The 121896-nt window shown below is 37.6% G+C and overlaps 2 protein-coding genes and 5 long non-coding RNA genes across 45 annotated transcripts; 2 read left to right on the plus strand and 5 right to left on the minus strand.

Annotated features, from left to right (window-relative positions):
• Window positions 1–5372: 5372 nt before the first annotated feature.
• LOC113318409 lies at window positions 5373–7912 on the minus strand. The gene is made up of 3 exons (XR_003344528.1): window positions 7661–7912; window positions 7000–7092; window positions 5373–5428 (listed from the first exon to the last, which is right to left on the minus strand). It is a non-coding gene; the product is annotated as an uncharacterized LOC113318409 (long non-coding RNA).
• Window positions 7913–51596: 43684 nt separating this feature from the next.
• Window positions 51597–53012, plus strand: LOC113316019. The gene is made up of 2 exons (XM_026564253.1): window positions 51597–52268; window positions 52353–53012. The coding sequence occupies exons 1-2, from the start codon at window positions 51597–51599 to the stop codon at window positions 53010–53012; spliced, it is 1332 nt and encodes a 443-aa protein (XP_026420038.1).
• A 21030-nt stretch (window positions 53013–74042) lies between these two features.
• Window positions 74043–85039, minus strand: LOC113317741. 31 transcript variants are annotated; one of them, XR_003343940.1, is made up of 17 exons: window positions 84871–85039; window positions 84650–84734; window positions 84372–84430; window positions 84180–84250; window positions 83447–83617; window positions 83205–83286; window positions 82603–82708; window positions 82323–82443; window positions 79481–79521; window positions 79081–79203; window positions 77736–78906; window positions 77568–77624; window positions 77313–77436; window positions 77130–77185; window positions 76611–76650; window positions 74688–76415; window positions 74043–74568 (listed from the first exon to the last, which is right to left on the minus strand). It is a non-coding gene; the product is annotated as an uncharacterized LOC113317741 (long non-coding RNA). The 31 variants fall into 31 exon arrangements; XR_003343942.1 differs by lacking the exon at window positions 77130–77185 and having other exon boundaries at window positions 74688–76407; window positions 76531–76650; XR_003343939.1 differs by lacking the exon at window positions 77130–77185 and having other exon boundaries at window positions 76611–76702.
• Window positions 85040–90327: 5288 nt separating this feature from the next.
• Window positions 90328–93788, minus strand: LOC113318621. Its single transcript, XR_003344709.1, has 5 exons — window positions 93046–93788; window positions 92665–92704; window positions 92309–92470; window positions 91510–91605; window positions 90328–91141 (listed from the first exon to the last, which is right to left on the minus strand). It is a non-coding gene; the product is annotated as an uncharacterized LOC113318621 (long non-coding RNA).
• Window positions 93789–94384: 596 nt separating this feature from the next.
• Window positions 94385–99541, minus strand: LOC113318620. Of its 9 annotated transcripts, none has more exons than XR_003344705.1 (14): window positions 99268–99541; window positions 99058–99190; window positions 98736–98910; window positions 98264–98317; window positions 97936–98069; window positions 97534–97656; window positions 97341–97427; window positions 96829–96920; window positions 96643–96720; window positions 96390–96523; window positions 96088–96308; window positions 95372–95633; window positions 94872–95293; window positions 94385–94799 (listed from the first exon to the last, which is right to left on the minus strand). It is a non-coding gene; the product is annotated as an uncharacterized LOC113318620 (long non-coding RNA). The 9 variants fall into 9 exon arrangements; XR_003344702.1 differs by having other exon boundaries at window positions 95372–95870; XR_003344704.1 differs by having other exon boundaries at window positions 94872–95047; window positions 95173–95293; window positions 95372–96308.
• Window positions 99542–99564: 23 nt separating this feature from the next.
• On the minus strand, window positions 99565–101098 carry LOC113318622. Its single transcript, XR_003344710.1, has 4 exons — window positions 101033–101098; window positions 100803–100938; window positions 100263–100380; window positions 99565–100178 (listed from the first exon to the last, which is right to left on the minus strand). It is a non-coding gene; the product is annotated as an uncharacterized LOC113318622 (long non-coding RNA).
• A 10902-nt stretch (window positions 101099–112000) lies between these two features.
• Window positions 112001–112970, plus strand: LOC113317682. Its single transcript, XM_026565814.1, has 2 exons — window positions 112001–112395; window positions 112508–112970. Exons 1-2 carry the CDS (start codon window positions 112047–112049, stop codon window positions 112648–112650), a joined length of 492 nt encoding a protein of 163 aa, XP_026421599.1. The 5' UTR covers window positions 112001–112046; the 3' UTR covers window positions 112651–112970.
• Window positions 112971–121896: the final 8926 nt, after the last annotated feature.

A 121896-nucleotide genomic window follows, 5' to 3' on the forward strand; every position in this document is an offset into this window, starting at 1 on the left:
TCACACCAATTACAAAGATCGGTTACACATATTATGTGATCGATCACACCAATTACAAATATCTATCATACCATATCATATACATAACAAAGTTACGATCGGTTCTACCATCTCACACGTATTGGTAATCCAAAGATTTGCAATGAATAGTCGTACCAATAAGCCTAGCGATTTCCCCTTCGATTCATAAAACAAATTCATGAATGTACTTCCTTTAAACAAATGTAAAAAATTGTTTCCTAGGATGAAATCTTCACCATAACCCATTCACACAATCACAACAATATATACAATATTGTATCGATGTCATATCTACGAAGTTCAAAAGATAAACGTTATACTTTGTAGTCTAATTCCCTAATACTATGATCATATAAATATGACCATGTCTCATCACTTAAGTATTATACAATATGTACAGTATATACAGCTTCGTAGTTATATTTTAAATATAACACGACTTGAAAGATACATTATGAATAAAACAGTTCAAGTCAATATTACTAACCTCAAGAGGAAGGATGATGTTGACGGTGTAGTTCGCTTCTTCTTCAGGTCTTCGGAGTAATACTTGTATATCTCAACATTCCTAGACTTTCTAGTCTAACCTACACGAAGTTGACTCGTAAAGAATATGGACATGAGCTATGTGTCAAAAGTTTCGTATGCATATCTAATATAACATACTAAAAACTCACATCAATCGGAATAACGAGTTCGTATGAGAATTATACAACAGTTTTAGTAAGGGTCTTACATCTGAATTTTCTGATTACGAAATTTCACAAATTAACATAAACTGTCGCAAATCATCTCAACCATTCAAATTGGATAGATGATTTAATCGGCTTAGATCTAATTTGGTTCGACCAATGAGATGTCATAATGGCTACCAATCATCCCTCTCTTATGAGGGTCGATCGCCTCGTCCTCAAATAGCTCCTAGCAGCTGCTCAAAGTAGGTAAGTCACGTACTCATAAGAGTATTAAATAGGTTTAACGATAATTAATAACTGCTTCAAATCATCTCAACCATCCAACTTGGCTAGATGATTTAACAGGATCAGATCCAATTTTGGGCGACCAATGGGACGCCGTGATTGTTGTCTGTTGCTCCTCTTCTCCATGGGTCGGTCACGCCATCTTTAGTCGACTTGCTTGGCTTCCAACCGTTCGAACAAAGAAGGTTGGTCGCGCTCCTAACGTCGACACTTCATATGCATCGATTAATTTTGAGTTGCTTGCTTAACAACGATTCTTTACATGCATCGAATACAAATGATATTTTATAGATATCGATTTCACGAAAAATTTAATTATTTAATCAAAAGCATTGTATGCTATTTTTTGCGACTGGTTTACGGCAAGTCTCATTCATACGACTTGACTTGTCACATAAGACCACCTACCGCCTAGCTTGCGTGTGATTGGTCAAAATAATCAGGTCTCGCAAACAAGACCCACTCAGCAACTACCATGAAGGACTTGTTATGCTCTTCATGTAACTTGCTCCATATTTTCTACAAAAATACTCGAGACATCAAACATGTCACAAACTAGGGGATGCTCATCAGGGTATTGGTCTGGCGGTTTACAACATGCGGCGTGCAACACGCCTATTATGAGGAAGTGTCAGGAAAGGCGGGAAGTTGATGGCAGTAGAGAAGAAGTGGGTGTAAAACCGACCAGTCTTCACTTCATAATAGGGACATGATTCTCGCTATTTTTACACGATCTCCACTTCTCCACCACTCAACTATCTCAATTTCCTACGAGATCAGGGAGTTCGACTATGACTTGTATAAATAGATTTTCAATCTATTTCAACAATAAGAATTTTCGGTTATCAACAGAAGTACTCAGAAACCATCTGGAACCTACAGCTTACACTTTGCAAGTAGTTTCTACATTCTGATACAAGTCATAAACAACCACACCTTACAGAGTTCATCATTCCGATCTTAACACCTTCTCTGCTTCCCTCCCTAAGATCAACCCTTCTCCTTCCTTTGTGGCCGAATTGAATATGGAATGACCATTTCTTGGTTTAGGCTAGAGTCTTGCATATTGATCTCTCGAATCTAAAGTACTCATGTGCAGTACATTTGTTTAGGGTTCGGACTCGTTTCTCATCGACACACTCAATTTACCATTTTCCGCAGAATCAGTTTTTACCCTACTACAATTATACACATTTGATATTTTGATTTCTCGAAATATAAGTTGAAATCTTTTTGCTTTAACAACGTTCATCACTATTCTTGACGAGTTTAGTTGGAAACAATTTATTTGTTGGAAACTAAATTATAAATCAAAAGATGATCATGTGAAATTTGCTTGAAACATCTTATATGATTTGTGTGAGACAGCTATTTGATATCGACTCGGAAAGTTTCGTATTGATCATTCTATCACTTGAAAATTACTTATAAGCTAATAGTTTGTGTGAGATAGCTATTTTCGTCTTCTAAGGATGTTTCAATGATTGAAATGGGAGTATAGAACAATTAACCTTTATCTGGATACATTACCGTATGAAAACTGTCATAGTATGATTCAGATCCGGGAACCAAGTTTGCATACCAGTATGCGAATGGTTTTAACTGTTAAAATCCGGGAACCAAGTATGCATACCATTTCGCATACGGTTTCACCGAGTTAGCTCCGGTACGACAGTATGCATACCCGTTTGCGAACTGTAGGACAAGACCAAAGTCCGGAACTCAAGTTTGCGTACCGTTTGCAAACTGTGTTGGTTCAAGTTTTAAAATCGGTTAAGTATGATTTCTTACTCATGAAAAAATACATTAATAAACTAAGGAATTCAATTCTTTGCAAACCGTGGCTTAATGTTCATGAATTGATTCTTGAATAAGTATTTTGTACAATCATGAATCAAATCCGATTTTGTGTCAATTGTGTCTGGTATACTTCTGTGATAATATAAACAATTGAACAACTCTATGAGTAACACAATTAGATTCATTTAATTATCTTTCATGTTTGATTGATCAACATATTTTATCTACAAGTGTTAGATGAATGTGGTTAATACAAAAATGTTCATATGGCTAACTTCGGACTATCATTGAGCCAACTCAATGTACACGTTTAGGTACAGTTACCCATATCTAAATGAAGGTATATTTCATCTGTGTGTAACAAGCTAACACCATCTAACGGTGGAGAGATATTGCTTCGGTTTTAAGCAAACTTAGCTTGAATCTTAAATCAGGATTTCATCTAACGACGAATATTGATTGCTTTGTTTCTTATCTATCAAACCCTAATTTAAAGACTATATAAGGGAGAACTCTAGCAACTGGAAAACCTAATCCCCACAACTCATGTGTGATACTAGTTGTGGGTAGAGTCGATTCTTCTTTAACCTAGGTTTTTTCAAAACCATTATACGTTAACGACTTGAAGACTTCATTGGGATTCTGAAGCCAGACCCAACTATTTTCGTTGTAATTGCGTGTTCTGATCTTACTTGTTCTATCGTATTGAGTACTATCTTCTCTAAGATTTTCTCGAGATTTACCTCGGATAGGTAAGATATAAAATTTAATCACAAAGCTCTTCGTCTCATTCTTTGTGATTCCACAATAATTTGTTCTACTACCATATAGTTAAGTTGTTGTGACGTGATCGACAATTCCAGGATGTTTTACGGGAATATAAGACCGGATTATCAATTGGTTCCTGTTCACCTTGATTTATCAAAAGACGGAACAAAAACTCGTTGGTATTTCTGTGGGAGACAAATTTATCTATTCCAATAGAATTTTCTGTGTGAGACGGATTTTTTTATCAAGTCTTCGACTTTGGGTCGTAGAAACTCTTAGTTGTGGGTGAGATCAGCTAAGGAAAACAAGTGTACGTAATCCGGTGTGGTTCTAGAGGCGTAAGGAACGCGTCTATACCTTAATCGGTGTGAGACTTGGTTAGGGCTCAACTACATTCCAGTCTGAAGTTAACTTGTAGTAGGCTAGTGTCTGTAGCGGCTTAATACAGTGTGTTGTTTCAAAACTGAGCTAGGTCCCGAGGTTTTTCAGCATTTGCGGTTTCCTCATTAACAAAACTTCTGGTGTCTGTGTTATTTATTTTCCGCATTATATTTGTTTATATAATTGAAATATCACAGGTTGTGCGTAGTTCAATCAATTGGTAAATCCAACCTTTGGTTGTTGATTGAAACTTGAACATTGGTCTTTGGTGTCGTTCAAGTTATTTTTCATATCAATCAGGCTCACAAATTTTTATATGTTCGATTGCAGATTGTATTGAGAAATTGAGATATAAATCTCGGATATATTTTTTTGATTGAGTCTGACTGTCTAGTTGATTCTCTCGGAATTATATTGGACTTAGTCCATACATATTTTCGAACAAAACATTGGGTGTGGTTGTTAGACCCCCGCTTATTCAAATTCTACATGTAGAGAAGTATTTCGAGCAATCACGCGCAAGCTAGGAAGCATGTAGTCATAAGTGACAAGTCAAGCACTGCTTTTCATGACATCAACGAGAAGTGATGGGTGGTCATGAAAAAGTGGAGAAAAAGATATATGAGTATGGAAGTAGTCACGGGTATGTAGCATGGAATATGGTCTCATAATCACATTAATGTACCACTTGAATGAAAGAGAGAATGGAAGTTTATGTTAATATATGAAGAAATTCGTGAAATTTCGTATTCAGAAAATTCAGATGTAAGACCCTTCACTAAAACTGCTGTAGAATCTTCATACGAACTCAAATTTTAATGGTTGACTCCACTATTCTTATCAGAGAAGAATTTTCTACCTTCCATTGTGGGAATATTTTAGGAGGTGAAAACAGCCTGACAATAAAAACTCAGGAGGAATTTTGTCAGTTGTCAACCATGACCCAGCTCGCTCTTTAAGCTGTATCTTTTAGCTAGTTAATCCGGTTGATGTGATTTTTTAGTATGTTATACTATACTTCCATACGAAACGCTTTACATATACCTCATGTACAAATTTTTTACGAGTTGCTCCCAGCTGTTCAAATAAAGTAGCAAATCAACCAGCTCATTTAAGTTAAAGAATTATGGATGGAGCACTTGCTGGCGTTGGTGCTGGTTGCTCCAATAAAGTTGTGACTGCTGCTATGACCGCTGATTTTCAAGACAACTTTACTGCATCCATGGGTAAAAGACTTAGGATAGATCTTTCTAACTGTTGGAGATAGCTTAGATAGATTTCTGACATTAGAGCTCTTTACGTAGAAGCAACAACATTGAAAGCCGGAGAGCCTGTAACACGAACTCATTTTGTACTAAAACACATGTTTTTGGATCACTACGATTTTTCAGTAGCACTTTGATCTTGCAACATATGATGATACAGGTATCCTGTTGGGCTTCTCGCATAGCAAATCTCAGCTTAAATTCATAGAGTCTCTGACATAATCAAATTAAGGGAAACCAAATCAATAATGCAAAACGTGTAAGATCAAAAAATGCGAAGCTATTCTTACATAAATAATTATAACTGCTACCACAATGTTCAAGATCGTACTAATAATAATAGATGCAAGAAAATCATGAATCTTCGTGCTTAGTACTCATTATGCCATATCTATACTGGAGTCCATATGAATAATAATCAAACATAACATGAAAATGTAAGAGAGGAGGGTTATATTTACGACCTCTGTAGAAAGGCTCAAACTGAGTACACAATAATTCGCAAATAAACCTCTCTCCCTGTAAACTCAAACTCTATCCACCCGCACTAAAAGGCATCTACCAAGAAAGGCTCAAACTGAGTAAAAAATTATTCACTGATATACCTCTCTCCCTGTAACTCAAGTTCTATCCACCTACACTAAAAGGCATCTACCAAGATATTCCATAGTATCCACCTACACTAAAAGGCATCTACCAAGATGTTCATAGTTAGGCATCTGCACTAAAACCTAAGGGTCGTGACTCCCTCCACTAATGTAACTTTAGTAGCAAAAAACCTAATCACATAGTGATAAAACTGTGATATGCAAGACTGCATGTGACATCAACATTAACAACATTATTCAAAAGCATATAGCAGCAGGCGTTATCCATTTAGGCACAATCATACTGCGAAAAAATAGATTTACCGATGAATTCAATTTTACTAAAAATATTAAAGCAATCAGCATTAATATCATTCCTATTTTTCTGAATTAAACAAAAGTGAAGTTCAAATTACTTCTATATTCTTCTCCTCAATTATTAACTTCGATTCAACAACCCCCTTTCACTCCTCAACACCATGTTCTCATATTTAACCTCACCTCTGTTAGCAACCACGAACACTTAGCCACTGCTATTTTTTTAAAATCAACAGCAAATAAAAAGAAAAATCCCCCATAACAGAAACAAATCAACAATCAGAATTTCTTAACAAATAGAACCCGCAGTTTGTTACGAAGATTGTCACTTATGTACAATCAATCAATAATGTAATTAGTTTATCAATAAATTTTCAATATATATATATATATATCTTTGAAGATGGGGCTAAGATTGAACCTTCACAATTCGGCGAATAATCAATGTAGACATACGCATCCTAAAGGAAAAGTTTGTAAGAATGCAACCACATATAAATAGTTGAGTATTCAAAACTATGCGATATCTGACATCAGAGGGCCCATTGGCACAATATCTAGACATCAGAAACTAAGTTCTCTTTGCTAGATGATATTTGGAAGAGTAAACTCCAATCTATTTGGTCTTCCATGAATACAACTCTGACTATTATATTATTGTAAAAATTACGTTACTTGGTTCCTAATGCTCAACTGGTGTCCATAGTTTGATAAATAACTATTGTAGTCTAAAAAATAAAATTGAAAAACATAGCTGTCTAAACTCCCAAGCGAATCTAAAGAAACCATGCATAAATTCTCTGAAAGTCTAACCTGATCCCAGCTGCCACACAAATAGATAAGAAAAATACCGAATGAGTGAACCAATTCAGAATATACCTTTTCCTTTCCAGTGGTAAGGCTGGTTTGTACATCTCCCACCTTGTAAAGCCTCTTTAAATTTAGAGAGCGATAAATAAGATGGGAACAAACCTGATAATTATGAGATGAAAACTGTATTAGGTTTTCATCGTAAGAATATGCTACAATGAAAAACTAATTGAACATAACCTATCATGTACATATTAATCTTGCCATTGAACTACTTCAATTGTTTAAATTAAATACTATATTGAAAATCCCCCAGTTCTATAAAAATCACTTAATATTACCCAAATCACTTCTTACCTAGTAAATTCATTCAATTTCAACTGGAATCAACATAAAGTAGATGAAGATGTTGCAAGGACTTTCTCAGGTAGGTGAAAAGATGATATTGTGTTTCAGCGTATCACTGTTACTGGTCGAGAAGGAAAGATGAAGGTGTAAATTCTGGTGGTGGTGGTGGTGGTGGTGGATATGGTAGTGAATGAGAACATGTTCCAAAGGAGAATTGAATATGTGGAGGAAGAAATCAACAATTAGATATACCAAAATATACAATGAATCGAACAATGGATGTTTCGCAAAAAACTCGTCCTATGCCGAATAAGAGCCACATAAATTTGCATATAACTATATTCTCAAATGTTTGAATTAATATATGTCAACGTTCACTTACCTTATTCTCATAGTCTAGCAGCATCGACTTGCTTCATATAGGGAAATTTTGTCTTCAAAAGGATCCTTTTCCTGTTCAAGGTGTATCTCTTCCATCTCTCTAGTTTCTCTCGAAGCCTGTGTAAACAGTAGCATGTTTTAATTGAATTTTCTATAAACTGCATTTAGATTATAGGTTTTGCTTACCGCATTCTAAATTCATGAACTTGTTCAGAATCCAAATCCACAAATATTCTTGATGCTTGTGGAAAGGCTGATTAAACCTGTAACAATAATAAATAAAATAGGTTAATGATTATATATTAACTGGTTTCCTCACAGCATTGTTATGAGAAAATAAAATAGGCCAGTGATTATATATTCACGGGTATCCATACATAATTGTAAAAATATAAGTTTTGTTCGAATATTGAGAAACCTTTGTGAGCAACAATTGAGCAACCCATGAGAGCAACAATCAAAGTCGGCAAGGGTATTCACGGACAAAACATTGATAATCAAGTGGCAATCATTCGATCAGTTCATAACGTTTTAAGAGATACGTACATGAGTGTGGTAAATCAAACATGGACTGTTTAACCTCCCATACATTGTCTTGCAAAACCATAATAAGTACCTAGGAGTGAGAAAATACACTGAGCACCCAGAGAAATACATTTTTCTCAAAATTAACTACAACTAAGATCGATAGTAGTCTACATATGAATCTTCGAAAAAAAAAAAAAAAAGTCTGCATATCATATGAAACTTGCATAATTTCACTTAAACAAATATAGACTTCCAAGCTTCCTTTGATGCAATGCAATATTTTCAACGCTTACATATTTACGAAATTGATTATTTCTGAAAAATTGAAACCATGCTCCCTACCTTATATGTCCACCACATACTAATTATCTCATTATCTCTTAATTATCTTTATAATTAAATTTCGGGATCATTTCTTACTTACTGATCTCTTGCTCGTACAAAGTGAAAAAATGAAAAACCCACTGTTAGCTCTGAGTTATAGTGATATGAGGCAATGGTGGAAAAGAAAAAGGGACCCAAATGATAAATAAAGGTAGTATCATTATTAACCAACTTACTTGATCCATCCCTGCAAATTTTCAATTTATTAAAGTTGTTTCCACGCATATCCCCATTCCCATCCTTGAATTTTAAGTTACCTTAGATTCCTTTCCATAGCCACTTCCTTACTGCTCCATTTCTCACGGCACATTCTATGGTTCTCTCTATGTTAACCAAGTACAGAGATCCAACTTGATATATGCCAATCTCCGCAGATTTCATCCCCTATCCCACGGCTTCCTCTTGTCAGCAAAGGCAGTACCTTTATTGATATAAATAGTAAGAAAACAAATTGAGTGGGCGTCCATATTAAAACAATGAGAATTAAAATTTGCTTCTAAAGTGAAGCTTACATGTCGGATCTATGGCAGCTGAAGTTGTGTACAAATAAAAATAAATGAATTGAAAGTGGCATATTGGAACAACAACTGACTAAGATAACAACCTAAAAGGATTGGAAGTTAATCCAGTAAGATTCTTAAAGGCACATGACCTCCCGATCCCCATCGCCCAGGAACATCCATTCATATTTTTTGCATTTCCTAGCTTGACGATGCTGGTATTTTAGTGATGTGGGGGATTGCTATATTTTTTTGATGTTGTTGGTCAATGATTCTACCATTCCCTTTATGCTTAGCCTCTGCCTTGGCGACACTAAAGCGCAACCTAGTGTATATCTCTCGCCCCATGTGAAATTACACAGATAATTTGTGATCACACTCTAATGCCATGTTCACACTCATGTGATGAAATTATTGTCAAATCAGCGCAACTCCAAACTAGGTTTGCGTATTTTTTTTTTAAACAAACAATGAAAAGAGGAAAGTTGATTACCAGCTAAAAGATACCAAATTAGGTTGCGTATTCTTGAGGAAAGATCACTCAAGAATGAATAAAAGAGGAAGGGATTACCAGCTAAAATAATGAAAAGGAGATTGTGAAAGTTGATTAAAAGTTAGGGTTCGAAATTACCGAAAAGATACCAAGGAGTGCCATCATTCCAATATGAGATGGTAAACATGAACCCAATCATCCAAGTATAATCACCCAGTGCATCAAACAAACACAAAAACATTTTTCAAAAATAGTTTTCCACTGTTTTAAAAACATACCATTTTTTCCTTGTTTTTATTTTCTAAAAATTGTTTGGTAAATTATTTTTGAAAACAAGGAAAATCAACTAAATCGGATCAAATGTAAAGATTCCTCTAAGAGATAGTGATATTAGCCATGACTCACTTGCAGTCATTCCCTCGATCTCTTACTTTGTTCTGAAAAGAAAAAAAGAACTAAGAAAAGAAAAAGAGAAAACACAGGAAACAATAATTTGTTATTTTCATTTTTTTGTTTTCAAAAACAGAAAACAAATAGAAAACATTTTCTGAAAATGTCCCTACCAAACGCGTTTTCTCATGTTTTCTGTTTTCTCTGTTTTTAAAAACAGAAAACTGTTTTTGAAAACTATACCCAACAGGCTCTTAATTACTTCCAATTTTCCCTGGAAAAATATGTGAATGAAGCATGTTGTAATAAGAGATTCTCATGCTTATATCTTCATGATTATGCTTCGCGCTAATAAGCCAATGATTACATCTCGTAATTCAAATTGGCTGGGTTTGATTAGGTTTGCCCGAGGTTTCAGAAGAGAGAGTTCGAAAAGGGGGATGGTCCTAGGGGTGCACATACCCTACCCATACCCGCCAATCCTACCCTACCCGCCAGTTTTTTAACCGTATTCTACTCATTATTGGCGGGTAGGATGACGGTTAGAATTTTTTTACCCGCCGTTAAACGGATAGGATAACGGAGCACGAAATTATCCTATCCTACCCGCCTACTCGTATAATATGGAAAAGACAAGTTAATCCTTCTATAGTTTTTTCCTCCTGCCGTTTTTTTCGTTATTTTAAAACACATCAGGGGTAAAATAGAAACTGATTTTTCCTCTGCCTATCTCTTTTCTCAAATCCAACACAGAAAATCCCAGCCCCTTTCTTCCCAGTTTTTTCCTTCAACCATTTCTCCTCTACCTTACTCTTCTCGATCTCATGTTCATCTATCATGGTCTCGTTTAAAACCCTTTAATCGGTTGGTTCAAGGTAAGATCCAACTGTAAAGTTAATTTTGTTTCATTTTATTTTTTTGCGTTAAATTGATTGAAAAAATCTTAGGGTTTTTACTATTTCATGCATGTTGCAGGATACGATCTCGAGTTCAAGTACAATTCCAAATTCATCAAAGGTTGTTTCTTTCTGATTCGAAGTTAATTGCGAAGTTATTTGAAGTAATTTCTAGGTTTTTCTAAATTGATTTTTGGGGTTTACTAAAAGTTTTAATTTAGTTAGTGATCTTCTAATGTTACCAAAAACGGCTATCATGTAATCCCCAACTATGAGTAAGCTTACGATTCTGGGATTAAGGGGTTACTTTTTAACTAATTAGACTACTACTGGTGATATAGGATGTCTACTGATGATATTGTATCTTACTCTTTCTAGTAATTACTTATGGATCCTTTGGGATAGTGGTTGATGAGTAAAACTGTTAAAGGTCATTAAGGTTTGTGTTAAGTTTGAAAACAAAATCCCCTCATCTGTATCTGGTCATTAAGGTTTGCGTTAAGTGTATATTACACTTTTGTTACATTGGGGCTTCGTGTGTATTACTTATCGAATTGTTGGTTAAATCGCCACTACCCAAATTAAAATCCCTATGAATTTTAATTGTTTGGGTATTTGTTGTTGACTCATGAATTTGTTATTGTTGGTTAGATAACTAATGAATTTCTTGTGGATTTGTTGTTTGGTAGGAAGTAATTTTGAGTTAACAAAGATGTGATTTATCATTTATGTTGTTTGAGGCCGGCAACCATGATTTTCTTTGCTCGGTGGGTTTATTTGAAGCATGTTTAGGTAGTGGATAAGATTTGCGAACTATATCATTTGTATATGAATCCATTGGTTTGCTAGTTGATCTCAATTTTTGTGTGAGAATCAAGTTCTATGACTGTCAATTTCATTCACATGTTGTTACTCAAATCCGCTTATTGTAATTGACCTATTTTGCTCTGCTCTATTATTTCTTCAGTACACTACCCTGAAGCCCTTGGGAGACAGGGTGCTCGTTAAAATCAAGATAGCAGAGCAGAAGACCACATGTGGTATTCAGTTGCCATCTACGACTCAGACTAAGCCAATGAATTCTTAGTGTGAAGGTAATGATTAACTCATCTATGGCTTTTTCACTTGTATTGCCTTCTGTGGTAAGAAATATGATTATCTTGTCATGAATCATGACTCATGATTCTCTTTTGAAATGCTTAGAGTGTCTGATTATCAGGGCTAGTAATGTTTATATGAATGATTATCTCTTAATCTTAAGTACTTTGTTGTCTCTGCATAATGATACAAAACATTCTTGATGTCATCAATCAGCTGTTTTATGTATATCTTGGAGGCTTGGTATAGTTCATGAAACCTTGAAATGCCCAAGTGCATAATCCCACTGGTCAACATCAAAAATACACATACCTTTTGGTTTACGATATATGAAACTGAATCTGTATTTCTGCTTATCATTCTTGTACTGTCATTCCTATAACTTCTCTTATGGATTTCAAATGGCGTTATCATTGTTGAATGTTATTATCCCAAGGTTTTAACATTGAGTATCATTTTCCTGACTATTTATAAGTTGTCACTTGTCACTAATACAAGATCTTCAAACTAGCATCACACTGGGTCTTTGTTTCTCCATAAAAAAAGTGGTTGTATTGATATTATCCCATTAGCAACATATGCACATGTACAAGTGGTTGTATTTTGTCGTAAATAATATCACAAAACTGGGTACCCAACTTCTTAGACCAGTAAACTTAGTACCTGTTATGTAATTCAGAACCAGGGTTATGTATCATTTCTTGCCTCGTCTGTGTTTATGTTTTTTTCATATTTTCTAGAAAACTTTTGATGCTTATTTAGATAACAATTAGTATTGTTTCTACGGGTATTTTATGAATCCACTGTTGAGTTCTCCGATTCTACCTATGTCAACTCGCATACATTTTTGGAGGAAATTAGTGATGTCCGTGGAGATTTAAACTTTTCTAACCTTCAAGTTTGTTATGAAACATGGTACACAAATTATAGTGATAAGCATATGAGATAGTTAACTTGTCAGATGGAGTAGTCGGTTGGTTAATAGTCTTCTTTCTATCTTAGATTTGAGACACTCTTTTTCTAACCACTCTCTTTCGAACAAACTATATATATGTTGTAGTAGCAAGCTGTGTATCCACCCAACAAAATTATATAGCCTTGTTGAGTGGAAGACTGTTGTGAAGGTGTTTTTTGTTATTCTAATGTTATGTAATTCGCCAACTAGTGTGTTTTTAAGTACTACTGCATTGTTGACATGTTACGACTCTTAATTAATCTTTGTTAATCAGCTTTGATATGTAGCGTATAAAGATATTTTGATGTTGATTGGGTTTATCTGTTGTTATGCAGCTTTATTTGGTGATCTTAGTACGTATTTAATCATTGTAGATGATGATTGAAGAAGAAGGTCATATGAAGAGATTTTGATGATGATACTCTTATATGAAGAACAAGGTTACGTGAAGAACATGGAATTATGCTGGGATTTTGTGACTACTCGTTTTCCCGTAGTCTATGTAATGTATACAGCTCAGAGGATCATATACTAAGTAGTATTGATGCCTCTGTTAAACTGATGATGCTAAGTAATAAATGGTATTCACGATCGCAATAATAACGAAGAACACAAATATAATGTAAAAGCTTATAAGTTATCATGAGACACGAGAGATTACGTGGTTCGACTTTCGTCTACGTCCACGGGGTGACGAGTGATTGTTTTGTATTGAGTATGGTGGTTACAAAGATCTTAATGGTGTTTATAGAGATCTTAAATGCTTACCAAAGTAATAGAGAGAACTCAAGTTCAAGGATACTTAAGTTCCAAACATCAAAGAGGTATAAGCTTAAGACTAGATCTTCTCTCCTAGATATTGAATGCCCTTAGTTTGTTGGTGGGGCTTGGTATCTATAGCCCCTTCTGCTACAGGTATATCTTTGCTGCCTATGGGTCCATCATTTGCTGATATACCTTTTGTACCAATGGTACCTTCTTTCACCGCATGCTTTCTCCAGTCGCACTCTGCCACCTCAGCTGACCCACGTTCCTTCGGGAAATTCCCAACCTTAGTACAGGTTGTACCTTCGTTCACCGCCAGCTTCTGCCAATCGAGTTCTGCCACGCCTTCTCTCTTCACGTGCTTTGATTATGCGTGTAAATAAGAGATTTGTGCATTTAATGTTGATTAGATGCGTCATCTAACTCTGTCCCTTCGCCAGCTGCCTCCTTGTAGACTAAGATTTTACTCTTCTTATCTCAACCGTCGAGGCATCCTTCATTCGGACGGGATAAAGTAGATCAGCGAAGGTATCCTTTGTTACTCAGGCTTTTCTGTATAGCGAAGGCTACACAATTAAGTTTGTATGCGGCCACTAAGATCGTGACACGTGCTCCGCATAATATTGGTGTTCACATTTTGCCCCTTTTCTTTCATATTCTACCATTTGGTAGAATTGGAAGAAAACTTCCATTACGCCGCCATTTTTGCACGTACCGATTGAGTGGTCCCTACATGTCCTTTCATGCAATAACTTCCCCTTGAATTTCGGGACATCCAAATTTTTGGATTCTCCAGCCGCCTATAAGATGGGAATAAAGATAAGGAATTTTCATTAACTCCTTTTCCCTTCCTCGAACTGTCGATCTCCATCCCTTTCTCAGAGATTTTTTCTCTTGCTGCTAACTGCTCCATTTTTTCTTTTGCTCCTTCGAAGTTCTGATCAGCGTCTGGTTGCGCAAGTAAGTGGTTTTTACTCGTTGTTGTTGCTTTCATTCTTCTTTATGCTTAGTTCTGCATATCCTCTTTCAATTGCTGGATGTTATTGTGGTGCTTGCATGTAAGAATTATAATTCTTTTTTCCCCTTTCTCGTTGTATGGGGGCTTGGGTTTCATCCTATTTTGCATTTTGATGATGATCTTGCCATGGTTGTTCTTCGTCTGCAACTCCGATCATGTGATGAGTGACCCTTGATTTTGCCCTGTGATGAGTTTAAACTCTTCCTTTTGGTTGGTTTAATAAAACCCATGCCCAAAGTATGTTGATTTTTGCCCCTGATCTGTTTTTGTAATGGACTGTGATTTTTCATCCGCCATTATTGATTGGGATGTTTCTCCTGTTGGTGTTAGGAACCATTGGCCTTCCGAAGAAGTATTTCGATAAGGAGCGATGGCCCTCTTCGTCTACGGACTTACCTCCGAGAACGGATCATCCTGGTGCTACGCCATCTCCATCATCTGAGGATACTGAGGTATCTGTGAGTACTGAGATGACTATGGTGTTTGAGGCTGTTGTGGTCGCAGAGGTAGAAGAAGTTGTTGTTGGGGATCTTCCACCTCCTACGCCTTATTATGAGCTGCAAAGGCTGTCACTTCGTGACAACGATAGCTACTCCCATCTGACCTTAGTTGAGATTACCGAATCTTCTTATCTTAATCGCGGTAAATGTTGGGCGTATACTCCCTTTCTTATGACTGATCCATGGTTTTTAGGCTCTACTACCACGGACCCCAGTGTTCCTCGTACTGCATTTTCTTTGCCTATGAAACGTGACAGGCACCAGCCTTGGTTTTCCAACCCTGCCGCTTCTTACGAGGTAACCTTCGTTTTTCTTTGAAGGTTGGCAACTTCGAATATATATTCTTTAATATCTTTGTTTTGATATTCTGATGGCTTTCTTTTATACTATGCCCCTGCTTCGTCTGCTGGGACTGCTCCGGGATATGTTGCTAGGACTGTCCCTGGCTCTGCTAGTAATTCAGTAAAGAAGAGAAGGGTTTCACCTGGTGTGCTTGAGTCGTCTTCTGTTGGAGATTATGTAGTTAGGGCGTTCCCTCCGGTGGCGATGCAGCATGGTGGTGATTTCTGGCGCATTCTCCGGTATTTATGTGATGCTTCAGTTGTTAGGGAGAAGCCGTCAAAGCTTTTTAATTCCGAGCCTAGCTCAGGAGATGTCGCGGGTTCAGGGTCTTCCTCTCCTTGATTGAAGTATTTCTTTTTGATGCCTTTCTAGAACAAAGTATGCCCCTTCGTGGGTTCTTTTGATGTTTTCAACTGTGGTTGATGTGTGTTTTCCCCCCTTTTTTCCTTGAAAGATGATTCCCGTTGCTTTTAAATGGAAAAAAGCATCTTTACTTTTGCGCTACTTTTTCATTCATAATTGTTTTTGTGTTTGTCTTGAGCAGTCTCCTTCTCTTGAGGTACTCTTGGTAGACTTTTCCTCTTTGCTGGGTTTGGAAATCTTCGTAATTGTCTCTGGTTTGATGACAACGTGTATATTTTTATCAGCAATAGTCTTCATTCTGGTTCTCAGTCATGTATTAATCTAAAGGTCGTTTCCTTCATTATTGCTCTCTGAATCACGTGATCGAGTTTGAACCACCAGTTTTCTTCATGGATACCTTATCTGCTCCGTATTTGCACGGCCGTTTCCTTCATTTGCTTATTTGTTCCGTATTTGTACGGGTTCTATTCTTGAATAACCTTCGTTTCTGAGATTAATAGGTTCCCTTTGGCATAAAGTATACTTTTACCTAAGTTGTATAGGGTTAAGCGTGCTGGCCCCTGGCATTTTTCATGAGCATACTTGTCACTTTGTTCCCTCATTTAGCTCCTCAGTGCTGCTTCTGTTGCTAAGATATCTTTGTTGGAGGACGATCTGAGGAAAATTCAGAGATTCCTAGAAGCTTGCTTGTTGGCTCTTGAGAGAGCGAATAATGCTGCCAAGGTTGCTGAAGATGTGCGCAAAGCTGCTGATTCTGCCTTGGCCGCTGAGACTTCTAAAGTCATAGGTTCGTTCCTTCTTTACCTTAGATTTTTCTTCGTTCTTTCTTGGTTGCATAGTCCTAAGACAACCTTCGTCCGTCAGCCGGTAGCTCTAGTGAACTTGGATGTCTCCGGGATCAAGTAGCCAAGTTAACCTCCGATGTATGGTATTATCAAAAGAAATCTGATAGGCTGATGAACGTAACCGTCCATAATGAGGCCCAACTTTCCCTTGAGTCTGCTCTTAATGCGTACTTAGTGAAGCAGATGGCTTTGCTTCATAAGGAATGTGACGAAGCCCTTAATTGGAAGGAGAGTCTCATTTCAAAGCAAAAGTAGGATATTGCCTTAGTCGAGAAACGCCTCTCAGCCCAAGAAATTATCCGCAAGAAGTATCATGCAGATTTTGAAGATGCCTGCGCTTCCTTAGCTAAGGTTACTGCAGAACGAAATGTCTTAACTTCTAAGGTTTATTCCCTTAAGAACAAACTTGTCGATCCCGGCTCCGTGCCTTCTTCCATGTCTCATGCATCTTTAGTAAGAAGGTTGGAAGAGTGAGAGAGTGTTTACCAAGTTTTATCCTCCGAGAATGCTTCGCTCCGGATTAATGTTGATGATCTCCGGACAGAAAGGGATACCCTCATGGAAGATCTTGACGCAGATGAGGTGGATCTTACTGAGGCTCAACATAGTTTAGAAGAATCCCTTAGCCATGTCGGAGGTAGCTTACGATACTTATTTTTCCGTAGCATCCTTTGTATCTTTTAACTGCTTTTTCTTGTTGCTGATACTCTTCGTATCCGCAGGTCTCCAGGAGCAGTTGGTGGGTGCAAACGCCAAGATTAGCCGTCTTGAGGGTCAAATATCTTCGTTGGAGATATCTCGCCAGTTTGATGTCGCTGCTAAGTTTAAGGTTGAGGTGCTTCAGCAGGCTAATGACCATCTCAGTGCTCAGATGACGGATCTTCGTCAGAAATCGGCTTTGGATTTGGAGGCTCAAGCTTCTCAGATGAAGGTGCAATTCGAGCGTTCTTCCATTGATTACATCAACGAGGCCTTTGCGGAGGCTGAGCTCCAGGCTGAAGGAGTTGTCTTCCCTCGTCTTCCTTACCCATGATCATGTTATGTTCACTTTTTTTCCAACTGAACTTTTTTGTTGTATTAAGCCCCCAGCTGAGGGGTCTTTGATGTCTCCTTTCCTTGAAACAACTCTTTGTCATGTTCTGATCCTTTGTCATCTGCAACTTTTAAGATGCGTTAGTCTTATTTTGGTAACACTATTATGGTACCTTTATTATTGCATGAATATATGTAGACGTGTTGTGTCTAATTATTTGCACATTCGAGTTATCACAAGGTGCTAAGGTATGTTTAAACTTTGGTGGAACATTCATCATCCTACCCAAGTATCCTTTGGCCATAAGGTACCGTGGTGGCGAGGGCTCCTACGTGGGAAATAATTTTCCTGTATCCCTACGCGTTCTGCGCGATGGCTGCTTTACTTCGACAAGGTATCTCTATAGGGGATATCTTACTTTTTCTTACTGCCTCATGAATGGAGTTATCACTCCGAGGATCCGAGTATTGACACATGCGCAGTTGTGCCTTGCCTTGTCTCATCGTCAGTTCTGACGGAGGGTGTATATTCTAACCCAGTTTGTACTTAATCAAAATATACATTTTCTTAGCAAAAAGTTTCTTTCATTTATTAGTTAGGTTTATAATACCTTTGATCAGGGATAAAACATGGTGGGTTATTTCCCCTTCCATTCTTCTCTTGAGTAGTAACCATTCGCTTACGGGTAGTACTTCTTTAGGTACATTGCGTTCCAAGGGTGTTGCAATACTTCACCTTTAAGATTTCTTAGGTAGTATGATCCTTTCCCGGCAATATCGTGTATGATGTAGGGTCCGTACCATGTCGGAGCTATTTTTCCTCATTCCTTCTTCTTTTGATATGGTGGTTGTGAATACCAATATTCTATGGAGCACGTGTCACGATCTTAGTGGCCGCATACGAATTCAACTGTGTAGCCTTCGCTGGACAGAGAAACCTAAGTATCAAAGGATACCTCCGCAGATCTACTTTATCTCACCCCAAGAAAGGAGGCCTCGACGGTTGAGATGAGAAGAGTAAAAGCCTAGTCTACAAAGAGGCATCTGGAGAAGGGACAGAGGTAGATGACGCATCCAATCAGCATTAAATGCACAAATCTCTTATCTACATGCATGAGTCAAGGCACGTGGAGAGAGAAGGCGTGGCAGAACCCGATTGGCAGAAGCTGGCGGTGAACGAAGGTACAACCTGTACTAAGGTTGGGTAGTTCCCGAAGGAACGTGGGTCAGCTGAGGTGGCGGAATGCGACTGGAGAAAGCATGTGGTGGACGAAGGTACCATTAGTACAAAAGGTATATCATCAAACGATGGACTCATAGATAGCAAAGATATGCCTGGAGCAGAAGGGGCTATAAATACCAAGCCTCACCAACAAACTAAGGACATTCAATAGCGAGGAGAGAAGATCTAGTCTTAAGCTTATACCTCTTTAATGCTTAGAACTTAAGTATTACTTCAACTTGAGTTCTCTCTATTACTTTGGGAAGCATTTAAGATCTCTTGTAACCACCACAACTTAATACAAAACAATCACTCATTACCCCGTGGACGTAGACAAATGTCGAACCACGTAATCTCTTGTGTCTCATGATAACTTAGAAGCTTTTACATTATATTTGTGTTCTTCGTTATTATTGTGATCTTGAATATCTTTTATTACTTAGAATTATCAGTTCAACAGAGGTATCAATACTACTTAGCATCAGATCCTCTGAGCTGTATACATTACGTAAACTACGGGAAAACGAGTAGTCACAGTTTGGCGCCCACCGTGTTTTGCTCACGAACCAGAGTTTAGACACAGTTTTACCTTTAACTTATGCATCTTATGAAACGAAGGGATTTGTGTTCCAAAGCGATGAATCTCACTCTATAGTGATCTGTTCATCCATTGTTTGTGTAGGTTTTTTGAGTTCATAGCCTCGAAAAACGTACTCTGTTACAGATCTATACCAAAAAATTTCAAAAGAGTACTCACAAAACGCCAAAATCTTTATTTTATACTAAAACAACACTTTTTTTAACAAAGCATATTTAAAATCTGAGAACCTTTGACTGACGGAGGAATCTCAGTGAGATTTTAAGGAAGAAAAATCTTCTAAAAGCATTTAATAACCTTGTTTTTCACGAGATCTGACACCCTTTTTTATTGGTTTTCAACGTTTAAGGTTGTCTTTTCCAAGGGTGTCATAAAAATTTAATACTTGTCTTTCAAAGATATTATTTCAGTCCTTTTTCTGAAAAAGCTGCTTAGTCCTCTTCTGTGTCAGAGCATTAATTGCTACTTTTAACGAAGGTACCCAAGCCGCAGATTTCTTCGCTTTTTCTGTGACCGCGGGATAACAAAAGCCGAAGGCATGCAGAAACCAAATGACGTACCAACAAGCTCAAGACCAGCAATCACCAGAGGAAGATCCCAAAAGCCGTATCAAGCAAATCAAAGAAATGAAGCTGAGGACGGACAAAGCGAAATAGCAAGAAGAACAATTGCTAACAAATCACCTATTCCTGCTGAAGGGATGGGGCAGACATCGAGAGCTCAACCAATCTACGACATACCGTTACCGGAGCATGCTATCACTACAAAGCCACCTGCAGCCAACACAGGGTTACCCAAAACCTTAGCTCCTATGGAACGAGGGTTGGGAAACTTAACCCCAATTCAGATAGATCCAGACGCACCAATCATAGATGAAGGAGTAGAAAAATCTGAAGATCCAGCTGACAGCACTCCTCAGGGAGGTGGAGCCAACAACGAAGATCAAATGGCGGCACAAATAGCAGCTTTGTTACTCCGTAACAAGGAGAACGAGGATACAATGCACGAAATGGCCCAAGAGAACCAGAACCTCAAAGGTATGCTAGACATACAGATCGAAGGTTCTCAAACTCACCCTCCACCAAAGAGGCGTGATAACGGAGCTATCTCAGGAAGACGAAGGGTGGATCTCAACCCACCAAAGGTCAATCAACCTAAGGGAACCATGAGAGTGCACCACGATCCAGACGAGATGGACTCGACATACAAGCCCTTTCAGTCCTACTACGACGAAGCACTTTCCAAAGATGCTCACAATGTGAATATGGTCATGGAGCAAATGGAGAAAACACGGAAGGAGATACAAGGCCTAAAAACTGGCCACGCAGGCGCAAGACTAGAATAAGTGCTCCAAAAAGCAACCACGTCCCCACTATCTTTTCGCATTTTGAGGGAACCCATCCCTCCAAAATGCCTGGTACCTACGTTCCAAGCATACAATGGTACCTCAGATCCCGCAGCCCACCTATGGTATTACACCCGTGTCCTTGCCCATTGGGAAAGAGATGAGGTAGTACTCTGTAGGTACTTCCCTGCAAGCTTGACGGGATCAGTACTAGCCTGGTATGACAACTTACCAGCGAACTCAATTGACTCCTTCGAGCAATTGTCCACGGTGTTTTTGGAGATATATATGTACAACAAATCAACAAAGGCAGGGTTAGATAGGCTATTTGCTTTAGCTATCGGACCCGGGAGACATTGATACAGTATACATACAGGTGGCAAAAGACATGCCAAGCAATCGGGAAAGTCAATCCAGAAATTAGCATTAACTGCTATAAGTACGGACTTGATAGAACCTCATCCATCTTCGTGGATCTTCACAACAGAGCCCTCGATTCCGAAGGCGATCTCAAGGTTGTCCAAGATCGCTACATCATACTAGAAGAAATCCAGAAGGACAACCCCAGGGCACAAGCAAAGGCGACAACAGCTCTGCAGCGAACTAACTCTCTGGAACCAATTCCGGAGGTACCTAAGCGACAAAATGAAGCCGGGGGAAGAACTAGCTCTCGAGACAAATGATCCAAATACGGAGACGGAAAAAGAGGCAAAGGAAGAGAAGAATTTGTGGATAAAATCTACACGAATCTAAACACAACTTTCTCTCACATCCTAAGCAAGGAGGGAGCAAATCCAGGCTTTCCTTACCCTAATACTAGGGGAAAGCAACCAGAAAAAACGAAGGAGGCCAAGGAGTATTGTGCATACCACCAATACTATGGGCATACAAATGATACGTGTTACCAATTACATAATGTGATCCATAGATTCATCGACGAAGGCAAATTCATGCAGTACGTACAATTACAACCTGCGGAAACTGAGGAGACCCCAAAGAAAAGGGTAGAACTACCTCAAGACGGCAAATACATCAACATGAACACCTTCTCCAACGGAGGCCAAGAATAAATGCTCGAAGATATCCTCGAGTTAGCTCGAAATAGAAAAAAGATAGAATCCCATGAGGTGTTCAAGCTAAGTGGACCACCTACTAGCACTTGGGAGGAGTGGATGGCCACGCCATTAACTTTCTCAACAAAGGACGTCAACCAGGAGGTTGAAATGCACAATGATCCATTAGTAATCACTCTTCCAATACACGGATGGAATGTTACGAAGGTCCTCGTTGATGGGGTCAGTTCGTTAAATGTGTTATTTTACGAACCCTACCTACGCATGGGTTTGACAGCGGAGCAAATGGATTCCTCCACTTGCACAATATACGGTTTCAATGGAGCAGTCTCTAGACCAAAAGGAGAAATTATCTTGTAGGTACATGCAGGACCTTTAGTAACCAATACACGGTTCTGCATAGTGGAAGCACCTTCACCCTACAATGTCATCATGGGCAGGCTATGGGTCCATAGATTGCGAGGAACAACTTCGACATATAACCAATACCTACGCTTGCCCACACATATGGGTGAAATGGAAATCAAAGGTGACCAGAAAGATGCAAGGCTATGCAATCTAGCCAAAATCAGACTCAACGAAGAAAGAACTGCTGCTCAACAACATGAAAGAAAAAGACGCAAGGCAAACACCAAGGAAGTACATGACGGAGCCTCCTTAGTACCCAAAGCCGTCTTAGCACCGGAGACAAGTACCTCCGCTACTCCAGGCGCATATGTCTCCGCCAAATGACAATCACAGAAAAGCACTCCTCAACGACCTCAACAACAAATCTGCTCACCGGTAGAACTAACGAAGAAAATCAACATCGGGACACAGGCAGAACCAAAGATGCTCAACATCGGAAATTTGCTTTAAGAGGAAGAGGAGGTGCAACTACAAAGGTTACTAAAAGAATACGCAGACTTATTTGCGTGGTCAATAGAGGACATGCCAGGAATTGATCCAAATTTGATCTCACACCACCTTCGGCTCAGACCGAAAGTACTACCGTTCAAGCAATGCATACGTAAAGTGGCATACATCTACCATGAAGGGGTAGAAAAAGAGTTGCAAAATATACTTACAGCTGGATTCCTACGAGAAGTCAAATATCCCACGTGGATATCCAGCATGGTCATTGTTCCTAAGAAAAACGGAGGCGTGCGCATTTGCATCGACTTTAGCAATCTCAACAAAGCGTGCCTCAAAGACAGCTACCCACTGCCAAATATTGACCAGCTAGTCAACGCATTCGAAGGCCACCAAATACTATCTTTCATGGATGGATACTCAGGCTACAACCAAATAGCCCTCGCGGAAGAAGATCAGGAGCATACTGCGTTCTTTACCCCATGAGGCCTGTATTGCTATACAAGGATGCCTTTTGGACTAAAGAACGCGGTGGAAACATATCAACGATTAGTAGAAAAAATCCTCAAGCCATGGATAAGCAAAATACTGGAGGTTTACTTAGACGACATGCTCGTCAAGAGCAAAGAAGCAAAAAACCATCTCTCAGACCTAAGGGAGATATTTGCAGCCATGAGGAACTTCCACATGAAGGTGAACCCGGAGAAATGCACGTTCGGAGTTACCTCGGGAAAATTCCTGGGATATCTGGTGACTAAGCGAGGAATCGAAGTAGACCCCGAAAGGGTCAGAGCAATAATGGAGATGCCATCTCCACAGACTCTAAAAGGAGTACAAAAGCTAAATGGAATTTTAGCTTCCATGGAAAGATTCATATAAAGATCGTCAGATAAATGCACATAATTTTTTGATACCCTAAGAAAAGGAAGTAGGTTTACATGGACCGAGGAATGCGAACAAGATTTTCACAAAATCAAAGAATACTTGGCATCAGTACCCATCCTGTAGAAACCAGAGCCAGGTGAGATACTCACTCTATACCTAGCAGCAACAAGCTACGCTGTGAGCGCAGTGTTGGTACGATACCAATGGCAGGGAGAAAAGCCCGTATACTACAACATCAAGACACTCAGTTCAGCGGAGATTAATTACACCAAGGTGGAGCAACTCATATATGCCTTAGTAGTGGCAACACAGAAACTAAGGATATTTTTCGATGCGTACACCATTCGAGTTTTCACAAAAGCTCAAATAAGTCAATTCCTCGACAACACGGAGAAAATTGGAAGAATGGCAAAATTGAATGCCATGATCAAACAGTTTCACATAATCTTCGAAACCGGGAAAGTGGAGAAGTCACAAATCTTAGCAGACTTCTTAGCGGGCCTACCTCTAAATGACGAAGCAGAGATAGACGACTAACCAGGAATGGAGGAAGAAAAGCCGGAACCAGAAGACCTCTTGGAACCGCAAAATTCACGAAGGTGGGAAATCTTCGTAGATGGCTCCTCAAACGGAGAAGGAGAAGGCATAGGGATTGTGATAACAACCCCTACCGGAGACTGACTCATCTATGCATTCAGGTTATAATTCGAACAATACACTAACAACATCACGAAGTATGAGGCAGTCATACATGGCCTACGCTTAGCACAAGAGCTGGGCTTATCGGATGTTCGTTTGAATAGTGATTCACAATTAATCATTAGACAAATAGATCTCAAATACCAAACTCTGGTTCCAATACTATCTTCGTACCTAAAGCTAGCACATGAGCATGCATCAAAGATCAAAAGGGTCATATTCAGGCATTCTGCCGGAAAGACAACGGACACATAGATGCCTTAGCATTTATATCATCAATACTGAGGAACAGAAATACCACCTCTGTCCAAATTGGGAGAATTTATGAACCTTCGATAGAAGGACTAACCTCAGCAGTTGAGGGAACCCTGGACGTCCAGACCAGGGCCATGAGAGAAGCATAGAAAGACAAAGAACACGAAGGAATGGAAGAACCAGATAACGAAGCCGACGAGGCTGACAAAGATCAATCCATGTCATACGGAAGAAACGAAGACGAAGCGGAAGACGATTGGAGAATCCCAATTCACCAGTACCTTGAAAAAGGTACCCTCCCCGCAGATGTCAAAGAAGCTCGAAAACTCGAATCAAAGGCAGCAATGTACAACCTACAAGATGGAATATTGTATAGAAGGTCATTTCTTGGACCTCTGATGCGGTGCCTCTCACAAACCGAAGGTCTAAGAATACTACATGATATATACAGCGGAGAAGCTGGCAATCATAGTGGAAGAAGGTCTTTGGCGATCAAAGCCAAAATGCAAGGATATTATTGGTTAAGCATGGACGAAGATACAAAGAACGTAGCAAGGCATTGCGAAAGATTCCAACGCTTTGCCAGGAAGATTAAAGCACCAGCAACGGAGCTTAACTCGGTCATCATCCCATGGACATTCGTCATATGGGGAGTTGACATTGTTGGACCTTTGATAGAGGGGACATCGAAAATAATATACCTTATCGTGGCTATGGATTACTTCACCAAGTGGGTGGAAGAAAGGGCTTTGGCAAAAATTAGGGACACAAATGTCTTTAAATTCTTGTTTGAGCAAATTATCTGCAGGTTCGGAATACCAGCCGCCATAGTCTCTGACAATGGAAAGCAATTGGAAGGAAAGAACATAGACATGTGGTTTAACACATTCAACATTCAGAAAAACAAGTCTACTCCAATATATCATAAGAGTAATGAACAAGCGGAGGCCACTAACAAGACGATAGCAATGAACTTAAAAAAGAAGCTGGGGGCATACAAGAAAAGATAGTGCGAGCAGTTGCACAATGTCCTATGGGCCTACCGAACTACGAGAAGGACGGCCACGGGAGAAACTCCATTCTTGTTAACCTACGGAGCCGAAGCAGTCATCCCAACGGAGATAATACTGCCAACAATGAAAACAGAGGCATGGGAAAAGAACCTGACAACGGATCTTATGCTAGAAAAGCTTGATGACCTTGAAGAAAGGCGGGAAGTGGCTTTGCAAAGGATGGTGAACTATCAACGAAGGCTGGCTCGTGAATACAACAAACGGGTAATTCCTGGAAACTTTGTGGTTGAAGAGTACGTACTACGTCAAATACCACCATATCAAAGAAAGAAAGAGTGGGGAAAATTAGCTCCGACATGGGACGAACCCTACATCATACACGATATTGCGGGAAGGGTTCATACTATCGAAGGAACCTCAAAGGAGAAGTATTGCAACACCCTTGGAATGCAATGTACCTAAAGAAGTACTACCCATAAGTGAATGCTTATCACTCAGGAGAAGAAGGGAAGGGGCAATGGCCCACCATGTTCTACCCATGATCAAAGGTATTGTAAACCTAACTAATCAATGAAAGAAACTTTTTTCTAAGAAAAATACATGTTGATTTAATACAAATTGGGTTAGAATAGACATCCTCCGTCAGAATTGACGCTGAGGCAAGACACGGCATAACTATGCATATGTCAATATCAGATCCTAAGGGCAAATGAATCTCACTAAAAGGCAAATAATAAGCAATATATCCCACAAAGAGAGGTACCTTTTCGAAGTAAATCAGACATCGCGCTGAACGCATAGGGTTATAGGAAAATTATTGCCCACGTAGGAGCCCTTGCCACCACGGTACCTTCTGGCCAAAGGATACTTGGGTAGGATGATGAATGTTCCACCAAAGGTTAAACATGCCTTAGCACCTTGTGATGAATCGAATGTGCAAATGATTAGACACAACACGTCTACATATATTCATATAATAATGAAGGTACCATAATTGTGTTACCAAAATACGACTAACATGTCTTAAAAGTTGAAGATGACAAAGGTTCAAAACGTAACAAAGAGTTGTTTCAAGGAAAGGAGACAACAAAGGCCCCTCAGGTGGGGTATAATACAACAAAGAAGTTCAGTTGGAAACAAAGCCACCGTAACATGATCATGGGTAAGGAAGGCGGGGAAAGACAACTCCCTCAGTGATAGACACATTTTTGTGTATGAATTGTCCTCAGTGTCTCTATTGCTAGTGCTTGAATTTGTATTTATTATGGTGTTTCTATGTTTGTGTAGGTGTTTTTGGAGAAATACACTTGTGTGAAAAACGTTGCTCAAAAAGTGTTATTTGGACCCCCGGAGGACATTTGCTATACGGACCCCAGATTTGGCTAAGGGGCACCCAGGTTTATGCGTAGCCCAAATTCATCCTCAACACCCAATTACTAAGGGGCACACTACCTGCTATTTGCACCCCCATGGGGCCACCTGCTATTCGCACCCCTATCGTGGATAAGGGACGGGTCATCTTCTTCATTCAAATTCCAAGTTTTGGCGGGAAAGTTTTGCAGCGGAAGAACAGAATTAGGGTTAGTGGTTTGGGCGTGATTTCTTGAGATTCAATGGCTGAAACTGTTAGGAATGTTCCTTTGGTCGAGACAGGATTGATATGGGCTTTGGAATCGGCTAAATTTGGCTAGATAACTCGCGAGAAGAAAACATGAGAGTTTATTCTCGGAAGAGGTTATCACGGGATTTGCGCGAGCAGCAGAGGAGTTTGCACGTGTTTGGAAGACCCTAACAACTATGTGGAGTGTGAAGGAGTTAAATATGGTAATTTGGAAGCTTCGGAACGCGTGTAGAGATCAAAAATCTGAATTATTTCCTAAACTGGCCGTGAAGAATAATGAAGAATTATATGAAGTTATTACGTGAGATTTTGTTGTAGTTGGGTTATAAATAGGTGCTGGGATATCATAGAAGGTGTATGGAGAGTTTGGGAGATTACAGAGCTGTGAAAGTCGAGTTGTAGAAGAATCACCATTTCTGCTGCGGTGAAGAACACATAGAACATAAGGCGCGCAACAGCAGTCGTTTCTCAGCAGTTGAAACGACACACAGGCGTGGGTCGAGAGCTACAGAATCAGCGACAATATTGTTCTATCGTTCTTTTCAGTTTGTAACAAATATAATTGTTACAAAACCCGGGTTAATAGTTTTTCTCCATTTCATTTTTGTAAACACCCTTTGAGCAATAAAATGAATTTTGAGTGTGTTTCCAACATGATGATGAGCTAATTCTCTCACAACCAACGCAATGAGGAAGCTATTCACGCATGAATAATGAGTAACTTTTTCATTTTCTCTAATTTTTAATTATAATTCACTCAATCACTGCTTTTGCAGAGTTTTTAAATGTTTACATAATTTTCTTAATTACTTATGATTCAATTTGATAGATTATACTTTGTTTAATCAATTGATAGTCTATGCTTGGGGAATACAATTAATATTTCAGAATATGTTTGATTATTTGTGAATTAAGAAATAAGGGACTTAAAAGATAATTAGAGTTTTGGATTATTTGCCATAATTTATTCATGTGTGATAGTGGAATCAGTGTCTTGGTTATTCATAATAATCTTAAATTAAATTTTGTTTGTCTTTAAATTTCATTAAATCTAAAATCTTTTGCTTTCACAAGTCTCAACGAACTTTTTACTACAACTCAATTGAAACCAATCATCAATTTTTGGCGCCGCTGCCGAGGAGTGGTTGCAAAATACTCTCTAGTTGATATCATTGTATATAGTTTATTTTTAGTTTTTGTACATAATTTATTTTTCTTTTTATTTTAGATTTTCCTTTGTTTCTTTTTACGCAGTTTTTTTTTTAGGTACCTTAGTCTGAAGTGCTGCGGGCGAAAAGCAAGTATGTACTCGGCAAGCTTTTGCAAGAGCCACTTGGAAGATCCATTAGAGGTTTGATTAGCTCATTTTGGGTTTGGTTTTGATGGAGGTTTGCTTAGATGCATTAGAGACACTTCAGCAGGACGCACAAATGCCTTGTTAGACTCCACACCGTTGCTAGACACTAAAATGGAACCTCAAATTAGAACCTCTAGTTTTGTCCAAGTCTCGACTAGTTCCATCAGTCGAGAAAGCTCCGACCTAGACCCTTAAGCCATTAAGTTCTGAATTTTTTCCTCTTGATGATATTAATAATGAAACCGTTTTAGATTATAATGGGTCTATGAGTCGTGATATTATTGCTCCATTGAGCTCTTGTTCTGCGAAAACTATTTCAGCTGATTTAGAACCTGATTTAGAGCGTGTTCCGCCAATAAAAACTGTCAAACAATATGAATTTGTTGCGTATGAGAATGATTTACTTATCCCGTCTATGCATTATTTGAATATCACTTACAGTTTTCGATTGAGAATGAATTTACATACCATTTTGGAGGTTTATAGTGTTCACAGGGACATATCTTCAGCTGACTGGATTAGTTGGGATGATCCTCAACTTTTTAGACTCTATATATATGATTGGATGTCTACTTTGGGGTACCAACCTCACCTTGTTTGAGACTACATGATATTGGAAAGTAAGGAAACAAATATATTTCGCTTCATGGGAGTCAACCCATCAGATTTATTCCCTCTACTCCATCTCTTATTTTTATTATTTATTTTTGTATTTCCCATCTTAATTTCTGCGTTGGATGACTCAATTACATTGAGGACAATGTAATATTTAAATGTGGAGGAGTGGGTAATTATCCATATTTTTGCAGGTTTCACTTTTCTTAGAATCAAAAAAAAAAAAAATCAATTGCATAATATCTCTGTTTTGCTCGATGACTAGCAAAATATAAGTGTGATGGTGTTGATAAGCATGTATATGCTACATTTTATACCCATATTTATATTAGCTATGATACAATATTTTAGTTACTAATGCTATCCAGCGAATAAACAGCAAAATGTGAGACTTAATGGTGTTTGCGACGAAAATGGAAAAATGTGGTTGGTCTGGTACTTCCATATATCAGCAACCACAATGATGAAATGTGGTCGGCCTGATATTTCCATGTATCAGCAACCACAATGATCCTAGTATTTCTATATATCAGCAACACTTATTATGGTGGCCTGGTATTTCCATGTATCAGCAGCCGGGTTGGCCTTGTATTTCCATGTATCAGCAACCACAATTATGAAATGGGGTTGGCATGGTATTTCCATATATCAGCAACCACAATGATGAAATGAGGTTGGCCTGGTATTTCCATATATCAACAACTACAATGAAAAAAATGACAAAATGTAGCTGGCCTGGTATCTCCATATATATCAGCAGCATAAAATTGTTTCATAGGCGAGGCACAAATGCAACAAATGAATTGAAATCAAAGTGGGGTTGGCAAATGCAAACTGAAAATGGGAGTATTTTATCTTTCTTACTTTATTACAAATATATTTCACCGGAAAAGATAATTTATTTGCCATGTGAAGAATTAATTGAGGAATGTTTACACATGAGATTATTTTGGAAATAAAGTAACTCTTTCTTCATTTGGGAGATTTTGTAAATAAGGAGAGATTATTATTTCATTGGAAGAACGAGGTGGCAATACTATTTGGGGAAAGATACTGATGACGACATCAACTTGCATGCAAGATATTTTCATAGAATAATTTATTTTGATTCTTTGATTAATGAAATAAAAGAAAGGGAAGGTTATAAGAAGGAATGTAGACTATTTGAGAGGAGAGCCCGGCCACAAGGCCGTAAATAGAGAAGAGTTTTGAAGTTTTATTTCGATTCTTCATTTTTCATTAGCTAGAGTTTGATTTTAATATGTTTATGGCTTTTGAGAAAGCCATGTCTAGCTAGAGTCATGTTAGGGTTTAGGTAGAAACCAATTTAATTGTGTAAACTCTATATTTATATGCTCAATAATGATTTGAATGACTAGTAGTTTTTCTTCATATGTCTTGGTATTTTATTGTTCATGTGATTTTCTTGATTATTTATGCTTTTCGATTGATATGGCGTGCTTTGGTTAAGTTCTTTGACGTGATATGCTTTAGGATTGATAGGTAATGCTTTAGAATCACTGCCCATGCAGCGAAGAAAATTACAGCGGAGAAACAACATTTGAAAATGCATGGAATATATTTTTAATGACTAGTAGAATTTGCATAATTAATTGGTGGAAACCGAAAATCCTAATAACCCGCTCTCATTTTGTTTATTGTTAGAATTATTATTATTTCATTTTGTTCCAAATTTCTGAAAATCGTTCAAACATCATCTTGTCGATTAGTTAGTTTTGATATTAATTAGTAGTAGTATTTCACACTTCTCGTGGGAACAACCTGTACTTGCCATTGTTCTGCTAGTTAGACATTGTGCACTTGCAGTATTTTATTGTAGGTTTTCCAACCTATCAAGTTTTTGGCGCCGTTGCCGGGGAAACCTAAGTTCTAACCACTACCAGTTTCTAAGTCTACCCTAGTTCCTTATTTAGAAGAGACTCCTAAGTTGGGCCTTAAACCATTTCCAGATACCTTGAAGTATGTGTTTTTAGGCCCGTCTAAGACTTTACCTGTGATTGTAGCATCCGACTTGGATAGTGATCAGGAAAGTAGGCTAGTAACCGTACTTCAAAACAACAAGGAAGATTTAGGGTGGACCATAGCAGACATTAAGGGTATAAGTCCTACTGATTGTATGAATCATATCTATTTAGAGAGTGACACCAAACCTTTTAGGGAGATGCAACGTCGACTGGACCCTAATATGAAAGAACTGGTTCGAACCGAGGTTCTTAAGCTGTTAGATGCAGGCATTATCTACCCATTTCAGACAGTAAGTGGGTCAGCCCCGTTCAGGTTGTTCCCAAAAAATTCGGTATTACTGTAGTCCATAATGAGAATAATGAGTTAATCCCAACCCGGGTGACCACGGGTTGGCGTGTCTGTATTGACTATAGAAAATTGAACAAGGTCACTAGGAAGGACCACTTTCCCCTTCCCTTCATCGACCAAATGCTAGAGAGATTAGCTGGACGTAGACATTATTGATTTTTAGCTGGATATTGCGGTTATAATCAGGTTGTTATTGCCCCAGAAGACCAAGAGAAAACCACTTTTACCTGTCCCTTTGTTACCTTTGCGTATAGACGCATGCCTTTCGGGATATGTAATGCCCTGCAAACTTTCAGCGTTGTATGTTGAGCATATTTTCTGACATGGTAGAATGGTTCTTAGAGGTCTTTGTGGATGATTTTTCAGTGTTTGGTTCGTCTTTCGATGAGTGCTTGCATCATTTGTCATTAGTTTTGACTAGGTGTAAGGAAAAGAATTTAGTGCTTAATTGGGAGAAATGTCACTTCATGGTTCGTTCAGGAATTGTTCTAGGGCATATCGTATCGTCGAAGGGTATAGAGGTAGATAGATCCAAAGTTGACCTTATTAAAACTTTACAGGTCCCAAAAACCGTAAGATATATTAGGGCATTCTTAGGGCATGCAGGTTTTATCGTCGATTCATTAAGGATTTTTAGCTTGATTTCTAGACCTTTTTGCAATTTGCTTGAAAAAAACGTTAAGTTTGTCTTTGATGATGCTTGTTTAGAGGATTTTGAGAAGCTTAAGAATTTACTCACTACCGCTCATATAGTCCAGGCACCCAACTGAAATTTACCCTTTGAGATCATGTGTGATGTTTCAGATTATGCTATTGGTGTTGCGCTAGGTCAGCGAGAAAAAAAATTACTTCATGTGATTTACTATGCTAACAAAACTCTGAATGACGCCCAGTTGAACTATACCACCACCGAGAAGGAACTGTTAGCCATTGTGTTTGCCTTAGACAAGTTTAGACCCTATCTCTTAGGTTTTAAGATCGTGATATATACTGATCATGCTGCTTTGAAATACCTTCTGTCTAAAAAGGATATGAAACCTAGATTGATTAGGTGGATCCTTTTGTTGCAAGAGTTTTCTCCAGGCATTAGAGACAAAAAGGGTGTCGAAAATGTAGTAGCAGACCACTTGTCTAGGCTAGTTGATGATTCCCTTCCTATAAGGGATAGATTTCCTGATGAACAACTGCTCTTTGTTACCCAATTACCTTGGTATGCAAATATAGTGAACTATCTTGTTATTGGTTGAATGCCCCAACATTGGGGTAAACAAGATCGTTCTAGGTTTTAGCCGAGGTGAAGCACTTCTTTTGGGATGATCCTTATTTGTTTAAGTATTTTCCAGACCAGATTATTAAGAGATGTATACCTGAGAGTGACCAGTCCAGTATTATTTCCTTTTGTCATGATCATGCTTGTGGGGGTCACTTTAGTGCTAAGAAGACTGCTGCTAAGATATTGCAGTGTGGATTCTATTGGCCTTCGTTGTTTAAAGACTCCCACAGTTATTGTGTTACTTGTGAACGTTGCCAGAAATTAGGAACCATTTCCTGTAGGAACATGATGCCCTTGAACCCTATTTTAGTTGTTGAGGTCTTTGATGTGTGGGGTATTGAATTTATGGGTCCGTTTCCTAATTCTTTTGGTAACTTATACATCCTTGTCGCTGTAGACTATGTCTCTAAGTGAATTGAGGCGGTTGCATGTAAGACTAATGACTATAGGGTTGTGATTGGGTTCTTGAAAAATAATATACTTACACGTTTTGGTACACCGCGAGCTATAATTAGTGATGGAGGGTCATACTTTTGTAATGGACCTTTTAGGCTTTTGATGAAGAAATATGGTATTACACATAAGGTAGCTACCCCATATCATCCACAGACTAGTGGTCAGATAGAGGTTTCCAATAGGGAGATAAATCATATATTAGAGAAAACAGTTAATCCTAATCGGAAAGACTGGTCGTCTAGGCTTACTGATGCCTTATGGGCTTACCGTACTGCGTTTAAGACCCCCATTGGAATGTCACCTTATCGACTTGTGTATGGAAAGGCATGTCACTTACCTGTTGAGTTAGAACACAGAGCATATTGGGATGTTAAGCAGCTAAATTTTTCACTAGACAAGGCAGGAGCCCATAGGAAACTTCAGCTCAATGAGTTGGAAGAAATTCGTAGAGATGCATACGATAGTGCTAAGGAGTATAAGAACAAAATGAAACTTGTGCATGATAAGAATATTTTAAGAAAGTTATTTTCTCCAGGTCAAAAAGTTCTTTTTTATGATACCCGCTTGCATCTTTTCCCTGGGAAGTTATGTTCTCGGTGGACGGGTCCTTTTATTGTTTGCACTGTCTTTCCTCATGGAGCTGTTGAGATCAAGACACCGGATGGTATTAGTTCTTCGAAGGTTAACAGTCATATATTGAAACCCTTTTTAGAGCCCTTTCCTACAGGTGATGTTGAGGAGGTCCCTCTGGAGGACCCTGTTTACCCTTGATTGACCATCGAGGCGATTGTATGTTGTATATTAGTTTTTGATTTCTTTCTTCACCCAGGTACTATCTTTCCGACTTCTCTCTTTACTGATTCCTCATGTTACCTTAATTTTTGGTATTGCTCTTTCATTAGAAACATTGAGGACAATGTTAGATTTAAGTTTGGGGGTGGGGAAGAAACTTTTTGTTAGCTTTTAGTTGCAATAAATAAACTCCATAGCCTAGAAATTTATGCTTATTAAGGTTGTCACTAACCAATCTAAGTGGATGGGAACATCTTGGTTGTAGGAGTTGAGGAACCAATCTGATTAGATGGAAACATCTAAAGAGTCTATTCATAAAAGCACAGAGCTCAGGTGTTAGAATTAAAAAAAAACATGGTAGTTTCGCCATATCTCGTTGAATCCTAATCCCTTCTGTTTTTATTTCTTAAGTGATTTGGTGGGGCACACGATTCAAGTTGTTACCATTGCTAGGTGAATAGAGTGATTGAGGTACCAAAATAAATAAATAATAATAATAATTGAGAATTGAGACCAGACCATCAGACCAACCGGAATAAATTCAATAAAGTCGACCACTGGTGCCCTTGCATATGCCAGTTGTGTTGACCTAGAGTTAGGTTTATCGACCATGGTCCCCTTGTATATGCCAGTTGTGTTGATATTAGTCAGACCGGTATCTCAGTCCATTAGGATAGGTTCATCTTGGCAGAGGCCTTCAGACAGATATGGGAAACACCGTTCACTTTAAACCATCATTTTTCTCTACATCCATCTTCTTATTCTTTCCATGTGATTGGTTGACTCCGGTTATGATGTACAAAAACTATCTGAGTAGAGCTCTGTTACTTATATATGAATTTTAGTATGCTTGAGTGCAAACTCGTGTACAACAATTGGAATTTCGCATCAGGGTACTTCCTCCTATAGTAAATGTTTGTATGCCAACCAAGGAGATTCTTTAGTGCCTTCCAAGGTTCTGCGTAGATAAATAGGGTCTGGAGTAAAGGTTTTGTGGGTATACCTCTGGTAAACCCTCCGGAGACAACACTCCGCCGCTAGGGCCACCTAGCGGTTTAACGACTTGCTGCACGTGCTAAGTGTAGTCATTTTATATTAGATTTGCTCGAGGACTAGAAAATAATAAGCTTGGGGGTATTTGATAGACACATTTTTGTGTCTGAATTTTCCTCAGTGTCTCTATTGCTAGTGCTTGATTTTGTACTTATTATGGTGTTTTTATGTTTGTGTAGGTGTTTTTGGAGAAATACACTTATGTGGAAAAAGTTGCTCAAAAAGTGCTATTTGGACCCCCGGAGGACGTTAGCTATACGGACCCCAGATTTGGCTAAGGGGCCCCCAGGGCTATGCGTAGCCCAAATTCATCCTCAGCACCCAATTATTAAGGGGCACACTACCTGCTATTTTCACCCCCATGGGGCCACCTGCTATTCGCACCCCTGTCGTGGATAAGGGACAGGTCATCTTCTTCATTCAAATTCCAAGTTTTGGCGGGAAAGTTTTGCAGCGGAAGAACAGAATAAGGGTTAATGGTTTGGGCGTGATTTCTTGAGATTCAATGGCTGAACCTGTTAGGGAATGTTCCTTTGGTCGAGACAGGATTGGTATGGGCTTTGGAATCGGCTAAATTTGGCTAGATAACTCGCGAGAAGAAAACAGGGGAGTTTATTCTCGGAAGAGGTTATCACGGGATTTGCGCGAGCAGCAAAGGAGTTTGCACGTGTTTGGAAGACCCTAACAACTATTTGGAGCGTGAAGGAGTTAAATATGGCAATTTGGAAGCTTCAGAACGCGTGTAGAGATCAAAAATCTGAATTATTTCCTAAACTGGCCGTGAAGAATACTGGAGAATTATATGAAGTTATTACGTGAGATTTTGTTGTTGCTGGGTTATAAATAGGTGTTGAGATATCATAGAAGGTTTACGGAGAGTTTGGGAGATTACAGAGCTGTGAAAGTCGAGTTGCAGAAGAATCAACATTTCTGCTGTTGTGAAGAACATCAAGAACATATGGCGCGCAACAGCAGTCGTTTCTCAACAGTGGAAATGACACACATACGTGGGTCGAGAGCTGCAGAATCAGCGACAATACTGTTCTATCGTTCTTTTCAGTTTGTAACAAATATAACTGTTACGAAACCCGGTTTAATAATTTTTTTCCATTTCATTTTTATAAACACCCTTTGAGCAATAAAAATGAATTTTGAGTGTGTTTCCAACATGATGATGAGCTAATTCTCTCACAACCAAGGCAATGAGGAAGCTATTCACGCATGAATAATGGGTAACTATTTCATTTTCTCTAATTTTTAATTATAATTCACTCAATCACTGCTTTTGCAGAGTTTTTAAATGTTTACATAATTTTCTTAATTACTTGTGATTCAATTTGATAGATTATACTTTGTTTGATCAATTGATAGTCTATGCTTGGGGAATACAATTAATATTTGAGAATATGTTTGATTATTTGTGAATTAAGAAATAAGGGACTTTAAAGATAATTAGAGTTTTGGATTATTTGCCATAATTTATTCATGTGTGATAGTGGAATCAGTGTCTTGGTTATTCCTAATAATCTTGAATTAAGTTTTGTTTGTCTTTAAATTTCATTAAATCTAAAATCTTTTGCTTTCACAAGTCTCAACGAACTTTTTACTACAACTCAATTGAAACTAATCATCAATTTTTGGCGTCGCTGTCGGGGAGTTGTTGCAAAATACTCTCTAGTTGATATCATTGTATATAGTTTATTTTTATTTTTTGTACATAATTTATTTTTCTTTTTCTTTTTCTTTTAGATTTTCCTTTGTTTCTTTTTACGCAGTTTGTTTGATATTTTTTTTTTAGGTACCTTAGTCCGAACTGCTGCAGGCGAAAAACAACTATGTACTCGGCAAGCTTTTGCAAGAGCCACTTGGAAGATCCATTAGAGGTTTTCTTAGCTCATTTTGGGTTTGGTTTTGATGATGATAGTGTTATTTGTGAATTCAATGCCTTGTTAGACTCCGCACCGTTGCTAGACACTAAAATGGAACCCCAAATTAGAACCTCTAGTTTTGTCCGAGTCTCGACTAGTTCCATCAGTCGAGAAAGATCCGACATTGACCCTTAAGCCATTAAGTTCTGAACTATATTGAGCCTTAGCAAGATCCACCTCAGCCGCATCGAGATCTTCCATAAGGGTATCCCTTTCCGTACGGAGATCATCAACATCTATCCGGAGCGAAGCATTCTCAGAAGATAAAGCTTGGTACACACTCTCTAACTCTTCAAACCTTTTTACTAAGGATGCATGAGACATGGAAGAAGACGCGGAGCTGGCATCGACAAGTTTGTTCTTAAGAGAACAGACCTCAGAAGGTAAGACGTTACGCTCCGCAGTAACCTTAGATAAGGAAGCACAAGCATCTTCAAAATCGGCATGATATTTCTTGCGAATAATTTCTTGAGCTGGGAGACGTTTCTCGACTAAGGCAATATTCTCCTTTTGCTTTAAAATGAGACTCTCTTTCCAGCTAAGGGATTCGTCACACTCCTTACGAAGCAAATCCATCTGCCTCACCAAGTCAGCATTATGGGCAGACTCGAGGGAAAGTTGGGCCTCATTATGGACGATTACGTTCATCAGCCTATCAGATTTCTTTTGATAATACCCAACGTCGGAGGTTAACTTGGCCACTTGATCTTGGAGATATCTAAGTTCATTAGAGCTACCCGCTGTAAGACGAAGGATGTCTCAGGACTATGCAACCAAAAATAAATAAAAAGCTAACAAGAAGAAGAAACAAACCTATGGCTTTGGAGGACTCAGCGGCTAAGACAGTATCAGCGACTTTTCGACCATCCTCAGCAACCTTGGAAGCATTATTAGCCCTATCAAGAGCCAATAAACAAGCTTCCAGAGACCTTTGAGTCTTCCTCAGATCATCCTCTAACGAAGATATCTTAGCAACAGAAGCAGCATCACTTGATGAAGGCCGATGCGCAATAGCAAGCGCATGTTCTTGATGAGCACGTTCCATCAGGGCACTCAAATGAGTACACTTAGCTTTATAAACCTTGAATAAGGTGTAGCCAATATCGATCTGCTTGCAAAGCTGCAAACGAAGGAATGTATGAGCAGACGAAGGACCAAACTAAGAAGAAAAGAAATAAGGTAAGAGCCACTTACCGAGAATGCTGAAAGATGAGGGAGGAAATTGGTGTAGGTATCCATGAAAGCCTCCATATCTTGAACGCTACCCCTGCGGATCTCACCAAAGCTCTAACTGGAGCGAAGACAATCAGGGTCAAAGAACAAGTCTTTAGCTGCACGATACTGGGCAGATAACACATCCAGCTGCAAAGCTATCTCGAAAGAACTACCAAGATGATGATGATCAACTCCAACAGAAAAGGGACCCTTGGAGTCCCGCAGGATGGCTTCGAGAATAGCGTCATCAGAACTACCTAAGGTCAGGATCTCCGATAGCTTACCCTGGCTAGATTCAGCAACAACTCCCTCGTTCATTTGAGCATGAACATGGGGAACGACTGCTGAACCCTCACCACGACAAAGAGACGGCATGGTGGATGAGCTAGGAACAGAAGGAAGAGCTTGAGAACCGCCCAGATCCATGTCACCGGTATAAGGAAGATTACCCAGTACGGTCCAGTCTGGTGATGAAGGTGGGGGTCCAATAGCTTTGCTAACAGGGGTAGTAGAGACAGACTGAGCACTCCCTAGTGAAGCAGGAGCAGCATTGAAGAAGAAGCTAGCTAGTGAAATCACAACCTTCTTCTTCGGCTGCGAATCTGAGCTACCAGCCCTCACCGTGGGGGTAAAAACCTTAGCAAACGAACCACTCGATTGAAGGGAGGTAGCGGGAGACGAGGGGAGACTCTTAGAAGCCATAACAGCAGCTCCAGAAGTGGCAGAAATAACGGGCAAAGCTTTGCTAAGAGCAGAAAACGAAGGCATCTTCAAAGACAGTGTAGGAGCGGGGGCGTGAACGCTAACAGGCTCGACCAACTGAGCACCAGTACCAACAAGAAGGTTCTCACCCTCAACTGAGGTAGCTCGGACGGGTCTAGGGTTATATTTGGCAAAATCCTCCTTAATATCATCCAAATGGGGACTGAGGCAAGTATCCTCGATATCCTCCATGTCTTTGTCACCTGGTACCTCGTCAGCAGCCTTTGGATCCTCATCCAAAGCATCAAGATCAATAACAGTCTTCAATTTACCCTTCCTCTGGGAAGACTATAAAGAAACACATGCGTCAGCTAAGAATCGGGGGCAAGGCACTAAGGAACTTACAAACACAAAGGTATGGTAATGATCCTTACCTCCGCAGGCATTTCAACCAAAGCCTTCCTCTTCCTAGTCCTTGTGGCTACAAAGTTACCAGCAGAGCCTGGAGCAGTCCCAGCAGAAGAAGCAGGGGCAGACTGCAAAAGAAAACCATCAGAAAAACAGCTTGGCGCCTAAGCATCCAAAGACACCTAAGCAGACAAAGATATCAAAGCAGACGAAGATATTAAAAGCAAAGGTACCTCATGAGAAGCAACGGGATTAAAAATCCAAGGTCGATACCCATCATACTTCTCGGGCAAAGAACGAGCTGAACAAGGGACAGAGGGATCTGCGGTGGTGAAATCATAGGCCCAAGGACCAACTACACGAACAGGGGTACGAGCCCAACGATCATCATGATCAAGACGGATGCGGTTAGACTTCGGCAAAGGCAGACTAGCAGAATAAGGGATGGTAGTCAAACCAGTCTTATCAATCTCCTCCAGCAAGCGAAGGATGTTACTCTCCCTAATCTGCCTAGCATTAACATGAATACGACGAGGGCCAACACTCCAAAGAAGAATGTTACTTTTCTGAATGGCATCGGCATATGTAGCATTGAAGTTGGCGGGGGGGGGGGGGGGGGGGGGGGGGGTATAATCCTCCTGCTTAGATCTCCCTTCAGTAAAAGGGTCATAAGACTTCAAACTAGTCCCTTGGTACGATACCAACTCTCACGAAGGGCACGCCAGTAATTACCAGTATACTGCATGACTCCTCGGACCTGAGTCTTATTTTCCGGGTCATCCCTGGTAGACAAGACGTCGTAGTAGAAAGGATCCTTTCTACTAAACAAAGGAAGGATCATACCTGCGTCCAACTGGCCAACACTAATCAGAAGATTATTCTCATCGTAAGGAAAATCTCGAATAAGAGACTCGATGAGAACATCAGGGCAGTTGACAAAGAAAATCTCAAATTTGTGAAGACGAAAATACTTAATAATCTCATCCAAAGTCAGATGGGAATAACTATCCTTGTCACGAAGTGTCAGCCTTAGCAGTTCATAATGAGGAGGAGGAGGTGGAAGATCCCCGATAACAAATCCTTCAACATCAGGGTCCACAACATCCTCAGGCACCATAGCCACCTCAGTCCCAGCAGGCACCTCAGAGTCCTCAGGAAGAGGGGATGGCGAAGCATCAGGATGATCCATTCTTGGAGGAGGATCAGTCGACGAAGACATCTTCAGACCCTTGCGCGTAGGCTTCTTAGGGAGCCTCATTATACCTAACATCAACAGGAAGAATATCTTCATCAACAATGGCAGAAGAAAATCACAGTTCATTCCAAAAGCAGAAAAAGGGCAAAAACCGACATACTTTGGGCATGGGTTTTACTAAACCAACCAAAGGAAACGGTTTGAACACATCATAAGGCGAAAATGAATATCGTACATCACGAAAAGCAAGATTGCAGGCAAAGAATGATCATGGCGAAATCATCATCAAAAATCAAAGTGGAACAAAACCCAAGTTCCCATACAGCGTGAGCAAGTAAAAAAGAACCATAATTATTACATGTAAGTATAACATCAACATCAGTAATACCCTTGTCAAAGAAAGAGACACAGGGCCAAGCATGAAGAAAATCAAAACTAAAAGGCTAGTATCACTTACTTGTAAGATCAACTGTAGAGCCAAAACGCTCGAAAAATCAAAAGGAAGAAGGAGCAGTTAGCAGCAGGAGAGGAATCTCAATGAAAGAGATAGAGAGCGACAGTTCGAAGAAGAAGAAAGGGAATTAATAAAAAAATTCCTTATCTTTGTCCCCCTCTTATAGGCGGCTGGAGAATCCAAAAATTTGGATGTCCTGAAATTCATGGGGAAGTTATTGCATGAAAGGACATGTAGGGACCACCCAATCGGTACGTGCAAAAATGGCGGCGTGACGGAAGTTTTCTTCAACATCTACCAAATGGTAAAATATGAAAGAAAAGGGGCAAACTGTGAATACCAATATTCTATGGATCACGTGTCACGATCTTAGTGGTTGCATACGAATTCAACGGTGTAGCCTTCACTGGACAGAGAAACCTAAGTAGCAAAGGATACCTCCGCAGATCTACTTTATCTCTCCTCAAGAAAAGAGGCCTCGACGGTTGAGATGAAAAGAGTAAAATCCTAGTCTACAAAGAGGCAGCTGGCGAAGGGACAGAGGTAGATGACGCATCCAATCAGCATTAAATGCACAAATCTCTTATCTACACGCATGAGTCATGGCACGTGGAGAGAGAAGGCGTGTCAGAACCCGATTGGCAGAAGCTGGCGGTGAACGAAGGTACAACCTGTACTAAGGTTGGGTAGTTCCCGAAGGAACGTGGGTCAGATGAGGTGGCGGAATGCGACTGGAGAAAGCATGTGGTAGACGAAGGTACCATTAGTACGAAAGGTATATCAGCAAACTATGGACTCATAGACAACAAAGATATGCGTTGAGCAGAAGGGGCTATAAATACCAAGCCTCACCAACAAACTAAGGACATTCAATAGCGAGGAGAGAAGATCTAGTCTTAAGCTTATACCTATTTAATGCTTAGAACTTAAGTATTACTTCAACTTGAGTTCTCTCTATTACTTTGGGAAGGATTTAAGATCTCTTGTAACCACCACAACTTAATACAAAACAATTACTCATTACCCCGTGGACGTAGACAAATGTCGAACCACGTAATCTCTTGTGTATCATGATAACTTAGAAGCTTTTACATTATATTTGTGTTCTTCGTTATTATTGTGATCTTGAATATCCTTTATTACTTAGCAGTAGCAGTTCAACAGAAGTATCGATACTACTTAGCATCAGATCCTCTGAGCTGTATACATTACGTAGACTACGAGAAAATGAGTAGTCACTGTGGTATTTGACGTAGTACGTATTCTTCAACCATAAAGTTTCTAGGGATTACCCGTTTGTTGTATTCGCGAGCTAGCCTTCGTTGGTAGTTTACCATCCTTTGCAAAGCCACTTCTCGCCTTTCTTCAAGATCATCAAGCTTTTCTAGCATAAGATCTGTTGTCAGGTTCTTATACCATGCCTCTGTTTTTGTTGTTGACAGTATTATCTCCGTCGGGATGACTGCTTCGGCTCCGTAGGTTAGCAAAAACGGAGTTTCTCCCTTGACCGCCCTTCTCTTAGTTCGGTAGGCCCATAGGACGTTGTGTAGCTTCTCACACCATCTTTTCTTGTATGCCCCCGGCTTATTTTTTAAGTTCATTGCTATCGTCTTGTTAGTGGCCTCCGCTTGTCCATTGATCTTAGGATATATTGGAGTAGACTTGTTTTTCTGAATGTTGAACGTGTTGAATAACATGTCTATGTTCTTTCCTTCCAACTATTTTCCATTGTCAGAGACTATGGCGGATGGTATTCCTAACCTGCAAATGATTTGCTCAAACAAGAATTTAAAGACATATGTGTCCCTAATTCTTGCCAAAGCCCTTGCTTCCACCCACTTGGTGAAGTAATCCGTAGCCACGATAAGGTACTTTCTTTTCGATGTTCCCTCTATCAAGGGTCCAACAATATCAAACCCCCATTTGACTAATGGCCATGGGCTGATGACTTAATTCAGCTCCGTTGCTGGTGCTTTAATTTTCCTGGCAAAGCTTTGACATCTTTCTCAACGCCTTGCCACGTTCTTTGCATCTTCGTCCATGCTTAGCCAATAGTATCCTTTCATCTTGGCTTTGATCGCCAAGGACCTTCTTCCGCTATGATTTCCAGCTTCTCCGTTGTGTATATCATGCATTATTCTTCTACCTTCGGCTTGTGAGAGACACCACATCAGAGGTCCAGAAAATGACCTTCTATACAATACTCCATCTCGTAGGTTGTACATTACTGCCTTTGATTCGAGTTTTCGAGCTTCTTTGACATCTGCGGGTAAGGTACCTTTGTCAAGGTACTGGTGAATTGGGATTCTCCAATCATCTTACGCTTTGTCTTCGTTGCTTCCGTCTGACATGGACTGATCTTTGTCGGACTCGTCGACTTCGTTATCTGGTTCTTCTATACCTTCGTCTTCTTTTTCTTTTTCTGCTTCTCTCATGGCCCTAGTTTGGACGACCAAGGTTTCCTTAACTCCCGAGGTTATCCCTTCTATCGAAGGTTCATATATCCTTCCGATTTGGATGGAGGTGGTGTTTCTGTCCCTCAGCATTGACGATATGAATGCTAAGGCATCTGCGTGTATGTTGTCTTTCCGACACACATGTCTGAACGTAACCTTGCTGATATTTGACGCATGCTCCTGTGTTAACTTTAGGTACGAAGACAGTATTGGATCCGTAGTTTGATATTTGAGCTCGATTTGTCTAATGACCAATTGTGAGTCACTAGTTAAACGAACATCTGATAAACCTAGCTCTTGTGCCAAGCATAGGCCATGTATGACCGCCTCATACTCCGTGATGTTGTTAGTGTATTGTTCGAATTCTAAACTGAATGCATAGATGAGTCGGTATCCGGGTTGTTATTACAATCCCTATACCTGCACCTTCTCCGTTGGAGGAGCCATCTACGAATATCTCCCATCTTCGTGAATTTTGCGGTTCCAAGATGTCTTCTGGTTCTGGCTTGTCTTTCTTCATTCCTGGGATGTCATCTATCTCTGCTTCGTCGTTGAGAGATAGGTCCGCTAGGAAGTCTGCTAAGATTTGTGATTTATCAGCTTTCCTTGTTTCGAAGATTATGTGAAATTGTTTGATCATGGCGTTCCATTTTTCCACTCTTCCGATTTTCCCCGTACTGTCGAGGATTTGAATTATCTGAGCCTTTGTGAAAACTTAGATGGTGTGTGCATCGAAATATATCCTTAGTTTCTGTGTCGCCACTACTAAGGCATATATGATTTTTTCCACTTTGGTATAATTACGCTCCGCTGAACTGAGTGTCTTGTTGATGTGGTATACGGGCTTTTCTCCTTTCCTTTGGTCTCGTACCAATACTGCGCTCACAACGTAGCTTGTTGCTGCTAGGTATAGGGTGAGTATCTCACCTGGCTCCGGTTTCTGTAGGATGGGTACTGATGCTAAGTACTCTTTGATCTTGTGAAAGGCTTGTTTGCATTTTGCGGTCCATGTAAACCTGTTTCCTTTTCTTAGCGTATCGAAGAATTCTTTGCATTTATCCGACGACCTTGCTATGAATCTTCCCATGGAAGCTAAAATTCCATTTAGCTTTTGTACTCCTTTTAGAGTTTGTGGAGGTGCCATCTCCATTATTGCTCTAACCCTTTCAGGGTCTACTTCTATTTCTCGCTTAGTCACCAAGTATCCCAAGAATTTTCCTGAGGTAACTCCGAACGTGCATTTCTCCGGGTTCACCTTCATGTGGAACTTTCTCATGGCTTCGAATATCTCCCTTAGGTCCGAGAGATGGTTTTTTGCTTCTTTTCTTTTGACGAGCATATTGTCTACGTAGACCTCCAGTATTTTGCCTATCCATGGCTTAAAGATTTTGTCTACTAATCGTTGGTATGTTGCCCCCGCGTTCTTTAAGCCAAAAGGCATCCTTGTATAGCAATACAAGCCTCGTGCGGTAAAGAACGCAGTACGCTCCTGATCTTCTTCTGCAAGGGCTATTTGGTTGTAGCCTAAGTATCCATCCATGAAGGATAGTCTTCGGTGGCCTTCGGTTGCGTTGACCAGCTGGTCGATGTTTGGAAGTGGGTAACTATCCTTGGTCATGCCGCTTCAAGGAAAATCTTTATATAATATCGTTAATTTCTCATTTAGTGCACTTTATTGATTTAAGTTCGATGTCGATTCAATCTTTTCTCTATCACTGCTGCTTTCTTTATATTACTTTCGACAACTTATTTTCCAACAATGCTATCACCATTGTATGTTACAAATGTATCATCCAAATCATTTCAGCATGTAAAAGGTGGTGTCCCTGCGATTGATGGATATGGCGTAGTTTTGGACGATGTTATGATTATGTAACGACCATGTAAAAGTTGTATGCATTTTGTAACTATTAAGTGATGTTGAAATCTTATAACGTTGATTATTTACTCATTCTTTTGGAAATTTTCTAGGTCAAGCATTATAAAACTTTGCAAGTTTGCCAATAAAGATGGCAGTGAAATTCCTGTAACGGGTGTTAAATCTTTGCCAGCTTTTCTGAAGAAGAAAGACCCATGGATTCATATGATGGTTCTAATACATTTGTTCGATCACTTTTTTTTTGATGTTCACAACTTTTAATTAATGTTTTAGCACTGGGTGAAGAATGAGGGAATTTTGGTTCATGTTAGTGATATTAGTGCGGTTACCAGATCTTGATCAGAAATCCACTAAGTAGAATCATTTTGTTACACAAGAATAACATGGACAACGCATCATTTGAGACTTCACGAAGTAGAATCAATCCACGGCATTGTGCTATTATTGCTTCTAAAAGTTCAAAGTACTGGTGAAGAGTTACTAAAAATTGATTCATATGAATTATCCGACACAATTCAGAATAACATATTTGGTTGATTTTGGTTAATGGAAGAATTGCGTGGTCTCCCAATCATCTGTTTGTATAGTCTTGAATATTTGTTTCAGTATGATTCTCGTTAGTCATCTTAAGGTGGCTACTAGATTTTGATCAAAACTCCACTTTTTGTGAAACGACAGTAACAAGGGCGATGCAGTATTGGAGACTATATGCGGATAGCTGGATATCACATTTAGTTAACATTATCTATTTCGAGTAGGAAAAATTATTGATAACAAACTTCTAATAACTGTAAGCTATTGAGATCAAGATAAGGCAGTGATTGGATGAATCATATTAACAAAACTAGCCCGTGCAAATGCGCGTGTTTACTGAACTTGTTAGTAATATGATCATGAGTTGGACAAGATACAATAGATTCAGATGTTATACCGGTATCATAATTCCTTCAAAAGACGAGGGTACCCAAATGCACCACAATATTTTTGTTTCAACCTATAACTCCTCTACCAAATGTGATCGTTTATGGAAAGAGTCGAGACAATACGACAATTAGGTTCACACTTCGTGTGATCATCTATGGATACGAGATCGAGACAATACGACAACAAGATAACTTGTGTGATTGACTATGGATACAAGATCGAGACAATACAACAACAAAGTATGTTACTTGATAATAGGTTCCGTAATAACCAAACTCTATAGGATCACTACCAATTAATGCAGAGTTAACGTATATGTGTATTTTACTTTATTATAATAAACAATTATAATGCGGAAATCAAAGTAAAAGACACAGCAAGATTTTGTTAACGAGGAAACCGCAATGCAGAAAAACCCCGCAACCTAGTCCAGTTTTGAATACTCTCATAATTAAGCCGTTATACAAAATCTAAACCAACTTCGTATAGTTGAGACCAAGCATACTACCGCTAGCTACTTAGTTCCCTCAGTATCCCTGCGCCTTCGACTTCTAGAGTCAGGCACGTGAATAGAAAGTCCTTTGGATCGTATTCCAAACAATAAAGGAAGAATCTGTTTGGTAAACAATCTAATAAATCTTTGCTACAATATATAGATGAGTCGTTGACAAATGCTCTTCTGTTTAATCTAATAAACTCCTTTGTATGGTTAGCTTGATCTAACTTTAACTACCGAAATAGTTAAGTATAGATTCGCACTCAATCAAAATAAATATCAAAGAGATATATTGAGAATGTTGATCTCACACAACTAATCAATCGAATAAATTCGATTCTAGTTGGATCCCAGCCGATCAAGGTTTGTGCACATAATTCACAAGATACGGAAACCAATAAGAAATCTTCTTCGTCTTCAAATCTTCTTTAATCTTCAATAACCTGCACAACACCATTTGAATCTCTTGTGATCAATCATGCACAAAATGGAGTCTGTTAACAATGGATTATCACAAGATGTCTTTAGATCTAACAACAGTTCTAAGGATCTCGTCGTTACTTGATAGGTGTGATAAACACCTTGATATTTATATATTGTTTATGCTTTCTTTGCTACTTTTTTTTATAAAATATGTATCTTATGTTTACTTTTGAGTATTTAGGTACTTTGGAGTCATTTGGATCAAAAGAAGGAGAAAAACATCCATTTGGAGCATAAAAAGCAAAAAGGTCAATTCGGCGAGCTGTACATGGAGCAGGTTGGGTTGCGCACGGAGGAGGTGAAAAACGAATTATCAGTTCCCCGTAACTGACAGTTGAGTTGATTAGATATATAGGTTATCGGTTATTCGGAACCGATAAGCCACATATAGACAAAGAGCCAAATTTTCTTCTTCTTATCTTTAGTTTTTTACTCCTCACCCTCTGTCTAAAATCGAGAAGTGATGAAAGGGAGAAATTCAGAGAGATTAGGGATCGAGAGACTGCTGTAGGAGATTTCAATGGAGAGAATAATACAGAGAAGATGGGTTAATGATTGAAGCAGGAATTTAAACTAGGGTTTGGTGAAGAAGAGAATAAGAGTTCAAATCTGATATTGAATCTCTGAGATTTGGATTTGGTCGAGAATGGTGGATGATTTAGGGTTGTGAGATGAATCAGAAATATGGGTATGTCTCAGATTCAAGGTTACAGTGAGATAGTTGGCTATTGAAGAATTATATAGAGGTTTTTGCTGAGTTGAACAAGGAGATGGTGGAGAATTTGGGGATTCTGTCAAGAACAAGGACATGAGATGATGTGATTTTCACTAGTTTTGAAGAACTGATGTTGATTGTAGGTATCAGATGGGGTTTGAAGTTGATTTGTGATGAAGAAGAATATCTTGGTGGGATGTTGGTGTTGAGATGATGGTGGATCTGTGAGAGATGGGTTACAACTTTTGTTGATAATGTTGTTGTTGGTATAGGGTTTGCCTGGTGATGATGTTGTTGCTGTGTGATGATGAAAGAAGGAACCAGGACTCAAGACTGTTGCAGTTACAGCTCAGATGAATAAAATGATTTATTCTCAGTAGATATATGCCTAGGATATTGCAAGTGGAGCTGTTAATGGCTTGTGTTGGTCTTTGTGGATTGTGAGAGTCAGGGAAGAAATCAGTGAAGATTTGGGATCTGTTGACTTTTGTTAAGAAGCAACTGAAGCTGATGGATGAGTGCAATGAGCAGTTGATGGTGGTACTGAAATGCAGTTACAGAGAATGGAGGAGACTGAGATGATTGCAGGTGTGTTGCAATAGGCTAGATGAAGCTGTATATGTGATGGCTAGGTTGAGACAAAGAGAAGTAGAATTGCAGTTGCAGGTCGAGTTATTGCTGCTGACTTGTTCTTGACTCAGTAACGCCGTTAGTGTCCGTTAACTCGACCGTCAGTTTTAACAGCTACCGTTATGTTTGATCGGTGACCGGGTGGGCTTTTCCGGTCACCTGAGCTACCAATCCGACCATTTTTCGGCCGACTTCCGGCACCTCCACCAGTTTTCCAGCGACCACTTTTGGGGCATATTTTCTACTCCCTATGTCTTTTTTTCTTCTCCCACTTTGGTCTGTCTTTTTTTATCTTTTCGTTCTGTTTATAGACATATTTTTCCCTTAAATACCCTTTATTTTTTATAATCATAAAATCATTTTTAATATAAACTTAATTCAAAATCTTAACGGTCCGCGAGTTATAACCCCAAAGATGTCTCTATCCATCCACAAAAAACCCATCAAAACAAAAGTAACACAAAACCACATCAAAACAAAAGTAACACAAAAACCCCAAAGAATTTGATGAAACCAATTTTGGTTTCATCATAAAATTTGACGAAACATCATAGAATTTGATGAAACCAATTTTGGTTTCATTATAAAATTTGATGAAACCAATTTTGAAATTTGGGGTTTTTGTATCAATTTTTAAAAATTTGGCGGTTTTGTATCAAGTTTGTTTAAGATTGAGTTTTAATGGATCCCAACATTTGAATGGGGCTTTTGTACCACAAGTTTGATCACCTTGGGTTTTTATGACTAGTTCTGAAATCTTAAATATTATCACCATATATATCTATTCAATATCTTTGTATTAATTGTTATTCCTTTTTTAAATAAAAATATTTACGGATAGTTATAAAATTCCTAATAAAATTTCTACTTATTCTTACATAATTTTAGTTTTGGTAATAACATAACATTGAATAGGGCTAGTCAAGGGTTAGTCATGACATTTTATAGGATTTCCTTAATATTTTGACAAAGTCAATTAGCACTGTTAATTAAAGACAGAGGGAGTACATGGGTATTTTCACATATGGGCTTGGTGGACCACATTGGATATGGGCTTCCTAGTTTTTGAAAGAGGAAAAGCTACGAAAAGGAAAAGTTTTCTACAACTTTGAAAATCACGTACATTACTACTTGGAGCTTTTGGAGATAGCGGAGACTAGGGTTTGCTTTCATTTATCTTTCATCTTTTTCATTTTTATTATTGATTATAATGAACTCAAAAGCCATGAGTAGCTAAACTCCCATTATTAGTTAAGGGTTTAAAGTTGATTTCTCAACATGATATTTGATTCAATGCATTAGTTTTGTCTCAACTTTATTGTTTATGATTCATTATTAATCTTGTCACATTATTTGATTGCTTGTCTGGTTGAGTCCGAAATCAATTGGATTTTCATTCATCTTTATTGCTAAATTAGGATTTTCAATACGAAAAAATTGTCAATTCTTGATTGCAAGTAGCATAGTATAGTTATTACTTGTAGTGATACATCTTTATAATTACATATGAATCATAACCTTTATTAAAACGGATTAGTGCTCTTACACGTTCGTCTGCATTGATTAGTCTTATTTCATAGAACTTATTGCTCTTAGGGAGTTAAACTTAATTGTGCTTTTACACTTTAGGTTGATTTCTAGGTAAAATTCACATGTGGATCTTTTAATGTGTTTGCGATGAAATCAGGAAATTAACGGGATATTCTTGCGATCAAGATATCCTATGACTTTTAATAAAAGAGAGATTAAATTATCGATTCTAGTCATTGATGAAAATACATGTTTGTGAATGATACAACCCCTTGACCAATATCTTCCTCTATTGATTAGCTTTGATAATATAAAAATCCCCCCCTTTGGTTACTTAGAAACTGAAATTGCATAACAACAATTGGCTCTATGTGGAAACGAACTCTTTCTTATCTTATACTTCATTTATATTTTAGAGGGAGCGAAAGTGAATTATTTTTGACGCATACGACAACGATTAAATTTTGGCGCCGTTGCCGGGGAGGCATACATCTTGTTATTAATTTTTTTAGTTTCGTTATATTATTTCTGCTTTTATCTTTACTTTTTGTTTCTTCTTTCGTTTTTCTGACTTGGTTGTGAGAATTGTTTTTCAGGTACTAATCCCTGGCTTCCAAAAGTTGGAAGTATCCAAGGTGTGGGATAGCTACTCGTATAGGAACAATACTACATGAGACGGAAGAACAAGAATTTGAAGTGGAAGAAGTGTTACAACTAGAAGAAGAACAAGAGGTTCCAATCGTAGAAAAACCACTAGTTGAAGAAGAAGAAGCAATGGGTGACGCAAATCTACACTCAAGGACTTGGCTTCTCACAGGATTGATACACAACAATGGTGTATTCAAACAAACTCAACCTTCGAGATCAAGCCGGGGTTGATTAGAGAGTTACCAAAATTTCATGGCTTGGTGAATGAAGATCCAAACAAGCATCTCATGGATTTCCACAATGTTATCATGGACATGCTTCTAGCGGAGACTAATGCAGATGGAGCGATGTTGAAATCTTTTTCATTCTTTTTGGCGGACAATGCTAAGGATTGGTTGTATTACTTGCCTTCCGGAAGTGTCACTACATGGAACGAGTTGAAGAAACTTTTCTTAGAGAGGTATTTTCCTGCATCAAAGGCTACTCAAATTCGCAAAGAGATTTGTGAGATAAAGAAAAATGTGGGAGAATCTTTGTATGAATGTTGGTAGCGATACAAAAGACTGGTGGCAAGCTGCCTACACCACCAATTCAGTGACGGAATGATAATCCAATACTTCTAAGAAGGTCTCCAACCAAGTGATAGATATCTTCTTAACGCTGCGGGTGGTGGTGCACTAGTAAACAAGACGGTGACCCAAGCTACCAAGTTGATTGAAATCATGGCTGCGAACTCGCAACAATTTTACATAAGAGGTGAACCATTGGTTAGGCGGGTGCATGAAGTAAGTGATTCATCATCACACCTTGATCAAAGGATGGGTAGCATGGAGAGAATGGTGAAAAAGATAGCTGCGGTTATTGTACCTTCCTATGACGAAGGGTTGGAGAAATCTAGTGCGGTCTTTCCAAATAAACAAAGACAATATGATCCTTATTCAAACACTTACAATCCTGGATGGAGAGATCACCCCAATTTCAGCTTAGCCAACAAGCAAGGAATGGTTCAACAACCTACTTTCAACTATCCTAATGGGTTCCAGCCGCAAAAACAACCAACTCAAAGTCAAGATTCCCGTCTTGATGAAAAGCTTCAAGTAATGATGCAAGGCTTTACTACTATGTTTCAACAAAGTCAAAAAGAGACTAAGAGCGCAATCAAGGACTTACAAACACAAGTTGGTTCCATGGCTATTGATTTGAACCAATTTAAGGCACAAAATGGTGGGAAAATCCCTTCTCAACCTTTTAACCCAAGAGAGAATGTTAGTGTTATTACATTGAGAAGTGGTACACAACTTGTGCAACCTAAAATTATTGATGAGGGTGATATGGAGACTCAAAAGGAACCTGTTTTGGAGGAAAAGAACGATGATTGTCCCGAAACTTCTGAGGTACCTATTTATAACTCTAAAAATCTTATTTCTACTTATGTTCCTCCTTTACCTTTCCTTCGCATGTTTGCTAATTCTAAGAAGGCGGATCTAGAAAAGGATATTTTAGACATCTTCAAGAAGCTTCATGTAAACATTCCACTCATTGATGTTATCAAGCAAGTTCTACAATATGCGAAGGTTTTGAAGGACTTGTGTACCAAGAAGAAAAGGCTAACCAGTAATGAGGTTATGAGTGTGGGGGGAAATGCTTCAGCGGTCTTGCAAAAGAAACTCCCACCCAAATGCATGGGTCCAGTTAGTTTCACTATACCCGTAGAGATTGGTAATACAAATATTGGAAAGGCTATGCTTGACTTAGGAGCATCCGTTAATGTCATACCGGCATATATTTATGAGTCTTTAAATTTGGGTCCATTGAAACCAACGAATATTGTACTAGAACTTGCGGATCGTACTAATGTCTACCCTAGGGGAAATATTGAGGATGTCCTTGTGCAGGTGAACCAACTAGTTTTTCCAGCTGATTTTTGTGTTCTAGAAATGGATGATGGCTCGGATGCATCCATACCCCTGCTGCTTGGGAGACCTTTCATGAAGACGGCTAAAACCGTCATTGATGTGGACGAGGAAATACTCACGATGAAGTTTGATGATGAGATAATTCGCTTCAACATGTTTGAAGTCATGCGTTATCCTAGTGATGTTCATTCAGGTGTTCATAACGTATGGGACCCTAGTTAGTCTTAGCAAGCAAGGAGATAGTCGGGTTGACGACTTTAAACCAAGCGCTGCATGGGAGGCAACTCATTGGTATTTTATCTCTTATCTTTTATTTATGTTTATTTCTTGTTTTTTTTTTAGTATTTTCTTGTTACTTTCTCAGATTTCTTTTCGCATTCCATGTAGGATTTTCCACCTTGACTCTACTTGGAAGACTCAATTTACATTGAGGACAATGTAAAGTTTAAGTGTGGGAGAGTGGTTAAGCTTGCATTGTAAATTTTTCAAAAATTTCAACTTTTTTGTGAATTAGCGCATGAAAAACTCCAACTTGTATTTAGTTTAGAGTCACATAGTATACATGTCGCTAAGGTTACATCGAAATTCTCACAAGAGTGACTGAACTTAGAGATGTCAGGGAACGTGAACGGGTTTCTTGCTTGTATGAGAGTTAAAGTTGGATTTAACCATGTCAGTGGTAAATGAGGTGCAGACTGAATTCGGCATTAGAGTTGCGATCCCCTATAGCGGAGACTACCCATGTTACATCATGAGAGGAGCCGACCTTCACTTCTTTGTACATGTCTAAATATGTGCTTTTAGAGAGTGTGTCACCGTACGTAAAGTAGAATGGTGAGCTACCCAACCTCTCACCAATAGAAGCATTAATTTGATCTCTTGAGTGCTATTTTATTAATCATGACGGTGACATCGAATTGCTAACTTACATACCACTTGTAATCTTGTTCGCAGTTAGCACCATTCACTTTATCTCTCTCTACACCAACAGGTCCATAGAACACCATCATCATCAACAAGCGGAGCATCACAAATTCGAAGGAAAATTGAAGACGTTCAAGGTTTACTAACAACGGTACACAAATAAGCAGATTTCAGATTCAAGTAAAGCAACAAGACAATGAGAAGAATTTTTACAAGTTGAAGACTTATGTACAAGAGCGAAGATTATCAAGATGAGAGTTCAAGAAGTTTATGATATCAAGACATACAAGTTGTGAAGAATCAAGCTGTAAAGTACTTACACCATGGACTTTGTACTTGCATTTTTATTTTATCTTTATTTGTATTATTTTCTCTTGTCTCAAAATAAAAAAAAAAAAAAAAAACATCGAACATGGTCATCAGTGTGCTAGGTCCCTTGTCAAAAAAATAATAAGAATAAAAAAAAAGGACAAGAGAGAATTTTGTTAGGTTCATCATTAGTTTTAATGTTTTGTTTTCATTTTGTATTTAGTTTATTTTTGTTGTCTCGAAAAAAATAAATAATTCATTGCATCATATTTTGGTTTGTTTAGTTCATTTTTAGTTTATTCTTTCAATAAAGCCAATGGAAGAAGAAATATTCATAATGAAGTTTCAAGCAACAAGGAATTAGAGGAAAGAATCACATTGTCAAGATTCTACAAAGTTCAAGAGTTGAAGACCGGAGACGAAGATGAAGACATGGATTGAAGACCGCAGACGTTTCTATGGATCATGTAATTGTGGTGCTAACTACACGTCGAACGGATAACAAGGTAAGTAAGCATATTCTCACCTTCGTTAAGTGGTTGATTTCCTTTCTTTGAGATCGTCAAAAAAAATGGGTTTTCAATACAATAAAAGATGTGGGTTTTAAAAATAGAATTCGGAGGGTTTTTGCCTTCCTACCATTCAACGTGTAGCAGAATTTCTCTCTTAATTCCTACCTGGACACATGTGTGACCCATAAAAAAGTTGTTTATTATTGAGAGCAATTTCATAAATCCCTTTCTAGTGAGGCAGAGTCAAGACTTTCGATCATTCTTGAACCTGAATTTCTTTCGATAAGGGATGGTTATTTCCCCCTCAACTTCTAAGGATGACATTGTGTTCATATATATGTCTAACTTCTTATTACTAGTGTGTAGAATCTCTATAACGTTTAAGCACAATTTTCCTTTCCTTAGTGATTACAAATCACTTGTTTACTGTATATATTTATCCCCATTTTTGTCATAAAATGACAAAGGTTCGAGCAAATAAATGCCAAACCGAAAGGATCCTACAAATCTAAAAGACTTGTACAACCTATAAGAGTTAAGCACTAAGGTTTTACATACCACTTTTGATAACCAATATCAAAACTGAAACTACAAGTAATTTGGTTTTAATATGTTATCAAGGAAACAATTGCCCGAAGCAATTTTCCCTAATAGTTTAACAAATTGACTAAGAAACTTAGTTCCTTGCTAAACCGATTGTACACATACAATCGCTTATTTCGATAAGACCAAAATAAAGATCAGAATTAACTTTATTTTCTCACCAGGTTCTAATTATTCAGACAGTAACTTAGACCTTTCACTTTAGACAAGACAAATACTAGGTTAATTAACTAGTATTTCTTGTTAAGGCATTCAATTAGACTTGAATAACCGAATCCTTTAATTTGATAAGTCTAACTAAGATCAAAATTAACTTAGTTTCTCTTATCCGGAATCGAACTGGACTAAACAAATGATCTTGTATTTCGTTAAGCCATAAACAATACATACAAACCAAATAAATTGACTTGCACAATTATTTATCTTAACCGGAAGCAATTGAAACAAACATAGACATTATAGCACCGCAATTGCACCGAAATTTCGTTAAGCAAAAACACTTGATATCAAACAGTAAAGAAGATACCAAACAATAATCCAAATAAATTGACACAGTTTTTCTTAACCGGAAACAATTTAATCACACATACACACATAATGGATTATATATCAATTGTGCCGAAATTTTGTTAAGTAAAAGCAAAATATATGCAATATAAGAAGGCTTTTCTTAGCAGGAAAACGATTAACTAACAAATTCGTTACCTCAGATTCTGCATCCTCTTCTCTCCAGAAAGATATATCATTAAGCACAAGTTCAAGTTAGAACTCTCCCCAAGTATGTTTTCATCCTCTCGCAAGATCAAAAAACAACAACAGAGAGCAACCTTCACCAGAGAAACGTTGAATCGGTTTTAACTAATGTGTGCCAATAGCAAAAGTTGAAAACCTGAACTCGTATGTATACTATATACACAACTTATGAAACATAAATTGATAATAGTATCCTGTTTAGCATTCAAAGTTTCTTTACCTTTATAGCCCAATCCTCGTGTGTCACGAGGACTCTAGTTTCCTTCAACATTGAGTCAAGTTGTTTTGTGCTACTTTCGAACTTTTTGGAGTCCGCTTTCAGACCCATATTCTCTTTTTCCAACGTTTTTATTTTTTCGAGAGCATTATCTAGATCAACCTTAAAATTTTCAATTTGAACTTTATAATCTATTTCAGATTTGGTAGAATTACTTACCTTAGCGTTCTTTAGGTTCTCCAACTCCGTATATAGTTTCACTTCTCGATCATGACTTTCTTCAATTTGCTCTCTATAACTTTTCATGGATCCAAGATAATCCCGCCCATCGCTAATAATTTCTATATCTTTATACAGATCATCGAGTTCCTTTCTCAGGCTTTCATTCTCCTTACAAAGATCACATTCAAGTTCCTTTGGCTCTGGAGTTACTTCAGTATCCTTTTCAGGTGTGCATTCAACAGTTGCAGTGAAAGCTTTATTCTCTTGATCCTTGGAACAATTAGAGATATCATCATTATTTTGTTCTTTATTCTCTCACATTTCTGTGATTTTTGATAAGGAGAAGATGCATCTTTAGAAGATCTCCTTTTCTTTTGTCTTAATAACTTTCTAAATTTTCGTGTAATATCTTCGCTACAATTCACAATTTGTGTCTCACAAGAATTTTCTACTGAAGGACTAGTCTTAGTCACAGCTTTAAGGGTAATACCCATTTCATTCTTGGATTGGTATTCAAGGTCAATGATCTTTAATTTACCAACTATAGCTCTTGTAAATAGTGTGGAAAGGTCATTTTGTTCCATGATGACATGATTTTTAGATCCGTATCTTGGTGGTAAAGACCTTAGAGTTTTACACACAATATCCTTATCTGAAATAGTTTTTCCTAAAGCGTAAAAGGCATTCACTAATTCAGAAAGTTTGTGGTCAAACTCATCAAAGGTATCTTCTTCATCCATACGAAGGTTTTCCCATTTAGAAGATAGGGTTTGAAGCCTAGCTTCCTTTTCAGAGGAATTCCCTTCAAATACGACATTAAGAATATCCCAAGTCTCCTTTGATGTTTTACACTTGGTTACATGATGATGGAGGTCTCGAGTTAAAGCATGAATAATGGCATTCAATCCATCGAAATTTTGCTTCGAAAGCAATTTTTCTTCATTATTGAACTCCTTTAATTCCTTTAGTCTAAACTCAGTGGTTGAGTTGTTGACAAGTACTTTTGGGTGTTCATATCCATCAATAACTTTAAAGCCCAAGTGTTAAAGTCACGAGATTGAAGAAAAGATTGCATTTCCATTTTCCACCATAGATAGTTTGAGCCATCAAACCCTGGCGGTACGTTAACTAAATCAACCATTTGATTCAAAACTTATAGGTTGGATCATGCCAAACACAGATTGTTAGATCTTTTCGTTTTGGCTTGCTCTGATACTAATTGAAAAGAAGAGGGTACCCAAATACACCACAATATTTTTATTTGATCACAACCTATTCGATCTCTACCGTGTATAAACCTCTTGGAGCAACAATCACTCAAGGAATATTTCAACACGGTGTCCACTTGAAATAGGGTTAGTCCGGACTGGCTTAACAATGTGAGAATATCAAATCCAAATGGAGAAATCCAATACACTTTGTGTGATCATCTATGGATATGAAATCGAGACAATACTACAACAAAGTGTTCACTTGATAATATATACGGTATAACTGAAACCTTATAGGATAAATATCAAGTGCCTAGTTAACATACAAGTGTATTTACTTTAATTATAATAAAAACACAATTATAATGCGGAAATAAAGTAACGCATACACCAGAATTTTGTTAACGAGGAAAACTAAAATCTTGTAGAAAAACCCCGGGACCTAGTCCAGTTTTGAATACTCAATGAATTAAGACGCTGCAAAAATTAAACCTGCAATTTCGTGTAAGCAATAGCAAGTAGACGAAAATCCTAGTTACTCAACTTCAACAGTATTCTTGTTTTGATAATATCTAGCAGAACCGAAGTTCTCAATAGATATTTGATACTAGATATCCTAGTAGAACAGGCGTTCTCTTTAGGACTAAATCTAGTATATCTTCTTATTGATTCACAATAACTTCTTCTACCAATCTTTCAACTGGAAACACAAGATTCCTTTGGATCGTATTCCAAAAAGTAAATGATCAAAACTGTTTGTAACCAAACTCACTTTATAATCAGAATACCGAAATATATGATAAAAGCACAGTTACAGATCTTCTATTTTTAAGACCCGTTACCAGATCCGAAGCTCCTCGGTTACAAGATCAAACAAGACAATGATTACCGAAATAATCAATCTTGATTACAAGGTTTATGATAAAATCATTGATCTAAAAAGGTTTATGTTTATCGAAAATAAACAACCTTTTAATCCCGGAAAATCAAATCACAGAAAGTCACACCAAGATCAAAACACTAGAATAAAAGTCTTCGAATCTTGAAAGTCTTCAATCTTCGATTTAATCTTCAAAGTATAAACCTGCAACAACAAACTTGATTCCTTATTGTTTTGTCGCACAGAACGGAGTCTGTTAACAATGGAAAATCAATGAATCTACACTACATATCTAGAAAAACTTAGATCCGTAGAAACGTTATATCTTTGATCTAGTTTGAGTGAGCCTTATATCAGAAGAGAAGGTTCCCCAGAATAAACAAATTAGGTGCAATCAAAGATTCAACCATCGTTAGTCAATCAAATCAATAATCGAAAACTAAAATAACAATGCAATCATCTAGTTTCCCATCAACGGTACTCGTAGATCTGCTTGATCCCACATAAGTCTTTAAACGAGCGGTCGTAAGAGATTTCGCCTAATTAGGGTACTTTCCTCTCCAGATAGACGGCTCCATCAGAAACAACAAAAAGATGAAGTTTGGTTGGCTCTTAGGATAGTTTGCTAGAGACGCAAACTTAGGTATTTATAGACCAAGGATGTTTGGACACCAAGGAATTTCCAAAACCGAATATTCTCAAGATATGTAATAAATGCCCAAATCGGTTTTCATAATTCCTGGAAATGCTTTGCCCAATATTCACCGAAATCTCTCAATAGAGAATCTCCAATTAGTAAATGCACATTACTAATTTTTATTCTCTAGAGATATGCATTTAATTACTGGTAGTTAAAGCATATAAAACTAACAACCTTAATTAAAAGATTCTTGATTTATTTCGGATCGGGATCTCCTTGAGTAATTAAGGAATATCTTTGAACAATAAAAGATAAGAGTTACTGCTCGTGTTCAAAGTATGTTGACATTTTTCTTTGTAAATCCTCTTTCATATTTACAATCTTGAAATCGATTATACCACTCTTCTAAATAAGTTTAGAATTGGTTCATCTGTGTTCCAAGACAACGATGTTATTGATCAAATATCAAATCATTAACATGGATTCACGGTTCTACCAAACACAAGGATCGGTTCTACCTCAATATGTTTTTCCCGTGATCGAACACACAAGTTACCAGGACCGGTTATGTCAGTTACCAGAATCGGTTACGTCATTTACCAGGACCGGTTACCATATACTCATGGTATTACTTGTGATCGGTTATACAAGTCACTAGGATCGCTTACACCAATTACTAGAACCGGTTACACCAATTACAAGGATCGATTACACAATTCTTTTGTGATCGGTCACACCAATTACTAGGATCGGTCACACCAATTACAAATATCGATCATACCATCTCAGGTGATTACTTAGGATCGGTTACACTAATTAAGTCATATCAAATCATAAGTCAGGCACTATGATTAGTTATACCAAGATACATAACAAATTATGATCGGATCTACTAACTCACACATATTGGTAATCCAAAGATATGCAATGAATAACAATACCAATAAGCCCGGCGATTTCCCTTTCGATTCATAAAACAAGTTCGTGAATGTACTTCCTTTAAACAAATGTAAACATTATTTCCTAAGATGAAATATTCACTTTACCCATACTCATAACCACAATAGCATTCATACGATTATGTCGATGTCATATCTACGAAGTTCAAAAGATAAGCGTTATACTTCGTAGTCTAATTCCTTAATACTTTAATCATAATAATATGACCAAGTCTGATACTAGAGTATTATCTATAACCTCGTATGTGATGCTTTCAATCTAAAAGATTTGAAAGAAACAAGATATAAATGGAACAAGTCAAGTTGTAGTTACTAACTTCAAGCTGAAGGATAATGTCTTTGTCGTCTTCAATCCATCTTCAGATCTTCGTGAGTAACTGGAGCACAATATTTTTATCGTTTCTAGTCTAACCTAACGAAGTTGACTCTAGTTTACTTATTAAGCGACTCGAGTTTTGGAACTAAATATGACAACCAAACTTGATATACCAACGCTTGGTGGGTTTAACCGAGCAGTGCTCTAATAGGCACATGATCACCTTGAGTACTAAGGAATATCTTTGAACAATAAATGATAAGAGTTACTGCTCGTGTTCAATGTATGTTTACATCTTTTCACTGCAAATCCTTATTTCATATTTACATGGATTTTCATTCTTAGAATCGGTTATACCACACTTCGAAACAAATTTGTAATTGGTTCACCTATTTTCCAAGACTACTATGTGATTGATCAAATACCAAATCACATACATGGGTTCAATCGGTTCTACCAATCACTAGGATCGGTTATACCTAATTACGTAAATACTTGTGGTCGGTGACACCGGTCACTAGGATCGGTCACACCAGTTACAAGGATCGGTTCCATCTACACATGGTATTACTTGTGATCGGTCACACCAGTTACCAGGTCCGGTTACACCAAATACAAGGATCGGTCAACATACTCATGATCGGTCATGAAAAAGTGGGGGTACAACAACCTCACCCAATATTTCGCTTAGCAATCTATATGGACTAACTCCAATATACTTTTAAGAGAATCAACTAGACAGTTAGACTCAATCTTAATAAAAAGTATATCAAAGAGTTGTATCTCAATTTCTCGATTCAATACTTACTCAAGCAAATAGTAATCTGCGAGTCTAATTGAATACAAAAGCAATTAACTTGAACGGTGCCAAAGACCACTATTCAAGTATCAATCAATTTCAATCAACAACCAAAGGTTGGATTTACCAATTGATCGATTCAACGCACAACCTGTGATATTTCAATTATATAACAAAATATAATGCGGAAAAGAAATAACACAGACACCAGAAGTTTTGTTAACGAGGAAACCGCAAATCCAGAAAAACCCTGGGACCTAGTCCAGATTGAACACACACTGTATTAAGCCGCTACATACACTATCCTACTACAAACTAACTTCGGTCTGGACTGTAGTTGAACCCTAATCAATCTCACACTGATCCAAGGTACAGTTGCGCTCCTTACGTCTCTGATCCAAGCAGGATACTACGCACTTGATTCCCTTAGCTGATCTCACTCACAACTAAGAGTTGCTACGACCCAAAGTCGGAGACTTTAATAAACAAATTTGTATCACACAGAAAAGTCTACAGGAATAGATAAATCTGTCTCCCACAGAAATACCTACGAGTTTTTTTCGTCTTTTGATAAATCAAGGTGAACATGAACCAATTGATATACCAGACTTATATTTCCGAAGAAAAACCTAGAAATATCAATCACCTCACAATAATCTTAATCGACTAGCGAAACAAGATATTGTGGAATCAAAAACGATGAGACGAAGATGTTTGTGACTACTTTGTCAATCTTACGATTGCACTCTATCACGATAGAAACAACAAGATCACATCACACAAATACAGAGAAAATAGTTGGGTCTGGCTTCACAATCCCCATGAAGTCTTCAAGTCGTTAACTTACAGGGTCTCGGTAAAAACCTAAGGTTAAAGGAGAATCGACTCTAGCTTATACAACTAGTATCACACAGGAGGTGTGGGGATTAGGTTTCCCAGTTGCTAGAGTTCTCCTTTATATAGTCTTCAAATCAGGGTTTGCAAGCAATGTTATCTTGGTAACAAAACATTCAATATTCACCGTTAGATGAAAACCTGATTAGATTCAAGCTAATATCTTTCAACTGTTAGATCGAACTTAGCTTGTTATACACAAATGAAACGCACGTTCATTCAGGTTTGTGTAACCGTACCTAAACGTATACACCTAGTTGGTTCAATAGTAGTTAACCAATAGTTAGCCATTTGATCACTTTCATATCAACCATATTCATCTTCACCATAACTAGTTCAAATGACTCAAATGAACTAGTTAGAGAGTTGTTCAATTGCTTAGATCTCATAGAAGTACATAAGACACAATCGAAACAAAAACGTTTTTGATTCACTCGAATCGATTCATGAACATTATAGCCACTGTTTGCAAATATGCATTCCTTAGTTTATATATGTCTTAGTTCACGAATAAACTGTTTTTAGAAAATAACCCACTCAAGTATGCATACCGGTACGCATACTTAAGTACCCGGATTGAGCTAAAGTTTTCAGTTCACAAACTCCAGCAGAAATTCACGAGATGTGAACTTCCTACAGTACACGTACGGGTACGCGGACTTAGCTTCCGGACATCTTGAACCAGTAAAGTACATATACTTTAGTTCAAGGATTTTTGACTTACACAAGTATGAGTTCACATACAATGTTTATATCCATTCAAGGTTATACATTGTAAACTCTCATTTCAATCATTGAAACATTCTTAGAGGATGTTAAATGGAGGTTATTCACACATTATTTTTTATCAAATCGATTTTCCAGATATTGAAATATTCAACATGACTTTTGTCACTTTGTAAAGATGAACTTGGCCAAAACGAAAACTTACCAACACATATTTTGAGAAATAGATAAGCGAGATAGACTCGGCTCGAAATAGAAAATGTGTATAATCGAGTCTATATAGCAATACGACTTTTGTCTCAAGATAGGAGATAGAATAGATAGACTTTTGAGTGATAGATAAGTTCAAGTCTCCACATACCTTTTAGTCGATGAAGTTCCATCAGTTCCTTGAGTAGTTCTCCGTCTTTGCATGATGAACGTCGTGGAATCTAGAGATCAACTACATTTTCTATCCTAGTCCGAGACTTAGCTATAAGTAGACTAGAAATCAAGACTTATAGTTTTGGCAACTAAACTTGACAAACAAGCTTGAGATAGCAACGCTTGCGAGTTCGACCGAGCAGTGCTCTAATAATCTCCCCCTTTGTCATTTTTAGTGACAAAACTATCAATACATATGGAATACAAAATAAATAAACTTTGCATCTTCTCTTCCACATGCATGATCTCCTTGGTTCTTCAACATTACTCGAAATCTTCGTCACCTCCAAGTACTCCAATGGTTTCAAAGATATTCAATGCATTATCATCATTGTTGAAGATCCATAGCTATAACAATGAGAAAACAAAAGCTCTTAATCATTGTTACACAGTGTCATAGTATTATTACACGGTATCAAAGTTCAATTGTATCACAACTTTGACAACAATACTATGGTGATATGTATCACTTCCCTTTAGTCAATACTTCACCTCACATGAAAACCACTCCCCCTTACATAATGATCCGAAAACCATATTTATTTGTAGTGTAAACTACACATTAATTCTCCCCCTTTTTGTCAGTAAAATTGGCAAAGGTACGAAAACTAGTGGGATCCTAATGAAATTTCCATAGAGACACTTCATGACCAAAACAAAGCACATATCAACTTTTTAGATGCAATCATATAGCTGAAGCTAAATGCATTCATAAAGGAGTTTATAAAGATACAAGATAACCCCTATAATATTCCATAGCCGCACTCCCCACAAAGATTTGGCAATTAAGCACAAGTTCAATTAAGAACTCTCCCCCATAATATGTCATTCCCGAAAGAACAACAAGAGCGACCTTACTTTCACAAGAAAAGAAGGATTTCTTTGGATATTAACAAATCACATGAAACATGAATTTGTATCCAAAATACTCAATTAAATTAACCACAAGAGAATCCATGATTAATTTAATCACAAATTCTCAACATAAGAGAACTTATGGAGCCTCACAGTATATACATAAAAAAATGGATTAGGGAAGATCAATACTGCGGAATAAAAAAAGATTCATTCTATCTTTCATCATTATTTGCACAATGACATATAATAGACTTAATATTTGTAAACAAAAGCTCATCCTTTCTTCCATCAATACTTGCATAATGGTATAAAAGGCTTAGCTTTTATTTGCAAAAGTTAATTCAATCTTTTATCAATACTTGCATATCGACATATGACAGTCTTAACTTTTGACCACGTATGGGACAATCATAGTTCACGGACGCAAACACACATATCCTATAACAAATTGCAATATAAGAAATCATAAAGATTAATACTGCAAAAATCATCTTCCAAACAAACTTTAGAATGTAAACAAATAAATCTAAAAAAATTGAAGATGAAAATTGTTGGACATAGCTATGTGTAATCACAATAAAGGCTATTACAAACTCTAGTTATTCTTCTTAAAAACACAAGAATAAAGTTCTCATAACAAGATTTTCTAAGGGAAATCAAACACAACTCTTATGAAACATTTCACTTACTTTGAATACTCTTCTCATATTTCTATATTCATCAAGCTTCATCCTCGATTAGGTCAATCCTGGATTCAAGATTATTCATCTTTTCTTCAAGTCTTTTGGAAGAGGATTCAAGTTCACTCTTCGGGGCACGTACTTATTCCAAGACAAGATTCATGGCTAAAGAGAGATTATCAAAATGAGAGATCGAGGGATTCCCATCAGGAAAGAAGTCACGCTTGTTAGAGCACGTCTCACTATCATAAGAATCAAAACGAACCTTCTTAGAGAGAAAGAGAACAATCCAGACATGACTTTCTTTGCTAAAAAGACTTGATGAGGACATGATAAAAGAGAAAGAAAAAAAATGAAATGCTCTCATCAAGGAGAAATCTTCATCTTTAAGAAGGGTTGAAGATAGGGGATAAAAATTTCCAAAAAGACCTTTGACCAAAACCCTAACAGAATTTGGTTATCCCCAAAAAAAAAAGTCTTTACAGGAAAACCGTTTACGTACACAAACGGTTCTTGACTAAAAGGAACTAAAAGCAACAAAAGAAATAGAATTGGAGAAATAACAAAGATATTTCATCACAACCCTCTTTAAGATTGTGATTCTTTCCCAAGAGAGACAAACAAGAATCATCTTAAACAGAATTACATAATGTAATTTTTCCAATCCACAACAGGACTGGAAGATATCTTACGAGGGGATGAAGTATTCGTCATTCCTTGTTTCTGTTTTGTCTTCAAGAAAGAAGAGTTATGCACATCATTTCCCCCCTTTTTAACACAGTTTCGAATACCTTGTTTGTTGATTTTTGCAAGCTATGACAGGCTTTGGAAATCCATTTTGAAAGAGGTAAGGATTTCATAGGGGATCTCCTTTTCATCTTCTGTAGGGCTGGCAACGGATAAATATCTGGCGGATATAGGTAGTATCGATAAGGTTAAGGTTAAGGATTATCGGATATCCGGTATCCGATAATATATGGCGGATACCAAAAAATCCAATCCGATAAGGTTAAGGTTAAGGTTAAGTTATCGGATATCGGATTTTTTTCCGATAAAATCTAGTAACTAGGAAAAAAACTAAAAACTTAAAAAAAAACAGTCTGTCTTTTTGAGTTCAAAATGTTCAGTGAAAAGTACAAACCCACACAAGCACAATCTTTAGAGTTTACTCCCAGTCTAGTGAATGCAAAAGAAAGTACACAACAGGCTACAACAAAGCCAAAAAAGTAAAATACAATGTCTAACAGAGGCTAACAATGTCAACACGCTAGTGAGTAGTGTGATCTTGCTTGGCTGCCTGGCATGTTGCATTATTGCATCAACTTCACTTCAGTCCACGATTTCCATATCTGCATTCACAAAGAATCACTTGATAAGAAAATTCAAGAAACAAAAAAATATTTCAAATACAGAGGAAAAAAATATAACTTGGTGGTCCATGCCAACTGATTTCACCAGCCTTTGCGTCAAGAAACCTAATAAAAGTATTATACCAAAAACCAAAGATATCACAACAACAAGTACACCCATAACAACATGTAGACCAGAGATATCAATACAACAGACCATAGAAGTGTCAAGTGTGTCTTATGAGTCCTACGAAGGCTAACTTGTACTTGTCGTATCTGTAAAGGCAAGCAAAGCTGCTGCTGCTGCTGCTGCTTCTGCTTTCTTTTTCCATACTATAACAACACATATATAACACACATTTTTGAAACCTTAATAACTAGCTAGTTGCTAGTTGTTGGTCATCTCTGCTCAAGTAATAAAGAGGTCAGAGCAGTACTCTAGTTGTTTCTATCACTTTACATGCACTTCTAGTTCTTCTTACTAAAGCAAGCAAAGAGATAAATGGGTTGTTTTAACATTTAAGTTTACAGACAAGTAAAGAACAACATGAACCAAGTATTAGATTACCAAACAATCATACATACAAACTTCTAAAAGGCAGAACACATATTTATTCAATATGGAAGTCTCCAAATTCCATATTTCCGGTTCTTTTTTAAAGTTTGTTTCATGAAGGTAAAGCGATGGGAGTACTTATCAATTCCATCTGCAAGAAAAAAATGAATCATCTCTCTAAAATCAAGCCTTAACATATCCAGTCCCAGCCAATTTTTAGTTGAGACATGTTGCTGCCTAGCCCAAGTCATAACACGTCCCACATACAACAAGTTCTTACAATATCATATGGTGCCTCTTTATATCCAGTACCTATTCAAAGTGTAGGGGGAATTTCATGTTTTGGGCAGATGAATCTCTTGAGTAGAATTCTGTAGGTTCATAGCTAACGAACTCTATCTTACTTCCATCACTAGTATCAGTGCGATAAAAGTTTCATCAACCTACGGAGCAAATGAATTGATAACTATAAATGAAATTTGATCAATCTACTCATGATACAAGTAGCAAGAAAAGATGAACAACTTTTCAGTTCAAGACACTCATTCCTAAGTTTTCAATATTCCTAAATGTTATACAGACTTCCAAAAGCAAAACTAAACCAATTTCAGTGCTTATAACGCGGATATCATTCATTCTAGCACAATACAACAAACATGAATTATAAGTTTCAAACAACCGACTGACCCTATTACTTCTCCAGGACTATTTAACACGTTGTTCTTTCTCTTCTTGACCTAACCCAAGTGATTTTTGGGCATTAGAAATGCCTTCAGGATCTGCAAGGGCAAACAGAAAAAAGAGAGTGTCACCAGACTCACTACTGAATGAATGAAGAAAGAAATAAGAATGATTTTGGATCATACATATTTTAGAAACAACATTACAATGAAAAAGTGAATATCAGTTCTTAATGAAACTTAAACAATGTGAATCCCAACTGAAAAACGTCTTAGGCGTTATCCCTGAAGTTGCAGCAACAACTACAGAAAACCAAGCAAGTTTCATACATCCAGTTCACAGAGTTTATGCAATCAACATTCGTTAAATATTTCAGTTTCCTAACCTCTTAACTCTACCCTCTTAACTCTTGTTCCCACTTGATGAACAAGAGATTAGCCCAGATCTCATGAATCATAAAACTGAAAACCCTAGAAGAGGGAGGGATTTAGATCGAACTGATATAGAAACTTATAATTTTATCAAACCCTAACTATCAATATTAAGTTATTCTTCGACCTCATATTCTAATTCAGTTTAAACCCATCTCAAATCTTTCATCCATACAGAAGCCCTAATTTTTTATTGCAACACATAAACCCTAATTTCATAAGAATCGAACAAATTAAAAGAGAAATTATTAACAACATAGAGGGGGAGCGGATCAATACCTGATTGAGTGATTAATTATTGGAGAAGTGAGAACTGAGTGATTAATCGAGAGGGGGGAGCGAGACTGAGACTGAAAACTGAGTGAGAAGAGAAGAAAAAAAGAAAACGGAAATGAGTATTCTCTTCCCGACTCATCGACGGCTCGACTAGTAGACTCGGTAGGGGAAAATTACTAGTACGCCCCTACACAATCGGATATCGGATATTAACCTAACGGATAGAGCCCAATCTGATTCCGATAGGTTAAGACGAAAATATCCGACAAGTTATCCGAGCCAATATCCGGTATCCGATAAGACGGATAAAATCCTATAGGATCTCGAATAATCGGAAACGGATTCCTAATATCGGTTAGCTGTTTCCAGCCCTAATCTCTTGAAAACAAGGTTTAACAGAGGAGAAATATTATTGATCTTTAGTGCATAGAATTTCAAGATGATCCTGATTTTCACACAAGGAGAACAAACTATTTGGTAAGTCCTTGTAGTTCTGCACATCATTCTTTTCAGAGTGATTTGAATGACATAAAATCAGGAGTAATTTGCTGATAGTGCTTAACATGATTAATCGAAGAAGTTCGATATTTCTTATAGTGATAACAACTTCCTGTCTTAAATTAAACAGTTGACATTCCAGATCTTCAATCCTTTTAATCAAAATTTCCTTTTCCAGTTGAAACATTTCTGGAGAAGTAAGATTGTGCATCATGGAATAATCAGGACTGTTAGGAGGACAAGTGTGATTATTAGCAAAGAGGTTAAGAGAACTTTGACAGATATCGTCCTCAGGACAGTAGTCAAGAGTAACCATCCATGATGTTGTTAATTCACTTACCTTCTCATCAGAACTTTTGGAAGTATTATGGATACTTCTATAGCACTTAGAACAAGCTTCATAATCATAGTTTTTCTGAACTTTTATGTCCCTTTTTCTGATTGACTGGGCTTTCTTTGAGACTTTCTTTTATTCTGTCTAAGAGTATTTTTAAGTTGTTGTATAAACAGTGACAGAGTTGAATTAAAGCAATTCTCATCCCTTGTATCAGTCAATTTAGGACGTCGAGACTTTTTATCATATGAAGCAATATGATTGCTTAACAAGTGACGTTTTCTCTTTGACAAAGTTCAAGATCGAAAATTTTTAAGCTTTCCGACAAGAGTATTTCTGGAAAGCGTATTGTTAGAGTACTGCTCGGTCGAACTCGTATGCGTTGCTATCTCAAACATGTTTGTCAATGTTAGTGATCAAAACTATAAGTCTTGATTTCTAGCCTATTGATAGATGTCTCGGACTAGGACATAGTTTGTGTAGTTGAGCTTAGACTTCAAGGTGTTTATCACTTGAAGACGAAGAACTATTAAGGAGAGCTTGTGGAACTTCATCGACAAAAGATATGTGGAGACTTAAACTCATCTATCACTTGGAGAGTATATTTCTACTTTATCTCCTATATTGAGACATAATTCATATCACGACATAGTTTTCTATATACACATTTGAGATTTCGAGCTGAGTATATCTTGCTTACATATTTCTCGAAATATGTGTTCGAAAGCTTTCGCTTCGACCAAGTTCATCTTATATCATGAGAAAATTGTCGAGTAACATCTTACATGGTTTGTGTGATACAATCATTTGGTGTAAGACTTGGAATGTTTTGATAATGATTATTTCAATATCTTGAAAATTACGTTGATGTTAATACTGTGTGAAAACGGCTATTGTCATTATAGAAGAATATTTCAATGATTGAAATAAAGAGTTTAGAATAATGTAACCTTCTTTGGATATAAACGTAGAGTGTGTTCGCACATTTGTGTATAAGTCCAAAACCGGGAACCTAAAGTATGCATACTTGTGTATATACAAAATGGTTGAAGGAGACTGGATTAGTATGCGTACCCGTACGCATACTGGCGGAAGTTCACGTCCGTGAATTTCTGCTGATGTTGGAATTTCAAGACCAACTCATTCAGTTACCTAAGTACGTGTACCCGTATGCATACTAATGGAAAGTTCACGTCCATGAATTTATGCTGAGTTTGAAAAAACCAAACCGAACTCAAATATGGTTACTTAAGTACGCATATTCGTACGCATACTTAAGTGGTTACTTTCTAAAACCGGTAGTGTACATGAATTTAAACATTTATTAATAAGGAATGCAATCTTTGCAAACCGTGGCTATAATGTTCATGTATTGATTCGAGTGAATCAAACCGATTTTGTTTCAATGTGTTCTTGTATAAATCCATGAGAATATAGCAATTGAACAACTCTTTAACTAGTTTCATTTGAGTCATTTGAACTAGTTATGGTTAAGATGAATAAGGTTGATATGAGAGTAATCATATGGCTAACTTCGGTTAACTATTTGTGAACCAACGTGGTGTACACGTTTGGGTACGGTTACATAAACCTAAATGAGGGTACATTTCATTTGTATGTGACAAGCTAAGTTCGATCTAACGGTTGAAAGAAATTAGCTTGGTTGAATCAGGTTTCTCATCTAACGGTGAATATTGAATGCTTTGTTACCAAGGTAACTTGGATTGCAAACCCTGATTTGACAACTATATAAAGGAGAATCTAGCAACTGGGAAAGCTAATCCCCACACATCATGTGTGTTACTAGTTGCATAACTAGAGTCGATTCTCCTTTAACCTTAGGTTTCTTCTCGAGACCCTGTAGGTTAACGACTTGAAGACTTCATTGGGATTGTGAAGCCATATCAAACTATTCTCTTTGTAGTTGTGTGATCTGATCTTGTTGTTTCTATCGTGATTGAGTGCAATTGTAAAATTGGATTGAGATTTATATCTCTGATAGGCAAGATAGAAAAGTAGTCACAAACACCTTCGTCTCATCGTCTGTGATTCCAAAATAACTTGTTTCGCTATGTCGATTAAGTTTATTGTGAGGTGAACGATAATACTAGGTTGTTCTTCGGGAATATAAGTCTGGTTTATCAATTGGTTCCTTTTCACCTTGATTTATCAAAAGACGGAACAAAAACTCTTGGGTATTTCTGTGGGAGACATATTTATTCAATCCTATAGACTTTTTTGTGTGAGACAGATTTGTTTATCAAGTCTTCGACTTTGGGTCGTAGCAACTCTTAGTTGTGGGTGAGATCAGCTAATGGAATCAAGTGCGTAGTATCCTGCTAGGATCAGAGACGTAAGGAGCGCAACTGTACCTTGAATCAGTGTGAGATTGATTAGGGTTCAACTACAGTCCAGTCCGAAGTTAATTGGTAGTAGGCTAGTGTCTGCAGCGACTTAATACAGTGTGGTGTTCAAACTGCACTAGGTCCTGGGGTTTTTCTGTATTTTTGGTTTCCTCATTAACAAAATTCTGGTGTCAGTGTTATTTCTTTTCCGCATTATATTTTGTTATATAATTGAAATATCACAGGTTGTGCGTTAAGATCAATCAATTAGAATATCCAACCTTTGGTTGTTGATTTACATTGATTGACACTTGAACATTGGTCTTTGGTACCGTTCAAGTAATTCCTCTTATATTCAATCGGGATCGCAGATTTCTATTTGCTGATTGTGGATTGAATTAAGAGTTAGAGATATTAAACTCTTTGATATACTTTATTCTAGATTGAGTCTGACTGTCTAGTTGATTCTCTAGAAAGTGTATTGGAGTAAGTCCTCTCAAATTGCCAAACAAATTGTTGGGTGTGGTTGTTAGACCCCGCATTTTCACGTATCAAGGTTATTTCCTTCAACGATGGCATGCTTCTTCGAATCGTATATGGATGCCAGAGATCTGAGAATCTTTATCACAATGTCCTTTTCAGGAATAGTCTTATCCAATGCAAAGAATGCATTAACAATTTCAGACACTTTGTGATAGCCAACATTTGAATTGGTGTGTTAGTTGGTCCTGTATATAATAGTCAGGAGCATATTTAGTAAGTCGGGTCATAGCAGAGCGGCCCCAATATTTAGTTGGTCGTGTCATATTATTGTGTGTTAGTTGGTCGGGTTACTGTAGCGTGTTTAATTAGTTGGATCATTCTAACCAGAGGGGTCGGGTCCTACGGCCCCGATGGTCGATAAAATTTAAAGGCAGATGTAGTGCCCACATTTAAATTACTATGTTGGTTGGTCCGGTCTAAAATATTTAGGAGCATGTGTTTGTTAGTCGGGTGATAAAAAAACAATCTCAATATTTAGTTGTTCGTGTCATATTATAGGGTGTTAGTTAGTCTGGTCAATGTAGCGTGTTTAATTAGTTGGATCATAGTAGCCGGAGGGGCCGAGTCCTATAGCCCTTGGGGTCCTACAGCCCCGGCGGTCGAGAAAATCTGAAGGCAGATGTAGTGCCCACATTTAAAATAGTGTGTTAGTTGGTCCTGTCCATAATAGTCAGGAGCATATTTAGTTAGTCGGGTCATAGCAGAGCGGTCCCAATATTTAGTTGGTCGTGTCATATTATACCGTGTTAGTTAGTCGGGTCAGCGTGTTTAATTAGTTGGATCATAGTAACTGGAGGGGCCAGGTCCTACGGCCCCGCGGTCGAGAAAATTTAAAGGCAGATGTGGTGACCACATTTGAATTAGTGTGTTATTTGGTATTGTCTATAATAGTCGGCAGCATATTTACTTAGTCGGGTCATAGTAGAGCGGTCCTGATATTTAGTTGGTCATATCCAGAAACCCCCAATTACTGTTTCTCGGTGTATGAGATATGAAATATATCAGGAAAAAAAAAAATTATGACGGTCACGAGTTACTCTTCAAATCCAACAGTGGTCTTTGTCCACGACATAACCACCATATTAAAAAAAAAAATCTGACGATCACGAATTACTCTCCATATCCAACGGTGGTCTTTATCCACGACATAACTACCATATTTCCTTTTGTTGATTTTTGAAAATTTGTTATAATCTTATCGATTTTCCATGTTCCGTCGAAGGTTTAACTTTTTTAGATTTTTGTTTATTGTTTGGTCTGTCGATCATTATATTCCCATAGAATTTTAGTCTGTCTATAATAGTCGGGAGCATATTTAGTCAGTCGCGTCATAACAGAACGTGGCCTAATATTTATTTGGTCGTGTCATATTATAGTGTGTTAGTTAGTCGGGTCACTATACTGTGTTTAATTAGTTGGATCATAGTAGCCGAAGGGGCCGAGTCATACGTCCCCGACGGTCGAGAAAATTTAAAGGCAGATGTTGTTGTGTTAGTTAGTCGGGTCACTGTAGCGTGTTTAATTAGTTGGTTCATAGTAGTCGGAGGGGTCGGGTCCTACGGCCCCGGCGGTCGAGAAAATTTAAAGTTAGATGTAGTGGTCACATTTAAACTAGTGTGTTAGTTGGTCATGTCTATAATAATGGGGAACATATTTGGTTAGTCGGGTCATAGTTGAACGGTCCCAATATTTTGTTGGTCGTGTCATATTATAGTGTGTTAGGTAGTCGGGTCACTGTAGCGTGTTTAATTAATTGGATCATAGTAGCCTGAGGGGCCGGGTCCTACGGCCCCGGCGATCGAGAAAATTTAAGGCAGATGTAATGGCTGGATTTAAATTGGTGTGTTAGTTGGTCCTGTCTTTAATAATCGGGAGCATATTTAGTTAGTCGGGTCATAGTGGAACGGTCACAATATTTATTGATCGTGTCATATTATAGTGTGTTAGTTAGTCGCGGCACCGTAGCGTGTTTAATTAGTTGGATCAGAGTAGCCGGAGGGGGCCGGGTCCTACGGCCCCGACGATCGAGAAAATTTAAACGCAAATGTAATGCCCACATATAAAATTATTGTGTTAGTTGGTCCTGTCTATAATAGTCGAGGGCATATTTAGTTAGCCGAGTCATAGTTGAACGGTCCCAATATTTTGTTGGTCGTGTCATATTATAGTATGTTAATCGGGTCAGTGTAGCGTGTTTAAAATTAGTCCACGACATAACCACCGTATTTATTCATAATATGACGCACAATATTATATTCTTCTATTCGTTTCACCTTTGGATACAAAACAGTGGTTGGGCACGTTATCTGTAGGCCTTAAAATAGGTAAATCTCATAAAATCTGCAACTGCAATATTTTGTGGAAAAAATATAAACATTACTATTATAGCTATCGATTCTTTAAGCTATAATAGTACTGGGTACTGAATAGAATTACGCTTGGGGTTTTGCAAAGTAGTCCTAAAAATCATCACTCAGTGAATGATACTCCATGGAGAATAAACAAACTGAGCAGCCTTTCTGTCTCGGGAAAAGCAGACTGAAATCATTATGAAGAGAGTTTGTCAAACTTTAATTCTGAAGGAATTTCTCTGATTAGCTTTTGAAGAGTATTATTCTAAGAATGAATGCAAAGTAGTATACCGAGGCCCAAACGATAAACCGATATAGGATGCAGGTAGTATATTTCCTACGTATACTAAGATAGAACCACATCAAACATAAGCCTTCACCAACCGAGTAAAATATGCTTTTAGTAAAGAAAAATCTTATTCAGAAAAGAGTCGGATACGAATAGTTGACATACCTTCAATGCACTCTTATTCTGAATCATCTCTTCCCTATTAGTAACATAAATAAATAAAAATTGATTAAGTTAGGAATGCAGGATACAAAACCTAGACTACCAACTGGAATCGAAATGATTCAAATATAATCTACTGCAAAGAAGCAACACTACCTTCATTTTCTTCAAATATTCCATAGTAGGTTCATCCAAGTAACTGTTATTCTTGTGCAGTGCCAAAGCATGGGCAATGCTAGATGTTATTGTATGACAAACCCCATCGAACGTGTTTCCCACCTCTAATCATAAGCATATATGTACTTATTCTTGACCACGTAGTTGTTTTAAACCCTCTCAATCCCACAAAGGTAAATAATAAAAAAATAATGATATCTACAAAGGGTCCAATGAATTAACATATCACATCGCACCAATGCAAATACTATATGTATAGAGTTTGGATTCATCTGGTGTATGAACCAATAGACAACAAATGACACGATCAGTTAAATTTTAAAACAATTTTTTCCTGCAAAACGGAAATCCTAATGCGCTTTGCGCATTTTTGATGATGTTTTAGTCCTATAGTGTCCATTACATTTAAAACTGAAAGGCATTTTCCCCTACTTTTCTTAACCTATCCAATTTATTTGCATCCGTTTTTTGTTTTTCAATCAGCAAAATTAACAATTTCTGCCAATATTATTAACAAACTTCAGGTACCCAAACCACCATGTCATCCATTCCAGTACACTTTCTCCTCTAGACACTGTCCTATTTTTCATCAACAGGTCACACTGTGACTAATTAAGCTAAATCCTTCCAGTAGAGAACTCATTTACTGTAAAGAACCCAATTGTGATCCTAAATCATTCTCCTTTACTTATTTTCTTGATGATTCTACTGGTTCATCAATGCCCCAATATTTCCGTCTGGGAGAATCGAACCCACACCCTCGCTGCAGAATGCCACGCGCTCTACTAATTGAGCTAAGACGGCAATCAATGGTATGGGGAGTTATGAAATATGGGAGGGTTTTCTATTCTATTCTAAGTGATCATAACTCATGTTTTTATGTATAACCAAACTGACGAATCACTACCGTAATCAAGAAAAAATGGTGCTAACACTGTAGTCGTGAAACATAAGCATATGGATATGAATATGTTGACATACCTCTAAAAAATGCACATATAAGTTCCATCCAAGTTAAGTAGGAATGAAAATCCTATATCTCGTTCTCGTGTTTGTTACGTTCACGCTTCGGTCATAGACGGTTACAGTTAGTTTGCATAAACTATTAGCTTCATATATTTCTAACCATTCTCCCATTAATATAGACTTTCAGATCTTGTACCAAACTACAGAAATATAAAATGAGCCAAACGCAAGCAACTTTTTGTCAATCAAAATGTATGCGTACAAAGTCCACATACTTGATGCCTGCAGACGCTGCTTACAAAGTCCACGTACTTGAAGATCATTAACAATTTTTAAGTTTTGTTATACGTGTGCCAGACAGAGTTGATGTCCTTCGATGAGCATCCGCAGACAAACAAAACATTAACATGTCAAAGAACGATGACATTAGCATGGTTATATATCTAGCGAATCAACCACCAAATTCTATCATCTATTCATTACTCAGACATAAAAGCTAATGATATTTTATGAATGATATCCACGTCAAAATGATAGGCACGCATGAAAAACATCATAAAGAATGAATTTTGTATAGGGCCAACTGGCCCAAATCAATTAGTCAAGGAAAAAAGTGAGAGCAAAGAACCTTTTTCGAGGGAAACCATCTTAATGAAAACCAAATAATCAACTGATATAATTTTAATATGAAAATACCTATCTCCATGGTCCTGATCAGATGAGGCATGACATCCTGCAGCACTAAAGACAAAGGCAAAAAATCTGAGATGATTCCTACGACATTGGGAGAACAAAAATTAATAATTAAATTTTCATTGCAAATCCACATCCTAAAGTAACAATAATTTACCCATACCTGCCAAAAGCAGAAAAATTTAACAATTAAATAGCACTACTTGAAGGTGGAACTAAATTCCTCTTAGCTTGAGTACATACGTTAAAAGACTCCCTTAATGTGGGTAGTATTTGGATTCCCCTAGCGGATTTCCATGCATACAGAAAGTGAAAAAAGCGCAAATCAAGATTCCCTAGAACAAAATATATATAGAAGTAAATAAGAAGACAATAACATTGCACTTAATGATTTACTTCATTTATCTTTGCATGAGAAAGGGATATCAACTGTACTTTGTTGAAGTATGCTCCAGTTTACGCTATACATAAAAGACTTGATCAATTCTCCCGGTAGAACAAATTACAGGTGAAACATATCTAGTTGTTGCAGGCTAAAGATGCGTGCAAAATCAAGTATGGAAGTATAATTATAGGTTAAGAGAAGCTTTTTGTTTATATTTTTTTGGTTTGTTGCAAGAGCATTATTCCACCCTTAACAGTACGACCACCATCCACTTTTATTATTGGTTCATTATTACTCAAAGCTGGCGTATAATTTTTAATAAATCAATAAGTATGTAACTACGCAAGGATCGATACGTATTGAACAACCAAACTTACAATGAGGTGCTGGTTGTGCCTCGGTATACACCTGCTGGTACACATTCACTCTCATGCTAAAATAGTAAATTAAGGATATATAGAATGATACAATGTCAGATTACAAAACAAAAATAATGATTACAGTTGACATCAAATTTCCAAAAAAGACCAAAAAAGACTCAATGTATTAAGAAGACACACCTTAAAGAGGTCTGTTGGCAGTGTTATCAACCTATAGGAAAATAGCTGGCCTTCCAGCATTATGCAAAATGTCACCAGATCAATAATTTGTAAGTGCCAACAGTTCGCCGTCCTTGTTTCCAACCTGGAAGAAAAGACCCATGTAAAGCTAGCTCCGGATTACCATGCATCACTCGCAATAACATTATTACCAATGATTAGCTTCTTGTTAAACAAATAGAATGAGAGTGAATGACTGATCGACGAATAAGATACCTTTACTATGATGGGGCCTCTGTACCTTCAAATTGACTACCTGTCTGGATGATCCTACTACGGATTATGAAGACAATAACTCACAATCACTTTTCTGAATAAAAATTTAACCCTTAAGATCATAGATTAAGCAAGGGAAATACAAAAGGGTATTCAACAAATTTGTACCTTATTATAAGTGAAGTATTTTGATTCACCTGGTGGAAGAACAATCAAAAACAAAATCCAAATCCGCAACCTATTCAAAAATAAAATAATACAAAATTGAGATACAAAATTTGAAAGAATTAATGCAACCATTGCCAGCCTTGCGAATTTTACCAAGCCTCTATCGCAACCACAAACATTAACCTCCACAGGCTGGTATAAGTTTGTATTAGGTGAAGAATTCAATAACTACTTGATCCCATAATACAACTATACTATCACTTGAATAGCCCTGCATGTAAAGACACACCCCCTTAATGGAAAGACATGAATAAATTTTAATCCTAGAGATTTCATGTACATAATCACGATTAAACGGTAAGAAACAATAGTACATCTAGGCCATTTCAACCCCATACACACTACTTTCCAGCAAATTATCTTGCTGGAAAAAAATACGAAAGAAAAAAATTCCAGTACACTTGAACTGACAAATTCGGTAACAATCCCTTTTAAATTGACGTTCCCAATGAAGTATTGATGATACTCAAGTCTGCATCAAGTCTTCCATGGTGAGTGGCAGATTCGGTAGGCAAGGAAGCTATACATTAGATACAATAGCATACTCGAGTTAGTTTCAAACAAAGTAGCACTTGACCAAGTAAAGTCAAAAAACCGTATCTCATTGGAAGCAACGTTTTCTGCTGTACTTTTTTAAATAGCACTTTTTCCAATAGGTGCAGAGACTTAAAGTAGATGATAAGACTGACCTCACACCGTCACACAGCCGTTGTTTACCATCAGAGTACTTGCTGGCTATATCACTCAGGATTGCTTTATGGTTTAGCATAGACAAACTTTTAGTAAATAAATTACTGTAACTTGAAAATCGGTAAGGTAACCGAGGATCATTTGAAGAGGAATTCTGACCAAGTAATAGCAGGCTAGGTTCACATAAGCTATGACACTTTGCCATCCAGCACCAACAGCAACCCCAGCAAGTGAGTTTCAAAGTATCGAATCAATAAAAATTGGGAGTAAAGTTAAGATTTCAATCCTAATTATCATAATTGGTAACCGTATTACATTAGTTTAGATCGAATTCAGACCTAAGAGACCCCTGTAGAGATAACAATTATAGGGTTTTAGCATGTTTCTTCTTTTCCTTCTGATTCAACTTTGCCCAAAATTTCTGATTCAATTCACAAAAACCCTAACTTAAGATTTCAATTTCCAAAAGAAACTAAAATTGAACCCTATAGAATTCTCTATTATTCAATTAAGAACAAACCCATCACTAATTACTCAGTTTATAATTCAATTCAAGAGTCAATTGACAAATCCTAATTTATGTATTCTGATTTACCTTCCCATGAGTTTTAGTCAACCAAAAAAATCCGCACAACCATCATCATCCCTTTCTTAAGCTTTATCCGTATCCCTCGATCTCAAAACTGCTCCCGATTCCTTCAAATTTCGCTTCAAAGACCTGGCGAAGAGATTACAGTTAAACCAAAAAAATCAGCGTTTTCTACTTATATGCATTTCGCAGTAACGAATCAATTGATAGTTAATAACGAATCAATTGTGTGTCACTTCCTTCTTGGGCATCAATCAATCAAAAACGTCAATCAATATTTCTATATACATCTTCTTCATCACCAACAAAGATAATTCAGGATCCTAATTAAGAATTTCTCATATCCATAATGAAATCAGGGATTAAAATTTCTACAAAATAAATTAGGGTTCTTTTTGAAACTAACCTCAAAAAGGAAAATCCGTGAAATCATCAGGCTTCAACGACCTATTTGATGATGTTGAAAACAAAATCAGGATTCCATTCAATTTATTAAATTAAAAAAACCCAAATTCAATGAATAATTAAGCAACTGTGAGATAGAGATCAAAATAAGGTTAACGATCTTGGAATTACAGCAGCAGTATCATCCCTAACCAATAGCTTTGCTTCAATGGCAGAAATTCCTCAGAGAAAGTTCATTAACACCCAACAATAGGACCGAAATTTGAAGAGAGAACCTAGAAGAGGGTTTGGTTTCAGAAGAGAATTCAGAAGAATGAAAGAGGTGGCGGACACAGAAGAATTACCTGTGAGATTATAATATAATCGAATCAAAAAATCAGCGATCTCTCCCATGAAACCACGCGAATAAAGAAGAAGAAGGAGTAGTTGCGTATAGGGTTTATGAGAAAGAAAGAGAATAAGGAGAGGGACCGACGCGAGTAAAGAAACCCAGTTATAACAGGCAACCCAATGAACGCACGGAGACAGAATCGGACGGCTCCGAATTACCCTCGCCCATCTGTGCGGTCACGATTTACTCCCCCGCCGTTTTTTTCCAGGCCACAGGATCTCGAATCCTACGGTGGTCTTTATCCATGACATAACCACCATATTTCCTTAATGGAGAGACTAAGTATCACGCCGGCCGGCGTTCAACCTCTTGTCGATTTTTGAAAAATTGTTATAACCTCTTATCGATTTTCCATGTTCCGTCGTGGTTTAACTTTTTTAGATTTTTGTTTATTGTTTGGTCGGTCGATCAGTATATTCCCATAGAATTTTAGTCTGTCTATAATAGTCGGGACTCGGGAGCATATTTAGTCAGTCGGGTCATAACAGAATGTGGCCTAATATTTATTTGATCGTGTTATATTATAGTGTGTTAGTTAGTCGGATCACTGCAGCGTGTTTAATTAGTTGGATCATTGTAACCGGAGGGGCCGGGTCATACGGACCCGGCGGTCGAGAAAATTTAAAAGCAGATGTTGTGGCCACATTTATATTAGTGTGTTAATTGGTCATGTTATAATAGTCGGGAGAATATTTAGTTAGTCGGGTCATTGTAGCGTGTTTAATTAGTTGGATCATAGTAGCCGGAGGGGCCATGTCCTACGGCCCCGGCGGTCGATAAAATTTAAAGGAAGATGTAGTGGCCACGTTTAAATTAGTGTGTTAGTTGGTCTTGTCTATAATAATCAGAAGCATATTTAGTTAGTTGGGTCATAGTTGAACGGTCCCAATATTTTGTTGGTCGTGTCATATTATAGTGTGTTAGTTAGTTGGGGCGCTGTAGTGTGTTTAATTAGTTGGTTCATAGTAGCCGGAGGGGCCGGGTCCTACGGCCCCGGCGGTCGAAAAAATTTAAAGTTAGATGTAGTGGTCACGTTTAAATTAGTGTGTTAGTTGGTCATGTCTATAATAATGGGGAACATATTTGGTTAGTCGGGTCATAATTGAACGGTCCCAATATTTTGTTGGACGTGTCATATTATAGTGTGTTAGGTAGTCGGGTCACTGTAGCGTGTTTAATTACTTGGATCATAGTAGCCTGAGGGGCGGGGTCCTACGACCCCGGCGGTCGAGAAAATTTAAGGCAGATGTAATGGCCAGATTTAAATTAGTGTGTTAGTTGGTCCTGTCTTTAATAATCGGGAGCATATTTAGTTAATCGAGTCATAGTGGAACGGTCACAATATTTATTGGTCGTGTCATATCATAGTGTGTTAGTTAGTCGCGGCACCGTAGCGTGTTTAATTAGTTGGATCATAGTAGCCGGAGGGGCCGGGTCTGTAACTTTAAAGGCATATGTAGTGCCCACATTTAAATTAGTGTGTTAATTGGTCCTGTCTATAATAGTCAGGACTCAGGAGCATGTTTTGTTAGTCGGGTCATAATAGCACAGTCTCAATATTTAGTTGGTCGTGTCATATTATAGGGTGTCGGTTAGTCTGGTCATTGCTCAGCCTCTTGTCAATTTTCGAAAAGTTTTTCTAACCTCTTATCGACTTTCCATGTTCAGCCGAGGATCAACCTTCTTAGAGTTTTGTTTATTGTATAGTCGGTCAGTCAGTATATTCCCATAAAATCTTAGTCTGTCTATAATAGTCGGGAGCATATTTAGTTAATCGGGTCATAGCAGAGCGGTTCCGATATTTAGTTGGTCGTGTCATATTATAATGTGTTAGTTAGTCGGGTCACAGTAGTGTGTTTAGTTAGTTTGATCATAGTAGCCGCAAAGCCGGGGCCTACGGCCCCGGCGGTGGAGAAAATTTATTAGCAGATCTAGTGCCCACATATTTAGTTAGTCATATCATATTATAGTGTGTTAGTTAGTCGGGTCACAATAGCGTGTTTAATTAGTTTGATCAAAGTAGCCGGAAAGCCGACGGTGGAGAAAATTTTAAAAGCAGATATAGTGCCCACAAATTTAGTTGGTCATATTATAGTGTGTTAGTTAGTCGGGTCACAATAGCGTGTTTAATTAGTTTGATCATAGTAGACTGAAAGCCAGGGGCCTAAGGCCCCGGCGGTGGAGAAAATTTTAAAAACAGATATAATACCCAGATATTTAATTGGTCATATCATATTATAGTGTTTTAGTTAGTCGGGTCACAGTAACGTGTTTAATTAGTTTGATCATAGTAGCCGGAAAGCCGGGGCCTAAGGCCCCTACGGTGGTGAAAATTTAAAGAAAAATGTAGTGCCCACATATTTAGTTGGTCGTATCATATTATAGTGTGTTCGTTAGTCGGGTCACATACGATTAACCTGAATGCTAACCAAAATTACAATCCATTAGTTACCTTGGTATTTCTTTACGAAGTTAGAGCACATTGTGACTACGTACAACTGTTGAATGTTCTGCAACATTACTACCGACTTGTGAAAAACAGTCACCAGACGGTTATTATCAGTTTGTCTCCACTGCAAATAATTATAAACATGGTTTAGCATTTGCCAATATTAGTGAGCATATGGTGTGACAGAGTTGAGGCTCTATGCATTAGTTACGCTAGGTATTAGTTCATTGGTATCACATGATATCTATTGATACGAAGAGAGAAAATATGTTTAATCAATTACCATTTCAAAGGCCAAATCAGTGTATTGAGGTGTCCTGAATTTTCCCTCTTCCATATGTTGAAGTTGTTTAGGTTATGAATATCAAGGCCAAGTGAGTTCTTCATCGCTGAAATCACAAAAACAATACCAACTCAGAAAAAAAAAAGATTAAGTATCATCATAGAAATACAAAGCAGAACACGCAAAAACAAACAAAAGACCTTACTAAGAAAGGAGTACGAATAGTTTGGTAAGAATATGCAGCAAAAATTCGTTTGGATACATAAAATACACAAATTATAAGACAGACAAACGATATAAGGCAGACAAACGATAAGAGATTTTTTTCCAGTATTTATGAAATAACAATGCACATAGATTCCATGTAAATTCAAAGCTCAACAAATAACAATTGCGCGTAGATTCCTTACAAATTTAAGGCTTCAGATAGCACATCCAGAAATATAAACATACTAAATTTGAGGAAGCTGTTACCTTGTAAATATAAACATACTAAATTTGAGGAAGTTGTTACCTTGTAAAAGTTGGGAAAAAAATTCAAAGTTGAATAGTTACTCATCGAACTCGAAATGGACTGAAATTTTAAATATATTTATATATACCTCGATCATGAGGGAATTCGGTACACAATGAGTGATCACCAGAGAGTAGAAAAACTCAATCCAGTGGGCCAATTGACGGTACCTATGAAAGCAAATCAATATTAATATACATCTTACAATTTCACAATTAGCATATTTCCATTGCAAAAACATGTCGCATGTATTTCAATATGCATCAATTAAATCCTAAGAACAATCACTAATCAAGAGTTGAGAAGATTTTAATCACATATAATTGTTACCAGGTTGATTCAAGTCTCCTTCTTTAATGTGTTATGTGAGATCAATCCATTAAGCCAGTTCATGGATTCGAAGTTGCAACAGGTGTCCCCGACTGTAATGCTCAGCAACACTTCATCCAGGGACTTATGAGGCTCGAAGGTCCCAAACTCATAAGGACAGATATGTAAGCTCTTCCAAGAGAGCAGCATCAGTTTGAGCTAATGAGATAATTAAAAAAACTGGAGATAAATCAGTTGAAACCATAAATCTATACGCATCCAAAATCTTAATATGAAATTTAGAAAGTACAGAACACTATTAGCACTTCTGAATTATAGATTTACAATCTAATAAGATATGAACTTCGAATCTGAAACCTTGACATAACAAAGTACGGTACCCAAATCCAATGGCCTAGTCAAAATTTGGAAATCTTATAAGTAACAAAAAAAGCAAAATAGCTAGAATTCCAATGCAAACAAAGAATGGTTGCATGAGCAAGCCCAGCTAAAACCATACTAAGACGCGAGCTGAAGCTGTTCTGTTTATGTGAGCAACTCATCAAGTATATGTCCTTAACTTCTTTTGTTTTCCATCAAATCGACACATAACCATGTGATAATACAGTTGTAGGATACGGTATTGATTTGAGATACCTCTATTTAACTATATCAGAAAGAAGAATCAAAACCAAAAAAAAAAAAAAAAAACTATAGAATACAGTTGTAGTTAGGGTTTTATTTATGTGTATACCTTCTTTTATTCCTCTTCATCATCTTCTTCTTCCCGATTCTGCTTTGCCTCCAAAAGCACAAACTAAAACACTGCAAAAAATCAACAAACTTTCGTTAGAGATTACAATCTACAACAGATAAGAAAAGAAGAACCGCAAAAAAAAAAAACGACCAAATCAAAATAATTCAAATCCTCAAATTAAAGCCTGACCTAATTATCAAAATCAATTGAACTTTCGACCTCATAAATATATATCCTGTAAATCAAACCTAAAAAACAACACCAAATCAATTGAAGCCCAAATAACTGATAAAAGAGGAATCATTCCGAATCAGAGAATTCAGATAATAGAACCATAAAAATTGGAACCATGAAAATTAGAAAAACAAAGAATTTTGATTTCGTTTAAGGATTAGGGTTTCAGGGTAAACATCGTTTTTGCCTGAGACCCTTTTCTTTCTCATGGCAAACTAAATAAGAGAAAATACCTCTATTAGATGAAACCCTTGGTTTCAAATTCCAAATTCATTACAAAATCAATCACCAAAATCTCTCCTTGCCAATGATAGGTATCTGAACACGGATTGAACAAACGAAATCGTGATTGATCCAATATAAACAATGAAAACAAAATTAACAAAAGAAACCATGATTGAACAATGAAAACAAAATCAAATAACGATTTCAGATTCGTTGTTGTTAATTTTACCATCTCAAAACATTAACCCATTCTATCCAATTGATTGGTACTGATGATCGTTACAAATTTGATTTTCCTGTGACTATTGTGTACGCTACGTGGTGTTAGTGTACCTTCCAAATTGAGTTTCGTACAATTCCCTCATACTTCGAAACTGTAGCAGTACAACCTACGCATCCCCCAACGAAAAGACTAATGGTTCATGTTGTCAACTGATATTGGGTTAGTTATTATACATCTAATGTCCCTGCTTCGATAAGCATTGTAGACTAATTAGAAGTATAAACACTAACCCGATCCGGTTAACAACCATGTCTTCCTCTACGTACTGTGTAGAATATCACCCTTGGAATAAGCTAAATTTGTTGTTCCTTCCCGCAAGTCATTAGATAGCACCGATAAACTTGGAAAAACAGACAAAATATGATCTCATAGACAACTTACAGGCATATGAGGCTGTCGATGATATGGGTCAGAACTTACCTTTAGCACCAACCTTGTGACCCAGATTACTGCCGGCGCTCAACCTCTTGTCCATTTTTGAAAAAATGTTACAACCTCTTATCGATTTTCCATGTTCCGTCGAGGTTTAACTTTTTTAGATTTTTGTTTATTGTTTGATCGGTCGATCAGTATATTCACATAGAATTTTAGTCTGTCTATAATAGTCGGGAGCATATTTATTCAGTCGGATCATAACAGAACGTGGCCTAATATTTATTTGGTCGTGTCATATTATAGTGTGTTAGTTAGTCGGGTCACTGTAGCGTGTTTAATTAGTTGGATCATAGTAGCCAGAGGGGCCGGGTCATACGGCCACGGCGGTCGAGAAAATTTAAAGGCAGATGTTGTGGCCACATTTATATTAGTGTGTTAGTTGGTCCTGTGTATAATAGTCGGAAGAATTTTTAGTTAGTCGGGTCATTGTAGTGTGTTTAATTAGTTGGATCATAGTAGCCGGAGGGGCCAGGTCCTACGGCCCCGGCGGTCGATAAAATTTAAAGGAAGATGTAGTGGCCACGTTTAAATTAGTGTGTTAGTTGGTCCTGTCTATAATAATCAGAAGCATATTTAGTTAGTTGGGTCATAGTTGAACGGTCCCAATATTTTGTTGGTCGTGTCACATTATAGTGTGTTAGTTAGTTGGGGCACTGTAGTGTGTTTAATTAGTTGGTTCATAGTAGCCGGAGGGGCCGGGTCCTACGGCCCCGGCGGTCGAGAAAATTTATAGTTAGATGTAGTGGTTACGTTTAAATTAGTGTGTTAGTTGGTCATGTCTATAATAATGGGGAACATATTTGGTTAGTCGGGTCATAGTTGAACGGTCCCAATATTTTATTGGTCGTGTCATATTATAGTGTGTTAGGTAGTCGGGTCACTGTAGCGTGTTTAATTAATTGGATCATAGTAGCCTGAGGGGCCGGGTCCTACGGTTACGGCGGTCGAGAAAATTTAAGGCAGATGTAATGGACAAATTTAAATTAGTGTGTTAGTTGGTCCTGTTTTTAATAATCGGGAGCATATTTAGTTGGTCAGGTCATTGCAGAACGGTCACAATATTTTATTGGTCGTGTCATATTATAGTGTGTTAGGTAGTCGGGTCACTGTAGCGTGTTTAATTAATTGGATCATAGTAGCCTGAGGGGCCGGGTCCTACGGTTACGGCGGTCGAGAAAATTTAAGGCAGATGTAATGGACAGATTTAAATTAGTGTGTTAGTTGGTCCTGTTTTTAATAATCGGGAGCATATTTAGTTGGTCAGGTCATTGCAGAACGGTCACAATATTTAGTTGGTCGTGTCATAATATAGTGTGTTAGGTAGTCGGGTCACTGTAGCGTGTTTAATTAGTTGGATCATAGTAGTCGGAGGGACCGGGTCCTACGTCCCCGACGGTCGAGAAAATTTAAAGGAATATATAGTGCCCATATTTAAATTATTGAGTTAGTTGGTCCTATCCATAATGGTCAGGAGGATAATTAGTTAGTCGTGTCACAGTAAAACTGTCCCAATATATACCTGGTCGTGTCATATTATAGTGTGTTAGTTAGTCGTGTCACAGTAGCGTGTTTAATTAGTTGGATCATAGTAGCCGGAGGGGCCGAGTCCTACGGCCCAGCGGTCGAGAAAATTTAAGGCAGATATAGTGCATGCTTTAAATTAGTGTGTCAGTTGGTCCTGTCTCTAATAGTCAGGAGCATATTTAGTTAGTCGGGTCATTACAGAACAGTCCCAATATTTAGTTGGTCATGTCATAATTTAGTGTGTCAGTTTGTCGGGTCACTGTAGCGTATTTAATTAGTTGGATCATAATCGCCGGAGGGGGCCGGATCCTACGGCCTAGGACCCGGCGGTGGAGAAAATTTAAAGGAAGATGTAGTGCCCACATTTAAATTAGTGTGTTAGTTGGTGTCGTCCATAATAGTCTGGAGCATATTTAGTTAGTCAGGTCATAATAGAACGATCCTAATTTTTAGTTGGTCATGTCATATTATACCGTGCTAGTTAGTCGGGTAACAAAAGAAACCCAATATTTAGTTGGTTGTATAATATTATAGTGTCCTAGTTAGTCGGTTCACGGTAGCGTGTTTAATTAGTTGGATCATATTAGCCGGAGGGGCCGCATCCTACAGTCCCGGCGGTCGAGAAAATTTAAAAGCAGATGTAGTGGCCACATTTAAATTAGTGTGTTAGTTGGTCCTATCTATAATAGTCGAGAAAATATTTAGTTAGTCAGGTCATAGTAAAACAATACAAATATTTATTTGGTCGTGTCATATTATAGTGTGTTAGTTAGTCGGGTCACTGTAGCATGTTTAATTAATTGGATCATAATACAGGAGGGGCCGGGTCCTACGGCCCCGGCGGTCGAAAAAATTTAAAGATAGATGTAGTGCCCACATTTGAATTAGTGTGTTAGTTGGTCATGTTTATAATAATCGAGAGCATATTTAGTCAGTCGGGTCATAATTGAACAATACTATTATTTTGTTAGTCGTCTCATATTATAGGGTGTTAGTTAGTCGGGTCATTCTAGCGTGTTTGATAAGTTGGATTATAGTAACCAGAAGGGTCAGGTCCTACGGCCCCGGCGGTCGAGAAATTTTAAAGGCAGATGTAGTGCCCATATTTAAATTAGTGTGTTAGTTGGTCCTGTCTATAATAGTCAGGTGCATATTTAGTTAGTCGGGTCGTAGTAGAACGATCCCAATATTTAGTTGGTCGTGTCATATTATAGCGTGTTAGTTAGTCGGGTCATTGTAGCGTGTTTAATTAGTTGGATCATAGTAACCGCAGGAGGACGGATCCTACGCCCCCGGCGGTCGAGAAAATTTAAAGACAGATGTAGTGCGACATTTAAATTAGTGTGTTAGTTGGTCATGTATATAATTTCAGGAGCATATTTAGTTGGTCGGGTCATAATAGAACAGTCTAAATAATTAGTTGGTCGTGTCATATTATAGTGTGTTCGTTGGTCGGGGTCACTGTAGCGTGTTTAATTAGTTGGATCACAGTAGCCGGAGGAGTCCGGGTACTACGGCCCCGGCGGTCGAGTAAATTCAAAGGAAGATGTAGTGCCCACATTTAAATTAGTGTGTTAGTTGGTCCTTTCTATAATAGCCAGGAGCATATTTAGTTAGTCGAGTCATAGCAGAACGGTCTCAATATTTAGTAGGTTGTATCATATTATAGTGTGCTAGTTAGTCGGGTCACTGTAGCGTGTTTAATTAGTTGGATCATAGTAGCCGGAGGGGACTGGGTTCTATGGTCCTGGCGGTCGAGAAAATTTAAAGGCAAATGTAGTGCCCATATTTAAATTAGTGCATTAGTTAATCATGTCTATAAAATCCAGGAGTATATTTAGTTAGTCGATTCATAGCAGAACGGTCCCAATATTTAGTTGGTCGTGCCGTATTATAGTGTGTTGGTTAGTCGGGACACTGTAGCGTATTTAATTAGTTGGATCATAATAGCCGGAGGGGGCCGGTTCCTACGGCCCCGGCTGTCGAGAAAATTTAACGGAAGAGGTAGTGCCCAAATTTAGATTAGTGTGTTAGTTGGTCCTATAATAATTGGGAACATATTTAGTTAGTCGGGTAATAGCAGAACGGACCCAATATTTAATTGGTCATGTCATGTTATAGTGTGTTGGTTAGTGGGTCACTGTAGCGTGTTTAATTAGTTGGATCATAATAACCGGACAGGGCCGGGTCCTACGGCCCCGGCGGTCGAGAAAATTTAAAGGAAGATGCAGTGCCCACATTTAAATTAGTGTGTTAGTTGGTGTTGTCTGTAATAGTCGGGAGCATATTTAGTAAGTCGGGTCATAACAGAACGATCCTAATATTTAGTTGGTCGTGCCATAGTATAGTGTGTTAGTTATTCGGGACACTGTAGCGTGTTCAATTAGTTAGATCATAATAGCCGGGGGATCATACGGTCCCGGCGGTCGAGAAAATCTAAAAGCAGATGTAATGCCCACATTTAAATTAGTGTGATAGTTGGTCCTTTCTATAATAGTCAGGAGTATATTTAGTTAGTTGAGTCATAATAGAACGGTCCAAATATTTAGTAGGTCGTGTCATATTATAGTGTGCTAGTTAGTCGGGTCACATTATCTTGTTTAATTAGTTGGATCAGAGTAGCCGGATAAGGCCGGGGCTTATGGCCTCGACGGTGGATAAAATTTAAAGACAGATGTAGTGCCCATATTAAAATTTGTTTGTTAGTTGCTCCTGTCTATAAAAGTCGGGAGCATATTTAGTTAGTCGGGTCATAACAGAACGGTCCCAATATTTTGTTGGTCGTGTCACATTATAATGTGCTAGTTGGTCGGGTCACAGTAGCGTGTTTAAAGGTCCCGGCGGTCGAGAAAATTTAAAGGAAAATGTAGTGCCCACGTTTAAATTAGCGTGTTAGTTGGTCGTGTCTATAATAGTCGGGAGCATATTTAGTTAGTCGGATCATAGCAGAACGGTCCCAATATTTAGTTGGTTGTGTCGTATTATAGTGTGGTGGTTAGTCAGGATACTGTAGCGTGTTTAATTAGTTGAATCATAATAGCCGGAGGGGCCGGGGTCCTACGGCCCCGACGGTCGAGAGATTTAGAGGCAGATATAATGCCCACATTTAAGTTGGTGCATTAGTTGATCCTGTCTATAATAGTCGAGAGCATATTTAGTTATTCGGGTAATGGTAGCGTGTTTAATTAGTTGAATCAAAATAGCCGGATCATATTTGGTCAACCGGTCAGTATATACGCATACAATTTAGTCGTTCGGTAATGAATGAGGCGATTAATTTGACCCGACCCGTAAAACATCAAGACCGCAGGTACCGATTAAATTTAATAAGATTGTTTTGTTCATTAAATTTTATACACCAAAAAGTTCGTACCAACTCTATATTGTTCCATGAGACTGTATACAATTAATTAAACTGTTGCGCATCGTACATTCCATGAGCCATAAACATAGTAGAATATTATAAACAAAAAAGTGTATGGGGAAAGTATCATTAATGTTATTAAAAAGGACCCCAATATTTAGGATTCACAACTGCCTGGCAGAATCAAGTCTTTCTGTCGTATTAAGTTTCACCCATTAAAAAAAACACCAATTTCAATAATTTACTTCAAAACGTAAACACCATGTCCAAACAGGTGAGCAGCCATCAAGAGCACGACGAAATGGTAAAAGGCATTTGGAGAACGGCCAACAGATAAACGGTCATCTGGAGAATGGGGAATAAATGAGCGAGTATAAGCTGAACAGAAAACGGATGAGCATCCAGCTGGGGATCGATGCACGTTTGAACTACCAGCAGGGGAACGGGCACGACGAACAGGTGAGCGACGAATTGGTGAACAACCACTGGTGATCGAGCAGTATATCACTCATGGTCAGGGCTTCAATCCTTGTTGCTCGATGGTCCCTTATCTGTCATAAACTTGACTGTTTTCCACTCCATTATCCGGACTCGGTCTACTTCTTCGATGCACTGGACTTCTACTTCTAGATCAACTATATTCCCTTCCTCTTCTAAGAATTATCATCCCTACCACCTTGCTAGCTTTCATACTGAGGTCACATTCAACAGAGACACCCTGCCAACATCTTACTATAATAAACCACAAATGAACAAATCAATTATCCAGTAGCGAGATATATAGAACCAACTTACCTAAGAATTATAACATGCGATACCTTACCATAGGGCTCAAAATGCTTTTCAATGTCACAGGCTCAATTGAAACAAACGAAAAAGTCCCACAATTCAATCCTGCGAAGCAGACCCAAGAAATTTAGCTGAGATATACATACACATTACAAAGAAAACACACAATTTCATACTTTAAACCAATGAAGAAAACAAATGATCCTTCTCAAGTATTAAGTTCAGCAGAGAATAGCTTCCTAGATGGGAAGTACATGTTCCACCTTTAAACAAAGGATTTCCCAAGCAATACTTTAAGAGAATGAAAAACATGATTAGATGTTAATCAGAACGAGCTTAACAGTACTAAAGAAATATAGTATAAAATTAGAAGATAACCAATTAGCACTTCTGAATCACAATTTTACAATCTGAAAAGACATGAACTTGAAATCCAAAACCTTAAACTAACGAAGGACGGAAATTATAATCACCATAAACATAGACCTCAAGCCCACGATTGTCAGTTATGAATTCTGACACTCCTTCCAGTTAGGCCTCTTTGTAACTTGCACATTTGTCAAGCTTCTCTGAATCAACATGAATAAGGGGATTAGATGACATACATGGCATTCTGAATCAACAATATATTTCCAATCTGATTGCTGAGTTCGTGGTATTCTAAAAATGTGAAACCTGCTTATTAAAAAAAAAAGAAAAAAAAAGGAAAAGCTTTTTGGGAAAGAGAAAAGCAAACACAATATCCCGGATAATTCGATGCTCAAACACCATAGCAGCCGAAGTATCTTTCTATATCCTATATTTAGAATTGTTACCTTCTTCTTCTCTGTGTGATTCTCTTATGTCATCAGTTAGCATGCAACAGATTTAGATATTGAAATTTCCTCTTCTCTATCTATAAACTTCCCACACCTATTATTATCCTTGACTAAGGCAGTGATACTATCCTGAGTTCTTACTATGTAAATTTACTTTAAATGTTTTTAGCAGCATTGGTCTGAATGTCAATTATGTTTAGAATGAACAGGTTCATTTCATTGGAGCTTTGGGGAGATCACCGCGAACAGATTTAAGCTTACTGCAAAAGGTTCTGCTATTATGAGTTTTAATACATTAAACTTGCGGTGGAAATCATTTGCCTTTAGATAATTTCGTCTGAGATAGCACACACTAAGACTCAGATCGTTCAGGTGTCAATTGTCTACATGTAGTGGCACAAAGGAAAAGAAAAGCATAAAGAGAGAGATCTACTGATTTAAGAGATTGAGTTACCGTGTCATATAGAATCATACTGATGATGTTTTTCTATCACTCCCACGTTAGTCCCGTTAAAGATATTCCCATCACAACTACTGTAGCAGAGTTCGTCTTTTAAAAATTCACATGGATTGCAGCTCCCCTAAGATCTGATTGCGGTCGATAAGTTCTCATATCCTGTAACCCCAAAAAAACACTTTTCCTTGCCTTCAAAGCTCAAATAACTACCTAAAAGGCTAAAACCCCAGCGAGAAACCAAACCAAGATAAAAACCCATACTTCATGAACTACCAAACAGTGAATTTGCCATAATGAGAAAACAGTAGTAAAGTAGAAAACAGTAGTAAAGTAGAAAACAGTAGTAACATTACCGTGGTTCTAAGCTGAGATAAAATTCATTGCGTACATATTCTGCAATCAGAACACCCAAACATCAGATAAAGAAAAAATATCAAGACGAAATCAAACTCGAATGAGAGTGAAGAGGAAAATTCAACTGAAAACGGAAAGAAAGAGGCCAAAACAATGAAATCTGCAATCAAAATCAAATCAACAAACCAAATAATGAATAAGAAATGATTGAAACAGGTGCAGACCACAATCTGCAACTCCAGTCCCAACTGGAACCTACTTATCAATATAATGTGCATAAGACCACAATCTGCAACTCCAGTCCCAACTGGAACCTACTTACCAATATAATGTGCATAAGTCCAAATTCCGAAAACATAATCACAGTTTGGAGTCCTTACATTTTTTTCAATGAAGAGCAAAGCTGCAGCTCAGGACCAACAATCCTCAGCAGAACCACAACTGCCTATTTCAAATCACCATTCCTGAATTTAACATAAGCAAGCAGAACCCACCACTCAATGACACCTATATGTTATAATCCACCAGAATCAAGACATCAACTGCAGTTGTAATTATTCACCCAATAGCATCTCCACCAAAAAGCTTGAACTGAAAATCCTAGGCATTCATCTAAATCAACAAAACCCAGAAACCAATCCTTGCTTCAGTTCACCAACTCATCAAAACCCAATTCTTATATTTCAACACAAACCATGAATATCAACTCCAATCTATTCTCGATTGAAACCATGAACTATGAGCATCAGTTGGAAGCTCATCATCTGTAGATGTGAGTTCTATTGTCCACCCATTCAATCATATCGATATCAGTAGCATAATGTCCTGAAAAACTTAAAGTTTGATAGCTTGTCACGACTGCCACATAAAAAAACATGACTGTACCTTACTGAAGTTGAAGATGGTCAAGCAACATCATAATATTAGTTTTCCTAGCTTGATTTGGTTAGCGTTAATACATCTAACATGATATGTTTTTCGATGCAAACAAACACAGATGTACGAATGCTAACCAAGTTCAGCTAGGAGCAGCAGTTTGCGTCAACACCAGTCAGCAAAAAAATGGAATTTCACTTTTGGTCCAATAAATGGATCGTGTCTTTTATCCTACATATTGATTTTGCTACATCCAGAGACACACAGTTCCCAATTAGAATATTCACGCACCTCATGTTATACACCATCCATAGCATTGATCTCGCCGTGCACCTGAATTTGAAAGAAAAATATCTTTAGAAGTAAATAAGTACTCCCTCCGTTCTTTTTTAATAGGCCAGTTTCTATAAATAAAAGTTTCAAAAAAATAGGCCAGTTTCTTAATTGGGAAAGTCAAATGTTACTTTAATTTTTTGGGACCACTTTTCTCTTAACTTCTTTTGGTGACAAGTGTCACGTGGACCACTTCACTTTACTTCTTTTGCTAACAAGTGTCACGGGGACCATTTCACTTCACTTCTTTTATTAACTAGTGTCATGCGGACCACTTTCAATGATTAGTTCTCTTAATTTCCTTAAATTTCGCTAAAAACAAAACCAGACTATTAAAAAAGAACGGAGGAGTACTTTGAAGTAATAATGTAAATAAAAATAACAAAATAAAAGCATTACTATTGCGCAACTACATGTGTGAACACTCCGCAGCAAAATTCTGGTGTCGTTATAAACACCCAAGACTATAAAATTGCATTTCTTTCCTTTAGTTAGAAAAGATTGGTCTGGACATGTTTCAACAACTCCATGTCGTATCTACGCGTTTAAACAAAGCTAATTATTTAATCCATACAATAAACCTGTTACTATTCCACAATTCACAAACCACAATAATTGTTTGATACACAAACAGGGATTTCCAATCCTGAAAAAGTTGCACAGAATGACTAACGTACCAGCTCTCTTTCTGCATAGATTTTTTGGTGGCATCCATTGCAAGTCAGATTAAAACATCCCTTGCTCTCAACCAACCCAACGTTTATTTCCTTGCACATGGACGTCTTTCCTTGTTGTTATGTAAAAATCATCGAACATAGTACAATATGTACATCATTAAGTTCTTAAAGCATGTGAGACGATATGAATTACTTTGTTATGCGGGTCTCTTAACATATTGGTTGCATAAATACTGATGTCTTGCGTCCTGTGTGATTCAAGGAGATCAATGATTAGGATAGAAACATTCTTAGAGTAAAACACAATGAAGATACCTCACCTCGCACCAATTATAGCAGTGAGATCATCTCCCGTTCAAATAATAGTGGCAGTAAAATCAAATTCCGTCAGCAAACAAAATCATCAATGAACTCCGTTATGAGTTTTCTCTATCAGCCACCAGTTACCGTCATCAATACCTCACACCAAAGTCGAGCAGCAAACAATTATTCTTCACTGAACTCTCGGCATAAAACAGCCCCACAGACTCATTTAATCCATTCGACCACAGAATCATCAATAGCCATCACAGGCACATTCTCCATCATACCAATTGAATTGAATTTAATCACCGCTCTTACCTATGTCCAGTGCTTCATTGAATTGAATTTAATCAAAACTAATAAGATTTAAGGCAACTGGAGGAGGCATTGACATTGGTACACTTGAAAGTGTTTTTCCGGCAGCAGCATTCTTTTCTATCTGCAAGATGACAATTAGGACAACAATACTCTTTGAAATGCCAGAAAACAAAGATAACCACAAAAAAATTATGCATACCTCAGCTAACCCTTCTTCTATGTATGTTCGGAATGCATTGCTCGCATTCTGAAGTTGGGAAATTATATCAAAACCTGGCATGGTCTCAAAAAGTGAGAATTAAGCTACAAAATTCCAATGATCAAAAAGATAAAAAAAGCTTAAGCCAGCAGCCTGCCAGTGATGACCCAGTGTAACTCCTGTAGTGTACGATGGGGTATAGTTGAGTAATTCGGTATAATCCATACAAACCAGTAGTGCAGGTCTGCTTGTCTCCAATCTTCTTAAATATTGCGGCAAGTTCATATCAATTAACGTCAAATAACAAAAATTATCAGTAACATAGAAGAAAGTTATATCAAAAACAAATTAATCACGAAGAAGATACAGAATTAACAAAACCTTAAGCTGTGCATCAGAAGAATTTGTAGCAGGTGACAGACTATTGTTCATAGAATTACCCACAGAATTTTGGCCAACAGAACTGACGTTTTGTTAACATCCTGTCTGCAGCAAGAGTCTGGTAGAGTAACAATACTTTGAGGTAAACACCCTAGTTCAAGTATAGCTCTTATAGTAAACAATAATAGAATTGTCGATTAAGATCAATCTAAGCAAGAACGATGCGTTGGGGTTCCATGTCGATTGCAACCATAGAAAGATGACTTTTTAAGTTTTGATATTAACCTTATATATTTTTCTATCGCTACAATTAACCACAGATGATTAAACCTTACTTTGGTTGTGCAGCCGAGGTTTGACCAGTGGTGTCGGGGCCGAAACACCAGATCTTCTTTGCAAGATGATCTTTCTAGGACAGTCTCACGGAATGAAACAGCAGGGTCAGACTTCACAATTCGCGCACCTCCCATGAAATCGTCCTCATGCAAGTTCTGCAAACAGATTTCAAGATGGAGTTCTCCAGCACCTGCAACAATGTGCTCGCCCGAGTCCTCAACTGTACAAACCACCATAAGATCAGAGTTTGACAGACGCTTAAGCCCTTCCACCAGCTTGGGAAGGTCAGAGGCAACCTTACACTGCACAGCAACATGGACGAAGGGAGAGATGGAAACTTCATCGCTCTGATAGGATAATCATCACCTTCCTTTTCGTTTGTGAGGGTTGCATTCTTGGTGATAAATTACACTACGACTCATACCAACCAAAAACCTGTAAACACCAACTAACAAACCCATAATCAAAATCAAAAATCAACCCAAAAAATAAATAACGAATAAACTAAAAGCAAAGAACCAAAGAATATAATTTTTGGGTTTATATACGTATACCTTTTTCAGTTCTTCTTTTATTCCTCTTCATCATCATCTTCTTTCTGATTCTACTTAGCGTCCTACAAATTAAATCCCCTGATAAAATATCAATAAACTGTAGTCAGGGATCAACGAAGCCCAAGATTACAAATCTCAGAGATTTACATGATATATATATTGCAGTAGGATGGCTTTAGCAATTACCTGCTTTTCATCTTATTCATTGGCCGCTCTTAGAGGTTCTGGTACACATCAGCTGATGGATTGTAGGTTTGCATACAGTCAATGATAAATACCTGGAAAGCTGTATGAATTTAGCTCCGGATTAAGCTAAATCACTTAAGAAAGAAACTGTAGCAAAACTTGGCAGCAGTAATGAAACTTCATATACATTTTTTTCGGTCTGTTTATACTTCTCTTTCAGTCAGTATAATCGACCCAGCTGAATGACCTAATTCTCTACCCTAGTGACCCCTTAACACTTGCTTCAAGCTACTCAAGAATGCGCAAACAGCAAAGAGATCGAATTTCTTATTAAAATTTCTTTTTAATTTTGGGTTTATATAGGATTATGCTGTTAGAGAAGAAGGTGAGGAGAAACCGATCAACAACAAATCAAAAACAAAAGAGCCTAGGGTTAGAATTCTTACCCAATTAAAGTTGAGTTCAGAAAAAAAACCTCCATTAAAGTTGACTATAATAATATTTCTTCTCACCTGCTGCCGTGCTAACTGTTCTTTTAAAACACGCTCATTGTATTCCTGCTGTTCTCTTTCCCGCCTAATATCCTCCTGCGCTCTAGCCTGCAATGAGTAAGTTTAAAAACAATTAACAGTAGTTTCATTACGAATCAAATCTCCATTGGATATTAAAGCCAACCATTCTATTCTATCTATCTTTATAAACTACCTGTCGTGCAATTTCAAGTTGTTGTTCAAACTTCAACCTTGCTTCACGCTCCACCTGTTCCTGTTTTTCACTTTTACTCTGCCTGTTCTTCTCCCACCTTAACCTCGCAGCAACAGACCTAGCCTGCAATATGCATAAGATTAAATTACTCAAATTTATTGTTATGGCAAACAATGTAAACAGGTTCTGATGGTCCTCATTGAGAAATAAATGGCAAAGCTAACTATGTCAGTCTATCAACTGTAAAACGATGCTTAAAATGCCAAGATCACATTTGTCATTACACACATATTTTTTTGGCAAATCCTTCAATTAGGTATTGCTGCAGATAACTCCAAATATTTTGAGTATACGGTTTATATAAAGATCCTGCACTACTTATGAAGTAAAAACACGAAAGACCTCTCCAAGTTAGTTTTGGCGCAATGCGGAAATTATCCAGTATTTTTAACAGCCCTTCCAGGAGATTCAAAAGGGGAGAAGACACTCATGCCCTTTTCCTTTATTTTCAGACTGATCTCAGCAACTACAACCACCTGAAAATTTGTAACATGAGAAGAGAATTATGACTATGAGGATGAACACGAATGTGAAGATGAAGAAGCAAAGTTCAGATGTTGCATAGACAGAGGGAAAGAGCAAGTGCCGAAATGAGTATAGCAGCTACTTTAAGAAATACGAATTAAAACTTGTCTTGTCATTCAGTATGACAAACTATCTAATGACATACCTGTCAATGCACTCTTAAGAAGGTTCTTGTATCCATTATTCCCCTTTAAAAAATCTGCATTTTAAAAAAATGGGCATGTTAAGCGGGTATCAAAAAACGCCTCAAAAACTCCTGCAACAAATATTAAAGCATGAATGGTTGTCCCTGTATATTTTTGGTTCTACCGGCAAGACCGCCCTAAATTTTTCGCAAACTTAGCTTTACAAAAATAACTTGAAAATTTGAACACTGAACTTTCAACTTATCCATTTTAGATGAACTTGAAAGATGAAATCTTTAATGAAACACAATTATCAAATCACTTAATTTGAAACAATTTGGTATTTTGAAAATCCTTATAAATTCACACTGGCAGTTGACTGTATATCACTTAGACTCTTACTGTTGAAATTAGTTCCTTTAGATGTAGGTTTTGAAGTTCAATGATTCAATGATCACCACCAAAGGCAACAGGACTTGGCCGACGATTTACCTGAATAAAGAATATTAGTGAATTAATTCCACATCAAATTGGGCTTCTTCTAGACCTTCTACATTCGGCATGAAAGGAGATTCTGTTATGTAGTGATTGCTAACATATATCGTTGCCTTCTTGTCAAGCACCATTGTTCAAATACCCTGATGCACAAATCATGACCTTTAGGTACCTACAATAAGCATAATGCACAATGACAATCAAATTGGTTTGGATTAGGTAGGTTTGTAATTTTGTTCCTCCTAATTTCAATTCTGTCAGCTCCAACTCAGATTCAAATCCCATTAAAGATTCACACACAGCATCAACATCTACTTACATGTATCTGCTCAGCCAACTCCAACAGTTGCAATCCCAAATTCAGTCCCTGCAAGTCTCAGAGCACACACACCAGAATCCATTGCCCCATTGCTGTAGCTTCTCTGGTAGCAATACCAACAACAGCTTTGCAACTACCCATTGTATAAGTAATTCTGAAATCGAAATTCAATTGAAATTGATAGGGAAAAAAATAGAGAAATATTTGAACCTGGAATATTTTTTCTCGATCGATTTCTTCATCTGGTTGCCAATCTATCTCAAGCCAACTCATATCATCATCCAAGAACTCTCAAACCCCCATCTTCAATTAACCCATTCTCATTCTTGCCGATTTAGACTCATTCTCAGCTGCTCTTCCCAAAACCAAACCCTAGATTACCCCAAAACCAAACCCTAGATTACAATAGAAATCCTGAGATTAAACCCTAATAAAATCATCAAAATCTTGAGCTACAGTCTCAAGATCGAAAGCAAAGAGGATAGGAAAAAATCAAATTTATACCTGTTGAGATCGAAAGAGAACAGGGCTGAATTCAATTTACCTGTTGATTCGAAAGAGAACCCTAGATTCTGAAAATAATCCTCCTCGAAACAACTACTTGAGATTGACGCAAGGTTAAAGATTAGGGCTATTTATCGTTGTTGTTGTTGAGATCAAAAGACAGAGTTGAGGAGACGAAGAATTTTTTCGAAATCAAAAGACAGTTGAGGAAACGACGATGAATTTTTTTTTATTCGCCTGATGGTCATCATTGAGAAAGAGGAAAAAAAAAAAAATCCGACGGTCACGAATTACTCTCCAAATCCAACGTACCACCATATTTCCTTAATGGAGAGATTGAATCCAATGCAAGGCAAACATTAAGGCTGAAAATCATTAATTAGCTCCAGTATCATCGATCTGAATGGTTTCGTCAAGTCAAGCTTTCATTGCGAGCGGATCATCGACGGTGCTTGAGGCCCCTTCCACTTTCACGGAGGCAAAACTTCCCCTGCCGATCCTGAATGTGCAGGCATAGTATTGGTGTTATGGCGGGTGACAGTGAAGCTAGTTGGGACTTTCTGTTTCATGTTGAAGGAGTTGAGAGTAATCTGGAAATCCACAGCTTTATGAAGTACCTGCGAGAATCCAGACATTATCGTCTCTTTGCGTTATCCTGTCAAGAGTACAGCTGCAATCTAAAACGGACGTGCCAGTTTTACCTTTGACGTGCCTATGAGCTCAGCTGCAGTTAGACGGACCAATTTTTGGATCTAGCTATCCAATGCCACAAGAACTGTGGTGCCAGTGTGGTCTTCCACTTCGAATCGGAGCATGTACCTGTAATCCACAAAGGACCCATCGACCGGCACATTGGTTTATGGACGGAAAGGTATCAGATAATGAAAATTAAGGTTTTCACAGGGTTACAGTGGCCTAAGCTAAGCAAGCATCAAACATTCTCTAAACGCCGATGTATCAGAAAACCTAACAAAATACTAAAGGTCCATTATCCATCCCTTCTAGAAGAGTATAAACCCTTACAAATTAAACATCTCGGACATAGTGCATTAAGCCAAACCCAGGCAAATTAAACATCTGCGAAAGAGATAACATATATGGATTCTTTGATGGATGAAAAAGTATTTAACTACATAACATTGGATCGTAGGTATCTGAAACGTGTAGAAATTAGTGCCTAAAAGTGGGATGCACAACCAACTAAAACCATTAAAAAGTTGAATTGGGATGTAAAAAGGGACCTGGCAATATGGATCCCATTTGGCAGTGAGGAACTGAGATACGGTTTTCCTGTTGTCAGTATCGAATATATGGATCGCTGTCTTGCCTTTCCTAGTCGGCACCGTGATATGACGGGGTAAACGCGCATAAGGGCATCTGCACGCATTTGATTGGTAGAAAATAAAATGTAATGGCAATAAGAGAAGGACATGGTCAATGAGGTGAGCTTCTATAAAAGCTAGTTAACTACCTTGAGCGCATGTCTACATTGTTGTAGACTTTCGTCGCATTGGTTGACGACAGGGTGATTTTCCCTGAATCAGTAAAAAGAGGGGTTTAGATATTTTATTACTTAAGTTGCAAAGGGAAACAACATTGCAAATATAGAATAGCGCAAGTTTGTCTGACTGTTAGTTGCCTTGGTAATTCTTCACAGAAGTGGAGCATACAGCTGCCAACACTGGACATGGAGTGGAGTCGCAATCAATTGGGTCATTCCCAACCTGATTAGCGGCAGAACCCCATAGCGCAATCTTCATTGTTGAGCCCCTGACTCATGAAATAACCGGTAAATTAAATTAAATTAAATATACGTACAAACGGATTGTAAGATGACAAACTAAGCGATGTTAACATGTAACATTCTCAATCGTTATCTCGCGCATTCGGCTGGATTACCCACCAGCCCTCTGAAGTACCTGAATGTTGGTGATGGTCTTTAAGAAGCCAACCACATCTGCATCAAATGGGTGTAGCGAATAAGGAAATTGGAACAAATCTAACTCTTTTAAGTGGACCAACTGAGATAATAATAAAGCAGCAAACTGTATTTCCAAATCTCTAAGCAACAAATCTGAGTAACTATCATCCCAATATTAATTGTATAATGAACTACACTGTATGAATCATAACATACATGAGCATAAACATTATTTGAAACGTATGCAGTAAGAAATACCCGTAAAATGTATGTTCTGAAGATTCGATTCGAGTGTCTCAAACTCAGTAAAACAGAAATTATGGGGAATAATCGACACGGAGTAAGCATCCAGTGCGGAGAGAGAGGTGTTCCACTGAAAGTAACCTCTTTTTTCACTGTTTGCTGGCCTGAACTTGAGTTTTGCAGCAGTCAAGTGCAATTTCTCGATAGTGTAAAAACCACCCTTTCTAATATGCTTATCAAACTTCCATATAAGATTTTTGGGTATGATGGCATGTAACTCATCACCCCGTATCAGTGGAGGTGTCAACGAAACAATATTGAAGTCGTGTATTGCAAATTTACAGAAACAGGGGGTGGTCAATACCGGTTCATCGACAATAACCATATCGACGCTGGTAACATCATTGGTAGACATAAAATCCAATTCTTCCCATTTCCTGGTAACACAAACAGTAAGGCCACTTGATTTTCCTTCGTCAAGGGATCGTAAACTCTTCAACTTGTCCTGGATAGCTGAAGATGGTACCTGCTGTGGTGTGATATTGATTTGAGATGCCATTTAGTATGTTCTTTATACCTAAACTGAAAACTGGAAAAGAGATTCATCAGAAACACTAATTCATACATAGCAAAGATCCATTCCAGTGAGAACATCAAAAACGGTTAGGATAATGAAAAACATGTATTTTTTTTTTAAAAAAGTGTGTATAATCAGTGTACAAAATCAAATTGTCAATTCAATTGTTTTTCTACGATGATAGACGGGTACTAAAATTAACAACCAAACCTAACCAACTGAAGCCGAAATGTCACCAACAGTGGTGTTCTCTAATTTCTAGCCATAGAAATTCAAACTGAAGCATATCATCAGATACCTTCTCTTCTCTAATGCAGCTGAACCCCTTAAAGTATAGACAAATTTATCTTAACTCATTATTATGGGTGGTAGTCATTACAATAACTAAAAATTCACCCCATTCTGGTCTGCACAATCAGTGTGTAAAATCATGAGAATAAGAACAATTGATCATATGCAGGATATTGGAAAATGAATCAATCAAATAATCAATATGAAGATCGGTACTAAACGATAATAAAATTAGGGATTTTCACAGCGCAGACCTGATGAACGATTTTAAAACAGAAAATTAAAATCAGGAACGGGAAACCAATAACAACGACACAACCTCTCACAGGATTGGATACCGAAAGTTCAATCAATTTAGCATGAGCGAAACCCAAAAAAAAAAAAAAATTGTAAAACGAAAATTGAATCTAGGGAAAGAATACTCGCACTTTCGACTGGAACTGATGTTCATCTCGATTCGGATTAGCCATTTTATAGACCTGATCCAATTAATGCAAGGATGAGCGTTTTTTTTTAAAAAAATTGAGATGCAGGCCAAATTAATACGGAGAAAACCTTGATTGGGAATTCCCACGAACAGAGAATGGAGTCTAGGGTTTATGATACGTTACCGAATCAGGAAGTTAAAGAGAAAAGATCACAACAACATGAAGAGATGTGAATCGGAACCAAAGAAATTCTAACCTAAGAGCACTCTGGTTACAATACATGCTGTTTTTATGGTCCGCTTTTATAATTCAGGGAATGAAAACATCTATCGTGGGTTTGAGCATAGAGCAGCCATTGGATCAACCGATCTAATACGTTATTCCAGTAAGGAAGGCAGATCTCAGCCAGTAGTTAGAATTTTCTATGTATCCTGACCGTTGGGTGACACACCGAACCCTCCTCCTATATAAGCATCGATGATTTCCAAAGTATCAATCCTGAAGTAGTGAACTTTAAAATTTCAGAACTTATTTTTTTGTAATAAACTAAAATGTAATTTGGGCAGCCCACGCTCTGGAGCTTTTTATAATATCTATAACTTCGAACAAAGATTTACAAGAAATAATCTAGGAGGCTTGCTTAACTCTTTTAACTATCAGTTTTTTAATAAACCTATTTCTTGGTCGAATTCTTATCCGATCTTGGTAACAAACTTTGAAATGTAATGTCAGAGGTATCTTCCTCTTATTTATGAAAAAAAAAAAAAAGGTAAAATAACAAATACTTTGATAATATTGCAGCTTGGATAGGATTTTGAGGATATTGATCGTTGTTGGCTAATATCAAACTAAGTGACATAATCATTATTCCATAGTGAAAGTAGGTCTGTCTCCATATCTATTGTTGCGTGAAAGCAGGTCTGTCTCCATATCTACTGTTGCTTTTGATTTTTATTATTTGTTTGACTCCACTTATTCGAAGTTTGGTCTTCTGAACGTACGTGTAAGTTTGGTGTTACAATATTAGTGACGAGAACCTATATTTCCTGTCTGAATCAAAGTCCATCTCTACATATTTCTTATCCGTACCCCTTTTGATTCCACTAATAACCTATATCCATTGATGTTAGATGGTAATGTGATGATAGCTTGAGCCTTTGATGCGTGAATTAATTGAAACAAACAAAGGCATAAGCGATATTGCATCTTGGATTTTTTTTTGCCCATACACTAAAGGTATAGAGCTCTTTAGCTATTTGTTGTGCATATTGGAATGCTTAGGAGGTGAAGGTTACTCGCGTGCCTGTGTTCTCGTTTTTGTATTAGTTCCAGTTCATGATTCATGAGATTTGAATTCAATAATAATAATCATAAATTCATGAGAAAAAGAAGTGTCATTGGGATTTCTTTCTGACAATGCTAACGTCTTAAAGCTCGCCGATATTTTTGTCTATAACTGGGAAGATGGCAAAGATGTTTACTTTGATGTCACGGGTGCTTCTCCTTTCACAAATATTATAAGTCGTACTTTCACTCCAAATCATGCTATCCATGTTGCTGTCACTCGCAAGAACACCAAATCTGGACAAATGCAGTGAACATGGCTATGGTTTCAAAGTATTGGCATTCACTACTTTAGGTGAACTTGGTGAGGACTGAGGACACTATCTTTTTTCCTAAGCGGTTGAGAAACTGCCTTGCTAGGCATAATGTCAATTACAAGAGAAGTAGTTCTCTCTTTCACAGATTAGGCACTGTTATTCAGAAAGGTGTTGAGGCCCAGCTTGTTGCTCGGTTACCTTCCACCAACGTTTCCACCTATATGTATTGATCCTTTGTAAATAATTGATAGTATCTGTCAATAATAAGATAAAACAAAAATATATTTTATTATTTATTTATTTTTTATAAAAATAAATAAATAAATAATAAAAATAATAGTTTTAATTGTTCTCTTTGTATAGGCTTGATTTATTTTCCGATAATAATATTAATAACTAGTGACTATTTATTTTGCAATAATAATAATTGGGTTTTCTTTTGAGAACAGGTTTTACTCGATTGGATAAAGTCTAGGCTCGCGCATCTAATAATTATTCGTTTTATATTTTATGAATCCATTATTGTATATCTTGTCTTACGGTCAATACTCCTAAAATCCCAGCTATAAAGTAGAGGCCAATTTTTGGATTGGACGGGTTAGGTGTCTCACACCTTCCTAGCCCGTCTTTTGACTCCCAAACTATTTCTCTGTTTTGGATCAGTACTTATTTTGGGTCCCAACTCCTTAAGTTGGATGGCGGCTTCGTAAGATAATAACTTCCAAGTGTATTTCCATTTTAGATATTTAGAGATCCTAACGGATTTTGACGGTATCTACAGTCCGTGAACTATGAATGTCCCATATATGTCAAAAGTTAAGTCTATTATATGTCATTATGCAAATATTGATGGAAAATATAATGAACTTTTGATAACAAAGATTAAGTCTATGGAATCATTATGCAAATATTGATGAAAATAGAATGAATATTTGAATATTCCGCAGTATTGATCTTTTCCTGATCCACTTCTTTGTGTAAGTACAGTTCGGCTCCGTAAGTTCTCTTGTATTGAGCATTTCCGATTAAATTAATCATGGTTTCTCTTGTGGTTAATTTAAGTGAGTTTTCTGGATACAAATTCATGTTTCATGTAATTTGTTAATGTCGAAAGAAATCCTTCTTTTCTTGCAAAAATAAGGTCGCTTTTGTTGTTCTCTCGGGAATGACATTTTATGGGGGAGAGTTTTTAGTCGAACTTGTGCTTAATTTACCAAATCTTTGTGGGGAGTGCGGTTGTAGAATATTCTAGGAGTTTTCTTCTATATTTATAAACTCCTTGATGAATACAGTAAGTTTCGACTATGTGAAATTATCGAAACAAAGTTGATATGTCGTCTTTTAGTTATGAAGTATCTCTATGAGAATTTCATTATGATCCCGCTATTTTTCGTACCTTTGCCAATTTATATTAACAAAAAGGGGGATAATTATTGTGTAGTTCACACTACAAATACATATGGTTTACGGATCATTATGTAAGGGGGAGTGGTTTTCATTGTGAGATGAAGTATTGACTATGGGGAATGATACATATCACCATAGTATTGTTGTCAAAGTTGTGATACAATTGGACTTTGATGTTATATAATAATACTATGACATTGTATAACAATGATTGAGAGCTATTGTTTTATCATTGTTAAGGGTACAGATCTTCAACAACTATGATGTTGAGCTGAACACGTTCAGAATCACTGGAGTACTTGGAAGTGACGAAGATTTCGAGTAATGTTGAAGAACCAAGGAAATAAAGCATTTGGATGAGAAGCTACAAAGTTTATTTATTTTGTAATCAATATGTATTGATAGTTTTGTCACTAAAATTGACAAAGGGGGAGATTGTTAGAGCACTGCTCGGTCGAACTCGCAATCGTTGCTATCTCAAGCTTGTTTGTCAAGTTTAGTTGCCAAAACTATAAGTCTTGATTTCTAGTCTACTTATAGCTAAGTCTCGGATTAGGATAGAAAGTGTAGTTGAGCTTTACACTTCACGGCGTTCATCGACAAAAGGTATGTGGAAACTTGAACTCATCTATCACTCAAAAGTATATCTACTCTATCTCTTATTTGAGACAAAAGTCGTATAGCTATATAGACTTATACACATTTGATATTTCGAGCTGAGTTTTACACATTTCTCGAAATATGTGTTGGCAAGCTTTCGCTTTAACCAAGTTCATCTTATATTCTTGATGAAAGTCAAAAGATGATAATGTGAAAATCGTCTGGTAACATCTTACATGATTTGTATGAGACAGTCATTAGATGTAGACTCGAAATGTTTCGTATTGATCTATCGATCACCTGAAAATTGCTTTAAAGCTAATAGTTTGTGTGAGACAGCTATTGTCGTCTTCTAAGAATGTTTCAATGATTGAAATGGGAGTTTAGAACAATTAACCATGATTGGATATAGCACATTATCCGTACTTGTATGCTAACTTTTGCAAGTTATTCCAAGTCCGGGAACCATAGTATGCATACCCGTAAGCTTTCTGGTTGGTTTAATGAAAGTACGAGAACTTAGTATACATACCCGTATGCGTACCGGCGTAAGTTCAAATCCGAAAATTCAACTGAGTTAAGAGGTATGCGTACCCGTTGCATACTGGCGAACCCAAACTAAGTCCGACCACTTAGGTGTGCGTACCCGTTTGCATACTTGAGTAGGTTATGTTCTAAAATCAGTTTGTTCATGAACTAATACATTTATAAATTAAGAAATGCAATCTTTTGCAAACCATGCCTATAATGTTCATGAATTGATTCGAGTGAATCAAAATCGATTTTGCTTCAATTGTGTCTTGTATACTTTTATGAGAATGTAATCAATTGAATAACTCTAGAACTAGTTTCATTTGAGTCATTTGAACTAGTTGTGATTTTATTTTTTTTTGCTAAGTTAACTAGTTGTGATTAAGATGAACAAGGTTGATATGAAAGTGTTCATTTGGATAACTTCAGTTAACTATTGTTTAGCCAACAATGTGTACACGTTTAGGTACGGTTACCCATATCTAAATGAAGTCACTTTTATTTGTGTGTAACAAGTTAAGTTCGATCTAACGGTTGAAATATTTTAGCTTGAGTATAATCAGGTTTTCATCTAACGGTGAATATTGAATGCTTTGTTACCAAGGTAACATTGATTGCAAACACTGATTTGAAGACTATATAATGGAGAACTCTACCAACTGGGAAACCTAATCCCCACACCTCCTGTGTGATACAAGTTGCGACTAGAGTCGATTCTCATTTAACCTAGGTTTTTCTAAAACCACTATACAGGTTAACGACTTTAAGACTTCATTGGGATTGTGAAGCGAGACCCAACTATTTTCTCTGTAGTTACGTGTTCTGATCTTTCTTTATTATATCGTATTGAGTATTATCTTCTCTAAGATTTGCTCGAGATTTCATCTCCGATAGGCAAGATAAAAAGTAGTCACAAACATTTTCATCTCATCGTTTGTGATTCCACAATATCTTGTTTCGCTACCATATGATTAAGATTACTAGAGCTGATTGATATTACTAAGTTGTTCCTAGGGAATATAGTCTGGTGTATCAATTGGTTCCTGTTCACCTTGATTTATCAAAAGAAGGAACAAAGCTCATAGGTATTTCTGTGGGAGACATATTTATCTGTTCAATAGACTTTTCTGTGTGAGACAGATTGGTTTATCAAGTTTTCGACTTTGGGTCGTAGCAACTCTTAGTTGTGGGTGAGATCAGCTAAGGGAATCAAGTGCGTAGAGTTCTGTTGGGATTCAGAGGCGTAAGGAACGCGACTGTACCTTAATCAGTGTGAGATTGGTTAGGGCTCAACTATATTCCAGTCCGAAGTTAACTTGTAGTAGGCTAGTGCATGTAGCGGCTTAATACAGTGTGGTGTTCAAATATGGACTAGGGTCCCATGGTTTTTCTGCATTTGCGGTTTCCTCGTTAACAAAACTTCTGGTGTCCGTGTTATTTCTTTTCCGCATTATATTTTTTATATAATTGAAATATCACAAGTTGTGCGTAGTTTAATAAATTAAATAATCCAACCTTTGGTTGTTGATATAAATTGTTTGACACTTGAACATTGGTCTTAGGTACCGTTCAAGTTGTTTCACATAAAAATCAGGCTCACGGATTTCTATCTGTTTGATTTGTTGATTACATTTTGAAACAGAGATACAACTCTTGGATATATTTCCATTCATTGAGTCTGACTGTCTAGTTGATTCTCTTGGAATTATATTGGAGTTTGTCCATCCAATTTGCCTAAACGAAATATTGGGTGAGGTTTTTAGACCCCCGCTTTTTCAATTACTACTCAACAGTATGATATGTTTCTCCCCCTTAGTCAATGCTTTACTCTTTCGTTGGATATAACTGTTTGGACCCAAAATTACTTTTAGGCGCAAACACGATGGATGATGATGATTATTAAGAATTAAGGTAAAATTAGGGTTAAAAACAAATCGAAGGAAAAACAAAGAAGGCAAGGAATTTAACGTGGTTCGGCATTGTGCTTACGTCCACGGATGAGTCTCCCTAAGGAGAGTATTTTATTCTATTGATTTCATTACAATCGTTTTTGCCCCAGCTTCCCCTCTTTTTTTTCTTCCACCCCTTTTAGGGTTATTATGTTTTTATACAGTTGTGGATGTTCTAGAACTTCTTCTAGGATTTCAGATGGATACGGGCTTCTGAAAATGGGTCAGACCGATCTTTACTGGCTATTAGACTTGGGTCGACAAATATTCCCCGCTAAAAATGATGTAGTTAGCCAAGAACCGTGTTTATTGAAGTACATTGCGACTCGCCCCCAAGCATCTTCCGCAACTGTTGAAACATCAGGCAAATTCGTCAAAACATCAGGCAAATTCTCCTCTTGAATTTTACATAGAAGTTCCAGTCTGGTGTACAGCTTATTACCTCGAACTCATTGGGCCTGTCCAACTTCCGCTGTTTTAATTCATTTTCATTTTGAAACCATCAAATGAATCTCCAAGGGTAATCTTGTCTCTTCCCGTATAATATCTTCTAGTTTATCACGACAGATCTGTTTCGTTGTAGGGGATCGGAACATTCTTGTTTTATATCTCTTGCTTTTTTATTGTTATCCAATTCAGCATGACTACTGGGAGAAAAATTGTCGACTTGGAGAGATTACCTCGACAGAATTCACCATGGCTTCACTGAATTTATCGTTCGTATAACCCTTTAGTTGATTCGCTCACCAGGTCTGTATCTTTCTCTTCAGAGTCCCTTCTATACTGTCAATACGGGGCCTAAAAATGCATTGCTTGCAACGTTTTTTTTTCATTTTCAATCGATTCAATTGAATGGGAATTGATCGTTTTTTCTCGAAATTGAGTCAACAATCGGAGAGTTATTATCCCCAACTACGATTAGAAGCGATGAAAACGAATGGAAACCGGCCCAATTGAAGGCTAATGCGGCATGATAATGGTCAAAAAACCATCGCCTAAACTTTTAATTTTAATCTTGATCATTGATTGCCAATAAAATTCAGCCATCAGATCTAAAACTGTTACATAAATGTTACAATTGTTACAATATAAGTGTTACACGAATATAACTTTCATATATGTTATAAAATCACTATTATAGATATTGTTGCAAAAGCCGTTACAAATTGCGTCACAAAAGTCAAGTCCCCTGCTTTGGTCATCCCAGCACTGCTGAAGCAGTCATCTACTCCCTCCGTTCTTTTTTAATAGGCTGGTTTTTATAAATAAATGTTTCAAAAAAATAGGCTGGTTTCCTAATTGGAAAAATCAAATATCACTTTAATTTTTCTGGGACCACTTTCTCTTAACTTCTTTTGATGACAAGTGTCATGTAGACCATTTCTCTTTTCTTCTTTTGCTGACAAGTGTCATGGGGACCATTGCACTTCACTTCTTTTATTGACAAGTGTCATGAGGATCACTTTCAATGATTACTTCACTTAATTTTATTAATTTTTTTCTAAAAACAAAACCAATCTATTAAAAAAAAACAACAGAGGGAGTAGTTTATTAGAGATTAGAGAAAATGAGCGGATGTATCGTAAGTAAAATTTTAGGAGGGTAACAAAAAAGAACCACCGGAGAAGATATTATCATCGGCATTTGCTTCCACTGATTTTCAGCATCACTATAGAACCAGGTATGTAATCATATTTGACCGTCAAACTTCAAGCATATATGCTGGCATCCTAGTTTAAATTCCCATGAAAGAAAATGATTCTTGTATGGTTCCCTATTAATAGCTCCCCTCTTCCTCATGCCTATTGCTCATGTATGTACTGTTTGTATGGTTCCCTTCTCGATTCGTGTTTCCAAGATAGCAAGCAACCCATACCCGTCTTCAGATGATGATTCGCTTGACTATCCCCCACGAAGATGGACTCCTAAAGGGGTTATGCCAATTTGTTCTCTTGCTGGCTCCTTTAAATCCTTAAAAGACCGAAGAAATTAGCTTGAAAATTGTAGAAATTAGGCGTCGGTTCAATATCCCAGGCTCAGTTGAAATAGGCCGGCGGAGAGCGATGAGGTGGTTGCAAGCTTCTACCAGCTAGAATATGGTTTGCTACTGCCCACTGGTGCAAAAATGTGTGAGATTCTTATCGGTTGGGGAATCTCTTTACAACAATTGCATCCTTCGATCATCATATCTCTTGGGCGTCTATTAACTATTGCTCGCGTGTTTTGTCGTCACCTCCTTCCAAGTGATGTTCATCGAATCATTTCCCCTACACCTCGTGACTGGGGCAAGGGAGCTGGGTTATGTTTCATATGCACCTGGGTAGATACTGAGCGTCGGCTATATGGCTTTCCGGGCAGTTACAAACATTGGGAATTCCCGTGCTTCAAGTTTCGCAATTGGCAGAATGGTCATCGACTTGGAATCCCGTATAAATATGCTTCTTCCTCTTGTAAGTTGGTGTCGTACTTTCGCATGTGCTTATCTTAATTTACTGTGTACAACTTAATCCACTTGTATCTTATAAACTATTGGTCAGTGATCCAGCCGCGGAAACCTGGACGTGTGTCACCTGCCTTCGAGTGATGAGCGAATTAGGAGATTCTTTAGCCTTCCTGACGACTTATTCAACGTTGCGTATCCAGACTCCATCGTTCAGTTGATCTACGACAGGGACAAAATATTCGGGAATATTTCTGCAGCTATTCCAGCCATTCCCGTCTCCCAATATCCTGCTCCTCCCAGCTTAGGACCATCTGCCCAAGATCAAACCAACTCTAAGAAACGTCGTTCTTCGTTTTCGTCGTCTTCTGGCTTTCCACGGATTCCTAGAAAGCGTTGCCGTCCCGCGGTGGGCAGAAATGAAACTGAGACTTCAATCCCGCGTGAACAGAGATGCAGGACTCCTAAACAGAAATGTTACTCGGATCCCTGATGCCATGTCGGAGAAGGTATGCAAAGTTGCTCGCCGTTGTCAACGTTTGTTTCACAAAAATTACAATTTCATAGAAGAAAGTGTATGTGCTTCGAGTGATGGATTTGTTCCTGGCCTCGCTGGAAATAGCGAAAGCACGAATTCTGATTCTAGTAATGATGATCTTGGATTTGAAAACGAAAGTTCTGAGTCAGGTGGTCCTCCTAGCCCTTTCCCCAACTTGAATGCAGCTCGTGTCCCTTTAGGGAGAGAAGCCATGAGAGGAAATGACTTTTCTAACACCGTTTTTATTGACGATAGCTCACCTAATGATGACAATATATCAGCTGCCCGTAATGATTTTTTGCCACCAGGTATGTCTACCTCCTCTTAGCATTTTCCTTCATTAACTATAATAGATTGCTTCTTGAAATTTGGAAATGAAGTCCATCTTTCTGAGTGAATATTCTCTCCCATGTGCTTCAGGTTGCAAAGAAACTACTCGCGGTAACGGAGAAAAGTTTATTCAATCAACCTTTCCAATTGGATCTTCGTTCAATTTACATGTACTTTCTGACCACGGTCTGCTGGGTAGTGGGTCAACTAGCCCAAAATTGGCTAGTGACTAGTGAGAATGCCAGAGTGCGTCGGCCTTCTTCAATTCCGGTACCGGATGTTGACGATGGAATGGAGCGTCGGCCTCCTTCAATCCCGGTACCTGATGTTGATGGTGTAAACTGTCCATCTTCTTCTCGAACTCCTGCCCTACCAGTGAAAGAGCCTGACTACAAATCTTTGCAGAACGCCGTGACGTAACACTATACTCAGGTAAGGTCAAATTGATACTTGTGTATTCCGCTAAATAGTAACTTGTAGACCTGATCAGCTTAGCTCAGATATACTTGATTTAAATTTTTTTATCAAACACCCCCAATGTCCAGTGAGAAATGTAGGCACGCTCCTTGATTATGAATACGAAGAAACTGAAGTACGAAGAAACTGAAGTACTCGTCCATGCTAGTAAATTTGCTTGATCATATATTGTGGATGCTCACTGTAGTATGATAATTTAGGCGTGCTGCATAAATATGTGGACAGCAGTGACACTGCTGGTCTTGGCCAACAACTTTCACAAACTCCAAAATAGATTAAGTTGCTGGAGAATTTCTGTAACAGCAACATAAGCAATATGAATGAATCTGGAACTCGGCTACATCGTGGACAAGAAGTCAACACAATAACTTTCACGATCTTTAAACTTAAATCATTTTGTGGATATCAACTCAACATATTTCAGTGTTGCGGACATAAAATCAACGCAACAGTTTTTGCGTACTTAGCTATAAACGCTTAAACGAACGTCCAACTTGATCACGTTGTGGATAAAAAATCAACACAATTTCCACGGTCTTGGCTATAAAAGCTTAAACGAACGTCGAACTCGATCTTGTTGTGGATAAAAATCAACACAACTTCCATGAACTTAGCTATAAAAACTTACATGAACTTTGACCTCGATCTAATTGTGGATTTAAAATCAACACAACTTCCACGAACATAGCCATAAAAGCTTACCCGAACTTTGATCTCGCTAGTTGTGGATGAAAAATCAACACAACTTCCACGAACTTAGCTATAAAGCTTATACGAACTTATCAAGTCGTGGATTAAAAAATCAACGTCACTTCCACGAACTTTATATATGATATTTATTTTGTTACGCGGAAGTGTTATATATCTCACCCCCAAGCGGTGGTTATTGCGGTTGAGGTGATACGCAATTCGCCCCCAGCAAATTGTGAATGTCATGCTGCTTAATGCTCGCACAAGGGTGTACTTCCTTGCTGTATCTTGCTCGCGTATGAACAGAGTATTAAGATTTATCTGCTATCTTGAATTCGCATAGGGGACCAATCCTACTATTCAATATGCGCGCAGAATTGAGATGTATGCATTTCCGCATGCCATCACATGAGTTTCCGGGCTCGGACCGTCAGACTTAGATCTCCGGGCATGGACCGCCGGATAGGTTTGTGTTTCCAAAACTTGGATGTACTTTCAATTAAATCATTAGTGGTTGAGCAAACAGATGCTTTTTATTATGATTTGAGAATCAAAACTGTCATAAGTGAGACAAAGGCATAAAAGGTACTTTTAAAGGAAGTTAACATCTTACCGAAAAATTAGTTTTCAGAAGAAGCATTTGCGCTCAGACATTGGGAATCCATCAGAGCTTCTTCCTTAACGGGAATGATTACGAGTGAAATGAGCCGATCCTTTGGCGTGATCTTTTAGCATGTGGTCGTTTGACGTCCTCCATTGCGGCAGACTCTAGCTTGTGCTCCATCATACAAGTCCTCCATGGGAAGTTCTTTGGTGATTGGGGTTGGCGACCGTGCAAAATCTCTGTAATTGAATTTGAATCCAGGTGACTAACTTTATCATTTTTGGTGATTGAGGTTGTTGTTTTATTGCCGCTCTTCGATATATTGGTTCTGCACACTGCTGCCCATCATTGTCGAATTGAGACAAGCTTCTGCTTGCTGAATCTCGCAAGTCCCTTTAGGTTACGTAGTTCAGGAGCCACTTGTCTCGCAAGTGAATCGTGAATCACTTGGCCGCTCTTGGTGGCAAGTCTTTATGAATGTGATAAGATCACGTCTTATCGATCTTGTCAACGTTGTTGACTCGGTACGATACTTGAGCATTTGTGGTCTTATTGGTCCATTATTCGGGCCAAGCTTATTAAAACTATGGAAACCACTTTGGCTAAGCATTGCAGAACGCGACGACAACATTATTTATATTTAAATATTTAGTTATTTAATTTATTAATAGTTTTTATTAAGAAAAATAAATATTTTATTAGAAATTAGAATTTATATTAAAAGTGATCTCTTTAGTGTTTGTTTTCTTATTTTCCAAGTAATGTAGCCTATAAATAGGACTTTCCCATTAATTGATAAATAATAAGAAAAATATTAAGAAAATTGTTATTGTTTGGGTTTAATGGTTCCTAAAAACATGATTTTTTGAGCTTGAATTGCTGGCCGTGAATAAGAAACAAAGAAACAAATCTGGTATCAGAGCAAGTTCTTTCCTATCCCAATTTCCGCTAAACCTATCATCATCACCAATATCCATCATCCATTATCTTTCATCGTGACAAATCCGTTTCTTTTGTCAAGTAAGAGAGCTTGGAAGAAGATCTCCACGTTTCTACACCGAGATTCATGGCCAACGAGGTGTCGATCTACAAGGATTCAACAGAACTTGTACGGTTGTACGTATCTTTTCTCCAATTTCGTCCAACCCTAAGATTACTATTGCATAGCCCAGTAATCCCAAGAGTAATATTAGCCCAATACGAGTTTGACTAGAGTTGGGCCAGTTTTAGCTCCACGTCAAGCCTAACAGATTCATCCAATATCTTTGCTGGTATGCACGAACAATCCAGGAAAATGTTGCATAGATCCAGAAAGTTGGTTATTTCAAGCACAATTAATTTTTGAGTTTCGTAATATTTCTTCACAAGATTTTGTGAAAATAGCTAGTAATCACCTTAGTGGGGAGTCATTTAAATGGTACAAGTGGGTACAAAATTATATTTCAGGGTCTTAGAAGAATTTTTATTTTGCATTATTAAAGCGTTTTGGAAGTGGTGATCCGGAACTTGCCTTAAACAATTTGCAACAAAATTCAGATGAAAGTCGTGCTTATTGGGAATCTGCGTTCCAAGAGTTCGGTGAGCATAAAAGAGCTAAAGTCGTCAAATCACACCATGTTGCAACTACATCTAATTGTTCGACTATTGTGATTCCAAAATCCAATGAACCGATTAAAATTTCAGATACGGTTAATATTTCTCTGGAAGCTGCCGGAAAAGAAAAGCAGGTTATGGATGCACCAAAACCGGACCTTGGGGGCAAGGTCTTATTTAAGGAGGGTGGAATGGTAAGATCACATGTGGAGCCAGTACCAATATATATAGTGGATTTTGAAGGCAAAGTCCCATTTAAGGAGGGTGGAATGATAAGACCACGTTTTATGGAACATGCCAACGGTGTTGACCCGATGCGTCACTCAGGCATATTTGGCATATATGATTCTTTATACGGGTCTAGTCTCTCAAGATTGTGGAAACCACCCTGGCTAGCAAGTAAAGGGCGCAGCGAGCACACAAATCTAATAGAGGCACAAGGCATTGGATAAGCATAAATTATTTATTATTAGAGATAATATATTTATTTAGGTATTTTATTATATTTTAAGTATTTAATTATTTTATTTAGATTTTATATTTGTTTAGAATAGTATTTTAGGAGTAGTATTATTTTCTTATTTTCCAAGTAATGTAGCTAGGCCTTATGAGTTGATTAATTATAAGAAGAAAATTATTAAGCAAATTACTACCCTTTGATTTATTGATTTCTTTGAATCATGAATTTTTGAACTTGAGCTGCTGGCCGTTGAATAAGAAACAAACTGTTTTTTATCATTGGTATCAGACAAATTCTTTCCTATCCCAACTTGCGCTACCCTATTATCATCACCATAACCATCTACTACCACTACAAGCACAAATCACCAAAATCATCTAACCCATCTTTCACCGTATCGAAAAATAAAAAAAAATATCGTCCGTCGGTGCTTATATTCACTCAAGTTATACACGGTCATCTGGATTTGCAAAGCTTCATCTCCGTGTCAATTGTTGCAGTTGCTTGCTCACATCGAGGAGATCAAAAACGTGGTCAACAGTGTTAATAGGATTGGCTCATAGTCAAAGGCTGTTATCAGTTTTTTTTATTCGGTAAGTTAACATCCTACTTGCAGCATCATCCGTTCATTCATCCCACTAATGACTAAACCTAGGTTTGGTTGCCTCTATTGCTCATTAGCCTCCCACGGTCCCACCAATCCACGAATCTCTCCATCCAGCGTGTTTTTAGTTTTGGAAAACTCTTTCTTCCAAACCTAAAAATAACGGACCAGTACACCTACTCCATAGGTCCAACCGTCCAGCCTATTACTTGTGAAGCCCAACTATTAACCAACGTTAGACCCAACAATTCCGTCTCAAGCATGTGCTGGAACAGTAAATATCGAAACAAAAACCCATCTCCAATTCTTCCTATTTTTGACGGTACAAATCCAGTAGAATGGTTATTTACAGTTGAATCATATTTTGAGTCTAATAATATTGCACCACATAGAAAAACTGCAATAGCCGGTGCACATCTCGAATGGAAAGCATTAAGTTGGTATAAATGGGAAACTCTTTATATGGGATCTTGGTATAATTTTTTGTGTGGCATTTTGTCTAAGTTTGGAGAGATGACTTACGAGAAATATTAAGCCGCAAAAGTAGCTAATTATGAGAAAATTGAAGCAATTCATGATTTGAACTCTACATCATCACATATGTCGGTAGAGGTTGTCGAAGATGTTTGTTCCGTTGATTTTGCCGAAATAACATACACCGAGTCGAATACGGAAGAAAAACAAGTTGTAGTTGTGTCGAGATCGGACTTTGAAGGCAAAGTCCTATTTAAGGAGGATGGAATAATAAGATCACATGTGGAGCCTGTGTCCATATATATAGTGGACTTTGAGGGCAAAGTCCCATTTAAGGAGGGTGGAACGATAAGACCACGTCTTATCGATTTTGTCAACATTGTTGACTCGGTACGACACTGGAGCATTTGTGGTCTTCTTAGTCCATTATTCGGGTCAAGCTTATTAAAACTATGGAAGCCACCTTGGCTAATCATTGCAGAACACGACAACAACATTATTTATGTTTTAATATTTAATTATTTAATTTATTAATAATTTATATTAGGAAAAATAAGTATTTTATTAGAAATTAGAATTTATATTAAAAGTGATCTCTTTAGGATTTGTTTTCTTATTTTCCATAGCCTATAAATAGGCCTTTCGCATTCATTGATATATAATAAGGAAAATATTAAGAAAATTATTACTGTTTGGGTTTACTGGTTCCTAAAATCATGACCTTTTAAGCTTGAACTGCTAGCCGTGAATAAGAAACAAATCGTTTCTTATCAGAATGTTTATATGTTTGCGGCTCGTACGGGCTAGGATGTGTTCACGGCTAAGAAGAGGTTTTTCTTATGAACCAGTAACCACCCTTCATATGTAAAAGGTTATTGTCGACCTCTTGTCGCCACCTGTTTCTCAATGAAAAGTCAGGTTCAATATAGAATCAATAATGATTTTCATTTGGCCAGTGGACTCCGGGAATGACAGTTCCGGTAAAGCTAAATAGAAAAACTGTGTAATTGCCTAAAATCAATTGATTGCAATTTGTCAGATGATCTAACTGAGCAGTGTCCAAGTTGCTAACATACGCAGCCATGTGTTAAAACGTCTGGTGGTAGCATTTTCTCAAACTTTTATTTACTAGCATTTTGAAAGCTATGAGTGATTCTGCTTTTTCGTTCTACAAACATATAAACTCACAGAGCAACCTATAGTTCATTTGGACTCTATAAGAAAAAATTCTTGGTATCGCTGGACAACGTATGCAAACACTCGACAACAAGGATAAACTTGCTACGAATTACCAACTCCATTAACTCCTATTGTACTGAGCAAGTTGCTTGGAATTATAATAATGATATGAAGCATATGAAGTGTTTCATCTTAATGCTTTACTCATTAGGCCACTTAATTCATGGAATTAGATTGGAAATCATTTAAAGAGATTTAATGAAAGAAACGTATGCTTTAATGTATGGAATTAAATTAAAAATAATTTAAAGGGATTTAAGGATTGAAACGTAAGCCTTGATTCATGGAATTAAATTAAAAATAATTTAAAGAGATTTAAGGATAGAAACGTTCCTTTTGCGTGTGTTGTCCGAGCTGATTTACATTGACCGAGCTAGCTGACCGATTCCAGAAGCTTGGATGTCTCTGAATCACTTATTTTCGAGTTGGCCTGTATGAGTCTATTGGGTCTGAGACGACGATATCAGCTGAATTCTTCCTAAACTTTGGTATTTGGTCTTGTGCGATCACGGTGGCTGTACCCGGTGTGGCTGTAGTTGAAACGTCGCACTGGAGATGGCCTTCGACTTTTATGGATGCTCCTCTTCTTTCATGAGGATATTATGGTGAGAACTAAAAAGGATTCCAATTGAACATCAACGTCCGTATGATATTCATAAGGAAATTATGATGAGAACTAAAACAGATCCCAACGGAACGTCAACGTCTGTATAATATTCAAGAGGATGTTATGGTGAGAACTAAAAAAGATTTCAATGGAACATCAACTTCTGTATGATTTGAAGCACGACCAGAAAATAAAGATTTTTTTTTTTTTCATGTGAATTCCTTTGGTTTCTTTTCCGCTTTGGGGCTGTTTCACGAACACGATCTTCTTTCACGAACATAACTTCAAGTTGCTGTAATACCGTTGTTTCTGGTAGAACAGGAGGATCTTTTCTCGAGTCCCGTTAGTCGGCGCAAATGTTTGGAGACAAAATTACTTTTAGGTGCAAACACGATGGATGATGATGATTATTAAGAATTAAGGTAAAATTAGGGTTAAAAACGAATCGAAGGAAAAATAAATAAGACAAGGAATTTAACGTGGTTCGGCATTGTGCCTACGTCCACGGATGAATCTCCCTAAGGAGAGTATTTTATTCTATTGATTTCATTACAATCGTTTTTGCCCCAGCTTCCCCTCCTTTTTTTTTCTTCCACCCCTTTTAGGGTTATTGTTTTTTTATACGGTTGTGGATGTTCTAAAACTTTCTTCTAGGGTTTCAGATGGATACGGGCTTCTGGAAATGGGTCAGACCGATCTTTACTGGTATTAGGCCTGGGTCGATAAACCGCTAAAGTGATGTAGTTAGCCCGTATCGGTACTCGAATATTATGGTACAAACAATAACGTTTAAGCACAATTGTCCTTTCCTTATTGATTAAAAGTCACTTGTTTACTCTATATATTTCTCCCCCTTTTTGTCACAAAATGACAAAGGTTCGAGAAAATAAAGGACAAACTGAAAGGATCTTACAAATATAAAAGACTTGTAAAAACCTATAAGAGTTAAGCACAAAGGTTTCACATACCACTTTAAATGACCAATATTAAAACCGAAACTACAAAGTAAATAAGTTTCAATATGTTATCAATGAAACAATTGCCCGAAGCAATTTTCCCTAATAATCTAACAAATCGACTAAGAAACTTAATTTCTTTGTTAGACCGATTGCGTATGCACAATCACTTATTTTGATAAGACCAAAATAAAGATCAGAGTTAACTTTATTTCTCTCGTCAGGTTCTAATTATTCAGATAATAACTTAGACCTTTCCCTTTAGACAAGACAAACACTAGGTTAGTTAACTATTTTTTGTTGTCAAGGCATTCGATCAGACTTGAATAACCGAATCCTCAAATTTGATAAGTCTAACTAAGATCAGAATTAACTTAGTTTCTCTTACCCGAAATCAATTGGACTAAACAAATGATACCATATTTTTGTTAAGCCTAAACAATACATACAAACAAAAATAAATTGACTTGCACAATTATTTTCTTAACCGGAAGCAATTGAAACAAATATACACATTATAACACCGCAATTGCGCCGAATTTCGTTAAGCAAAAACACTTGATACCCAATTGTTAGAGCACTGCTCGGTCGAACTCGCATGTGTTGCTATCTCAAGCATGTTTGCCAATATTAGTGATCAAAACTATAAGTCTTGATTTATAGCCTATTTATAGATGTCTCGGACTAGGACATAGTTTGTGTAGTTGAGCTTAGACTTCACGAAGTTTATCACTTGAATATGAAGAACTACTAAGCAGATCTTGTGTAACTTCACCGACAAAAGGTATGTGGAGACTTAAACTCATCTATCACTTGGAAAGTCTATTTCTACTCTATCTCCTATATTGAGACATAAGTCGTATTACGATATAGTTTTCTATACACACATTTGAGATTTCGAGCTGAGTATATCCCGCTTACATATTTCTCGAAATATGTGTTGATAAGCATTCGCTTCGACCAAGTTCAACTTATATCATGAGAAAATTGCCGAGTAATATCTTACATGTTTTGTGTGATGCAATTATTTGGTGTAAGACTTGGAATGTTTCTATAATGATTATTTCAATATCTTGAAAATTGCTTTGATGCTAATAGTGTGCGAAAATGGCTATTGTCATTATAGAAGAATGTTTAAATGATTGAAATAAAGAGTTTAGAATCATGTAACCTTCTTTGGATATAAGCATAGAGTGTGTTCGCACATTTGTGTATAAGTCCAAAACCGGGAACCTAAAGTATGCATACTTGTGTGTATACAAAATGGTTGAAGGAGAGTGGATAAGTATGCGTACCCGTACGCATACTGGCGGAAGTTCACGGCCGTGAATTTCTATCGATGTTGGAATTTCAAGACCAACTCATTCAGTTACCTAAGTACGCGTACCCGTACGCATACTGGCGGAAAATTCACGTCCGTGAATTTCTTCTGAGTTTGAAAACCAAACCAAACTCCAATCCGGTTACTTAAGTACGCATACTTAATTGATTACTTTCTAAAATCGGTAGTGTACATGAACTTAAACATTTATTAATAAGGAATGCAATCTTTGCAAACCATGGCTATAATGTTCATGTATTGATTCGAGTGAATCAAACCGACTTTGCTTCAATTGTGTTCTTGTATAAATCCATGAGAATATAGCAATTGAACAACTCTTTAACTAGTTTCATTTGAGTCATTTGAACTAGTTATGGTTAAGATGAATAAGGTTGATATGAGATTAATCATATGGCTAAACTCGGTTAACTATTTGTGAACCAATATGGTGTAC

The sequence above is a fragment of the Papaver somniferum genome, chromosome 10 (assembly GCF_003573695.1).
Source record: "Papaver somniferum cultivar HN1 chromosome 10, ASM357369v1, whole genome shotgun sequence".
NCBI classification, from domain to species: Eukaryota; Viridiplantae; Streptophyta; class Magnoliopsida; order Ranunculales; family Papaveraceae; genus Papaver; species Papaver somniferum.

What these genes read in the sequence shown, in the direction of transcription:
- LOC113316019 (XM_026564253.1), top strand. Translation starts at nt 51,597, where the DNA reads ATGGCTGCGAACTCGCAACAATTTTACATAAGAGGTGAACCATTGGTT. An exon ending in ATTGTCCCGAAACTTCTGAG is followed by an intron (nt 52,269 to 52,352) that starts GTACCTATTTAT and finishes AATTCTAAGAAG; the next exon opens with GCGGATCTAGAAAAGGATAT.
- LOC113317682 (XM_026565814.1), top strand. Translation starts at nt 112,047, where the DNA reads ATGTCGGAGAAGGTATGCAAAGTTGCTCGCCGTTGTCAACGTTTGTTT. An exon ending in TAATGATTTTTTGCCACCAG is followed by an intron (nt 112,396 to 112,507) that starts GTATGTCTACCT and finishes CATGTGCTTCAG; the next exon opens with GTTGCAAAGAAACTACTCGC.